Source organism: Cyprinodon tularosa, unplaced genomic scaffold (assembly GCF_016077235.1).
Source record: "Cyprinodon tularosa strain WSP-4 unplaced genomic scaffold, ASM1607723v1 ctg5, whole genome shotgun sequence".
NCBI classification, from domain to species: Eukaryota; Metazoa; Chordata; class Actinopteri; order Cyprinodontiformes; family Cyprinodontidae; genus Cyprinodon; species Cyprinodon tularosa.
This window is the reverse complement of record NW_024039229.1, coordinates 2,404,768-2,534,292: the sequence shown is the minus strand read 5'-3', so window position 1 is coordinate 2,534,292 and position 129,525 is coordinate 2,404,768. Positions and strand designations below refer to the sequence as shown.

Sequence of the window (129,525 nt, the reverse complement as noted above, 5' to 3'; positions counted from 1 at the left end):
AACTTGCAATGACTCAGCTAGCCAAAGGGATATTGCAATAAAACATATCTATAAGAATGGTTGTGCAGCAAGATTAGAAACAAACTAAAAGTCGCTGAGAGGCTGAGGTCAGGCTGTTCTTATGTCCCTTATTGAAACAACAATAATCGTAGCGTTCAACAAACAAAACAGTGGCTCACTCACTTACTCTCCTGCTGTGACATCCTAACTGGTGAGTTATATGCCCAGTTACAAATCTCTGCCCACATCTAATTTACGGACACATCTACAAAGTATAACAAACCATAATAACTCTAAAAACCAGACAAACGAACATCAATTTAGCTTTTCTGTTCTGGCTTCTACAGATGCAGATACTAAAACTAGATTTACTCCATTTTGCCAAATAACTTTTTCATGAGCTGGTAGATAACTTTAGTTCTTTAACCTCAGCGAATTGGTTCAGTTTCTTCAGTAAAAGTATAATTTTTTTCTGGGAACGAACATCTAGAGTGCTAGAGTGTAGAGAAGTGCTCCACCAGTCAGAATAGAAAAAAAGGAAGTGATGAAAATCTGAACACAAATGGAGAGAGTCTAGACTTTACATCTGAGATTTTACACATGCAAGAGAATCTTTATTTTCTGAGATCATCAACAAAAACATGTAAAAGAAAAATGTTCATGGTGAACGAGCTAACAAACTCTCTTGTTACTGTAGCATCTGAACTCCACTGAAAAGATCTCAAAAGATTAAAGGGGCAGCCTGTACTCCCTAGTTTTATTTTTTCTTTTACCCAAACTGAAATAAAATAAGTACCACATATAAACAACCTAAAAGTCTGCCTTAAGTTTAATTTGTCAATTCAAGGCATTCCAGTTCTGTTCGCAATTGGGTTTAAAACAAATTTTCCAAGAATTCTGCAGCCATTTCAAGGTATAGTCTTTTGGGGCTCCTTTATTTTATTTTTTATTTTTTTGAAAATAATTTCTGGTCTGAAACATTAATTCGATAAGTTTTTGTATTTTCAGAACTTTTTGGTTTTTGTTGAGAAAGAATTTTCATCAGTTTTTGGGTTAGTACCCAGAAAAAGTTAAACAACAGTTTAGTATAGAAAAACCGACTCCCTCCCTTGTGTAGAGCCTTCCTATTCTCCCTCTCCTTAATAATAACTTTCTCCTTTTTTCCTTTCCTTTCATTCTAAAAAGTATTGAGCACTACAGGAAGGAAATGTACTTTTTATTTTTCGGCTGTGAGTACGTTTGATTTGCTGACTCTTGACAGCAAAAGTAAAACATGGATTTTGTTTTCCGGAAGTTGTTGTTAAAACATTAGTCTTCTCAGTTGAAATGAACCTTTGGGTGGAAGAATTGTCTGCTATTTGAGTCTTTTAATTGTAAAGTGTGCTGATGAAGGTTCTCAGTCATCCAGGTCATAGTCATTCTGTAAAAATTCAAAAAATATCCACTGGTTTCCAAGAATGGGTCGTTTGGTTCCATCGGTTACCTTTTCCATGTTTCCAAGCGATACAAGGCTTTGTCTATATAAGACTCAAACTCACTGCGGATCCAGACATTTGAATTGAGAAAGCTTCCTGGAGAGGTGGAGAAACATCTTCAAATCTTGGAAACCAAGTCCAGTGGATGTTTTTTGAATTTGTACGGAATTTGAATTGAAAAGGTGAACTTCTTTGAGGCAACAGGCAGCTAAGTTTTGTTTAGGCTGGGCTTCGCTTTGTACAGACATTTTCCATATTTTTCTGCATTTTTATAGTTTTTCCAGTCCTCTTGTGTGACACTCTTCCCACATATAATTTTTCTCTGGTCTGTCTTGTCCATCTTCTTCAGTGTTTTCCATTTCTGTAATTTTATCTTCTGCTTTCAGGTTTATATTGTGAGTCTTTTCATATTTGTCTTCTTCAGTGCTTTGCAGTTTTTAAATTTTTGACATCCCAATAAAAGAAAATTAAAAACAATCTACTGGACTTTGTTTCCAAGTTTGAAGACGTTTCTCAATTCAAAATGTCAGAAATAGAGTTGAGTTCGAGGCTTTATATAGTAGCCCAACAAAGCCTTGTTTTTGTTTAGAAAACATGCAAATTGAAACGGACGAATGGGTCCACCCCTTTGGGATGGGGATCGTTTGGCTTCTTTTGTTAGCCTGCAATGCCCCATACCTTTCTGTGTCTCTAAAAGGTCAGTCGTTAGACGGGTATGGGGCATTGCAGGATATCAAAATGAGACCTTTTAAAAGTGATAGAAAAAGAGCTTAATTTAATTAAGTAAACTCTAAATAGTTTATTATGGCAAACTGCATAGTTACAAATAAAATCTCTATTAGTAAAAAATTAAGCTTTCAATTACTAAACTACTAAAAAGGTGATAAAAAACTCAGAAAACCTTTTTGTCAGGGCTCCTGTCTGTGTGTTTGTTTTTTGTGTTTGTCTCCCTTCCACCAACAGGAGGCGTCTGGTTCCGGTTCGCCTTTTCACACACCCTCCTATCCTCCTGCAATTTTTTGCACTAATTAAAATGTCTTTAAATCCAGATTAACATGAATTCAACACGCTGTAGTAAACACATAAATGAAAGCAGAAGATGTCTTTCAGACACCTGTTCCATTAAAGGAGAAGTTCGGTTTTTAACACTTTTAGCCCATTTTCTGTAGTGTCCAGGATGAAATCGAATGATCGACACCAAAATTTTGACAATTGGTCCTGTCTCTGCTTTTTGGCTCATTTAGAATCCCCCCCTGGCTGCTTTAGAATGGCTTACATAGAGCATGTCCGATAATGTCCTTAAAACAACCTTAAAAGTTCTTTTTTTTAAATATGCTACTCACCGGGTCGTCAGCGCTGTTCAATGACGTTCCAAAAAAAGTTTCGTAAAGAAAAAACGTTCCTGTAGTGTTTTATTTAGCATTTTGTAAATCCCATTGAGTTCTGTTGGAATAGTCAATATTCCGCTGCCACCGGAAACGGAAATGGGGCCTGTTTACACAGTTGTAGTCTTTTCGCTTCACTCTGTGTACTCCGACGTCGAGGTGCTAACGTCTCTGTTAAACACTTTAAAAAACTCTGAAAATGGAATACGAAAGGTGGATTCTTGATTCTCGACGTCGGAGTACACAGAGTGAAGCGAAAAGACTACAACTGTGTAAACAGGCCCCATTTCCGTTTCCGGTGGCAGGGGAATATTGACTATTCCTACAGAACTCAATGGGATTTACAAAATGCTAAATAAAACACTACAGGAACGTTTTTTCTTTACGAAACTTTTTTTGGAACGTCATTGAACAGCGCTGACGACCCGGTGAGTAGCATATTTAAAAAAAAGAACGTTTAAGGTTGTTTTAAGGACATTATCGGACATGCACTATGGAAGCCATTCTGAAGCAGCCAGGGGGGGATTCTAAATGAGCCAAAAAGCAGAGACAGGACCAATTGTCAAAATTTTGGTGTCAATCATTCGATTTCATCCTGGACACTACAGAAAATGGGCTAAAAGTTGTAAAAAACCGAACTTCTCCTTTAACCAGGAATCAGATTCAGAAATACTTTCATAATCCCAGGGAGAAATTACTTTCATTACATGACTCCATATGTAATAGAGTGACTATAGGACCAGTTTGATAGAACACAATTTCATACTATATATAATTAGGGGGTCCCCACTCCATCTCGCAATCAGTTTGGGGGTCCTTGGCCTCGAAAATGTTGAAGACTCCTGCCCTACACTGTCCGAGTTCTGGGTAAACCCTGTCCCGCCCTCCACTGAGTCAGACAAACTCTGGAAAACCAACACACAAATTGGAGTCAAGGATCCTTTACCTCTATGGAAACGTGAGTCAAATCAACGAATCAAATTTCCCACTGAGCCTGAACTAATAGTCTGTCTTCCCCTCATCTTCTAGTTCCGGCTGAGCAGAGTACAGAGCAACTTTGCACCGAGCTAAACTCTTCAATAAAATCCGTCAAACTTTTCATCTGTGTCTCTCTGTTTGGACTTCTGCATTTTGGGTCAGACCTTTATATTAAATCATGACACTTTTCAATTCCAATTCAAGTCAAAATCTAATTCTTTACACATTTTAAACAGAAAGCAGTAAATTATGGTTTTTATTTTCCCATTCAAACCTAAGATGTGACAAACTGACTAATTATTGATTTCTTGGAACAAAAATATAAAGTTGTGGTTTCTGTCAGTTGGGTTAAAAATTTCAGATATTCATTTCTAGATCAGTTTATTAGTAGAACAGACTTTTAGTGGGGAGAAATTAAAGGATTATATTTTAGTCACTACTGTTGATCAAACTCTGCGTGTTTGTCTCAGGAGTTCACGTCTATCAGATGTATGGCTGTGAGTGGGGTGATGAGACTGTAGAGGTTAAAGGTTATGATAGAGAAGATTTAATTCTTCCTATCGTTCTTGTATAGTCTTATGAACAAGAAAACTTCTTCTTAGCTAGAGATCTGTCAGTTAAAACCCTTTAGATTGAAAAGCTAAATAAATACCATTTCTTAAAAGATGCTATTAGATCTCAGTGATTTTTATTTTATTTCAGTTTAAACTAAATGTTCAGAAGGAAAAACCTCCAGAAACAAACATACCAGATGTTCACAGGAAGCTCAACACAATCATCTTATAACTAAGTAAATATATAAAATAAATAGAAACAGGAGCAACAGATTAGGTACAAGACAAGTTTTCTGTTATTTAATCCTTAATTAGTTGTGGATTCAAATTTAAAAAAATGCATATTATTTGACAAGTTGTATTGGGTTCTGTAGCTAATTTTACTAAATTAAATGTATGAATTCAAGTTAATTATTTGTCTTTTTTTCTCTTTAGGTTCCTGAATACAAATTGTTCTGAAACTCAAAAAAGGCCCTGCTCTCTCTATTATTGATTACATTTATCAGAAATGTGTCAGTAGGACGCTGTATTTTATTGTTTGATTAAAATATTTCATGACATTAAAGGTTGGGGATCAGATTAAAATGAAATATACAACAATTGGATGAGTAAGATACTGTACAAATTTAAAATGTTTTACATGTTTGAAATCTCATGATCCAGCCATCTGCCACTGCATTAATCCTTCTAGCTGTTAGATATCCTATTCTGTTTTATATATGTTTTGGGGAAAAAAAGTATTTAACTATTCACTCAGTTTAATAAACAGAGATCAATGGATTTCACTCAGTTCGCATTTTAAATTAATTATATCTTTGCAAAGAGAGAACAGTTAATTATATTCTTCTTATTGCATTGTAATCAGCCCTGTTCTCATCTGGCCAGCATTTGTCTTCTTTACTTAAAGTACTCAGAGTCAAAATAAAATCACAGACACTTTGGTTAAAAGTAACATGTTATGATTAAACCTTGAGAAAAGATCTGGCTTGTTATGGGAAGAAGTATTTTGTTCTATGCAAACACTCTTCACTCAGATATTGTAAGGCTTTCCAGGTGAAACAGACTGAGAAAAAATATTTTCACTGGATAAATATCATAACTCAATATATGAAATAAATAAGAAATCTAAATTTTCCCACCACAGTTCTGTAAGAACCCTCTACCTATAAATATAAAATTATCTGCAAATTAATGCCACTCGTTCTTTAATTCGATCCTCGTCTAAAGGACATGCTATGTTTGTGTTTTTAACACCTATTATTTCAAATGGTTTTAGTGACTGATTTTCTTTTTATTGTTAGTACAAAACTACGGCAAACTCTCGAAACAAAATCAGAAAATAAAACCTAATGGGTTTTAAGGAGGGTTGAGACAGATGACACTATTGAGTGTGATATTGTTTATTGAGGAAAACCTGCTCCTGTTACTATGGTAACAGACACAGAGGTTGAGTAAAGTATCTTTGTGAAACAAAAAATTCAGAGCTTCCCTGATTTTATGTTTTAAAAACCTAAATTTTTCAGTAAACCTGATTTGTGAAATAGGCCTCAGATCTCCAAAAAAATACCCACATTTTACAGAATACGGATCCTGTTTAATTAAATGCGTGCCAGAACTTGCAGGGAATTTGAACCACTTCCTGAAGTATTCATGTGGTACTGCTTGGTAGCGAGGCCTCAGACGTAATCATTTTCTGCTCCGGTGGTTATTTTCATTGTTTTCTCAAGTTGGTATCTTTAGTTTATAATAAATATTGTTCTAATTGGGAGCTTTATTTAATTTCCCTTTGGAATTGTTGAAGAATTTTTGGAGGGAATTTTAAAATGTATATGATATACATTTTTAAAAGCATGTTCAATCATGAAAGGTAAAAAAGCTAATGAGAATATATGCTTAGAAATAACCAAAATAACACAAAAGATATAAAAACATTTATCTGAAAGTGAAAAATCAACATTCAATCAGTCTGCAAAATAAATTAGATGACATTTATAGACAAGAAGGCTGAAGGAGCCTTTTGTGAGATGCAGAAGGAGAAGGTGGGAAGAAGCGGAGCAGAACGCAGCTTATTTTTTTTTTCGACTTTAAAAACGTATTGCTAAGACTTAACAAATATCAATCTAAAAACTAAATATCGATGGTGACATCACATATTAAAGATTTGGCACAGACTTTTATACCATAAACATCTCAATACAGTGAAGAATCTACCTCCCAGCTTTTGAGATTTCTCACAGAAACTGAAATGACCTACATTGATTTGAAAGAATACTGTGATCAACCAATTACAGTTCAATTCATTAGATTTCATATTTGTTGTTGAACACCTTAAATCTAAGTCTCCTGGCAATCATGGTCTCACCTTTGAATTTTGAAGGCATTTTCTAAACAGTTTGGAGTTTTCCTTCTAGGTCATTTCTCAGAATGCGTAAGGATTTAAGCTCTTCTTCCAACTGTACTTAAGGCCTTGGAACCTTGATACTAAACCCAAAAAAACAACATGCTTTTCATTGAGATTAAAAGTTTATCTTATTTATAGCATTTATCTAGCATTTGACATAAGTGAATATATATTCATATTTTATACATTAAGGTAGGGTTTGCTCCATAATTTAGCAGTACTATCAAAACAATGTATACAATTAAAAGTGCAAATCCAAACTGCATTCTGGAACTTTCTTTCGCTTTTTCCTTAAATGTTGAGTTAGGCAACGATCTCCTATAATAGGCTACCTTATCTTTTTAAACTGTGCACCCAGCTATTCACTGATTGCATAAAATCTAATTATTTAAAAGGCATCTCTATATTGAACAATTAAATCATCATCAGCCAACTGACCAATAGCATCTATAAGAAATATTTTCTCAAATATATCTGTCCAGTTGCCTAAACTGAACATCAGAACTCTGTTTAAATATATAAAGTAATGTGAAATTATTGCTGTCAAATGTTGTGAAAATTGTAATGTACTATCTGTAATATATAGAGGACCAGCTTTACCATATTTAAAAATAAATACAGAAATAAATAAATGCTCAGTAAATAAATAAGCATACAATGAATTGCCCCCAAAAATACAATAAACAAATAAATGTTGGTAGAAATTAAATTATACAGTGCGACATAAATGTATATTTTTCTTTTAATTTGTTTATTTATTTGCCTTTGTAATAATTTCCTTATTTATTTTCTGCTATAATCTTCAACTTTATTCATTAATTACTTATTTTTTAAAGAATTTATGTGCATGTTATAATATTTAGTCTGTTTTATTCTTCCTTTGTAAATAGTAAATGGCATGTACTTATATTTACACTACATTCAGCCATTCACCCATTTCCCACACACTCACACACTTTGTATTTGTTTACCCTATTTATTTCTTCAATGTTATATATTTCTGCCTGTTGTTTTTACATTCCTGTCTTCATTTCTGCCTCATTATGCAAATGAGGAAGGGCTGTGTATGGAGGACCAACTCTACCATATTTAAAAATAAATACAGAAATAAATAAATGCTCAATAATAAGACCCTCTAAGACACACACAGTGTTGGTACATTTAAATTAAATTTAAAACTCAGTTCCCAAAAGGCAGGTTAGAATAAGTGACCTGCAAGAACAGATAAGTAAAAAAAAAAAACACAGCTAAGCACAATATTACCACCAAAAATCTGAAAGGCTGGAGCCATGGATGTCTACTCATCTGCTAATATGTATGATGTAATGATGTCATGATGTGGCAGACTGGAGATGTAAAAATGCCTTTTTAACTGATAATGAGAATATTTGCTAATTTACTAGATTTTTGTCGTGGGCAAGACACTGTCTGGATGGAGTAAAGAGTGGGTAACAGTAGGGAAGCTGCAGAGATGTGTGTTAAACTACAACTCTGCTTCCTGGTCTGCACCCTGGGTGGTCAGGGTTTTGGAGGACTAATAAATGTGGCCAGATTCCTAGAAAGAAGAGCTGCACCATCCAAAGAGGGATGGATGCCGTCTCTCCGAATCAGACCAGGCTTTCCCCAAAAGGATTGCCAATTATTAATGTAGCCCACGTTGTTTTCAGGGCACCACCTAGACAACCAGCAGTTTAATGATGACATGCGACTAAACATGTCATCACTGGTCAGATCAGGGAGGGGACCAGAGAAAATCACGGAGTCCGACATTTTTTTGGCAAACTTACACACTGAAGCAACACTAATTTTAGTGACCTCCGTAACCGGGTGTCATAACCGCCAGCGTGAATAACAATCTTACTGTATTTAACCTTATCCTTAGCCAGCAGTTTCAGGTAGGATTTGATGTCGCCCGTTCTGGCCCCCGGCAAACATTTGACTATGGTCCCTGGTGTCTCTAATGCCACGTTTCTGACTATGGAGCTGCCAATCACCAGAGTGGGCTTCTCAGTGGTGTGTCACTGAGTGGGGAAAACCGGTTTGAAACGAACGGGTTGGTGGTGACCATAGATCCACGACTACGCTTTCTGAGTACAGTTACCCAATCGCCTGGCTGCTCAGGCACTTTTGAAGGACAGCTACGTGGGGGGCCTACTTTAACTCCTGGATGGTCAACAGCCTGAATTCTAACTCTGACACCCTCGCCTCCAAAGCTACAAAAATACTAAAGGAGGCAGAGGAATAACTGAACATCTGACACAGAGAGCAGGAGAGGCAGAAGGAAGAGTTGGAAGAGTCAAGGGAGGGAGAGAGCGAAGCCATAGCAATGCTAAGCTAGCGCTAGCCTAGACTAGCTACTCCTTGCTATCAGAAAAAAAACCGTGTGAAACTGACAAGTGCTCAGCAGAAAAGTGCAGCAGAATGTGCTATGTTTTAAAGTAGTTCTGGTCAGTTAGAATTACTTAGATACAGAGATATCACCGAAAAAATAACTTAATTTGGACGGAGATAGACTGAACAGCGACAACACTGCTCTGTAATCCAAACAGGAAGTGAACACGATATGTCTAACCAACCGCAGCAGTAGCACCCTCTAGTGGCAGGAGGAGGATCTTAGTTTAGAAAACTTTCCTTGTGAAATGGCCCCTGCTCTTCATGTGTGAAAATGTTTGCGCCTAATTTGAGACACACACCTTCCAAAGATCAGCCTTTGTATAGGCTAAAATCTCAACAACAATTTTATCAAGGTCTAACATAATAGTGAGTAGAGCCAATCAAGTCATATGTGTTAACTAAGATGCTGGGACACTAAAACCATTAATATGATCTATGAATAATTGGATGATTAAGTACAAAACTTTTATTCTATCTTATTTAAAAAAAATCAGCATTGATAAAGTAAAAGTTTTAAATTGCTTGGAATGTAGCATCATCAGTCGGAGGCAGAGTGACAGAACCACATTGTCACAATTCGATAAAAAGGGAAAGAAAATACCAAAACTGAGTAAAAGATTTAATGGAAAAAAATAAAATAAACTCAAATGTGCATGTTGAAATGCAGACGACAGCCGTTGAGGTGATTCTATATATATCTCTGATGCCCAATCCTGATCACCTGCAGAGGAGGAGCAAACGGGGCAGGCATAAAAAAAAAAACTAAAGTTTAAAAATACCTGGGTTTTTTTTGTTTTTTTTTACTGGATATTAAGCTTTATTTATTAATGTCAAGTCTGTACTATGTAAAACAGTACATAGATGGTAAGAACAGACGTTATAAATAAAAACGTAAAAGATTGTGAATGTAGCATAAATACATTGTCTTTACATATTTTATTTATTGAATACAATTCAAAGAATTAAACATTTAAAAAAACTCTAAAGCGAAAAAGGAACCAACATAAACAACAAAAGAAGATCAAAGAATTTACTAACATTCCCAAACATTTTGAAATGAAATCATACCGATTATAAAATCAATACTGTAATTTCCAGACTATGAGCGCCTACTTTTTTTTGCCACTCTTTGAACCATGCAGCACATGCAAAGGTACAGCTTCTCTGTGGATTTATATTCAACTGCCAATGGGGTCAAAGTTGTAAATCAAAGAAAGAAGGCACGACAGAGAACAAATGCCCCAAATTTATATATTTTAAAATTTAATTGCTGCACTAAATCTTTCAAACCAATGAAGAGACTGAGCAACTCCTTCAGAGCTGAAATAAAGACCTGAAGAGGCTCCATCTTTCATAAGAGGCTCTTACTGCACCAGTCCAAAAAGCTTAAAGGGGAATGCCATTTTTTTTTAAATCGGCGACTTGAAGATACAAACTAAACTGTTAGTAATTTATTCTTTATGGTACGCCAGCATTCATAACATGTAGGCGAATCCGCGGTTATAGGAAGACGTTACTTGGATTTAACCTAACGGAATATCTTCAGAATGGCTCCAAATGACACACCCCTCACCCACAGACAGTTGAAGATAGGCACCAGCACCCCTCGCAACCCCAGCAGGGATAAACATGATAGAAAATGAATGGATGGATGGATGGATTGAATGAAAATAACAAAGAAACGAAAAGTACCACCTTAGAAAAATAATTAGATATTGACTTCACTATCAGAAAAAGTTTTGAAAAATAGTTCTGTGTTGGAAATTTACCACAAGTATAATATAAGAATAAAAAAGAGAACCATTTGACAATAACACGTTTCAGACTTTGTATGTTTTATAATCTTATTATAAACCTCAATCAAACATCAGGTAGGTGCATCCTAGACATCTCACGGTCTATCACAAAACTGTTTTCCCCCCGCAGGAGGAAAACAGGAACAAGTTCTTCCTGATATTTTGGAAAAATATTTTTCATTCATAACAAACTTGAAGTATGCATTGAAAAAAATTATATAAACAGAGCGTATTCAGCAGCCTTTGCAGCAGAAATACATTGAAAAGAATATCTAATTCATAACGTACAACTGATGTTTTATTTAGATGCAGAGACTTAAAGCGGTGGTGGTTTCTTTAGGTGTTCTGTTGAGACATTAAGATAGACAGAAATATTTAAACAATCTTTCTATGTAGAAACACTGTTTTAGTCATGCATACAAGATTTTCAAACAGAAACAAGCTGACGGAAAGGGAGTTTACCATCAATGGGTTTATCAATGAGGCGCTGCCTTGGCTATCTTCTGACTTGTTGCCATCACCTGACTCGTTGTCATCATCTGATTCGTTGCCATCGTCTGATTCGTTGCCATCGCCTGAATCTTTGCCATCGTCTGATTCGTTGCCATCGCCTGAATCTTTGCCATCGTCTGATTCGTTGCCATCGTCTGATTCGTTGCCATCGCCTGAATCTTTGCCATCGCCTGAATCTTTGCCATCGTCTGATTCGTTGCCATCGTCTGATTCGTTGCCATCGCCTGAATCTTTGCCATCGCCTGAATCTTTGCCATCGTCTGATTTGTAGCCATCGTCTGATTCGTTGCCATCGTCTGATTTGTTGCCATTGTTGCTAGATAAAGATGAGTTTAAACCCGGGACATCTCTTGCATCTGAAAACAAAAAACAAAAATCATGTTAAATAATTTTTTTCTAAATACGCTTTTGTCTGCTTCCTTTGAACGAAAGCCTTAAAGCTTTCATTAATCCAGGTTCACAGTTGTGTCACATTTAATCTGGTTCTATGAAACTAAGGGGTCATAAAGATTCAAGGTTTTTTTTCAAACTTGCAATTTTTCTTTTTTTAAAATAACATGCTTCAGCAATTGAAGATGAAGATTACAAAAAGATTTCCCAAGCTTTAAACTAGGCCTGGGCGATAAACCGGGTTTTTGCTGTTACTGTGATTCACTATGCAGCAAGAATTTGCCCATGTTGGTTAAAGAAATATATTTAATTCTGCCATTTTTCCTGTGTACAACGGTGGCTGGTACAGTGGAATCCACTTATAGTGGTCACGAATGTAGTAATCAACCGCTTATATAGATCAAAAGGCTTGGGACAGAATTATTTCTATACAAATGCTGTTTAAATAATTTGTTAATGGTAATCAAGAAATCTGCTTATACTGTTCTTTTTTGGCCATTTTATGAGTGTAAACATGTGCAAAAATAATTAATAAGTAATTCGAAATTAATGACAGCACTCCTGTGTCAGAGTCCGTGATGCATAAGGACATCATCTCAGAGGTACAAGGGCGCTTTGGTTCGGGTACCAGTGCTGCGACTGTTGTCTCTTCCAGAGCTGATATGAGGAAGGCAGTTTGCATTTTACAGACCGGTCTCCTGCATGTTGGTTCATAAAACTTTGACCTTTTACATCATTTGGAAAAAGAAGTGAACTTGGCGTTGGACAACACCTTGATCCAAGGAACCATGGATAGATATGTTAAGTGATTCCTTAATGCAGCGCAGCACATCCGCAACACAAAACAGAGGTAGGCTAGCTTTAATTTTCTGTAGCCTATGCAGTTATCTTCTATGTTGTTGTTCTAGGAAACCATTTGTTTCAAACTTTATTTTCAGAAATGTTAAACAAATCCACCGGAGGCACAGCAGAGCTGATGCACAGAATAAGTAACATAGACCTACTGTAGGCTATAATGCTACGTTCACACCGGACGCAGCAAGAGCAGCAAAATCGCGTCTGCTGCTTCCTTTTTGCTGCTTGTACCAGTTAGTTCTGATGCGCGGCTGAAGCAGCTTTGCTGCTCTGGCTGCGCGGTGCAAAAGTGTGTCTGACGCGCGTTGGGCGGAGCTACTCTATCCTTTCTTTGCCTTGCAGCTATATTTGCTGTGATCAGTGGGAATAAAGTAGTTTTAATATGTATTTAAGTGAGAAAATCCACCTAAAAACGTAATCAGTGCAGTCAGTTCATTCAGATTACAATCCTGCCTTCTAATATTATTTCTGTCAGAGCCGCTCAGACCCCCACATACCGGCGGTGCGCTGTCAGTAGGAATCCCATTCAACAGCAGCCTCTGGCCGGGTCGCCTCCTCGCGGTTCACCGCAGCAGCTGGTAGGTGTTTTTCATCTAAATAATCTAAACTGCAGGCACCAGGATAATAAAAGCGAACATATTCTGTCGGCAGATTTCTGCATTTTAAGTTAATTTGTGCGTCAATAAGCTGTTTCAGAGGAGTGATCACAGCGTTCTGTATCATCAGCGATGTGTCTGTCTCTCTGCCAGCTCCCAGATCAGCTTCTCTGATTGGTTGACGCGGCGCGTCGAGCAGCAAAAGTTCAATTTTTCGATCTCGAACAGCAACGCGTTTGCGGCGCGGCGCGTCGGAAGCGTTTAAGCATCTGACTGTAGCTGTTCCGCTCCAGATACAATTAAATAAAATTGATTCACTGATGTTGAAAATATGAAAACAAACTTAATTATCAGTTAGTCTGACTGGGAATTTTTTTTCTTAATGTCCCACAGAAAATATCGCGCAAATATCGTAAATTTTTTTCTAAGACATTTTTTCATTTTCCACTCTCCCTTTTTATTAGTTTCAAATTTCCTTTTTTGGCCCTATGAAACTAACTGCCTGCTACTAAACATTTGCTAACACAGAGTAATACCATTTATAGTATTAACTTTTAAACCATGTCTGTTTCTCAACTATCAAAATAAGAAAAATTTGGATAAAATATCTGTCACTCACCATTCTTCCTCTTCTTATAAAAACGGAATCCAATCACAATGAGACCAAGGGAAGCCAGGAAAGCAACAGTGATGGGGATGATGACAGTTTTGGTATTCACTGTTGAGAAGAGAAACCAGGACACTTTTGATACAGATCCAGAGTTTCTTTTATGTCTTTTACTCCACTTGCTCTAAATTTTATAACCAGGTTTTAGTTTTGTTCATATATTGCTTGTTCTGGTTTGTATTATGTTTTATAGTAATTCCTGTCATTTACTATAATTGTGAGTCATTAATTACATAATAATGCTCTTTGACTTTCAAGAGCTGAACAGAAACCTCAAAATTAGTAAAGCTAAAAGCATTTTAGAAGCTGGTATCTACTGATAACAACAATAAGCACAAATAACAAGAGTAGATTACAATATCAATAAATAAATTATAAAATTTAACTTTTATCTATGGTTCAGGCTTAGGTAATGATCCAAAGAAACAAAAACGCTTCTCATAGAAGTCCTAAAACTGAATGTAAAGAAAATGTAAAGAAAATTTTCATATGAGCAGATATTTATTTACCTGTTCAAGCTCCTGTCACCTATTGATGATGTAGCCAGCGTATGCCTGATGGACGAAAAATCTGATAAAACGCTGGGATGCGTTGGATAAGTTATGGGGCCATAAGTTACAGGTAAGTTATTTGATTGCTAAGATACGTTAGGTGTAAGTTACTCATTAGTCGTGGTGTCCAGCTTATCCAAAATGTATGAGTAACTTGTGCATAACTATTTAAGAACTTCTGTCCAACGCATATCCACATATCTGACGTGTTCCAGAAGAGCGCTGAACATGTTTCTAACTTACAGCTACACTTTAATGGCGTATTGGCAGCGCTTTGGTATGAAAGGGGGTACACAGGAGGAAACCGTTAGTACTCCAGACTTCATCTCCATAATAGGGGGAGAGAGAATGTGAGGATAATGGATCCTTCCTGCCTTCACGCCCACGGCAATGAACAACCTTTTTTCTTTATTTTTCTTTCTTTTTTTTGGAGGGTGTTAAACAGCTGCTAGGTTAATACCACAATCAAAGACATCTTTTTATGCAGACCAGGCACGTCCGGGCGCATTGCTGCGATGCACCTGAGGGTAGCAGTTTTCACTGATTCTTCGTTCTGCCCATGAAATGGTGCTTGTGCATCATTTCATGGGCATTATGCTGCTGTACAATATGCATAACTTAGGCTTTTGTTGGACACAAGTTCTGGACTCCTTATAAATGCTCTATGTATACAAAAAGTTTGAAAAAATACATAGAAAGTTCAGCGTAAGCCAGTGTTTTAGGAGATTCTGGGACGTTGGGCATACGCTGGCGAAATCGGCAGGGTGTGACAGGGCCCTACAGTAACACATGGGGGCCCTCACACAATTACTCACGTCTATTGGTCACAATTCTTGGTTTCTCCACTCTATTGATGATGGCTCTCCTGACTCCAGAGAGCAGAAACACACATTCATAGTTGGTCCAGTCTTCAGGTGGAACAGAGGACAGATCTATGTCTACAGTCATCTGGAAGGTTCCATCATTGTTAGGGAGGATCTCTCCTTTCTCCACACCATCATGGATCTCTGCTCCATCTTTCCTCCAGAACATTTCTGCTCTGTTGGGGTAGAAACCTGTAGCAAAGCAGCTGATTGGAGAGGAGGAAGACTTCTGGAGGAAGGACACTGAGGGAAGATCTGAAGAATAAATAAAACAAATGTTTGTGTTTTATAACTCTACACAGAATTTGTTTATAATCCATTTATAAACACAATATAGATAATATAAAACTTGATGATTTTTTAGCAAAGATGTCAATGATGAACAAAATATTGAGAGTGTAAAAAACAATTATCACACACCAATAACTTTGATAGAGTAAAATTCATACAGAGCAACGCACAAACAGAAGCATAGCTGTGCATTTTGAACTACATGATGTTTACCTGTTCTCATCAGAGTTCTCCTCCCATAGCCTAAATACTTCTTCAGCCACTCAGGACACGTCTGAGTTAAGTAGAACTGCTCATACTGTGCAACATATCTATTATTATCCCACTTGCGTTTGCTGATGAAAGCTTGTTGTTTGGGAGCGATCCATGTCAGTGTCCTCAGGTCCAGAACAATCAAATCTTCTCCATCATAACCAAACTGATCATAACCTTTAACCTCTCCAGTCTCATTATTCCACTCACAGCCGTACATCTGTTGATAGACGTGAACTCCTGAGACAAAGAGAGTTTGATTAATAGTAGTGACTTTAAAACAGACTTCATTAATAACTCCCCCCAAAATGAAAAATGACATGAAACAGTTTTGAATGGTCCATTTTTATGAGTTTATCATCACTGGTCAGATCAGGGAGGGGACCAGAGAAAATTACGGAGTCCGACATTTTTTTGGCAAACTTACACACTGAAGCAACACTAATTTTAGTGACCTCCGTAACCGGGTGTCATAACCGCCAGCGTGAATAACAATCTTACTGTATTTAACCTTATCCTTAGCCAGCAGTTTCAGGTAGGATTTGATGTCACCCGTTCTGGCCCCCAGCAAACATTTGACTATGGTCCCTGGTGTCTCTAATGCCACGTTTCTGACTATGGAGCTGCCAATCACCAGAGTGGGCTTCTCAGTGGGTGTGTCACTGAGTGGGGAAAACCGGTTAGAAACGTGAACCGGTTGGTGGTGACCAGTGGGCAGAGATCCACGACTACGCTTTCTGCGTACAGTTACCCAATCGCCTGGCTGCTCAGGCACTTTTGGAGGACAGCTACGTGGGGGGCCTACTTTAACTCCTGGATGTTCAACAGCCTGAAGCCTGGATTCTAACTCTGACACCCTCGCCTCCAAAGCTACAAAAATACTACACTTATTACACATCCCATTATCACTAAAGGAGGCAGAGGAATAACTGAACATCTGACACAGAGAGCAGGAGAGAGGAGAGGAAGAAGGAAGAGTTGAAAAAGAGGCAAGGGAGAGAGAGAAGCCATAGCAATGCTAAGCTAGCGCTAGCCTAGGCTAGCTACTCCTTGCTATCAGAAATAAAACCGTGTGAAACTGACAAGTGCTCAGTAGAAAAGTGCAGCAGAAGGTGCTATGTTTTAAAGTAGTCAGTTAGAGTTACTTAGATACAGAGATATCACAGAGAAAATAACTTAACTTCAGATGGAGTTCCTCTGGACAGCTGCCTTTTAGTTTATTAATATATTCCTGCTCACAAACTTTGTCAGTATCAGTCCAAATAATCTGTAAACAATTTTATTACTGACTGTGTATATATTTTATATTTACACTATTTCTTTGTATTTTAGACCTATCTAGTCTTTTCTGTAATGAGTTTTTCAAATTTGGGAACCTGCCAGGGGACAACGGAAATCAGCAATAGCAAATTCTGGTACAAAACATCTCTTCTTTTTAAGATTAAGATTACTGTATTTTGTAGACTGTCCCTATTAAACTAATAAACTACAGAAACAAAAATATAAAAAAAAAATCTTGAGACTGGAAAAGACTATACTGATTAGAGAAAGAGATAAAGGATAACTGAAAAGGCACAAAAACCAAGAGATAACAAACACTATTTGTAGCCTAAGACAGAACCTGTGAATATATTTGAATATTTTAAGGTAAAATCCTTGTTGAAAACTTATTCAAAAACTTACTACGTAATAACATATTCAAAATAAAGATATTGTAATGTGTTGGGGCAGCTGGAGTCTGTTTTCCCAGCATGCACTGGGCAGCATGTTAATGAGGTCTCATTAGCAGGTGTACAGTGTTGTTGTTTATTAAAAGGGGCATGTCTTCCGGGGTCGTGCAGTGTATGGGCCAGTGTATGGAGTTAGCCATTAAACTCAACTTTCGGACTGGTTGTTGCCATAGCAACCCACTTGCCTGTTAAAAAACAACTGATGAAACATACATTCCATGTCCAAGTACAGTAAAATGTGTATTAATATGAGCTGAAGGGTCATCATTTAAAAGCGTACATCAACTTGACCTATAAAGCCCCATGTCTATATTTTGTATACTAACGTAAATAATGAAAACCAATAATAATGTTGACAACCCCTTACAACCATGTGCACAATAATCATTGATACAAATATGTACAAAAACCTAAATTAAAACATTTTAAAAAGCAGATGTTAAAGAATATGACATGTAGAGCATGAATAATAAACAAACCTCCAGTCTGGTTGAATCTCTGATTTGCAATTTCTATGTTTGCTTTGAAGCTTTGCTGTTTTTCCAGACATGTCTCAGTCTCCTCATCCCAGTAACGTGGATTTTCTGAATACAACCCATTCATCCATTCCTGTTTAGGAATGTTTCTGTTGGTGTTGCTGTCACAGTAACTGATCTGAACACCATCCACCAACCCAACAGACACATATGAAGGGAAGTCTGGGATCCCAGAAGATGCCGTGTAGAAATACCTCAGAGAGTGGATCACTGTGAGGAAAAAAACACATTTCTTAATATTTTTGTCATCATCACTCTGTTGCTGAACAATATGGTCAAAACTTATAAAGGAATATATTTTTTAATTCAGTCACTTCGAAATAATTCTGATCTCTATGCAAATGATATAAAAGCCTCAGATAAAAGAAAGCCCAGAGCAGATGCCTGTACCAACCTCTGAAAATCATTTTCTCAAGTCTGTGAAACTCCAGTAATAAAACTTTTTACAAATGTGTTTTAAAATAACAAAATAAAGTATTTTTATTTGGAGTAGAAGGAAAGCAGGTACATTTTACATACTGTATAACGAGATTACTATCTCTCCCTTGTTATCTTTGTCAGTTTATGGATTATTACTAGAGCTGTGCGATTAATCCAAATTAAATCTTTATCTCGCTGCCTAACAATTCTAAAAATAGCTGACTGGAAATTATTATAATTATTTTTTATTTAATGTTAATGACTGCGCCGTCTGACATAAAGCGAATGTGAGTGCATTTTCGCACCCCCTCAAAGTGAGCTAGACTGTGGCCCTTTAAAGGAGTGCTGTTACAGGTTAGCTTTGGAGAAATGGCAGAAGGATCACAAAAAAGCTTGGCTAACAAACATGGGAAGTCTAACTCTCTCATATGGGATCTCTTTAGATTTGATGAAATGGACGATAACCAGAGGCATGTAACTTGCAAAACATGTTTTTTTTGTAATGAGAAAACAAAAAAAACAAATGAAAAATCCTTCACCAGCTCACATTTCTGTGGCAGAATCACTTTTTTTTTTTTAGCAACTCCTAACTCAAACCAAAGCTTCAGATAAATTGTGAAAACATTGGATAAATGGTACACTATGTCAGCAAGATGTAATTTTGCACAAGCTGCCCTTCCTGCTATGTACAAGAAATGTCATATGAACTTTTGTCAGCAGACTTTTTCCACCATCACCACAGATCTGTGCTCTAGCCGCACAATGGAGCCCTTACATCAGCCAAACAATCTATATCATAGACCACAAATTTAACTTCAACTCAAAATATCTCCAAAGGTCCTTCTTGCCACAAGGCCACACAGGAGAAAACATCACTACTTGTCTGAAATACTTTATGGCAGCTTGGAGCTCAGAGGAGGTGAAGCTAGTCTGTCTGACTACAGGTAATGGAGCCAACGTCATACAAGCAGCTAGAGCAGTTAAATGGATGGATGTGGTTTCAGGGTTTCAGGTACAGACTATGCTTGGCCATTGGTAAGAGGCATTCGGTTTTAAATGCAGCATCTTTTCTATTTTAACTTTTATGTCTATAAAAGTAACCTAAATCTATAACTTTGTTCTTGTAGATATTGAACAAGACAGGATAACCGTCTGGACCTTCCCACCTGTCTGATCCTGCCTGATCTGTATCCCTGACCAGGATCTGCTTCCTGCTAATCCTCCGGAGCTCCAGCACCAGGGACACTCTGGGTGACACGCGCTGCGTCAGCTTTCAGCCCAGCGGCTGGATAGCACCCCCTTCATGGGTGATGGACTGAACTGCTAAACCAGGTTAGTGACTCACTGAGCTCATCATCTTCTGTCAGATGATCGTGGTCACTTACCTGTGTTTCTCCTACAGAGTGTCTGTGATTGGGAGGTGCCCCGCCCCCCCCTCCTGCAGCATCCACGAGACGTAGTTCCTAGTAGCTCCACTTTAGTTTCTGTTTTGTTATTTCAATAAAAGTCTTGGACTTTCCTACTGACACCATGTCTAGAGATTACTATAATAAACCTGCAAAACATTAGACTAGCTCTAAAATTACAAATTAAAGGTTCCCAGTTAATCCTAAAACATCTAGCACTGGAATTCTTGCTTATACTATAGGTAGTGCTTTAAATAATCCTGGTAATATTCCCAACACCCTCTCTGTCAGTCATACCGCAGTCTCTTCCTGCTCTAGTTTTGACTAATCTTGTTTTGTTTCTTAATGAAATCTCGGGTTGTTTCATTTGTTACCATGATTGGCTTAAAACAACATTTAGTTGAAAGACACTAGGTGTCCTTGAAAAAATTTCCATTATTAAAAACAACAGTTTAACGGTTTGCAAAATAATAGTTAGTTGCAGCTCTAATCATTTTTGGAATAAAAGAAGAGAAATTAAACGTGAGAAAACTTCTTTGAATATTGCGGAAAAAACCCCACCAAAAACCACGATCGGCATCTGGGTGTGGTGACGGACTCAGACATCCAGAGGGTCATAAATATGGTAACAAAGATGACATCACCAAAAGAACAAATACAGGATTAAAGACTAATGTCTCAGGAAGACCGTAAAACTAATCCCATCGCTGCAACTGTCGTAGCTGATCCAGAATTCTGCTGCAATAAAAACTATGAAAGTGGAGAACATAAGCGAACAGACTTTAAAATACTTCTGTTAATCTACAAATTACTGAAAGGCTTAGCTCTAAAATACATTGTCAAAAATATTTGATCACCTGCCTTGACTCACATATGAGCTTAAACCATCATCCCATTTCTAAAGGCTGATTTATACTTCGCAACTAGGCTATCTGCATGTGTGCCGCAGTGAACGCAGAGTCGTTCCCGCCCCCTCTGCTGCGCCTCAACATTTCTGGGAAAGCTCCATAAGCTTTAGGAGTGTTTATGAGAGTTTCTTACAGAAGAACATCTGTGAGGTCACACACTGATGTTGGTTGTAAAGGCTTGGCTCTTAGTCTCTTCTCTAAGTCATCCCAAATATGTTCTATAACTGTTCTATAGCCGAGGTCTTCTTGTTATGCTGGTGCATAACAAGAAGACCTCGGTTACTGATCAAAAGTTTATAGACGACAAAAAAAGGTTCGAAAATGGGCCTGGGCAGCCGTGGCCAGGACGTTCCGGCAAAGGAATGCAAAGACTGTCATCCATAGAGTCTGTTTATGTCAGTAGGTTCATTAGCCACTCATAGTCTGTTTATACGCTGCCTGTCAGTTATTTTCTTTGTTTTATTTCAGCCAGAATTCCCCTTAATTCTCTAATCAACCTGAAAAAGTTGAAATTTGATAAAGAAGCATTTTCGCTTTAAAGACATTTTTGGGGTATTACTAATTTTAGTACATTGTTTTTTTAACAAAGAAGATTAAACTATTAATGTTTAAATTGTGTTTCTTCATCGAATATAAATACGTTTTCTGTGTAAAATGATGCTGCAGCAGTAAAAGATCAATATTTTTAGGGCTTACCACACATAATAACTAGTAGTGCTAATAAATATGTGCAGCACTGTATGTTTTTAATAGCCTAGCATTTCAATGTTTAAATGGCACGTAGAAATGCTAAATTGGTTTTTGGATAAAAAAAACAAAAGTACTACTAGAGTGAATAAAGTAAATGTGATTGGTCATTTATCAAGGGGGCGGGATTGTTGTGGCAAAAGTTTGCAAGCAAGTTTGGTTGTGGCCACTTTGTTGGAAGCCTCTTGCTAACCAGTTAACAACTTAGTGCTAGTAGGTTCCCAATGGGGATTTCCATTGGGACCAAGTAGCACTAAATTGGTGACTTAGAAACGACACTGTCAAGGAATGCTATGGACAGCGGAAACATGCAAGAGGAGGAGAGTTTAGTGTCGGAGGTCGTGGATGAGTCTCCTCCGTCATCTATTTTTTATTTAGAGGAGGAAAGCGGGGACGAAGATGTTGTGGAAGAGGACGCCGAGGCGGCAGAAGCTTGGTTTGGTGTAGAAGGCTTCCAGCCGTACATGTTTGAGCCCTTGCCTCGCAACGCTGCCAGTTCTGTTAGCTCTACGCCTGCTGAAGACACAGACGTCCATCCCCGTGAACACTGGGACAGAACTCAGTGGGAAAGGAAATTATTCTTATTTCTGATTTCAACCGTTCCGTATATTAGCTGCGACATATGAATCAAGATGCTATGACCGAAAACATTTGATTGACAGATGACCGTTGATATATGATTGGCCGAATTTAGGTGTTCAGGCTGACGTATAACTAACTGGCCTGCATTAGATAACGAAAAAAACCCACAGATTTTACAACAGGATTTTTTTAATAGAAATTTTCTAAATTTTGGTACAATATGGTCTGATAAAGAGCATATTTATATACATGCCAGAATTATTTGACATTTAAATATGATTTCCCTATGACTTAAAAGTGTTTTACAAGCATATAGTAATTGTTTCAAGTGCTGTGACTACTTTCTGCTGTCCTTTACCTCATATTTGTTAGTCCCCTTTGTTTTGTCTCCCTTATTGGTGAGGGCAAACTAACACTTTTCCATCCATTTTGTGTTTCATCTTATGCTCACTTCCTAGAATATAGAGACTCAGCCCTGTTTGGAGTTTGATCAGGTTTAGATTGCATCTAATCATTTTGCAGGGAATCTAGTTCAATATAAATTTGCAGTGAACGACTTAAGTGCTTTACACGGGTTTGCCTTCAGTAGTTGTTTTTAACTTTGTATCAAATGTTATCGGATTGACAACGAAGTTAACGAGAGGTCCCTTAATTTGTTAACAATAAATATTGTTCATTAACTTTCTTGTTGTTGTTGTTGCTGCTTGACGGATCCACATCACTGGTAATATTATTTTATTCTCACAATAAAAAATAGACAACGGCCCTAATACATCGTCGTATCGCCCTAGCCTTCACCTACAGATTACAATCAAAAGGGCATAACATTGTTTGAGTTAAACTATAGTTTAACCTTTATCTCCAAAAATGTATTTCTCACTCACCTGTCGCTGCGCGCTGTATTACTAGTAGAATATAAATACGGTAGTCAATATCCATACTAGTTTAGACATTCTTGCTCTCACATTTTGTTTTTCAGTCTAGCCTCTTGAATAGGGAAGTAGAGGAGTTATTGACCAATGAAAAAAAAAGAAAAAAAAAACTTGAGAGCGACGTGACGTCACTTGTTACTAGGTTAATCACCCAGAGGTCGATGATGAAACTGAAAGCAAACTGTCCCATTGAGTTATGTTATCACGAAAAAGTGTTAGATAAAAAATAGCGGTTAAACTGGTGGTTGGTGTTATTTAAATTTGTTTTAGAAGTTGAAGATTATCTATTGAAAAAAAGTACTTTTAGTATATGACTTTGTTTTTGTTTTACTGCTGTAATTTTTTTGCGATTGGGCTCAAATCTATGGTGAAGGTCCAGGATTATGGAAGACCAATCCTGCCATAATTAAAAATAAATACAGAAATAAATAAATTCTCCAAAAACAAATGAGCATACAAACAATTCCCCACTAAAAATACAATAAATAAATAAATAAATTTAGATAGAAATTAAATTATACAGTGAGACATAAATGTAAATATCTCTTTTAATTAGTTTTGTTGATTTTTCACCTTTGTAACAGTTACCTTATTTATTTATTGTTCTTTATAAACTTCAAATGTATTAATTTATTGCTTATTTCTTTAAGTATTTATTTTGTCCATGTATTTTTGTCTGGTTTATTCTTCCTTTGAATTTTTTTACCCTATTTATTTCTGCCATGCTATTTATTTCTGCCTGTTTTAGTCGTAAAGGGTCAAATAAAAAGGGCATTGTAAAGATATTTATCAGTAAAAAGTTAAGTTAATTCTAGGTTAAATGTGTAAAGTAACACATTTAATTTCTGGAAATGCAGATATAAAAATAATAAGAACATGTTTTTTTTATAGTTGACTTAATTCTGAGTTTTATCACATTTTATGTCAGCAGATGTATTTTTCATAACCTTTCTCTATAACACAACAGGAGTTGTTATTATCTTTTCTTTGTTTTGTTTTTCTGTATGCATGACTGTTGAAATGTGGCTAAACAAGGCAGACATTAAGCTTCTCTGTCCCAGTAAGTGTTGGTAACCAAGGGAAGTAATGTCTTCCTGGTTTTTATGCCAACATTTACATAGATTATTTATTGTTATGACTCATCCATAAACCAACCCAACAGAGTGGTCAGTTATACACAGTCAGACAAGATGGTGGCGCCCTAACATCACTTGTAACCATGTTCAGTTGATGTCATGCAGCCACATACCAGAGAAACAGCTTAATTGTTTACAGAGAAACAGAAGAGAAACAGAGTTTTAGTTTCATTTAGCTGGAATTAAAGAAGCCTCAGGTTAACTCATTAGTCTGATCATTACAGCATTGGTTTTATTGAACAAACAAACAAATAAATAAAGCTGCAAAGTTATTATATATTAAGCAGGTATCTTTATATTCATTCTAACTGTAAGGATCAAAGTAACTTATAAGTTCCAGATAAAATAAGAAGCAGAGGCAGTTTGTCAGTGACAAATAAATACCAAATGACTCATAGGTGTTTGTCTTTTTAAAACAAGTTGCAACACAACACAAAAATGCATCATGGCTGCGAGACATTAACGACATGCCACATCATTTTACCAGGTAGAATTTCTTTATCTCAGTCAGTAGATGAGCTACTATCAGAATTTAGATATTTGGGTTTGCTGTTGGACACAACGCTCTCCTTTAAAAGTCATATAAAACTGATAACTCAGAGAATTAAATACAAGATTTCTAATTTTATTCAAATATGACATCACATACAGTATGAACAAAGCTGCCATGATGTTTTTGGAATTTATTATCTTATCCTACGTAAGCTACTGCATAATTAGCTGGTCTCTAACAGGTGTTATATTCCTGAAGCGAATGGAGGGGCTGTACAAAAAAGCATTGGAAATAATGTATAAAGAAATATTTATTTATCACCATTATAATATTATGTCAAAGTATAAATAATTAAGGTTTGAAAACTTAAAAAAACAAACAAAAAAACTTAAAAATGCCTTATCTACAAAAGCTGACATGGTTTCACTCCAATGCTGAAAAAGAACTGCATTAACTATAGTTGATGACAGCATCACGGACCACCAGGGCCAGGAGTAGAGCTGATTGTGAGGTACCTGTGAGAAAAAGAGCATCTGGTCAAAATGTTATTACATACAAAAGCTTTAAAAGAACCTCCAAGTTTTACAACATCTAAGGACAGCTCAAACTTGTGAGCATATCTTATAAGAACTCAAATCGTCACTTAGGGCAGTTATTACCTAAGGTATGGTGCAGTGTTTTAGGAAATGCAGCAATTACTCTCCTACTCCTCCTGTGGGTTCTGCTGTTGTGAGGGACACTGATATACAATTTTTGTCCGGCCTGTTTGTAATGCATATTTCTTATGTGTAATTCATTATAAATTTAATGTTAACATTAACCTGCCCACGGATTACAGATGGAAATTAGCCAATGGCTACAATCTGCCATATTTACATATGATATTGTTGAGCCACATCATTGGCTGGCTCCACCAGCACCTTATTGATAAACTGTGTGATAGCATTAACATACCACAAAGCTTTTATTTGTTTTGTGGAGGCAATATGTGGAATGTACGGCTGAAAAGTAGGCAATTTGGGTTTTAGTAAAACTATTAATTTTGGATCACTTAAGGTATAGTTTAAAATGTTTCTCCCTTTTTATCCTAGTGTCTTAAAACCCAAAGGCCGATGGAAACAAAGAGACTTGGAACATCAAATTCTTTGCACTGATTATTACTGAAACATTTCCCCAAGGGATCTTGTTTGGGTTTTATCATGTGAATGATATGGCAATGATTTAAGAACCGTTGATGAAAAATGCAGTTACTGAATAAGGGGCTACAGTTGCCCCAGATTTAGGAGTTCGCCCTGCAACCAGACAGAGGTCGGTTGAAGCTCCAGCTTTCAGTGTCATTGTGTCTTTGGGCAATACACTTCACCTGCATTGCCTACTGATCAGTGGTCAGAGGGACTGGTGCCGCCAGTGTACAGCAGCGTCGGTTCTGTCAGTGAGCCTGAGGGCAGCTGTGGCTACATTTTAGCTTACCACCACCAGTGTGTGCATGAATGACTTAATGTAATGTAAAGTGCTACATTCAGTCTCCTGACTTGAAAAAGTGCTATAAAAGTACAGGCCATTTCCTTCATATTTATTTGAAATTGTCAGGGAGATTAAATGGAAGAAGATGTCTTCTTGGCAAGAAGACTGGAGAATTGCTCTCTATTGATTAAAGGTGTTATGTGATCCATAGAGACTAATGCATAGAGGGTTCAAAGAAATTTTAAAACCTGACAAAACTGACCTTTTCTTTAAATTGTCAATTAAGCCACAAAGTTTATGGAAACCTCTGGATGCTCTGAATGGGAAGATTAACAAGGTGAAGTTAAAAGGTAAAAAAGATATTTGTTGGAAAATTTATTTTAAGATTTATTTTGATGTGAAACCTGTTTGGGGGTAACAATATAAGCCATCATTGACCAAAAATGCTGTTGATGTGCAGTAGAGAATTCTACATTGGTTAGTTAATGCTTTCGTTTCTATTATTCCTGATATTTCTAAAAAAATATATATTTTATTTTCGCTTTGAGAAACCTTTTTCATTGTTTTGTACAATACTATCAAATAATGGATTTATTCAAACTACTTAGTTACATTTGGAAATTATATGGAGAAAATTTTACAGTGAAGTATTTTATTTTTAAATTTTTATAGTAGAAAAAAAAAAAGGATGGCAGTTAAATGATTTTCTCGGTCAGGTTATGTTGGCTATTTGTTTGAGCAGGGAATATAAGCTTAATTAAGATGGTTCCTGGTGGAAAATCCTGAGTGCTAAAATTTATTACTCACAAGAACTCTCGTATATATATAATATTTTTAAAATTCTAGCCACATCTGTTTAAAAAAAAAAAAAAAATATATATATATATATATATATATATATATATGGCTATTATTTTCCCTTGTATGTATATATATAAAACAAAAAAACTGTTTTCTCACCCCTCGTGGGGTGGTATGTGTCATCCTCAAGCTCGGGTCCTCTACCAGAGGCCTGGGAGTTTGAGGGTTCTGCGCAGTATCTTAGCTGTTCCTAGGACTGCGCTCTTCTGGACAGAGACCTCTGATGTTTTACATGGAATCTGCTGTAGCCACTCTCCCAGTTTGGGGGTCACAGCCCCCAGTGCTCCAATTACCACTGGCACCACTGCTGCTCTTACTTTCCGCATCTTTTCTAGCTCCTCCTTCAGTCCTTGGTATTTCTCAAGCTTCTTATGTTCTTTCTTCTTGATGTTGCTGTCGCTTGGGATTGCCACATCTATCACTACTGCCTTCTTCTGCTGTTTGTTGATCAACACGATGTCTGGTTGGTTAGCCATCACCTGTTTGTCAGTCTGGATCTTGAAGTCCCATAGGATCTTAGCTCGGTCATTCTCAACTACCTTAGGAGGTGTCTTCCATTTTGACCTTGGGACTTCCAGCCCATACTCATGGCAGATGTTCCTGTACACTATGCAGAGATGGCAAAAGTACTCACTTTCCGTACTTGAGTAAAAGTACAGATACTTGTGTTAAAAAATACTCTGGTAAAAGTGGAAGTACTGATTAAACTTCTTTACTCAAGTAAAAGTAACAAAGTACAGGATTGTAAATTTACTTAAAGTATAAAAGTAAAAGTAGAAACCACTTTTTTCCTGCCGTTGCCTACATTTTAAATGGATGTCTGCCAATAGGACTAGATCTCCGTTGTGTTCATTTTCAATCATCTCGTCGTCCATGCTACTATGCTAATGCCACCGCCACCAAGCTGCAATGATTTGCCGCGAATGAATACCGCCAAATCTGTCGATTCATCTTGTAGTGGTGCGTCAAATGCAACGTAGATTCCCATCCAATTAGATTGAATTTGGTATTGATTACGTGAAAAATAATAACGGTAACTCCATTGAAATCATTCAAAACTAAAGTAACAAGACAATTTTTTTAAATGTAAGGAGTAGAAAGTACAGATATTTGTGTAAAAATGTAAGGAGTAGAAGTAAAAAGTCGCCATAAAAATAAGTAGTAAAGTAAAGTAAAAATATCAGAAAAATCTACTTGAGTACAGTAACGAAGTATTTGTACTTTGTTACTTCCCATCTCTGACACTATGACAGCTACCTGGTTGTGGCGTTCCATGTATGCACTTCCTGCCTGCATTTTACACCCCGCTGTTATGTGCTGTATTGTTTCAGGGGCATCTTTGCACAGTCTGCATCGGGGGTCCTGCCTGGTGTGGTAGACCCTGGCCTCTATTGATCTTGTACTGAGTGCCTGTTCTTGTGCTGCCATGATTAGTGCCTCTGTGCTGTCCTTCAGTCCAGCCTTTTCCAGCCACTGGTAGGATTTTTTGATATCAGCCACTTCTTCTATTTGTCTGTGGTATACGCCGTGCAGCGGCTTGTCCCTCCATGATGGTTCTCCTTCCTCTTTCTTGTCCTCACTTTAGGTTTTCTCCTGCCTGAGGTACTCACCAAGCCATTTGTCTTTGGGGGCCATCTTTCTGATGTACTCCTGGATCTTGGTTGTTTCATCCTGGACAGTGGTCTTGACACTCACTAGCCCTCGGCCTCCCTCGCTACGCTTGGTGTACAGTCTCAGAGTGCTGGATTTGGGGTGGAACCCTCCATGCATTGTGAGGAGCTTTCTCGTCTTGATGTCAGTAGCCTCTATCTCCTCCTTTGGCCAGTTTATTATACCAGCGGGGTATCTGATGACTGGTAGGGCATATGTGTTGATGGCTTGGATCTTGTTTTTCCCATTCAGCTGACTTTTCAGGACCTGCCTTACTCTTTGTAGGTATTTAGCTGTGGCAGTCTTTCTTGCCATCTCCTCGTGGTTTTCGTTAGCCTGTGGCACCCCAAGGTATTTGTAGCTGTCCTGAACATCTGTTATGTGGCCTTCTGGTAGTTCAACCCCCTCGGTTCTGATCATCTTCCCTCTCTTTGAGACCATGCGACCGCACTTGTCCAGTCCGAATGACATCCCAATGTCGTTGCTGTAGATCCTGGTAGTGTGGATCAGTGAGTCGATGTCTCGCTCACTCCTGGCATACAGCTTGATGTCATCCATGTAGAGGAGGTGACTGATGATTGTTCCGCTTCGGAATTGGTATCCGTAGCCAGTCTTTGTGATGATCTGGCTGAGGGGGTTAAGGCTATGCAGAACAGCAGCGGGGATAGTGCATCGCCTTGGTATATGCCGCACTTGATGGTGACTTGTGCTATTGGCTTTGCATTGGCTTCCAGACTTGTTTTCCACAGCTTCATTGAGTTCTTGATGAAGGCTATTAGAGTCCTGTTGATCTTGTACATTTCCAGGCATTCCAGTATCCATGTATGTGGCATTGAGTCATAGGCTTTCTTATAGTCAATCCAGGCAGTGCACAGATTTGTCTGCCTGGTCTTACAGTCTCGGGTGACTGCTCTATCCACTAGTAGCTGGTGCTTGGCTCCTCTGGTGTTGCTTCCTATTCCCTTCTGGGCAGGGTGCATGTATTGAGCCATGTGCCTATTCATCTTAGCCGCTATGATGCCTGACAGGAGCTTCCATGTTGTACATAGGCAAGTTATTGGCCGGTAGTTGGATGGGGTTGTTCCCTTCTGCGGATCCTTCATGATCAGGATTGTCCGTCCTTGGGTTAGCCATTCTGGGTGGGTCCCATCCATCAGCAGTTGGTTCGGTGCGGTTAGTTTTTTCAGCCAGTAGGTGTGGATCATGTCTGGGCCTGGTGCTGTCCAGCTCTTCATACCTGCCGCTCTTTCTTGGACATCTGCCGTTGTAATGGTTACTGGTTCTTGTTCTGGGAGATTGCTGTGATCTGTTCTTAGATCTTCCAGCCACTGAGCATTGGTGTTGTGGGATGCCTCCTTCTCCCATATGTTTCTCCAGTACTGTTCAGTCTCAGCCCTGGGTGGATCTGATCTTGAACTACCCTGCCACTGTGAGTACACTTTGGATGGGTTGGTGGAGAACACCTGGTTTATTCTCCTGGCTTCTGCTTCTCCCTTGTATCTCTTTAGGCGGGTGGCCAGGGCGGCGAATCTTTGTTTGGCAGTTTCCAGAGCCTCAGGAATCGACAGCTTGTTGTACTTAGGTAACCTCTTCCCTACACCTTTCTGCAGGTCTGAGAGCTGACTAACCTCTCTTCGTGTTGCCTTGATCTTGGCTTCCAGCCTTCTTCTCCATGGGGGCTCTGCTTTGTGGCCTGTGGTGTTTATCTTATAGCCACTGTAGGATCACTGTAACTGTGGCGTAGGTCAGCTCATTGGTTTCAGTTATGTCCTTAGTAGGGATAGTATGTAGTGCTGCATTTACATTTTCTAGAAGGCTTTCAGAGGGTACTCTGTCACTTAGCCTTGGCAGTCGTACTAGGGGATCCAGTTTCGTTATGATCTGCTGTCGCAGGTCAGCTGCCCTTACGTTTAGTGGGCCTGTTGTGGTTGGGGCTGGGGACCCAATCTCTGTGTGTTGGGATGATGATATTTCCCTACTGACCTGTTGTCCTGACTCCCCCTTGCCGCTTTTAAATGATTCATTCATCATCAGCAGAGATGGCAAAAGTACTCACTTTCCGTACTTGATCAAAAAGTACAGATACTTGTGTTAAAAAATACTCTGGTAAAAGTGGAAGTACTGATTAAACTTCTTTACTCAAGTAAAAGTAACAAAGTACAGGCTTGTAAATTTACTTAAAGTATAAAAGTAAAAGTAGAAACCACTTTTTTCATGCCGTTGCCTACATTTTAAATGGATGTCTGCCAATAGGACTAGATCTCCGTTGTGTTAATTTTCAATCATCTCGTCGTCCATGCTACTATGCTAACGCCACCACCACCAAGCTGCAATGATTTGCCGTGAATGAATACCGCCGAATCTGTCGATTCATCTTGTAGTGGTGCGTCAAATGCAACGTAGATTCCCATCCAATTAGATTGAATTTGGTATTGATGACGTGAAAAATAATAACGGTAACTCCATTGAAATGATTCAAAGCTAAAGTAACAAGACAATTTTTTAAAATGTAAGGAGTAGAAAGTACAGATATTTGTGTAAAAATGTAAGGAGTAGAAGTAAAAAGTCGCCATAAAAATAAGTAGTAAAGTAAAGTAAAAATATCAGAAAAATCTACTTGAGTACAGTAACGAAGTATTTGTACTTCGTTACTTCCCATCTCTGATCATCAGTCATTGGTTTTATTTCTGGTGTGTATTTTTTCTTTGTAGGCAATCAACCTACTCACATGTTTGTGAGATTTGTGAGAAAGGAAAAGACAAATAAAAAAACAAACTGAGTTGAGATGTCCCAGCATCCTTATTATTTAGTCTAGGAATATGATCTTGATCGGAAAGAATCTTATTTTAGTGAACTACAAATGGAACGACAGAGAGGAGAATGAATTTAATAAATGTAGATATGGCCTGCCATACAACACTTCATAGCTTACACATTAATTGAACAGCAATCTACTTCTTGCCATCTTATCCTTTGCAGCTAGTTCTCAGTCTTTTAAACACATTATCCATTATTCTTTTCATTTCTGCAATAAAAACTCTAGTTTCAGTGGGGTGAAATAAGCAATTTATGCACGTGCTCAACTCTGAGCGGACCTACTTCGAGTAAATCATAGCAGCCGTTCTGAAATCCGAAAACTCGGAGTTCCCGTCTTTTGCCTAGATCAATTTAAAGTTGGGGATTTAAATCTAATTTAAACCTGTTTATTGAAAAGGGCGCCTGGTAAACACTGTAAATGTTTTCTAAAACTGAAATATGGGAAACTCTGAGTTTTCTGTTTAAAAAAGAGAGTTTTCTCAGTCTCTGTTTTAGTCAGAATAGTAACATTCTCCCCAGAGCTAACCTGGTCAGGAGCAGGTTTTCTTTAGTGTCCTCTGTCTCCACTCTCCTTACAGCCAATCAGGTTGTTTTACATCCTGATTTAGTTCGATTTTTGTCGTTGTTTTGTGCATAAAAAAAGAAAAAATCTTTCACCAAGTCTGTTAGAAACATAAGGTTTTAAAAATAAACATTTCGGGCCAGTTTCTCAAGTATCTTATCAAAGAATGATCAATATTAATTCACAGATAATCAAATATTTATATTGAATATTGAGAGGATTCTACAACTCAGTTGACATGAGATATATATATTTTTTTTCCGGTTTTGATCAAAATTGTCCATTAATAATATTCTCTCATAAAAACAAATACTCAGAAGCTCCCTGGATCACAAAGGGTTTGCAAAATCTGCAAAAAATTTTTTTTATAAATTATAGAGATTTCATAAGACACAGATCTTTGGAGGTAGAGAATAAATATAAGAATAAATTAACTGCTATTCTACAAATAGTAGAATAGCAGTTTTTATTAAATAACAATAACAATTTTGAGGAAATTAATGACGTTGTTCATAATTTCGAGAAATATTTTGTCTGTGTGCTACCCAAACTGGTAGAAAATAAATCCTGGATCCTACAACAACTGGAGCCCTGAATGAAACAATCAGCAGAAATCCTAATTCAATGTTTCTCACTGCTATGAGAGAAAGGGAATTATATATATTTTCAATAAATGTTCAAACAAGAGGTCAATTGACTGTGATGGCATTGATATGATAGTAATTAAGAAGGTAATTGAAGAAATTATTCACCCTCTCATCTACATCGGCAATCTGTCATTTGAGGTAAATTTCCAGAAAAGATAAAAATTGCCAAAGTTATTCCACTACAAATCCAGGGACAGACACCATTTCACAAATTATAGGCCTATTTCTCCTCTTACACAGTATTCCAAAATAAAAATAAAAACTATTTGTGAATAGATTAGATACATTTATTAGTAAACATAGTGCTTTCCGAAAGTTAGTATGAATTTATATCTACAGCAATCGCCATCACTGAAGTAATAGAAGTCACCAGCGCCTTCGATAAAAAGAAATCTGCAGTTGGTGTATTTATTGATCTCAAAAAAGCTTTTGACACAATAAATCATTAAATATTTATTTGCAGTACTGTAAGTGCCAATGTACAATCCCTGATGTGTTTGTGTAGGTATGTATATATATGTACGGTATATATAATGGTTGGTAATGGCAAACCAACCAAACATTGTGATGGTGGACAAAAAGCAGAGGAAAGCCATTTTGGTTGACATGGCAATACCAAGTGATTGCAACATCAGGAAAAAGGAGCATGAGAAACTAGAGAAATACCAGGGGCTCAGAGAAGAGCTGTAGAAAACCTGGAAGGTCAAGGCATCAGTGGTACCCGTCATCATTAGGGCACTCAGGACAGCGACCCCCAAAATTGAAGAGTGGTTAAAGCAGATCCCTGGAAATACATCAGACATCTTGGTCCAGAAGAGTGCAGTTCTAGGAACAACAAAGATAATGCACAGAACCCCTAAGCTTCAAGGCCTCTGGTAAAGGACATAGCACATAAAACATAGAAGTTTAACAGGAAGGTTACTCTACACTAAGTTAATTTAAGTGCAATTAGACGGAGAGGATGTATGAAAAAAAATTTCATTCTTCATACCCCTTTTCAGACAATTTGTCAAGTAAGGTGGAGGTTTTGAGGAGCCAAATGCAGAGATGAGTAGGCACAGATGAGTTTTGATGATATAATGAAAACTCCAAGAGCAACAGAGGCAAAAATAAAAAAATACTGAAAACCAAACCAAAACCAATAAACTTCAGGGAAAATACTTGCGGGAAACAAGAGACAAGAAAGCAATGAAACAACAAGAAACCAGCCCTGAGTGAAGGCTCTGCTGCTCTTTAAAGCCCAGCACTTTGATGAGACAGATGATCTTCACCTGTGTAGGCTACCCAGGTTTTCCACAAAGATCCTCTCTGGAGGAGACGCATAACTTGCACTCACTCACACACACAGGCACCCTGACAGTACCCCCCCTTCAAGGTCAGATACCAGATGCCTTTAGAGTCCAAAAAACAATCGGAAAAAACGAAACAATTCAATTCAGCTTATTTCTATAACAACCATTCACAACACGTCATCTCAAGGCACTCCACAGATCATCCAGTCAAATTGAGTCAAAGTTTTCTATCTAAGAAAAACCAGTTGATTGCATCAACTCATTGACTCTTCAGCAATCCCTCACACTAAGCATGCTTGTAGCGACAGTGGAGAGGAAAAACTCCCTTTTAACAGGAAGAAACCTCCAGCAGAACCAGGCTCAGTGTGAGCGGCCATCTGCTGAGGCCCACTGGGGTTCAAGGAGACAGAAGCAGAGATACAAATGGCAACTGTAAAAGGCGACCCCGTCCAGGAAACACACACCCAGGCAGACGAGCTCTGAGCCAGCTCCCATGTCAGAGGATGAAGAGAGCACATCCAGTTAGTCACAGTCAGAGAAACAGGAGTACACTGAAAAACAGGCCAATCTTGAACATCAAACACAAACAACCCACCTAAGGTGGACGGAGGGGGCCCAGGAAGGACGGCAAGAAACAAAACAAAACCCAGAGTCCAAAACAAAAACAAAAACCACCAAAGGTGGTCAATGAAGAAGATGAGTCTCTGGAGGCTGGCTGTGGGTGACGGTAGCAAAGAAGGGCCTCAGAAGGACCTCTGGAGGATGGACGGTGGCGAAGGAGGACCTTGGGAGGAAGGACGGTGACATGGAGGACCTCGGGAGGATAAGACTATGAGGGCTGCCGGGACACCGCCCTCATAGCAGCAGGAACCCCAGAGGCCAGCAACTCTATGTTGAGGTGAATGTAGTTTGTTTGAAAATTGGAGTTTGGTTTGGTTTGTTGTTAACTAGTCTCTTTTTGTGTGCATTTAGTGGATTTATTAATTGTTGCTTTTCAAAATTGTCTGAAATAAATTCTTTTTCATTCATTCATTCATTCTTCCATTCATTCATGTTGTTCTGCATTTTGCACCATATCTATTTTTTTTCACTACACTGAACCTTTCCATTTAAATGGCTTTTACATCATGACTTTTAAAGTGGTTTCTATTGTCCTACACTGTTTACATTCTTGATCACTGCTGCACTGTATTAAATATAATCGCAATTTCTTTCTACATCAATTTAAAGTTGCAGGTTTGAGTTTGTTAAACCTGCTTCATGAAACAGACCCCAGGCCAACTGAGAAGAGAGTTTAGTTCTGTGTGAGCATGGATTTCCACCAGCGTTGTGTTGTTTTTTCCACCTGCTGATACTTAGATTACTAGATTACTTATTGTTTTATTGTACAAACATTTAGCATTTTAGTCCTCGTTTAGTTTTTTGAGATGAAGCAAATGGATCTTTTTCCCGGTCATAACGACAATAAAAATTTATTTTACATTAGCATCCCAAGAATGACAAGCACACAACTTGTCCAGGAGCACCTCCACATATAAGGGGACACATACGGTCAATAGGTGATTGGACATGTTGGCATGCACACATACATCTACTCATACATTGACCTTACATGATCAAACAGGCAGGACATGCAAACTCCATGCAGAGCTCTTAGGCAGGGATTGAAACTCAGGACCTTCTTCCTTTTTTCTTGTAGAATGTTCTATGCCCAGCTTTCATTTGGAATTACAAATTATAATCAAAAATCCCTTTTATTGCTTGACTCTTGTTTTCGTTTTTTAATGTGAAAGTCAGTTTTAAAAATAGGGAATTTCAATGTCTTCTATGTCCAAAATACTTGGTTTAATATTACACAACGTTTAATAGAATCTTAATAGCATTTACAATTACATCATGGATGGATAAAAATATAAATGATACAGAAATTTAACTTAAGGAAAGCATATCAAACGTATGTGTTCTATAGACTTTATAATGTTAAACCCTTAAAATAATGTTGCTCTCACAGTCTCTAGATTTGTGTATTTGAACTCTTTATAATCAAAAGAAAACATTTTTTTTGTCTCAAAGCCAGATGTCAGCAGGTCTTTACCACCAGAGGGCGCCATTGACCAGAAAGAGAAAATGCTCTAAAAGTGAACCAACGTTTGAAGGCTAAACTATATTAGCAAGCTGTATGATGTGTACTTTGATAAATAGAATAATAACAACAATTTTTGTTTTTGTTTTAATTGTTAACATAAACGAACAGTATCAGAGAGAAATTGCAGCATTAATCCCTGGTTATGAAGAAACTTAAATCGTGAACGTCTCAGGTCATCACGTGGTAAAGAAGCAGTTTTATGGTTTCATTTTCGATGACAACCTGTACAGGTAAACTTCACCTGGGTTTATATGACGTGTTGGGTCATAATATTTTCTTATTTGTCAGGATTTGGTAACGCCCCTTTTTCATCCTAGATCAGGGAGTTTCTCTCAGACTGGAGCCTCAGATTATTCCTGAACCCAATGGATCCAGATGGTGACAGAGGACAAAATGATCAAGTTGGTGGTTCTGGTTCTTCTGGGAATAAACAGCGCTGCAGCTGGTAAGTTATCAGGATATACTTATTTTATAATAATGATATAAATAAATGTGTAAACTTTCAGGCTAATAATACAGCCTTAAAACCAAGCAATTGGTTAACCAAATATGTTTTCAAACACACCAATAAATTTTAAACGTTTCGCTGGTATTTACTCTTAACCTTGCCATATTATAGGTTACAGGAAACTATAAACTTGTAAAAAAAAAAAACAACAACAAACAATTGGCCTAGAAGTATGTTAAATTGTATTAATGTTATGTTTTAAATATATCTTCATAACCCTAAGTCTTTCTCAAGTTATGTTACAATAAGGTCTATCTACATAACTGTATGAACCAAATGTATCCAAATGTTAGCATACATTATCAAATGTTTTATGTGTGAGAATTATAGACATAAATGTTTATGATGAGAAGGACCTTATACAGCAGCCACACAAACATTTCCGCATGTTCAATGTGAACTTTGCTTGCGCACAGAGGTGTAGTGGTTTGACAAAAACAGTCAGGGTTTTTTCCTTATTTTGATTTCCAGACATATAGTGGCGGTGGCATATCACATAAACTGGTATGTGAATGGTTGGGATGGCAACAAGGAAGACATGGAATGTGAGAGATGGTCACCGGATGAACAGATTGGGCAATAAACAAGGTTTTGAAAGAAGCAGCTTGATTTAAGAAAGGATAACTCAAAGGAAAAACCTGAAAGAGGAGTGTAAGATAACATACTGAAGTTAAATGAAGAAGAGCACCATAACTACAGTCGAATTCTGGTATCTAGAGAAATAAAAAAGAAAATTGAAGATGTTGAAATTGTTTAAGAGTTAAGAGTCAGAAACCTGCTGGTGATTTCCAAAAGTAAAGAAAAAAAAACTAAAGTGTTACCGGTTGAGAACACTAGCAAAAAAGTGGTAATTGAAAGAAAAGTCTTGGGAGAAAATAAAACATGGCGACAGTGGTGTTGGGTGTAGGAGTTTGCCCTGAAATAAAGATGGCAAAGGTCTACTGATGGTCAGAGGGTAGCCTCACTTCTGCCAGTGAGCCCCAGTGCAGCTGTGGCTGCAATGTAGCCCGCCACCATCAGTGTGTTTGTGAATGGGTGAATGACTGAATGTAGTGTGAAGCGCTTTGGTCAACTCTCCTGACTTGGAAAAGCACTATATAAGCACAGGTCATTCACCATTTACCAAAACATTCTGTGGGGGTGATTTGGTCCAATGAATGGACTTCCAAAAATCGTAAATGGAGAAAGAGTTTGGAATTGGTTCATATTGATTGAGTTTAAAGAGACAGTTTTACCAGAGAATATGAAAAAAGGATATTTGATCTTCAGAGTAAGGACTTACATAACTCCACCACTTCCATGCTACAAATTCCAGTGATATGGACACATAAGCAGAAGTTTGTTGAGGAAAACAGAGAAGTCCAAAGTATGGAGGAGCCTACAGATTGATTGAATGTAAAGAAAAATAAGAACAATCTAACTGTGGTGGGCAGCATAGAGCGACATATGGAGGATGTGAAGTGAAGAAAACAGCAGGGGAAATTCAACAACTGAAGATTAGCAAAAATACAACTTATGCAAAGGCAGTAAAAAGTGGTAAATGACAAACAACAAGTGATATGGAAGAAAACGAGAGACAGGTACCACAACAAAACAGAGGAAAACATTACAATGCCAGTTAAGAAACTTATATTGTTTGTTGCTTGTGTTATTGATTGTACTTTTCAGGCTAAATATAATACGGAGGAAATTAAAATAGTCGTGAGGGGGCAAAACAATTGTTGGGTTTTAAAGAGGGATCATGGGAGAATATACATAAGATAATATATGATATAAAGAGGGGAGATCTGGAATCTCTGGGGATAATATATGATAATATTACAATGGAATGCAAGAAGTCTGATTGCTAATGCACAGGAATTTAAAGGCTTTATTAATGGAATGAAAAGGAACCTGATGTGATCTGTTTAGACGTAACATGGTTAAAATCATCAAAAGACTTTGTTATTACAGAATATAAGGGTTTAAGAAGAGGTTGACTAGAAATAAGTGGAGAATAGTGTGGGACATTTATAAAGCAAGGAGTGTGGTATAAAATTTTAGGAAAAGTTAAACAATTCGAAAATAAGTAAAGTGTAAAATATATATATATATGTTTTACCTGTGTAAACCATTATAAGTTGAAATGATGGAGGCGTGGTTGAGATATATGGAGTAATTTATTGTGAAGACTTTAATGCTAATAGGACCATATGGGGAACATTTAATAATTAAAAAGGACAGGTCATAAAAAGAACTGATGGAAATAAAAGATTTGTATTGTATTAACAATGGAAGAGGCACAAGAATTAATTCCAGTAGAATTTTTGGCAGTTTTGTTGGCAGTTCTGTTGGAGGAGCTTAAACCTTTGAAAATAATTTCTCAGACCCAAGTTCTGTATTGATGAGTTAAAAACACAATCTTTCAGGCAGTAGACCAGGTATGTTATTAGAAATTAAGCTGACATTATTCAGATTACAACAGATGGGTTTAACAGTGGTATTACTATGTATATCAGCACATACTGTATTAAAAGGAAATGAAAAGGAAGATAAGAAGGCTAAGATTGCAACTCAAAACCATATAGAATTTATTGTGTATATCAGTAAACCAGAAGAAAAGAGTATGTATAATCAAACAAAAATTAACGAACAAAGGACAGAAAAGATGAGATAGAGAGAGTAAAGGTAGATGGTTTTATCCTATCCAAAATTCTAGTGGGTGAAATAAAAAATGAAAGAAGGAACAGAAAGGAGGAAAGGGTGATGATGAGGTCAAGTTATGGAAACACAGGACATAATAAAGGAAAATGTACTAATTGTGAGGAAAATGAAACAATAGACCGTGTATTATTAGATTGTCAAAAGTGTCAGAAATAAAGAAATTAGATGAGGAAACAATTGAAGAAAATTAAGGAAATGTTTAATGATATATGTTAGGGATGTAAGTCACACCCATCATGGCGATTTGATTCAATATCAATTTTCTGACCCAATGATTCGATTATTTTCAATACTCAAGAATACAACAGGATACGATTCGATTAATTGGCTAATTTATTTATTTATTTTTTACCTTAGAGGCTAGACAACATTTTAAATTTGAAATAAATCAATGAAAGCTGTAATATCACTATGCATTTTATTTGAGAAACAACAGCAAATAACAAAAGTAGCAAAGTTATACTCCATCTAGGGCCTATGGAAACCTCATTCACTGAAAAATAATAATGCCTCTGTTATAGATTCTGAAAGACCTTGCATCAAAAAATACTGTAAGTGTAAAGAGGGTGGTGGCTAAAGGAATTGAGGATGGAGGGCAAAATATGTTTAGCGCCATTGCAGCATCGAAGTCAGAATTACATCCAGGACCAAATGGATAAAAATAGACCGGAGGAGAAAAAAAACAAAAAAAACATGAATCGATACTTTTGCGGATGTGTCGATGCATCGAATCGTAGGCTGTTGGATTGATGCATTGATACAAAATGATTATTATTTACACCCCTAATAGATGTAATGCACAGAAATTTATGAAGTATATCCCGCAGATACCACTGAAACAACCTTTGTCTTTAGTTTGAGTTAAATAATTTTGTGTAAGTCATCCAGTAGCTGTTATGATAGGAACTGGATTAGAATATTAAGAATTATTATAAGGTCATAAACAGTTCATTAAATTATTCATTTGAATATACTGACAAAAAAAAGACCTTTGTCGAAAGAACAACCTGCTTAAAGCAGCATTTTCACAGTGTTCACAGTTTCTATTTAAGATTAAAAACTTTCATTATCATAAATAGCTTCGATCTACAGCAGCTCAGATGGTTTAGTATAGGTATAGCTTCACCTGGTTCAAACTGTAAAGCATGTCTTATAAATAAGCTATTGTTACTAAAGCAAGTTTTTTTCTCTCCACTTTCACTGCATGCATGCTAAGTATGACAGATTGCTGTACAACTTAATAGAAACATGTAAAGTCTCCACATGCTCATCCAGGAGGAGATAATGCAATATTTTAATCAATCTGTCTGGATGATCTAACTGAACTGAAGATCACATGTTTTAAATTTGTGTTTCAGAAGCTAACTGAATTAAACTGGCTTTGCTGTTCAACCATTACTGATTCGCCCCAAAAATTAAGTTAAACCAGAAAAATTGAATGAACAGGTATACCAAAATAATAAAATGGAACATATTTTGCTGACAGGTTTCAACATTTTAAAATAATTTAGGCGTCAAACAATTACAGTGGAGTGATCATAGTGATCTGCATCAGCATTGCTGTGTCTGTCTGTCTGCCAGCTCCCAGATCAGCTTCTCTGATTGGTTGATGTGGCACGTCGAGCAGCAAAAGGTCAATTTTTCCAAATCCTGCATCAGCTGCTTGTGAAATTGTGAACATTTGAGCGAAGTTTCCAGGGAAAAATTAGGGCATACCAAAGTCGTACATCCCAAAACCAGTGCGCACAATTTCTAATATTTTTAGTAAAAGCTGTACAACATCCGTCCATACGTATTGGTAGATAAAAGCCTGGTCATTAATCCATTTCTTTATAAATAGTTACTCCCAGTTGGGGAGAGTGTGGTAACCCCATAGTGCAAAGTCAAATGAAAACATTTTTAAAATCCTTGTTTTCAGGTTATAATATACCGTAAATCCTCTAATATAGGCCCGGGCCTTTATTTCACTCAAGTGCATCGCGGTCCAGGCCTTTATTGGAAAGAGGCCAGAATTAGAGACAGGCCTCTATTGCTATTTGAGCGAAACAGACTACCAGTGGAATAAATAAAAATGAGATTTTGTGTCTATTTGAACCTATAAAACACTAGGTTCATTTATTGAAAAAGTACAGTTACCATGTCTCGCTTGGATTGAAGTAAAAAAAAAAAAAAATCCTCCAATTCCGTTTAAATTCCGCTGTGGTACTTGTATGTTACTACCACAAGTATAATGTTGAGGTATGCCCAGAAAAAAAAGTTTATAGCCCCGGCCTGTATGAGAGACCGGCCATTATTTACCTCCTCTGACAGCGAGACCGGCCAATGTTAGAGTCCCGGCCGCTATTGGAATACAGGCCAATATTAGATCATTTACGGTACCTACAGTATAAGATGTGTTGATTTTCTGTTAGACTTTAGGGTTTGAGGTTGATTTTAAATATGACCAAACACATTCACATTTTAACATTTCCTATTCTCTGATTTAACTTTTGCTTCTTGCTTGCTAGAAAACCCCTCCTGAACAGTGTTGGGAATATGACTTAAAAATATAACATTTACTTAACATTTTGAGTAAAATGCTAGTTCACTTTACTTATTTTTTTAAATAAATCTAACTTACAGCTTGGATGTAATTAAATAAATGTTACTTAATATCTTCGCAACTGTTATGTTTAATGGAAAGTAAAATTCACTTGATACTGGCAAGTGAGTGTTACTTGATATTGCAGCATTACATTTTACTTAAATCATTTGAGTGCAACTACTTACAATATATATTTTTAAGTAAATCTTATTAGCTGTTTTTTTCAGTGTAAGGGGATAGCAAGCCAATCACATTCCTTCCAAGTATAAAATAAACAAATAAAATATATATTTCTTTTGCTAACACTTTGATGAACAACCCCAATGTGTCAGTTCTACCTGGATATATGAAATGTAATTGAGCAGAGAGATGAAAAGCTGTCGATGTCAACATGGTGACCTTTATGGTTTTGATTTTCCTCAAATTACCACAAGCTACTACAGGCCTTGATTCATCTATTTCCTCCAACTTCAGACCTATTTTATCTCCAAACATTCCTTCTTTCAAAATACTGGAGAAAATTTTTGATTACAGAATTAAATGCACATTTGGAGAGAAGTAGAGTTCATGGAGCGTTTAAGTTTGTTTTTTTTAAAAGTCTCACAGCAGAGAATCTGTCCTTTAAGGATTTTAACTATATATTTTTTTTTGTTGTGCTCTGTTGTGCATTGTTGTGCTCTTAGACCTCTAGAAGGCCTTTATAACAGCAGCATTTTAATTTATCATCTTGAACATTGTGTTGGCATAAAGGTGTTGCTCTGGAATAGTTTTCTTCTAATCTGGCCGACATAATTTTGTGTCATTCTTAGTGACTTCATGTCTTTCACTGTGTCCCTTTGCTGTGGGATGAAAATTAAAACTTTAATGAAAAGATGTACACATTAACATGTGTACATCTCTCCTGTTAGGGCTACTCTTCACTGGCCTGTGAGATACAGAATTAATTTTAAAACTCTTGTATTTGTTTTTTAAGTCTCAAGTGTCCTTGCCCTACACTATCTCTCTGACTTTATTCAAATATATCATCCTTTCTGGTTTCTATAGTCAGCTGATCCTGGTCGTTCCAAGGTTGAAGCTGAGGCTCAGGGCTTCAGTGTTGTGGAACAGGGTACCCCTGGATGTTATGGCGCCTCTGTTGTCTTCTTTTAAGTCAATTTTAAAGACTCATCTTTTCTCCCTGGCCTTCAACCTAACATTTTTTTTTTTTTGTCCCATGTGACACCTGTGTACCTTGTTTGTTTCTAAAAATGTATTTTCATCATTTCTGTTATTGATATGTGTAGTAGCTTAGTTAACAATCTGCCGTTTTTTAAACATGCTTCACGTGTGGTGTCAAGATCAGGGATCTTGTGGGTATCATATTGTGTCAAGATCAGGGATCTTGTGGTTTGAAAAACAACGTTGGTTGGTCTGGGACCTATAATGACAAAACGGTTGACAGAAGTTGGTAAAGACCTCATAATCATGTAAAGCACTTTGAATTGTCTTTGTACTGAATTGTGCTATACAAATGAATTTGCCTTGCCTTGCCCTCACAAATAAATTGGTTTCTTTGCCTTTTCACTATGAAAGTAAATTTTCATTCTGTTCTGTAATAAGTACGCTAAATCAAATATAGCTGACAGCTAATTGTAGTTTTGTACAGTGAGTATCATGTGCGAAGCAGCCAAAAATAATGAATATATATGCACATATTTGTTATAGTGCAAGCTTACCCACATTTGTGACACATGAGTAACATCAGAAAAAATAGGCAGAATGCAAATGTAGAAAAAAAAGCAAAAAAAGAGTGATTTTTTTAAAATAAAGTATCCACATACAGTAATGTAAAAAAAAATAAAAAATAAAAAAATGACCGTACATGAACCAACAGGGAGGACAGACAAACTCCATGTAGAGATCTTAGGCAGGGATTCAAACCATGGACCTTCTTACTTTTTCTTGTAGAATTTCTGTGTGCTCAGCTTTCATTTGGAATTTTAAACTAAATTTAAGCATCTTTGTTCATCATTATTATTTCCCTCTTGTTTAAAGTATGAATGGTGAAATAATTGAGTCGAAAGAAAATGAATGGAGGGAATTTTAATGTGTTCGATGTAAAAAATTATTTGTTTAAAATTTCACAACTTTAAATAAAATCCTAAGTAACATGGATGGGTGAAAATCTAAAAGCATACAGAAATGTGACTTAAAGAAAGCATTATATAAGACAAAAAGTATTTTTTCTAGAGATTCTTTTTATAGTAATAAACCCCTAAAGCAAATGTAACTTACAGTCTTTCTAAATTTTGGGTTCAGAACTCTTCAAAATTAAAAGGTACCAAAGTTAAATGTGGGCAGGTCTTTACCACTGGAGGGCGTCACTGACCAGAAAGAGAAACTGCTGTAAGAACGAACCAAAGAGAAAATTCATTCTTTATTTAAGTGTCCTGAAATAGAGAGCTAAACCCAGAAAGATTTGGTAGATGCAAACTGTATAATGCGTACTTTGACAAATAAAATAAAAACAACAATATATTTTGTTTGAGTTATTAATGTAAACGTTCAGTGTCAAAGAAATGGCAGCAGAAGTCCCTGGTTATGAGGAAACTGAACCTCTGAGTCTCACCCCGTCACGTGGTTAAAGAAGCCGTAGGTTTCATTTTCGATGACAACCTCTACAGCTAACTTTCACCTGGAAATATATGACGTCTTGAGTCATACTATTTTCTGATTGGTCAGGATCACGGTTACGCCCCTTTTTTTTTTTTTTTTACTTAGATCAGGAAACGCTCTCAGACACTCAGAAGATTATTTCTGAACCCAACAGATGCAGATGGCATTAAAGGATAAAATGATTAAGTTGGTGGTTCTGGTTCTTCTGGGCATAAACAGCGCAGCAGCTGGTATGTTATTGGCACATTTTTTATTTTGTCATAGTGCTATAAATAAATGTACATTTCTGTTAACTTTCAATAATACAGCCTTCGAACCAAGCAATTAGTTAACCTGATGTGTTTTTCAAAATACACCATAAACATTTAAACAGTTAAGTTAAACTATTTCTCCCCTTTCTGTACGTTTTACTCTTCACTTTGCTATATTATAGCCTAAAGCAAACTAGGGAACTTGTAAAAAAACAAACAAACATCCCCCCTAGAAGTATGTTCAATTTTATTAACTCAGCTTCTCATCGGTTTATAGAAAGCTTTGAATTGAAGTACAGGAAATAAACAAAAAATAAAGCCATTTAAAAGTATTAAAAAAGTAATAAACATGATGTGATAAGATCTGATCATTTTTAAATATGTGCATCGTCACAACTCAGGTTGTTAATGAGGCTTTTCTACATAACTATATGAACCATAAATATCTAATGTAGTCTATCCCACATTGTTAAAAGTTTTATGTGGGAAAATCGTAAACATTAATATTTATGGTGAGAAGGAGCTGGGACAGCAAAACATGATGACATCATTGTGTGATTTGTGATAAAACTTACGAGCCTCAGCCAAAACATTTTCGTGGCTCTAACTATAGACTGAATAAATAGCTTTAGCCCCGGATAGCTTTCAGAATGTGATGAGCAAATGTAACCTTTGTGTAAACATTTCTAGATATATAAAACTTTATTCTTGGTAGTAAAATGTTTTTTTTTTACTTTCTGAAATTCAGTTTCTGCTACAAAAATATAATTTAGAAAATTTGTTATTACAGTTCTGACTAGGAAGGTGATTTTTATCAGGAAAAATCTTATTTCAGTGATTTACAACTGCAACAACAGAGAGGAGAGGGCTTTTAATAAATGTTAAAATGGCCTGCTATATACACCTCATATACAGGTAAAAGCCAGTAAATTAGAAAATTTTGAAAAACTTGATTTATATCAGTAATTGCATTCAAAAGGTGTAACTTTCTGATGCATTCATTTGTTGCCACTTCAAATCATCAAAATTAAATGAAATAAACATTTGAATGCGTCAGTCTGTGTGCAATGAATAAATATAATGTACAAGTTACACCTTTTGAATGCAATTACTGAAATAAATCAAGTTTTTCAAAATATTCTAATTTACTGGCTTTTACCTGTAAACTCAAGCATTAACTCAAGCAGCAATCTTCTCCTTCACCATCTTCCTCTCCTTAGCAGCTGTAGTGCTGTTTTCTTGTCTTTTAAATACTTTTTCCATTTTTTTTCAGTTTTGCATGAAAATCTCTAGTTCCAGTGGGGTGTAATTGTCACTTTATGATGTCATGGTAATTCATCAAATTGGGGCTCCACTGATAACGGCTTTTCATACTTGTTGCGTACGTGCTAAACTCTTTATGGACCTACCTAGAGTTGATGGAACTTATTCACAGCATCTTTTATGAAACGGAAAACTCTTGAGTTTCCAACCTTAGGCTAGTTCTAGTCTGAGGATTTGAATTTAGCTAGTTAAACTTACTTTTTGAATCATACCCTTGCTTTGTTGTTAATAACTCTACCTTGTTTTCTTCGGATCTATCACGGTGAAGTAGATTTTCAGTATTTTTTTTCATTCAGTGCTGTTATTTATAGTGGGTGTTCATCAACTGTATGAATTAAATTTGTTGTTAAAAGCCCAAAAATCCTGCCTGAATAATCCAGTCTCCTCCAGATAAATAGAACAGTTGCAAATTTTACCAGCTCTGAACAGAATAGAGTTACAGATTTTTAGGTGCTTCATTCATCTAGTTAATGGCCGTCTGACCAGTGTCATTCTACACAAATCACATTACACAAACAGTAAACTGAACAATTACTACGTCCATATTTGAAAAACAATGGCTACTCTATGGACCACTTAGTGAGATAAAAACTGGAGAACTATTCGTTATTTTGTATGGCCATGGAATTGAACCCTCAACCTGACATATTGTAACCAAGAGCTGTCCAATTTGGATTTATATTGAAAAAAACAACAATAACAATAGTTTTTGCATTACCAGGAAACCTGAGATCAACAATAATATTAAATCTTATTGGAGAGAAAAACCACATTAACCAAAAAAAGCAACTATACCTGCTTTGCTCTCAGTTTAACCACCTGTTGTTAAATATGAACATGTGAAAATATCTAAATGTCAAAAATCAAAAAGTGAAGCAGTTAAAACATCATAAAACCCATTTAAAGAGCTATTAATAAACCATTAGTAAAACAGAGTGAGTGAGTGACATCAAGGTCCTAAATAGAGTTTTGACTAATCAACATATAAAGGACAACAATTAAAACAGAAACACTAATGAAGCTAACTGTTTAACAATAGTTTTATTTATAGTGAACAAACTCTTCAGAAATTATCAAAAAGATTAAAACTTTCAGACTTATTTCAAGGCTAGTGTAATTAATGATGATGGTTTTTGATTTATTTAACTTGTGTGAAGAAAAGGTTTAATTATTCTATCATTTATACATTTTTATTCACATTGTTATTTTTTTCCAGTGACCCACTCCCTGAAGTATTTCCACACGGCATCGTCTCAAGTCCCAAACTTCCCAGAGTTTGTGGCTGTTGGTTTGGTTGATGATCTTCAGATGATTTACTATGACAGCGACATCAAGAAATGTGTTCCTAAACAGGACTGGATGAAGGAGAACACTAATGAGCGGTACTGGGAGATTCAGACTAACATCCTTATGGGTCAGCAGCAGACCTACAAAGCCAACATTGACATTGCAAAGCAGCGCTTCAACCAAACTGGAGGTTTGTGTTCATTTCATCATACACATAGAGAGGAAATGTAGATATTACAGAGCTGTGGATCTATCCAAGTAAAAAAATTAAGCCTGCTAGATGTGACTTGAGATTAGTAAGAAGCCAGCAACTATTTTATGTATTTAATACAATAAATAAATTATCCATAACCAAGATCGAAAGTTCAGCACTTCTATCAGTGATATAAAACATGGTGTGGATCGATGAGATGGTCCCTGTATATTTAACATTCTGCTCATGTTTTTATTTAATTTATTGTCAAGAAAATAATTCTAAGTTATTTGGGCCTAAAGGTCTATATTAGGTACAAATTGTTACCTTGATTAGGAACTAGAGCTGGGCAATTATTTGCATTTGCCATATAATCACAATTTAATAAAATGCAAATTTCAAACTGCAGAGGCTCTTCATTTTGCTTAAATTTTAAAATAGTGAGACATAATTTCTAACTGCAGTCCTTTAATTGGTGATAACATGTTTAAGTTGGATTTGCTGCCACACAGAAAATAAGAGAAAGTTGCAGCTAACACTCAGATCCATGAATGCAAGTAGAAATAAACACTCTATCAAACAAAGGTAACAGGATAGTCCTGCGTCAATGAAATGGAGAAGCAAGCTTTCAAGGCAAAGAAAAAAAAAACTGAAACCGTGAAATAAAGCATCTATAAGCTTGTGGTTAGTGAGAAGGAAAATCTAAATAAAATCCTAATATTGGTTAAAAAAAATTATTTTGGCAGATTCATTCAGCCCTAGTTGGAGCATCACTAATCTTGATTAGTCTATCATATAAAAAGACATTTGATCAGGGTTGTGTTAACTTTTATATCCACAGACTTATTTAGCTTTTTGTTGGTTCAAATCCAGATTAGTCTGTGGATGGAGTTAGGATGAGTAATTAGGGCTTTAGAAAGAGCTGCTATCTGGTCACCTTTCCTTTCCCTGCTGAACTTCCTGAGCCGTTTCTGTCCTTCATCTTCAAATGTTTAAACAACTTTAGGAAAAGTAGGGCTTTAATGAGTTGAAAGTTGACTATTTCATGGTAAAGTTCAAAGCCGAGTAGATGCGTCGTTCTGTTATAAAATCAGATGAAGCTGAAAATGACATACAGTACATCTTGCTGCAGCGATTGTCTTGGTTTTATCAGGTTTGTCTAATCCAGCTTTTATTGCTGTGCTCTACTCAGCCCAAAGCTTATTCTGGAGGGAGATGAGTTTAGAACTGTCCATGTGTGAGTCGATTAAGCCTAATTTATTTGAATTTTCATTGAATGCTTCAATGAGATGATTAGGTTTTATTTAGGGATGCACGATATTGGGATTTTGGCCGATATCCGATATGCCGATATTTTAAAACTCATGTAGCCGATAACCGATATCGATACCGATGTTAAAGCTGGACAAAAATAAGTAGTCATTGAAAATAGCAGTTTTGTTATCCATTTCTGACACTTTGAAAAATAATATACTCAAATATATTTTCATACGCTGATATCAAATTGATTTTTAAAAACGCGGTATCGATCTATTTTACTTTCAAAATCTCGTGAAATTTCATCGTTCTGTTTCAAACTCTCGTGATATTTTGCAAATTCTTGTCAGATTTTGTTAGTAAAATAGATCGATACCGCGTCAATATATCAACATATAAAAATATGGCAAAATTTTGTGAATTTTCGGGGGATTTCGTAGCATAACGATGACATATAGCAATATTTCATTAGTAAAAGAGATTGATATGGTGTTTTTAAATGGCAATATATCAGCATATGAAGATATTGTGATATTTTAATGTATCAATATTTTTTCCCTCGTCTTTAGAAGTTTTTAAGTCTGTAAAAAAGGAAGTTTTTGAGGAAGAAGTAGAAGTAGTATTTTTATTTATTTTTTTTTCAGACTTTAGAAACTCAGAAGCTGATCAAATATCGGGTTAAATATCGGTAGGGTGGAGATTGTCCGATATTCAGTTTTAAGGCCGATACAGGCCGATACCAATGGGGGCTGATTATATCATGCATCTCTATTTTTTTTTTCATATTGGAGACGGTTGAGCTTGTTCCCTGCAGAACTATACCAGCAAACACATTGGTGATAAAACAGGACATGATTTCAGTCATTTAGTTTTAGCAGCAGAACAAAATGTTTTACTGTGTTGAAGCTCACAAATATCATTAAATTCATTAAGTGAATTCAGGAAACAGTTAATCTGAATTAATGTGAAAACCAAATCAGACTAGAGATAAAAAATTAATTCAGGGTCAGAGAGCTGAGCTTAACTCATGTTTAAACGTTCTGCAAACTTTGATCCAAACAGTGATCTGTAAGGATAGCATATAAAAATAAATTTTAGCTCTTGGTTAATTAATTCTGCAAACTAACTCTGATCGGTTTGGATCATTTTAGTTGCAGCAATTTGAATTCATCATTTAACTTTAATGAGACTTTATTTAAACTTATTAATTTAAATGTATTAATGCCTTTATTAATTAGAAGGAAAAGCACAAAACTCAAAAACCTTGTGAGTAGAAATTATTCAGCCTAATTTTTAGTTCATCTCTAAGATGTTTGAAAGTGTGTTAATAAAATGAGCATAGATAATAGAAGTTAGAGAAAACTAAAGTGAGATTGTATTTACTGTCTTCTAGGTGTCCACATTGTCCAGTACATGTACGGCTGTGAGTGGGATGATGAGACTGGAGAGGTTACTGGCTTTAACCAGCATGGCTATGATGGGGAAGACTTTGTAGCATGGGATGTGGGGACAAACACTTGGATTGCTCCAAAACCACAGGCTGAAATTACTAAAAACAAATGGAATAACAAACCTAATCTGGCCTCCAGAAAGAACTACCTCTCTCAGATTTGTCCTGAGTGGCTGAAGAAGTATGTTAACTATGGAAGGAGCTCTCTGATGAGAACAGGTAGGAAACCTTTCCTGATTTTCTTTATATAAACTGATCATTTGAATTTTTGATTTTACTAGAAATGTCTGAAGGGAATTTTGTTTCACTACTATTTAAATGTGACTCAGTTTTGTTTGTGACTTTTATTCAGCTTTAAACATTTCAATCAGTCTGCTTTAACATTAATCCCCATACATTTTATATTTAAACTCTGATTGTCTCTGTCTTCAGATCTTCCCTCCATCTCTATTCTTCAGAAGTCTTCCTCCTCTCCAATCAGCTGCTTTGCTACAGGTTTCTACCCCAACAGAGCAGAAATGTTCTGGAGGAAAGATGGAGCAGAGATCCATGATGGTGTGGAGAAAGGAGAGATCCTCCCTAACAATGATGGAACCTTCCAGATGAACGTTGACCTGAACCTTCCATCATCTGTGGACTGGACAAGATATGAATGTGTGTTTCAGCTGTCTGGTGTTAATAGAGACGTCATCGCTCCTCTGGACAAAACAAAGATCAGGACTAATGAAGGTAAGACTTTATTGTTATTCATGGCTTTTAAAAGGTAAAACATGCCTCAATTTATATGTACATTGTTAAGGGTTGGTCGTTAAAGGAGGTATTGTTCACCTCCTATCTTCAGCCAGGTGAACTATACCTCCTTTAACGACCGACCCTTAACATTCATAGACAGGTTTCAGGTATTACAGGAGACAATCCCCCCCTTTTAACGACAACCTTCAGAATCATAGACAGGTTTCAGATATTACAGGAGACAATCCCCCCCTTTTAACGACAACCTTCAGAATCATAGACAGGTTTCAGATATTACAGGAGACAATCCCCCCCTTTTAACGACAACCTTCAGAATCATAGACAGGTTTCAGATATTACAGGAGACAATCCCCCCCTTTTAACGACAACCTTCAGAATCATAGACAGGTTTCAGATATTGCAGGAGACAATCCCCCCCTTTTAACGACAACCTTCAGAATCATAGACAGGTTTCAGATATTACAGGCTAAAAATGGAACCAAACGACCCATTCTTCGGTTTCCATTTGCATGTTTCCAAGCAATACAAGGCTTGGCTATATAAAGACTCAAACTCACTGCTGATCCAGACATTTGAATTGAGAAAGCTTCCTGGAGGGGAAGCGAAACATCTTCAAACCTTGGAAACCAAATCCAGTGGATTGTTTTTTAAACTTTTACGGAATGACTATGACCTGGATGACTGAGAATCTTCATCAGACAGCAAGACTTAAGTTCCTGATCCAGTTGGTGTATGTCCTTCCAAGTCCATCTAACCTATATAGCAGAAGCACCAACATGTCCACTGTGCCCGGCTCATGGTTCCCTGGAGCATATCCTGAGCTGCTGCCCTAAAGCGCTGGGAGAGGGAAGGTACATGCGGTGCCATAACCAGGTGTTGAAGGCAGTAGCAGAGACCATCTGCACTGGAATCCAGGAGTCAAAGCACCATTGTCCTTTGAGGCACAATATCTCCTTTGTCAGGGCAGGGGAGAAACCTGAGAGAGCAGATAAGGCCACAACTGGACTGCTATCCATGGCATTGTCAGTTGCATGTGGACCTTGGAAGGCAGCTAAAGTTCCCAGAACACATTGCAAGGACGTAACTGGGTCCAGATCTGGTCTTAACATTTGACTCTAAAAAGCAAGTTGTTCCTGGAGCTTACAGTGCCCTGGGAAGACCGGATGGAGGAGGCTCATGAAAGGAAGAAGGCGAAATATCTTGAGCTGATTGAAGCATGCAGAGGCCGTGGATGGAGGGCCCGCTGTGTGCCAATAGAAGTGGGCTGCAGAGCCACCAGAAATATCAGAGAGGCCGCTGAATAGAGCCTCAAGGTGGTTGTGGATCAAGACGGGAGACGCATCAAGTTGGGTCTCCCAGGCGAGGGTGTCTGAAGATCAGAGACCCGAAACACCATATGACCCTGGGTCCTTCACTGATGATGTGAAGATGCGTATGACAGCTGAAGATGCGTATTTTTCCCTCTAATCAGCAGGCTTACTCTGATAGGTGCAGACAGGGCAGGTTATCCCTGATTCAGAAATCCAAAACTTAATAATTTCTCTGCTTTTAGTTTCTCTGTTCTTAGTTTTTGAAGTTAATTGTTCTAAATGATTCTCATATTGGATAAAGTAAGTCATTCTATACATCCTTGTATTTACATTACACAAAATACACAAAATAATACTCACATGTTTTATGTTTATTAAAAGCTGAAGCCATTATGATATCTAATTTAATGTGCTACTTATCAGCTACCAACATCACAGGTACTGTAATGATTTATGGATAGATAGAAGATAAACCTTTGAACATTCCAAGCTGCTGTTGAATGTCCTTTACTGATGCACCTTCGTCATTCTCTTTCCTTCTTTTATTACTTGTGTCTCATTAAACTTTTGTTACCTCAGAGCCCAAAGGAAGTTTGAAAAATGAATACATGATCATTATCTGTTTTCTTCATATTTAAAGTATTTGGGAAATTTTTAGCTTAAAAAAAAAAGAAACTGTTCTCCTGTTTCTTATATTTTATGAAACAAAAAAACAACAAAATTTCATTATTAATAAACAGCAGAGCTTAGAAGCTGTCACCAGCATATTTTATCATAGTGGGCTGATAAACTCAAAAAAGTTGCCCTATTGATAAAAATTAACCTGTAGTGGCACTCCAGTTCCTTTAGTTTCTCCTTTACCACTTTGGAAATCAGTCCAACCACAGGTATTGAAATAGGAGCAAAACCAGATAATGAAAAACATATATATAGTTGTGGAATTAAAGCAGGAAGCCAAAAAATATGCATGATAAATTTCTATATTCTAGGCTTTTAACATTGTAAACAATGAATTATCATTTCAACAAAAAAATGTACCCATTTTTTTTAACCTTTTTACTAATATCAATAATTTCGACTCCAATTGGCTCTTACAAGACCCTATGACTGATATATAATTTTATTTTTCAGTGCATTATAGTACAGATGCTGGTTACCCAGAGACTTAGAATTAAAATGTAATTATGCTGATCCCCTGACTTAAGAGCATAAAGGCCACAGAAACGGTGCCTCCTAAACAAGGCTACCTATACAACATCATTAGCCCACTAATTTTAGGGGGAAAGAGGCTTATTATTAGTGTTATTTGTTGCTATGCTTACCTCCTCATAGCCCCTCTCCCAAAGAAATAAGCTGGTTAACCGGGATTTTCTAACCCCGGGTTGACTGGCTTACAATTGGGATGAAACATAGTGAAACTGGTTCTAACCTACTGCTGGAACGCTGCGTGGCCTCTGTCACTCCACCGCTGTGTCACTCTGGGTTAGCCTTGCTAATGTCACCATTGTGGCGGAAATCAGGAACTATAAAGCAACATGTAAGGGAGCAAGGGCATAGCAAGTGTGCAATATTGTTTTGAGAAAACATAGCTGCAACTTGAAGAGGTAGGTTTTTTTTCTTTTAGAATACCTGTCAGAGGAAAATTTTAACCTCAATGTTTAACATTACAGTGCTGCTGAAGACATTACATGCTTTGTGGCCAAAGTTCTTTTACCTATGAAACCTGTACTGGTTAGAACAGAAAAAAAAATAAATAATTAAGCTGTCTCCAAAGGAAGTAAAACATGAAGTTTTTTTTTTGTTTTCTTTTTAATCCATTGCAAGAGGAAACTTTAATGTTTCTTGACCAAGTTGCCAAATTAGATTTGGATGATTACACACAGGGACGAGATTTGATTTTTAAAGAATAATACATCATGGAATAAAACCCCTCTACTTACTGAAAGCCGACACATTCTGTAACATATGAAGAGAGAGAAACTCACATTTCAAACAATGCATAGGGCATCATTGATACGCCATTTTTAAGAAAGTAAAATTCCTGCTTATAACAATGTCTGTTCCTTTGCTGTTGTGCATAGAACTGCCACCAAAGAGCCACACCCAGAAAATTCCACTTCAGACAGGAAGTTCAGAAGGGCTTATAGTAAATGCCATTTTTAGAGCTTTTAGAAATGGAAAATAGTCAAGCTTTGTCTCCTCTCTAAAGCAAAGAATCATACTGTACCAGACCAGATCCTGTTTTTTGAAGGATTCCACTGACTATATTTGTTCAGCAGTGATGGGAGTAACGGCATTGAAAGTAACAGCGTTACTAACGCCGCTACCTTTTTTAGTAACGAGTAATCAAAATGATTATTCCTACCGTAACTATAACGCAGTTACAATTGCCGACACCCCGTTACTGCACGTTACTCAGGTCGCACAATTAACCTTTTTTCATGATAGGACTCGTGCGCGCGTCATGAGAGAGGGGAGGATGGAGAGTGAGGAGGACTCCAGCAGCAAAACAGCGCTTTCCAGATGGAAATACCGGTGTTACGTCGAGCTGCGTTTCCCCATCACATACGGTTTCCTCTGCATCTCCGCACAGCGCGGCGGCACGATTCACCACGCAAGCGACAGGAAACGCGCATGCTCGCTAAAGGCGCGTAACAGCCGCCCTGTGCTCGCGCCACAGGGGAACTACGGAGAGCGTGAACGATCAAATGTTAGCCTATATGGAGAAAGTGAGAAAGATGGATGGATGGATGGATGGATGGAATAGATAGATAGATATAGCTACATGTTGAAGTATCTATAACAACCCAAACACAGGATTTCAGAATTAGACATCCCCAGTTATTAATTTCATACACTCGCAAAAGTAACGCAATAGTTATTTTTACTAGTAACTAGTTACTTTTATTGTGGAGTAACTCAGTTACTAACTCAGTTATTTTTTGGAGAAGTAACTAGTAACTATAACTAATTACTTTTTCAAAGTAACGTGCCCAACACTGTTGTTCAGTGGCTGTTAGTGGCGTTTCTTTCATTGATACTTATTTTTGCACATTTGGAGAACAGGAGATAAAAATCAGCTTATTTTCGTTTCATTTGATTGATTATATGGGGCCCATAATGTTTCATTTTAAACATTGAGTATACATTTTATTGATAAGGTCCAGAGATTAAAAACAACTTGTGTAGCTGTAATTTGTATTGAATTTAAGTACCATTTTATTACAGCTTTTTAAAAAAACAACAACAAAAACTTAGCTAACATTTTCTGATAGCTAACATATTTTAATCGGTTTAAATAATTTTGTTTCAGGACTCCCCATTGGGATAATTATTGGGGTTGTTATTGCTGCACTTCTGGTTCTGGTTGCCATCATTGCTGGAGCTGTCTGGTGGAAGAAAAGAGATAACAGTGAGTAAACAACTTGTATACTATTTATTTTCACTGCGGTAATTATTATTGGTTGTTTTTTTGAGCAAACGTGACATTTTAAAACTTAATGCTGCATATCATTTAAATTCAAACATTTTATTTTTTTTCCTTTAAAAAAAAACAAACAAAAATAAGTTTGCTCCATTTTTGTTTTAAGGATTTAAACTAGCAAAGGGTCAGTATTCCAAATATATATTCTCATCCTGCTTTTTGGTATGTGATTAAGTTGCTCATGTAATGCTGTTAAAGCTGTCATCGTTCTCACCAACGTATTTTATCGTAGTGCGCCCATATGCTCAGAAAAGACGCTATATTGCTAAAAATTAACCTGTAGTAGCACACCAGCTCCTTTAGTTTCTCCTTTACCACTTTGGAAATCAGTCCAACAACAGGTATTGAAATAGGAGCAAAACCAGAAAGAAAAAAAAAAATGTAGTTGTTGAATTAAAGCAGGAAGCCTAAAAATATGCATTAAAACTTTAAATCTCTATATTCTATACTTTTAACATTACAGTGTTTGTAAACGATAAATGATCACTTTAACAAAAAAATTTATCAATTTTCTATTTTAACCTTTTTACTAATAATGATTTTGACTCCAATTGGCTCTTACAAGACCCTTTGACTGGCATATGAGCTTATTCTTCAGTGCATTTCAGTACAGATGCTGGTTACCCAAAAACTTAGAATTAAAATGTTATTGTGCTGATTGAATTATTGTTTTTTTGAAGTTATGGGGCTTTGGGTCCCCCGGCACTTGCCTCGGTGCTCTGGGGGCTGAGTCTTTGGCTCTTCACAACCACTATTGAGCATTTTTCCTTTGGATAAACTTTACATGCTCAAGCGCACCCTCACTATCAACTACAGGTGCTTGGTTCCAGGTACTAAGAGATTCAATTCCATACAGAAAGCCCATATTCTAATTTTCAGCTACCACAGTATACATTAGGGATGGAACGGTTTATGAAAACACCGTTCGGTTCGACTGTCTTGGTTCGGTTCGCGTGTGTTTCGTTCGGTTCATGCGCTGCTCCTTTTTCTCATAGGCGAAGCGTTTACACTCCAGAGCAGAAGGTGGCGGTACTGCGACCAAAGCCAACCACCAGTAGTAAACAAGAAGAAGAAGCGAAGCAGCGTAGCCGGGTGTAGCAGAAAAAAATCAGTTGTTGTGGAGAATTGTGTGGGTATGGCGAGTGGGAAAGAACAGGAGTTGGAAGACGCGCCAGCAGCACTTTATAGGTCTGCTGTATGGGAGCGCTTTGCATTTAGAGTGACCTACGATGACGGCGGAAAGAAAGTTGTGGATAAAAGTGCAACAGTGTGCAAGCATTGTGCAACACGTTTTGTTTATGCTAACAGCAACATGACCAACATGTCAGGCTAACCCCGAAATCCTACATACTCCGTCAGCGCTCCACCCCGCTGCGCTCCAGACCAGCTGCACAAAGCAAAGCCTACAGCCTCCACTGTGGCTCCCGTCCACTCCCCTCTGAGTTCCTTGGAGATGGTAGAGAGCATGCGCCAGATGATTAAATTCAAAGCAGCAAAACATTCGGAAATGATCCATGGTTTCCGCGGATCATTAAAAATAATTACTTTTCATTATTTTTGGGGGATTTTTTCATTAATTCAATTAAGTATTATGGGATTTCGGGGCAACAATCAACATATACCGAACCAAACCGAAAACCGCGTCAAGAAACCATGAACCAAACCGAACCGTGGATTTTGTGAACCGTTCCACCCCTAGTATACATGTGAGGTTTAATAATACCACTTATACTTCAGTGATAGTATCAAGGTGTTACTTTATTGTATCTGTTATGCTATAGCCATTGGTTGTGCTGTTCTTTTTACATCTCTTTGCATGTGATGAAGCAGATTGAAGATGAGTTTTATCATTGTCTCCCTTTTATCTCCTCTTTCTTTCATCTTTTTTCCTTATTCTTGTTTTTCCTTTCCTGTTCTTCTTAGATTGCAGTGTCCATATAATCTGAAATACTCCCTGCATGAATTATAATGAAGCTATTTATACGCATAAATCAAGTGGAACACTATGGCGATGGCCGTACTGCTCCAATTTGAAAGCAAAATCTATTGGGCACTTTTTTGGCATCAAGACAGTTATTCTTTTTGGGACTTTGTTAGACAGGATGCTGTAAAAAAAAAAAAAAAAAAAAACCTCAGCTGATGTCAAAGTTCGGTCTGGTTACTTGTCTTTTAGATTCACATTTAGGGGCTTATAGTAAATGACCTTTACCATTTTTTTTTTTTACTGGGGGGGGGGGACTCAAAGCATTTCGATTACATACTACTCCAGTTGTTTGTGCTTCTTTTAACCATCTGGCCTTAACTATAGAGATAGCTGGATAACATGAGCTAAGCTTTGTCATAGTCATAGACGTGTTAGGTAGTTCGTCTGACTTGTCTATGTTGAAAGCTTTAGGTAAACCTTAGTCAAGATGACTTGTAACTCAACATTGAATTTTTACATTCTTATTACAGTGGATAATAAAGATGAAAATAAAAATCAGAACCACAGTGGACAACTTTCCCAGGAAAACCTCTGAAATTGTCTGAAATTAGTCCTCTAGCCCTTGGTCTAGACTCTAGATGGAGCTAAATCAGCGTTCATTTGTCCTTCTGAACAACCACTGAGCACCAATTTAAGATCAGGATTAGATATTTATTTCACTAATATCAGTGGGTCATAGGTTATATGTATTCCTACTATGAACCTTTAAGCTTTTGTTAAATGACATGAAAATGATAAAATGTTTTTTTTTTTACTAAAGATGAAATTTTAACTTATATTTTTATTTTCTACATACAGACCTTATCAAGGCCTCAACATCATCTCTGTCTAGTGACGAATCAAAGGAAAGCATCACATCACACGATAGCCTAGACAGCACCTCATCAGGAAAACCTCTGCTACGTGGTAAAGTCCTGTTTTTGCGTCTTGTTTCTCTACTTTGTGTCCATGACTCAAACATTGATTAAACATAGAAACATTTTTTAGATAACATTTCTATTTCTCTAACTGTCTCAACAGAAAAATGACAACAAATGGGGACTCTGACATCGGAAGAATCCAAAAACCATCAGTTTTTTTCTAAGATCTCAGCATCTTATTAATGCATCAGATATTTGCCTTGAATTTATTTCTTTTTCCTTTTCAAATATTGCTTCATGCTACAGCTGCTGAAAGGGCTCGATTTATATTACTTTCAATATTCAACTAAACATTATTCAAGAAAATGTTTTTCCAAAATTTTGATGGTTTTCTTGCTATTGGTGCAGATTTTTGGTCAGAAAATATTGAGATTTTAAAAAATCAGAAGTCTCTATTAAGTGCTATTGGTAAGTGGTTCTCCTTTTATATCACATTCATAAATCTGGTAAATCTGTTATCATTTTTCATTATTTCATAACTGGTATAATGATTGTAAAAAGTTTTTTTGCTGATACTGAATGTGACTGTTTCATTTTTGGAGAGGGGTTACCTTTGATATTTTGGGATTTTTTGTTATTTGTTTATTTTCTATAACACAATTTTAAGTCAAATATGTGATTGATGAAACTAGATGTTGACTTTATAATCCATATATTGAATTTAATTAATTTTTTTAAGAAATGTTGTTAGAATTATAATCTCTCAACTTTTTTGTCGTTATGTTGTAATTTTCTTACTTTTTTTAATGGGTTTTATTGTATAATATATTGAATACTTGGGATTGCATTTATAATCAATAAAATACTACGCTATGTAAGCAACGCATGTTTTTTTAAACTGTCGGATAGAAAACAAGATTCTGCATCTGAGATAATTCATAAATAAAAAATTAGTAACACTGTAAAGAAATAGAAGTTAATACCCAAATGTTAAACAAAAGTCCTCTTGCTGAAATTCAGACTCTAAATAACAGAATATACCAATTTGCAGAACAATAAATGTATATGAAAATTGGACAGAATTAAGGAATTGTCTATATTACTGCTGAATGGTTAAACTGAAGAAAAAGTTATTAGCTTTAAAGCAGAAGCTTTACTCTTTCTCTCCATTCTCACAACTGCATGATAAACATTTTGTCTTAAGGAGTTTTTGAAAGTACAGCTGATAACCAGAAATAAAAACAATATTTAAATTTAATGTTATCTTTGTTGGATATCAGTAACTGAGTGGATTGAACATCTGATCAGACTTATCTAATATATAACTGCTGTAGTGTCAGAGTGAAGACAGTGTCCAAGTTTACTAATCTTGCAGTAATCTTTTTAATTCACCAGCTAGGTAAATAAATGATTATTGTCTACAAAGCAAACAAAAAAAAAATCTTAAACATGTCCCCTCATTTCTTTTATTATGATGTGGTAATGTAATTATCAGTAGGGGAGAAACAGGGGGAAACAGGTTTTATATTTGACTATTACCCACAGATGGTTTGGATCAGACTAACTACATTTTATAGAATAAAATAAGATCTGTGTCAACAATCATAACTAATTATAGCTGATTAAAAAGAGCACATCTTTCACAATTTCAGATTTTTTTTTCTTAATGCAGAGTCAGATGTTTCAATTGGCCTAATCAAAAAACCTGAAAACAGATTAACAAAAAACATGTCATTGTCTTACAAAGTAAAGTGATGATCCTACACTTAAAACTAGGAGCAGATTTCTAACTTGTTGCAAAACAAATGATCAGTAGAATGATTAATTGTTGAGGCTGTGCAAAGTGAAAGAGAAATGAGATAGTTGATAGAGAACCGATGTAAGAGACTAAAAACAAGCTCAGACTGATCCTTCCAAAGAGCAATTAGGTAAAAATGTAATCTAACCTGTTCACACGGTAATCAAGCAAACTGGCATCAGGTGAAAAATCTAGTCATGTCATTGGTAAGGAATTATTTTAAGGAGGAGTCAGATTCCAACGTGGAATTTAATAAAAGGATAATGGTGGGAAAGGAAACACTGCAGACTTTAAGAGACGTGCATCTTCCTGCAAACGAGACAATGATACACATTTTCTTTTGTATTTGCTGCTATTGTTACACTGCAAAATGTTTCACTGTAATTTTACAACAAATAATATGAAGGTTTTGCATGAATTGCACAGTAAGGATTTCACCTATATACTGTAAAACGTCCAGCAATATTACAATACGTTGTTATAAAAGCACAACTGCTAAAGCTTCATTGACAATAACAACATTTTACTATATTGTACTTTTACAGTATTGGGTAAGTAATGTACACCTTGACAGTAATTTACAATGTAAATTGTATATCATGCAAAATTTGATCAGCAATTTACTGAAGGTAATGCAAACTCATGGGCATGCGCACTGCTCATGTTCATGGACACGCCTACTACGGTACGGGGTTTCCTATCCCTTTCTTCAAGAGCACAGCCTTTTCCCCTCGCATTTGAGAAGATTGGCGGACATTGTGGTTTTATGTTTGTATCTGTTGATATAGTAGCCTTGTTGCACACATCATTGTTCCTGCTGGAACCACTATAGCCCAGACTGCCATTTACCACAGCGCACACACACGCACACACACACGCATGCATTCAGGTCTCCAACTCCTGAATAAGCAAACGCAAACACACGCACACGTGGAGAGGAAAGTGCAGTTCTCAAGAGGCTCTCAGGTTACTTTGCTCTGTGCAATTAAGATTATGTTGTTGATCATGGTTTTATACTGTATCTATTGATACAATGTTTGACTTGAAGCAATAAAAATGTTGTATTAACATAACTTTTTGTGTGTTGAATGATGGGTAGTGAAGACAACTGGTAGAACTAAAAAAAACTGAGTTGAAAGAACTCAAAATCTATATGTCAAACTCATAAAACAAAGTTGATAGAACTCAGAACTTAAAGGTGAAACTGAAAAACCTAAGTTGGCAGAACTCAAAAATCTTTGTAAACTCAACCACAGTGAATTTAAGTAAGGAAAACTCAAAAAACCAAATGCATCACGTTGCCTAGAAAATATAAGTTCTGTCAACCTCTATTTTTTTTTCAGTGCAATGATACCAGACAGTGATGGTTTACCAAAGGGAGCAGTATAATATTTCTGATTTTATCATTCTGTATATATCTGCTACAATACATTTTGTTCATAATATGTTGTATTTATATTGATGGGTATTTGTTCACCATTATCTTTGTTGAGGAAGGAAGGCTGACTTGTTCATTTATTGATCAACCATTTCCTGCTTCTTAGTTTTTAACATCTTTAATATGAAGCAACAAAATAACAACTCAAATTTCCAGCCCAATTTTATTTATTATGCACTTATATAAACAACCAGAGCTGACCAAAGTGCTGTACAGAAAAAAATAATAATAAAACAGTACACTTACAAGGCAAAACTAACCGAAAAGATAACATTCACACAACCCAATCAATAAAATTGGGTAAAAGATAAAAAAAAATTAAAGGATAAAATAAAATAAAACCCGCTGTCTTACTAGGTGTCAAAAGCCGAAGGTAAAAAAGGTGTTTTTTCTTACAAGAGGTTTAAAAACGGTCAGAGAAGAGGCCTGTCTGATGTGAGGCAGGTCATTCAAGAGCGCAAAGGAGAAAACACAGTCCACTTTGTGCTTTCACAATTAGGTAAGTGTATAAGAATATAGAAGCTCAGAGAGGTAGAAATGAATGAAAGTCAGTGTACATTTCTCAACTCGGGTTGCAATCATCTCTTGGGAAAAAGGAACTGTCTGTATTTCAAAACAAAAGTTGACCCATGCATCTAATTAAATTCAGGTTCAAGTCAAACTTTTACTAAAACATTTCACACAAAAAAGAAGATGCTGGTGGTCTGGAAGATAATGTGGAGGTGTGCCTTTTTTCTTTTTTTTTAAGGAGTTATCAACCCTAGTTCCTACAGATAAAGTGTGCAGAAAGTCTAGACAAAGAAACAAGATTGTCAAATTTATGCCGCCCTGCCGAGAACCGCATATAAACAAGAACTGCAACAAACCACATTCAGTCCATAACTTCAAGGGGAACCTTTCTGCCCCCTGGTGGAAAAAAAAAGAACCTCCTTCCCTCTGAGCTCCACAGATGATTTAAAGGAATAGTACACCCAAAACATGATTAGCCTTCATTTTCTACTCACCCCCATGCTGAACAACACTCTGGAGTACTTTTTTGATATCTCAAATGCATCTGGAGATCTGGGAGGCTTCTTGCTGTCTGCTGACATTCAAATAATGGAGGTCTATGGCGCCCGAGGCAGAAAGGTCCATAAAAGTCCACAAAAAACGTGTCAATATTCCTCCATACTGCTCGTCCAATGTATTCCAAGTGTCCTGAGTGGGTAGCATCCAGAATTTACTCGAAACGAAGTCATTTAGAATGTTTTTAGAGCATAAACAGTAGTGTATAGGATTTCCTGAAAGCGCGTTCACGACGCTACGAGGTATATATCCAGAAAATTATTTTACAGAAAATTACTGAATCATTACCTATGAAACGTCAGGGACGTTGCTGAATAAGTATACTGGAGAGTAACAGCATCATCACGCAGCATGTTATTGTTTTAGACAGGTCTGAGCATCCTGTACTCCAAAAACTGCAGTGATATTAGACAATTGTGTGTGTAGGATTAATTACCTGTCCAAGAGAAAACTGGCAACTTGAGCGTCACTTTGAAAACCTTTTTCCTCCATCAGTGACTTCCATCGTGTAAATGCCGTGCCAATGTTGATCCGTGTTTTTTGCCGTTTCTTGTCACGCTTGCGTTTATTCTCGTCGTGTTTCCGCTTCTTAGATGACGGGGGTTCGGTGTCCGCCGCTTTTCGTTGTGATACAGAGTAGGCATGATCCTCCATTCGTCTGATGCTTGGCCACACAGTGCCAAACAGTTTGCAAAGTCACTCACGCCTGCCGCCTTGTTCACCTTTCTTGTTACTGAAGCGCTGTATACCTGCTTCTTCTTCTTCTTCTTTGGTTTCAGGCAGACTAAATGCTTCTCAGGCATAATACTGCCATCTACTGTTCAGTACCGTCTCAGTTCATCTCTCTCAACTTGCCGTAGTTATTTTCGAGCGTCATGGGAGATCTCGCAATCGCTAGTTTGTTGCCTCTGCGCTGCCGTAGCGCAAAGATGTCAGCCTCCATGGCTGCGAGACCCGCTCCTATGTAATTATAAATAACGAATTCTAAGGCAACGCAAATATTATGGTTAAAAGGCTGAGCTCATAGGTGATGATAAATAACATAGTTATGTATAATATATTAAATTTCTGACTTTATATGCCTGTAATTATTACACACTGTAGCTTTAAGCCTTTATCCTTCTGCATCTCTGAGGCTGAGTCCAACCTCTGAACAGAGGAAACTAATCACAGATGTTTTGACCCAGAGTCACTTTTTCTTAACTTTCCAGCTTTTTAAAAGTTTTTACTTCTATGAATTAGAAGCTAGATAATCATGAGTACTGAGAGGTTAGAATGAAGAGAGTCTGAAACAGGATTTATGAGGCCTATATATGATTGATATAGGTCACAGAATATGGCTTAAAACAGATCTTCTACATGTTTGAGTTAAATAAACCTGATCTATTTTCCCCTGGTCTCCTAGTTTCTACATGGAGGTTAAAGATTTTAATTGCAAACACGACAGAAGCTGCAACTTTCAGTAAAAAGGCTCTACAGACTTTAAATGCCTTTAATACATTAATTTTCTTTTTCAATCTTTCTTATTTTTGTTGTATATTTTTTTCTCTTGCTATATTTTATATTTACTTATTTTCCCTTTTGCAAAGCAGTTGCTTATCTCTTTATTTCAAAATAAAAATAGCCAACATCCTTTTGTTCCCTTATATGTAAGATAAAAGCACAGCCCTAAATAAAGTTCTGAGAGAACAAGACCTCATTTCACATGAAAGAGGAAGGAAGTAAAGCAGATCTGAAAGTGACAGACAGCATGGCTAAAATGGCAGCTTTTATCTCTCTGATTCTAGTCGGAATATATCTACAGGAGGCTACGGCAGGTGAGATGGACAATTTAAAGATAAACATCAATGTTATTATAATCAGACTAAGTTCTTTAGTTCCTGTTGTTTTATTTATGATGCTTCCTGGTTGGAAATCCTGAGTGTAAAAACTAATGATATATATATATATATTTATTAAATATATTAATATATATATTTCAATCACACAAAGAAGTAGCTTTTACCTTTTTTTTTACTTTGTTATATATATTATTATCAGTATTATTATTAACATGATTTTTCTGAGTTATTATATCCAAAATGGCAGCATATATGCCCACAGCCGTGTTTTTACTCTGTATAATGGACGTTGCTGAGTTAATTTGATAGTTATCCCAAGATTTATTTTATACTGTGTGAAAATAGAGAGATAAAAAAACTCTAAAGAATAATGAACAATTAAATATTGAAGTGTATTTAACTTCTGTTTCTCTTCTCTTCCTGAGGAGAACCATGTGACTTGATTTAATTGTTTTTTTTTAGAAACTGATACTAAACTCTTCACCTGCATTTCCTGTACAAAGAGAAATTAGACACTGTTGTTGTTAATATTTACACATTAATGTGATGTGGTCACTTAAAAAAAATTAAGATCTGTGGACATAAATAAATGGGTCGATTTAACCTCTTAAAGCCCACCAAGTCGCTGGAGTTTTTATTTTTTTTTATTTTTACATTGGGCCCTTGATTTTATGTTATTACATCATGTTCTACTCACCAATTTGAGTTTTGTGTCATTTGGAGCCGTTCTGAAGATATTCCGTTAGGTTATATCCAAGTAACGTCTTCCTATGGGCAACGACTTGAAGGCACAAACTAAACTGTTCATAATTTATTCTTTATGGTACGCCAGCATTCATAACATGTAGGTGAGTCACTGTCCCCCAGACATCCGTGGTTATATTTTTTATATTTATATCTTGTAAAAACAAAGCGGCGCGTGTATGACATCATCCACGCGCGCCGGCTACCATTCATTCATCCTATCTGCTGAACTGCTGCTATTTTTCCTCACATGCCTGGAAGATGTCTAGTGCTACTACCACAGATGATCTCGCTCTCTAAATGGAATTGAAAGATTCAGATTAGCTAGAATGAATAGAGGGTAGAGCGTAGCCGCCTGTGGCCCGGGCTGCCTGTTACAGCTCCAGTCCAGGTCGTATATGACGTCATACATGCGCCCCTTTGTTTTAAAAAAATCTAAATATAAAAATATAACCGCGGATGTCTGGGGGACAGTGATTGGCCTACATGCTATGAATGCAGGCGTACCATAAGGAATACATTATGAACAGTGTAACAATGTAAAAAAATGGCGTTCCCCTTTAAGTGAGGGTAATAACTCAGAATGCATAAAATTCCACCGGTAAAATTCTTACCAGCAGGTGGAGCCATTGTGCGCAGCTCCAAGCTGACACCAAAAGTTCAAAGCCCCACAGCTCTGGAACTGTTATAGCTAGAGGTCTGAAATGTCCTGCATTTATGTTTGACATGATGTAGAACATGATGTAGAACAAATAAAACCTGCTTTTTCTCATGAGTCGTTATTACTGCTATTCAAAAAAGACCTATCATTTCCGAGAATAAAAAACAACAACTTTGAGTCATGTTTGAACTGATGCAGGTTGGTCTGTGTTCTAGTCACCCAATTTTAATTTCAAATGTATATAATCAGAAAAAAGAGTGTGTTAGCTTTCAAATAATGTATTGTACAGGTAATTTGGGCTTAGAGTTCATAAGTTATTTGCTTTTTCATTTCGGCATGCAAAATAGGTAAGAATGACCCAAAATGAGGTGGATATTAGGAGGTTAAACAAAATCCTTGATGAACTGCTGCATCGTGTGAAAATCAAGTTAGAGAGGTTTAGATTAGAATCTCTGCAGAATAATAAAACAAATTGAGACATTTATAAAAGAAATATGGAGTCAGATAGTTAAAAAGTTTTCTATCAGATGGTTCCTGTGTTATTTTAAGAAGGAGCTGCTGATTCCAGCTTCCTGTACCAGACATGGGCAATGTGGAGTCAACAAGTCATCTCCATGTCATGTATTGGTTCTACCCAGCCACTGAAGCATGTAAGTCCAATCTTCACCGTGAATTAACCTGTGCAGATTGGACTCACCTGGTTAATTGGCTGGGTAGATTAAATACATGACATGGAGATGACTTGTTGACATTGCCCATGTCTGTCCTGTACATCCTCCTTCTGATACACAGATCGTTTGTCCACCTCTCTAGACCTGCTGTAGGCCTCTAGGATGGAGAAGGGTTTGAAACTATTTAAAAATGCTTTTTGATGTTAATCCATTAGAGAACTACATACTTTTCTTAATTAATTAAAACATTTTACTTAAAAAGTTGTACTACTGAGTTCTGTACATGAAAAGAAGATAAATAATAGAAATGGAGTTTTGATATTCAGATTTCAGGATTTGAAATATATATCACAGTCATATATCACAGTCTTAAAGGTCTCAAAGGCTACTAAACAACAACCTTGACTAAATATTAAACATTTTAGATGTGTTTGGAAGTAAGATAATGGAGCTACAAGATTCAGAGAGTCAGTTTGATATGAATTTTAGACAAATTTATAATCATAAGTATGTAAAAATTTATTTTCTTAATTTTCTGTAGGTTATGAGTGATGATAGAGTGATGATGGTAAATCATTCATCTCTTTGCTTTTCCTAACAGTGATCCACTCTCTGAAGTATTTCTACACGGCATCTTCTGGAGTCCCAGACTTCCCTTCATACGTGTCTGTTGGGTTGGTGGATGATGTTCAGATCAGTTACTGTGACAGCAGGACCAACAAAAATATTCCTAAACAGGAATGGATGAAAGAAAATCCAAATTACTGGGAGGAGGAAACTAAGACATGTCTGGAAAAACAGCAAGTCTTCAAAGCCAATATGGAAATCGCTAAGCAACGATTCAACCAGACTGGAGGTTTGTTCAGATTCTCTTTCTACATATCAGTTAATTTGCATGTTTATAAATTAGAGTGACAAACTAATTATTGATTTTGTGGGAATATAAATATAAAATTGTGGTTTTTCAGTTTTGTTAAATATTTCTGCTTTTCTTCTATTGATCAGTTTATTACAGTAGAATAAATGTTCAGTGGGGAGAAATTAAAGGATAATATTTTAAAGTCACTACTATTAATCAAACTCTGTCTCTTTGTCTCAGGAGTTCACGTCTATCAGCAGATGTACGGCTGTGAGTGGGATGATGAGACTGGAGAGGTTAAAGGTTATGATCAGATTGGTTACGATGGAGAAGATTTTATTGCTCTGGACCTGCAGACACTGACATGGATCGCTCGAGTACAACAGGCTGTCATCACCAAAAACAAGTGGGATAATAATAGAGCTGCTATAGAGAATGAGCGGTTCTACTTCACTCAGATGTGTCCTGAGTGGCTGAAGAAGTATCTGAGCTATGGGAGGAGCTCTCTGATGAGAACAGGTATTACTAAACATCATGCATTTTAAAATAAACAGCTACATTTATGTTTGTTTTGTATAAATATCACTCAATCACAGTTTTCATGAAGTTATTGTTTCCTTACTGTTTTACTGTAATGTCATGTCAGTTACCAGTTTTAGTATGAGTTTCTGTATTATACCTCAGTTAGAATTAAAGCTTTGTCTGTTTAATAAAATCTATATTATGTTTATAAATCAGTTACAAGCAAATTGTGCCTACATTTATAAAAGAAAGATTTTTTATTTATTCTCCAGATTTTCCATCAGTCTCCATCCTCCAGAAGTCTTCCTCCTCTCCAATCAGCTGCTTTGCTACAGGTTTCTACCCCAACAGAGCAGAAATGTTCTGGAGTATAGATGGAGCAGAGATCCATCATGGTGTAAATAGAGGAGAGATCCTCCCTAACAATGATGGAACCTTCCAGATGAATGTAGACATAGATCTGTCCTCTGTTCCACCTGAAGACTGGACCAACTATGAATGTGTGTTTCAGCTCTTTGGTGTTAACGAAGACATCGTCCAGAGACTGGATAAACCAAAAAGGAACAATGAAGGTAAGCCTTTTTTTTTTTTTTTTAAAGCTGCAAACGTCCGTGCCTGATGACTTTTGTAGTTAACACTTATAAACTTCTCTCTGCTAGGATTGTTTTTTTTTTACACTTACATTTATTTTTAGGGTTTAAATTAAATAAGAAACAGCTTTATTGTGTCACAGTGTGGAAATTCAGATGTGACAGTTTTTTCTTTTTTTAATAACCATTCCGAAGACACTTCTAATCTGTTTTCTTAAAAACTTTATCTAATTCTGAATCATAAAATAAGAAGGTAAAACCACGAGAGTCTTGATTCTCCTCATACTTTCACTATGGAAAAGAGGGTTAAGGTTGAATTTATTACCACAAAGAAACAATAACTCTGATTTAAGACTACTGAATAACTTGGCCACATGGTAACGCCTTAATAAAATGTATAAACTACTAATAATATCTGCCCTGAGTTTCTCACATTTGCCATGCAAATCTCTAAATCAGTGGGGTCTAAATTCAGTCCTAATGGCTTCTATCTACAATGTTTAAACTGCATTTCAAAAAAGAAAAACAGCAACAGTGAATTACGAAGCTAAGCTGAGCGAAAAGGAAAAAGTAATTAGCAGCTTACTAGAAATGTATGGAGTAGAATGTACAATATCTGACTTTGAAATGTAGAAAAAATTACTGAAATAATGTAAAGATACTTAAAAATATTTAAGCACAGTAATCAAGTAAATAGTTCACTGATTTTTATTGAAATAACCACTGACAGTTTAAATAAAATAAAGAAATACACTAAAACTTCTTGTAGGTTTCAACATGTTCAGTGAAAGATAAACATAAAGAACAGAAACCAGAACATTTAAAAAGTTAACAAAACTAAATTATTTTGAAAAAATGGGATAAAAGAGCTGAACAAACTGTGACTCTACGTGAGACTGACCTGTTCTTTCCTCTCAACAGCCATAACCGCAGTAAATCAAACCTCTGGGATCGTCTATTCAATGGCTTTGAAAGCTGCTGTTCTTGGTCTCTGTGTTGTGTTCACATGCATTCTGTAGATGATGAAAAAAGGTGAGACTTAGATTTTATACTCCTTTTTTCTTTGTTTTTTTATTGTTGACTTTACCCAGTGAGAAGTAATTTTGATTTAAATGTTAAAGTTACATATAAACCTCCTTTAGACCTAATCAATGACATTTTGATGTGATACTGTGATTTACAGTAGACCTGAAGATTATCACCTAGTTTAAAACAAGAAAGACTTAATGGTCTAAATTTGGACTAAATTTAGATGCAGAATGATAAGAATCAATAAATCATGAAGAATGACACAAAACTTTAATCAAGTATTGATACATTTGCACGATTTTCGGCTGTTTTACTGTGTTGATGATGTTAGATTGTCAAAGCTTTTGGCGTCTTAAACATATTGAAACATTGAAAAGAAACTTACATTGTTTTTAGAACATTTTAGAACATTTTAGATCACCATTGTAGATCATAAGGAGTAGCCAAATATGGGACTGAAAACAAATTTATAAAATGTACCTTTAATTGCTGTTTTAAAGCAAAACCACCTAGAAGTTTAATAACTAAAATTATGAGGCTACAGTTAATAGAGGGAGCTCAGCCTACTGATGTTGATCAGGTTGTAAATGCGAAAACTTCTTAGCCAGAGATCTGTTAGTCAAAACAGTTTAGATAAAACAGATTGAAAAGCTAAATAAATTACATTTCTTAAGAGCTGCCATTAGGAAGGAAAAACCTCCAGAAACAAACATACCAGATGTTCACAGGAAGGTCAACACAATCATCTTATAACTAAATAAATACATAAAATAAATACAAACAGGAGCAACATATTAAATACCTAGCAATTTTTCTTTTACAGTAGTTAATCCTTGGTTAATTGGGAATTAATAATTAAAAAATGCATATTAATTTCACAAGCTGTATTGGGTTCTGTAGCTCATTTTACTTAATTAAATGTATTGTTTACAAGTTAATTCTTTGTCTTTTTGTCTCTTTAGGTCCTGAATACATTTTGTTCTGTAACAAGAAGAAGGTCCTGTTTTCTCTATTATTAATTACATTTAATTGTTTAAACATTATTGTACCACTTTACATTAAATGCTTTTATATAAAAAGGAGTGATGTTAAGATGATAAAAAAGATAATATCCCTTTTTTTCATTGTTTTGTAACCAATTTATATCGTAACTTTTCATCAGTACATAATTCTTCCAACCAGTGGAGTTTATCTGCAGTCAGACATATTTTATTCTCAGTTCATGTCTGGTTTCTGTGTTTTCTCCTGTTGAAATAGATAAATCAGGATTGATATAGACAAACTATTTTAACATTGACAGACTAAGCTTATAAACTTAATCCCAATCTGAAATGTGTCAGTAGAATGCTGTATATGATTTTGATTACAATGTTTGCTTGACATTAAAGGTTGGGAATCAGATGAAATAAAATGAAAAATACAACAATTGGATGAAAAACCTGGTTTAGATTGGCCTTTGATTTCTATTTTAGCTGCTAACTGAAACATTAATTGTTTATGCTAATGAAGATTCTCAGTCATCCAGGTCAAAGTCATTCCGTAAAAATTCAAAAAAAAAAATCCACTGGACTTGGTTTCCAAGATTTGAGGACGTTTCGCCACCTCTCCAGGAAGCTTTCTCAATTCAAATGTCTGGATCCGTAGTAAGTTTGAGTCTTTATACAGAAAAGCCTTCTATTGCTTGGAAACATGCAAATGGTAACCGATGAATGGGTCGTTTGGTTCCATTGTTAGCCTGTAATATCTGAAACCTGTCTATGATTCTGAGGGTCGGTCATTAAAGGGCGGGGGGGGGGGGGGGGGATTTGGTGATATCTGGAAGGGATCATGTCTATGACTGAATTGTAAGTTTTTGGAAGCTGGAATCTGAGTCCACCACCTCTGTTTAAAGTTGTTTTTTTGTCTCTTAACATAGATGGCTTCCTTCACGCCCCTCTCAAACCACCTATTTTCTTTATCCAGAATGTGAACATTCTGGTCCTCAAAAGAATGTCCTTTGTCCATCAGGTGTAGGTGTACTGCGGAGTCTTGTCCAGAGGCGGTCGCTCTTCTGTGTTGGGCCATGCGTCTGTGGAGAGGTTGTTTGGTGGTTGTTTGGTTTCTCCAATATAAAGATCAGAGCATTCCTCGCTGCACTGAACAGCATATACCACTCCGCTCATATTCGGTCTGGGGGTTTTATCTTTAGGATGCACTAGTCTCTGTTTAAGGGTTTGGTTTGGCTTGAAATGTACTGGGATCTTGTGTTTGGAGAAAATCCTCTTGAGCTTTTCAGACACTCCAGCAACATAAGGGATTGTGATGTTTTTGCGTTTAATTTCTCATCACTATCTTCTGTTGCGTGTCTTTTGGATTTCCTTGCTGATTTGATAAATGCCCAGTTTGGATATCCACAGGTTTGGAGAGCATCTTTGATGTGTTTCTGTTCTGTGTGCTTCCCATCTGTAAGGTTCTGATGACTGAGAGTTTGTGTTCCAGTGGGTGGTGTGAGTCTTTTTGACTATATGTGGCTTGTTGTTTAAAGTTACTTACATTCATTGGTCATTATTTTTGTTTTCTCCAGTCTTTCTGTGATGTTTCTATTGACTCCAGAGAACTGAAACACACATTCATAGTTGGTCCAGTCTTCAGGTGGAACAGAGGACAGATCTATGTCCAGAGTCATCTGGAAGGTTCCATCATTGTTAGGGAGGATATCTGCTCTACTATCATTGATCTCTGCTCCACTTATACTATCATTGATCCTTGCTCCATCTTTCCTCTACAACATTTCTGCTTATTTGGGGTAGAAAGCTGTAGCAAAGCAGCTGATTGGAGAAGAGGAAGACTTCTGGAGGAAGAAAACTGATGGAAGATCTGGAGAATAAATATAATAAACATTTACCAGTTGTTTTATTGCAATGGACAGAATAATGTTTGTTACTGATTTATAAACATAGTATAGATTTCAAAATACAGATACAGCTTGATGGGTTAATTTCGTCCAACATGGAATAAAAAATATATCCAACATAAAAATACAGTAAAATAATTTAACAAACATCATTTAAAGCACGTGATGTTTAGTAATACCTGTTCTCCTCCCATATCTCACATACTTCTTCAGCCACTCAGGACACGTCTGAGTTAAGTAGGTCTGCTCCTGGTTTGCAACATATCCGTCACTATCCCACCTGTTTTTGCTGATGACAGCCTGTGGTTTTGGAGCGATCCATGTCAGTGTCTCCAGGTCCAGAACAATGAAATCTTTTCCATTATAACCAATCTGATCATAACCTTTAACCTCTCCAGTCTCATCATCCCACTCACAGCCGTACATCTGCTGATAGACGTGAACTCCTGAGACAAAGAGACAGAGTTTGATCAACAGTAATGACTAGAATATGATCTATTAACGCAAACACTCCATCCCAAAAACGTGTATTTCACTGTAAATGTAAACAAAACCTACAAACAAACTGACAGATGCTTTTAGCAAAAAGACAAACTTGTAGGTTTTAGCTGGACAATGGCAACAAAAAAATAAAACATTTGTTGTTTTTTGTTCAAAATGTTAAATTAAATAGATATTTAGGCATCAATAGGAATATAAACTGTTTTAATGATCCATTTTATTAAATGAGGGGATGCTGAAAATGACTTTAATGCACTGAATTTTTTCTCATTAGATACAAACAAAATATTCTACAATCATAATCATTGTCATGGCTTTGTGCAAAAATATGTTACACTTAATCGTTGTTTCGCAATTTTTATGTTGGCTTTAAAGACTTGCTGTTTTCCCAGACATGTCTTAGTTTCCTCTTCCCAGTAATTTGGATTTTCTAAACTCATGTTATTCATCCATTCCTGTTTAGGAACGTTGTTCTGGGTTAAACTGTCACAGTAACTGATCTGAACATCATCCACCAACCCAACAGACACGTATGAAGGGAAGTTTGGGACTCCAGAAGATGCTGTGTAGAAATACCTCAGAGAGTGGATCACTGGGAGGAAAAGCAAAGAGCTGAATGATTAACCATCATTACTCTGTTATTTATCATATCTAACCTAAGACAAGAGGCAAAATTTGATTTTGACACAAAAAGATACTGAGCACATCTTCAGTGTTTGCATTTGTGATTATCTGTCTAAGAATCAATATAGGACTGTCTAATTTAGCAGCCTCATCTGCAAAAATTACATCTGGCCTTTCAACATGTTGAACATCACAGCTCAGTACTTATCAGTTCACTGTCTGTATTTATTTTTTTAATAGCTCCTTAGATCTGCTTTGAGTTTTAGAACAGAACCCCAAAACTCACCAACTTTAACCCATTTAATTTTATTTAATTATTCTTAAACCTTTGTTGAACCTACAGCAAGTTCTAGTATGAACAGCAAGTGTGTAAGTATGAAAATAGATCACTCTGAAAAACAGTTTTTTAATAAAATTGTTTTTCTTTGTTGGACTGGATTTCTTTCTGTGAGTTAGAGCTGACGTAGTCAAGTATCAAACTATTTTTTTTGCATGTTTTCCTTTTTTTTTTAATCATTCAATGTTACTACAAATATACCGTATATTAGTGATGGGTCCAGCAACACTGATGTCGTCACATGAGTTGAGCTCTTACAGCAAAACCCTGTCGGTGCGCCCACTGTTTTAAGAAAGTCCCTTTAAAAAAACTAAAAAAAAAACTTTATAAGAATATTTATAATATACAAAAAGAAATAAGTACAATTTTCAGTGAACAATCGCCAGGGGCTTGAACAAATATAGTAATTATAACTGAAAAATAACTAAATAAAAGTAAAAATAGTAATAGTAATAAAGTAAAGTAACACATAGAATCATGAAAAGGAATTATATAAAGACTTTGAATTTAGAGTGTAAAGATAAACTTTAATAGCTTTTTGTTATTGAAGGAGGACAACAACAAAAAAAGTTGTTGCTTCCTTTAAAAAATTGATACATGAGGGTTTAATCATAATAGTTTTACATTTGTGCAAATAAAACTTGGCAAGTGGCAAAAGATTACATGAGAAGAAATGGTCCGGAATGTTATTATTTTTCTTTTTATTTTCTGATTCCAAATAAAACATCCTTAAAATAAAGTTCAATTCTGTCATGCATATTGTCCAGAATGATGTGACAAATACCTTGCCATAGACACCTGGAGTACTCACAGGACTAAAAAAGGGTGAGAGACAGACTCTGAGCAAATGTTCAATCATGCGACCAATGCAGAAGCTGTTTTGAACTGAGTGATGTACTAAAATGTGTTTCTAAGCCTATCTGTCAACGCAACGCATCTACCTAAAAAAACAAACAAACAAAATCCCCCCCCCCCATAATTTTCTTGTTTTGTCAACCTGTTCCTCTCAGTTATCACTGAACTTATCTGAATTCAAATTGATTTCAAATTTAAAATAAATAAATAAATCCTAGTCCTCAATCATTCTTATTCACATGTTCACTTAAATAATCATGTTCACATTATTTATGGATTGTATTAAAAATATCAAACATCTTTTCAATTTAAACGAAGATATGAAATAAAACAACCAAGCAAAAAATGTCTTAAATCCTTTTATAGGTCATCAAATCAGTGTTTAGTCTGTCAGAGTTTGCCTGTAGTGATTTTAAATGTCCAGCAGGTGTCAGCATTCAATAACAATATCAACACAGTATCAATACAGTTCAAGAATCACTGATTACTTATAGTTTGGCAACGAGTAGAAATGCTTAAATGAGAAATTGCTCAATTTCTAAATCCATGGAAGTAACCGTTTTTTTTTTTTTTTTTTTTTTTTTTTTTTTTTTTTTTTTTGCAGGTAATTGTCCTGCATTGTATTATGTTATTTTGTATTAAACTTTTCTTGTTTGTGCATAGTGTATATATATATTAATAAATAATAAAAAAAAAATCTAAGTATGTCAGTGGCTGTATGTTCTGGAAAATTTCTAGATCAAATATTAATATTCTATAAATTTTAACCCCACTAAAATATTGAAATATCACGATATAAAAGTGGTATTTTTAAGTTCTACATATCTATGCGATAAACTAAATCAATAAATATATGAACTAATTAGAGCCCGTTTTATATGTTCTAGTAGAGAGCTTGTTGAACCAAATCCTCAGATAAACAGACTTATCCTAAATAAATTGCATTAAGTAAAATGATAAAATTTGTAACAGCAAAGCAATCCGAGACACTTTTTTTCATAAGTTAGATCTTTTTAGAGCAAACATACATTTCTATAACTCACCTGATATCACAGTTTGCATTTCCTGAAAATCCAGAAAAAATTATAGAATTCCCATTTCAGCCATTTCTGTCCACATCTTTATCGACTCAAAAAATGTCCACTGGTGAAGCTAGAGTCACTCTGCTCCACGCAGCTTCAACCTTTTTGAAGAGGAAGAGTTTGAAGCATATAAGCTCAGAAGTTCTCCCCAGTTATGCTCTTTTTTTCAATTAACTTTATTGAAAACAATCATGCAGCAGACAGGTACTCTGACATATAAGAAGACCTGAAGAAAAATAATGTAAACACATTATTATTTGACTTAAACAGTCAATTAGTATTAAGGAGTTCGTTTACTCTTTAAAGTCATTCAAACAAGTTCTCATGTTGAGAGAAATTTTGTAATATTTAAATTTGTTTATGTAAAATTTGCCATACATAATGAACAGTGTTCTGATAAACGTAACTATAATATCCACATGGACAAAATACAAAATTACACTTCTACAGTCAAATATGATGTTAAATCTTCATTTTAGACATTGTGTGCTGTTCAAATTCAGCACAGAAATTGATAGATCGGGCACAATGATTGAATAAAGGGCATACAAATTCTGGCATTTATTTTCAATATCAAAAAATTTAGAAAAATACAAATTTGTCACATTTACAGTGTGTAAAGTTTAGTTGGGAAGCTTTCTTATGTTACTGGAAATACAATACTTATAAGGCATCCATAATCATTCTCAAATGCATTCCTTCTTGGATTTATTCTTAATTTTTTATAAAAAATATTGTTGATATGTTTGTTTTTATATTCTGAATCCATTATGCCCTCATTAAAACATCGAAGAGGTGCCTAGAATTTCCTTCTTTCAAAAATTAGAAATCTCCTGTCCAGGATTGATGCTGAGAAACTAGTCCATGCATTTGTTACTTCAAAGCTGGACTATTGTAATTCTTTACTATCAGGAAGTCCACAAACTGTAGTTAAAAGCCTTCAGCTGATCCAAAATGCTGCAGCCAGAGTTCTGATGAAAATTAAAAAGAGAGATCATATCTCTCCTATCCTGGCTTCTCTTCATTGGCTTCCTGTTAAATCCGGAATAGAATTTAAAATCCTCCTTCTCACATATAGAGCCTTAAATGGCCAAGCTCCATCTGATATCAGAGATCTGATTGTTCCTTATGTTCCTAACAGAGCACTTCGCTCTCAATCTGCAGGTGTGCTAGTGGTTCCTAGAATTTCTAAAGCTAGAATGGGAGGCAGATCTTTTAGTTATCAGGCTCCTCTCCTGTGGAACCAACTACAAGTTTTATTCCATGAGGCAGACACCCTGTCTACTTTTAAGGCTAGGCTTAAAACTTTCCTTTTTGATAAAGCTTATAGTTACAGTGGCTCAGATTATAGGTATGCAGCAATAGGCTTAGACTGCTTGAGGACATAGGGACCCTTTTTCATCATTCATCATTCCATCTCTGTTCTCTCATTCTGCAGTATTTTTTAGTTCAACCTCTAAATTTATGCTCCCTCTGTGTTTTCTCATTGTAGTGCCTTCATCTGATCTGTGCCTGTTTGGCTGTGACTCCATCCTGGAGAGAATCAACGCTTTTGTTTATAGATTTTGGATCCTGGCCTGTTTTTCAGTGTAGTCCTGGCTGCTCACATTGAGCCTGGTTCTGCTGGAGGTTTCTTACTGTTAAAAGGGAGTTTTTCCTCTCCACTGTCGCTACAAGGATGCTTAGTGTGAGGGATTGCCTTTGAGTCATCAGTCGATACAATCAGCATGTTTTTCCCTAGATAAAAAACGTTGAACCAATCTGACTGTATAACCTGGTTGAATTGTAGTAGACGTAGCAGAAACAACTTTTACATTAAAACAAGAGAACAAGTTTTGAACTTAAGGAAATAGGTGCAGTTTCAATAGAAAATTGAAATATTAAAATAATAAAAAAATGCTAATAAATGTCTAAAAATAAAAACATAGAGCATGATTTAACATATTTTATATTAAACACTTTTGGATAATAATTAACTCAAAGGGACAAAGTTTACTTACAGTTTCATCAACACCTTCTGGGTATTTGATTAACCCAGTAGTAAATGACATGGCTGGCAGCTTTTTTTTTTTATTGGCTCAGAACAAACTCCAAGAACATCCAAGAACTTCTTATTTCTCTAGAAACAGACATTGAAAAACAACATCTGAAACCTACAATGAGGATATTAACCATAATTCTCCTGGTAATCCGAGGAACAGTGGCAGGTGAGAAAGAATTAAATTTTAGGATAAAGAATCAAGGTTAAGTGTAACTCAAACAATGTTTTGCCTTTTTGAATGTAAGGTCAGCTGAAGACGAAGGTGATAACACGAAGTTTTAGAGCCATAGACATTTTTGTTTTTAAAAAATTACGGGAATGAAATCATTACATTACAAGAATAAAGTCGTGATAATGTCAGAGTAAAGTTGTAAATCTTACAAGAAAGACTTGTATTTTCATTGTAAAAGAAGCTTTGATATAATTATTAAGATCAGCCGTAGCCTTGGCTAAATACATATGAACATTTTTATAATCAAAAGAGAGAATAAGATTTGACCACAAACTACTCAAATAGAGTAGTCGCCTGTTCAGCCAGGCCAATGATTTCAGAGACATAGACAGGCTATCAAAAGAAGCCACATGAACCCCAAACAACCCGTTAGTCCGTTTCAATTTGCATGTTTTCTAAGCAAAAATAAGGCTTTGTTCGGCTACTGTACAAAGCTTTAAACTCAACGCTATTTCAGACATTTTGAGTTCAAAAGCTTCCTGGATGGGAAGCGAGATGTCTTCAAACTTGGAAACAAAGTCCAATAAAATAGAAAAAACAAAATAAAATAATACCTAAAAAAAAACTTAATGTCTGGAAAAAAACAGACCCTGATTAAACATACTTCATATAAAAGATTTTTGGGTAATAATTAACTCAAAGGGACAAAGTTTAGTTTCAGTTTGATCGACAACCTCTGAATGTTTGATTAACCCAGCAACAAATTACGTGGATATCCATTTTTTTTTTGTTTTTTTTTGTATTGTCCCAGAACAAACTTGTCCGTGAACTCCTTATTTCTCTAAATGGTGTTCAAAATGTTGAAGAGTGACACTGAAAAATTTTTAAGCTCTATTACGACATAAACACAACAACAATTCTTCAATAATCTCTAAATTTCAAAAAAAAAAAAAAAGCAATACTGTGCTCAGCCATTTTGGAAGCGGGACATCAACTGTTCTTTTTTTTAATCTGCATTTCAGCTTGTTCTGTTGATCACTGCCCCTCGCTGTGGTTTTGGATCTGTGTACGTTCAGCCAATTCATGGACTTCATGCAGTCTAGTTTCTGCTTACTATAGTTTGGTTTCAAGGCAACCATGTTAACGAATAAATATCTCAGTAGACACAATGAGAAACCATGTTATAGCTTCAAAGACGAAATCATGGATTCTGACTTAACAGATGTGATAGCAGCTGTTACATTACTAGTGTCATGATGGGAATTAGTGCTAGCCCAAGATGCAGAAACACTCACGGAGAAACAGGGTAAAAGTCCAAAAGAGTTTATTGTGGCTCAAACATGAGTAGTGGGAAAGGAACAGTTCAGGCAGGAGGCTGATTCACTGGGGTCCATGCACGGAATGGGTAATGGCTGGATAACAGAGATCTTGAGGAGCTAGGCCTCTAGCTTCAGGCTAGCGTGGCAATCCTTGAGTTGAGCTTCCAGCTCACTGCAGAGAACAAGGGGATACACGAAGGACTCTAGGAACTGATTCTTCGTAGGAACCTCCAGGGAAACTCCACATAGGAGTCTTCAGGTTTCACCACGTAGGAATCTTTGGTTGGCTCACCAGGGCAGATTAGCTGGTTAGTTCTCCTTTGAGCTTCAGGCTTGAAACTGGTCACCAGTGATGCAACTCTTCCAGAGCTGCAGGCCAGAGACAGGTTGTCTGAGAGACTGCTCTTCCAGAGCTTCACGAGGAGACAGGAGGATAAGCTCATCCAGAGCTTCTCAAGGAGACAGGATTCCTGTGAGGCAGAAACAAGGAAGAGTTAGAATCAGATCTCAGCCTAGAAACAACCAAGACTCAGTCTATAGCAGAAGGTTCAGGAAGCTAACCAACTAAGATCAACACTGCGGCGTAGAATCCAGGTCTGAAGGTAGCTTAAATACTGTGGTCCTCCTGATTACTAGATCAGCCACAGGTGTATGAGAGGCTCAGCTTCAGGAGGACCCACGGCGCACTCTGCTGGAGGCAGAGGGTAATCTCCAGAACCTGACAGTGACTCCAGCCCTAAGAGAAAGAGACAAAAGAGAGCAGAAGAGGATCCTCGGCGCCCTCTGGTGGGCAAGCCTGAGGATCCCAACAGAGCCCCCCCCTCAAGGGCGGATTCCAGACGCCCCCTGAAAAAAAAAAGTCCAAAAAACAAAAAACAACCCACCAAGGGCGGGCGGAGGGGGCACTAGGGTGAGGAGGGCCAGAAACAAAAAAACAGAGTCCAGAAAACAAAAAACAACCCACCGAGGGCGGGCGGCGGGGGCACTAGGGCGAGGAGGGCTAGAACCAACAGAAAATAGAGTCCAGAAAACAAAAAACAACCCACCCAGGGTGGGCGAAGGGGGAAACAGGCCAGGAGGGCAGAAAACAAAAACAGAGTCCAGAACAAAAAACGATCCACTTATGGTGGACGACAGCAAAGGAAAACCCAAAAACTTTCTTGGGCACAGTCTCTGGTGGCCGGCCGAGGGACCGGCAGCGGGACAGATTCTCTGGTGGCCTGCCGTGGGGCCGGCTGCAGGACACAGTCTCAGGTGGCCTGCCGTGGGGCCGGCTGCAGGACACAGTCTCAGGTGGCCTGCCGTGGGGCCGGCAGCAGGACACACTTTCAGGTGGCCTGGCGTGGGGCCGGCAGCAGGACACACTTTCAGGTGGCCTGGCATGGGGCCGGCAGCAGGACACACTTTCAGGTGGCCTGCCGTGGGGCCGGCTGCAGGACACAGTCTCAGGTGGGCTGCCGTGGGGCCGGCAGCAGAGGCGTAGTAGCGGCCCAGAAGGCCGACCGTTGGAACGGTGGCGAGGCCGATTCTCAGGGGGCCTACCACTGGGCCGGAGGCTAGCCCGATGCTCAGGAGGCCGACCACAGGGCTGGGAGCGAAGCCGCGTCTTAGGAGGACCATCGCCGGGCCGGAAGCAAGGCAGAGGTTCAGGAGGCCGGCCGAGGATCCGGTAACGGAGCACAGTCTTAGGTGGCCGGCTGAGGAGCCGGGAGCGAAGCTGACGCTCTGGGGGTCTGCTGCGAGGTCGGAGGCGAAGCCGATGCTCTGAGGGTCTGCTGCGAGGTCGAAGCTGAAGCCGACGCTCCGGGGGTCTGCTGCGAGGTCGAAGGCGAAGCCGATGCTCCGGGGGTCTGCTGCGGGGCCGGAGGTGAAGCTGATGCTCAGGAGGTCTACTGCGGGACCGAAGGTGAAGAAGCTTCTCAGGAGGAAGATGTCCAATCTTCAGTAGGTACCCCCACGGGGTACCCCGTCCCCTCCTCGGCCGCTCAGGCTCTGTAGCGACCGCCGACTGCGGTTCTGGGGGAGGCTCAGGGGAGACCATCGAGAGTGACTCTGGAGGAGACTCTGAAGAGACCGTCGAATGTGGCTCTGGAGGAGGTTCTGAAGAGGCCGCCGACTGCGGCTCTAAAGGAGGCTCTGGGGAGAACGTCAAATGCAACTCTGGAGGAGGCTCTGGGGAGACCCTCGGATGCAGCTCTGGAGGAGGCTCTGAGGAAGCCGCCGGCTGCGGCTCTGGAGGAGGCTCTGAGGAAGCCGCCGGCTGCGGCTCTGGAGGAGGCTCTGAGGAAGCCGCCGGCTGCGGCTCTGGAGGAGGCTCTGAGGAAGCCGCCGGCTGCGGCTCTGGAGGAGGCTCTGAGGAAGCCGCCGGCTGCGGCTCTGGAGGAGGCTCTGAGGAAGCCGCCAGCTGCGGTTTTGGAGCAGGGGAGCCCGCCAATTGCAGTTCTGGAACAGGGGAGCCCGCCGCTTGCAGCTCCCGATCAGGAACAGGTGAAACCACCAAATCTGGTTCAGTCTCTGGTGCTGGTGGGACCACCGACTGTGGTTCCACCCCTGGAAACGGAGGGACCACCCATGGAGGCTCAAGTTCAGTCTCAGTGGTGGCCTGAGGCGTCGGTGGAGGGTCCTTGGTGATAGGTGGCCTCTGCTGAGGGAATCTAGGTGGCACATCTTCACCAACGCTAAAATCTGAAGCCCTTCTAACCTCTAGCTCAGGGGTTTCAAGAGGGCACAGGACAAGCTCAGGTGTCTCTGGCGCTAGGCAAAACAACCCGCTAATGGGCACAGGCACTGGGGGAGCTGCCCCGCTAATGGGCTCAGGCACTGGGGGAGCTGCCCCGCTAATGGGCTCAGGCACTGGGGAAGCTGCCCCGCTAATGGGCTCAGGCACTGGGGGAGCTGCCCCGCTAATGGGCTCAGGCACTGGAGGAGCTGCCCCGCTAATGGGCTCAGGCACTGGAGGAGCTGCCCCGCTAATGGGCTCAGGCACTGGGGGAACCTGACCACTAATGGGGACTGGAGCTAGGGAAACTGGACCGCTAATGGGGACTGGAGCTAGGGAAACTGGACCGCTAATGGGGACTGGAGCTAGGGAAACTGGACCGCTAATGGGTTCTGGTACAGGTTTAGCTGGATTGCTAACAGGCTTAGAAGTGGAACTAACAGGTTTGCTAGTGGACGCTAGATCTGGCTGGCTGAGAGAGAAATGAGGTGTCCTGAAAGGGAAGAGGTCATCTCTGTCCCCATAATAAAAATCCCAGAGGTCTACTTCTAGAATGTGGGGAGCATTATCTGGCAAGGATTCTGAGGCCGGAGACGCAGGTAAACCAATTGTCGCCGAAACCGGAAGCACGGTATTACTTCCGGGTTCAGACGCTGGGGAATCAGAATGGCTAATGGGCTGAAAAACTAAAGTTCCTGAAGAGAGTTCTGGTTCTGAAGCTAGGGGAACAGAAACACCACCGGGTTCGGAAACTAAAAGAACAGATGTGTCAGCTGAATCTAGAGAATTATCGGGTTCTGAAGCTACAGGAAACGGTATGCTAACGGACTCTGAGGCTAAGGAAACTGGTTGGCTAACGGGTACAGAAGCAGGAGACAACGAAGAGCAGGTAAATTCAGAGGCTAGAAAAACAGGGTTACTGCCATATTCTGATCCAGGATCTGACTGGCGTGGAGGTCTAGCAAAATGGGGTTTGATTAATGAACCAAAACTGTGCCTATTGACTGAGGGTGCTAACTGTTGATCTGAAAGGTGGCTGATGAGACGAAAGGAGCTGACCTGGCGAGTAGATGGACTGCTTACTGCTGCTGACTGGACTACAGGGAGTACAGAGGCGTCGGACTGACCCACCGGAGAAGGAGTGGAGGCATCAGGCTGAACCACCGGAGAAAGAGTGCCTTTCTTGTCCCGGCGGAGGTTCCTACGCCCAGACGAGGCAGGAGGCAGAGGCGAACCAGTTGCAACAGCAGAAGAAGACTTGGATTTGGTGGTAGGTGGAGATTGTTTGAAAGATATTTTAGAAAAAGCGTCCTCAATATTCCAGTAAATGATGTCTAAGTATCCGGCTAGTTGAAGGTTATGGTAGAGGTCTGGATATTTCTTGAGCTCGGTGAGAATGACGTCGGCTGATGATATCCGTTCACGGGGTGGAGTAATGGTGGAAAGGTCATCTATGGATTGTTTAAAGAAGAGGAGAACTTGATTGAAGGAGTCTGAAGATGTTTCCGCAGGGCTAGCTTGTTGGCCGCAGTGTTCTGTCATGATGGGAATTAGTGCTAGCCCAAGATGCAGAAACACTCACGGAGAAACAGGGTAAAAGTCCAAAAGAGTTTATTGTGGCTCAAACATGAGTAGTGGGAAAGGAACAGTTCAGGCAGGAGGCTGATTCACTGGGGTCCATGCACGGAATGGGTAATGGCTGGATAACAGAGATCTTGAGGAGCTAGGCCTCTAGCTTCAGGCTAGCGTGGCAATCCTTGAGTTGAGCTTCCAGCTCACTGCAGAGAACAAGGGGATACACGAAGGACTCTAGGAACTGATTCTTCGTAGGAACCTCCAGGGAAACTCCACATAGGAGTCTTCAGGTTTCACCACGTAGGAATCTTTGGTTGGCTCACCAGGGCAGATTAGCTGGTTAGTTCTCCTTTGAGCTTCAGGCTTGAAACTGGTCACCAGTGATGCAACTCTTCCAGAGCTGCAGGCCAGAGACAGGTTGTCTGAGAGACTGCTCTTCCAGAGCTTCACGAGGAGACAGGAGGATAAGCTCATCCAGAGCTTCTCAAGGAGACAGGATTCCTGTGAGGCAGAAACAAGGAAGAGTTAGAATCAGATCTCAGCCTAGAAACAACCAAGACTCAGTCTATAGCAGAAGGTTCAGGAAGCTAACCAACTAAGATCAACACTGCGGCGTAGAATCCAGGTCTGAAGGTAGCTTAAATACTGTGGTCCTCCTGATTACTAGATCAGCCACAGGTGTATGAGAGGCTCAGCTTCAGGAGGACCCACGGCGCACTCTGCTGGAGGCAGAGGGTAATCTCCAGAACCTGACAGTGACTCCAGCCCTAAGAGAAAGAGACAAAAGAGAGCAGAAGAGGATCCTCGGCGCCCTCTGGTGGGCAAGCCTGAGGATCCCAACAACTAGAGCTTTAAAATAAATACAGGGATGATGATCAGTTTTCCTTACTTTAAAAAGGTGGGCTGCTAATTAATCTCCAAACATAACAAGCCAACCTTATTTTTTCACAACAATTATCTCTTTTAAAAGATGATATTTTGCAGTACAATAGAATTTACAATTTTAGCACTTCACAACACTTTTCCTCCATGTTTAGTTTCTCTGTGTCTCATAATAGTTTCCAAAGACCATCGTAATCATGTTTTTTGTCAAAGATTTTTCGGGTTCTTGCTTTCTGAATGTTAGTTCAGTAATGGCTTTGAAGCCAATAGACAGGATGATTTAAAAAAAAAAAAAAAAATGGCTTGTAAAGCTGTTCCACCATGAAAAACGGTTCATCCAATGTTATTATTTTTATTATTATTTTTTATTGTCCTCTTTCAATAACAAAAAGCTATTAAAAGTTTATCTTTACGCTCTAAATTCAAAGTATTTTTATAATTCCTTTTCATGATTCTATGTATTACTTTACTTTATTACTATTACTAGTTATTATTACTATATTTGTTCGTATTTTTTAAGAGCTAGATGTGAGATCATAGCTGATTTATTATAGTGATCTGTGGACATAGTCCTGCAGGCTTAGATGTGCTTGTCTTATAGGACAAATATTTCATCACAAAATATTAATTACCAGTAACAGAAAAAATTAAAGAGTCAAGAACCCAGGAAGTAAGAAAGATAAGGGAGAGAAGATCACCTGCTTATAGAGTATGGGGTTTTTTGTTTTTACTTGTAGCCCTGAATAAAAATTGTTTAATGTTGTTATTTTAAAACAAATATTTCTAAAATGTTCTATTATTTGAGTTCCATGGACTTGGTAAAAATTATTTGCAGCTTGTACAGATAAATGTTAACTGTTTGCTTTCTTTTAACTGAGGCTTCTATATTGCTTATATATATATATATATATATATATATATATATATATACTATATATATATACTGTATATATTACAACTGTATTAAAAAAATATATTATTTAATAAGTTTTGACCATATCATTCAAAAAAAGAGTAATGATGGTAAAAAGTAAAGAAATGTGTCTGTTTTCCTCACAGTAACCCACTCTCTGCGGTATTTCTACACGGCATCTTCTGGGATCTCAAACTTCCCTTCATACGTGTCCGTTGGGTTGGTGGATGATGTTCAGATCAGTTACTGTGACAGTATAACCCAGAACAACGTTCCTAAACAGGAATGGATGAAAGAAGTGAGTTCAGAACATCCAGATTACTGGGAGGAGGAAACTGGTGCATGTCTGGATAAACAGCAAATCTTCAAAGCAAACATAGAAATTGCAAAACAACGTTTCAACCAGACTGGAGGTTTGTTCATTATTCATCTTCTACATGTCATATATTCATTAACAACTGTTTTAAAAAAAAGTTTTATTTTGGTTTTTCGCATATTTTCATGTCAATGATTAATGTGCACAGGGTTTTAGGGGGTTGTCAACAGTTTTCATCATTAACACAAGTGTTCCAAATATACACATGGGTGCTGGGAGGTCAAGCTGATGTACACTTTTTTTTTAAATAATGTTCCTTTAGCTCATATTAATGCACATTTTACTGTACTTGGTTATCTGAATTAATGATTTCATCTGTTATTTTTTAAATATATATTTATTTAGAACTTGTTTCAATGTAGCAAGATTTTAAGTACATTTTCAACAATGATTTTACCTAAAAATAGTAAAACGTATTTACACGTACTTAGTTGCAGGCTATGAATAGCGTTGGTTAAAATAAAACATTTTATTTTTTTGTTCACTTGTTACAATGCTTAAAATTGTAAACTATCCCTTAGTTTTAATCTCTTTGCAGGTATTTCTCTGTTTCTCCATTAAGTAAAGTCTTTTCCAGAGTCCCTTCTTTTATTATTTTTTATTATTTTTATTTTTTAGTTTATTAGTTTATTTAACAGGTACAGTGTACAAAATACACTAATCTTAAAAAGAAGAGATGTCTTGCACCAGAGTTTGCTACTGCTAATTTCCATTGTCCCCTGGAAGATTCACACATTTAAAAACACTTTAGAGAACAAACTACATGTCCTAAAATACTAAGAAATACTGTAAATATAAAATATAATCACAGTCAGTGATAGACTTCTTTACAGATTAGCTGGACTCAAACTGACAAAGTTCATTATCATGAATATATTAATAAACTAAAAAAAAAAAAACCAACAATTTAAAACTGTTAATGTCCTTCAATTTATTTAATGAAACATTTGCAGGAAATGTTTTATTTATCTGTAGCCATTGTCTCATTGAACCTTCAAACATTTGGTAAAGTGACCATTTATTGTTTTTCTTGGAACAGTAATAGAAAGTCTGGATTTTTGCTCACAATAGCTTTTTTCGAGGTTTCTGTTTGTTCTATTGAGGCGCTATTTACACTTAAATGATTAATTAATTAATTAATGGATTAATTAATGAAGGCTGTTTTAAAGTCACTGCTATTAATCAAACTCTGTCTCTTTGTCTCAGGAGTTCACGTCTATCAGCAGATGTACGGCTGTGAGTGGGATGATGAGACTGGAGAGGTTAAAGGTTATGATCAGATTGGTTATGATGGAGAAGATTTGATTGTTCTGGACCTGGAGACACTGACATGGATCGCTCCAGTACAACAGGCTGTCATCAGCAAACACAAGTGGGATAATGATAGATATGTTGCAGAGTATGAGCAGTTCTATTTAACTCAGGCTTGTTCTGAGTGGCTGAAGAAGTATGTGAGCTATGGGAGGAGATCTCTGATGAGAACAGGTATTACTAAACATCATGTAGTTTAAAATAAACAGCTATATTTCTGTGTTCTGTTTAAACATTTTTAAGTCTGGTGTTTGTTATCAGTTTTTTTTTGCTCAGTCTCAGTTTTTCACCTATATTAAAAGTATTTTGTTCAGCAATCAAATTATCAGTCTTTGTCGTTTTTGTTTATAAGTTAGTTATTAACAGAATGTTTATCCTATCAATCCTCCAGATCTTCCATCAGTCTCCATCCTCCAGAAGTCTTCCTCCTCTCCAATCAGCTGCTTTGCTACAGGTTTCTACCCCAACAGAGCAGAAATGTTCTGGAGGAAAGATGGAGCAGAGATCCATGATGGTGTGGAGAAAGGAGAGATCCTCCCTAACAATGATGGAACCTTCCAGATGAGCGTTGACCTGAAACTTCCATCATCTGAGGACTGGACAAGATATGAATGTGTGTTTCAGCTCTCTGGTGATAACAGAGACGTCATCACTCTGGAAAAATCAAACATTAGGACTAATGAAGGTAAGACTTTAGTATTATTAATGGGATTTAAAAACAATATGTTGATAAATTGTGTTTTATTTTGTATACATTTGTTGTAGAAACTCAAGTTTGTATTTTTTACTTTGCTTCATGGATTTTTGACGGATTTCATATTCGGAAAACAGAAGAGCAGACAGTGACTTCCAAGTTTTCTCCTTTACATCTGTCTTTGGGGTTAAACTACAGTTGAAAGACAAGTTTTCACATTGTCTTAAAGATTCATGAACAGTCGTCTAAATTGAAAGCCTTTTAGTCACAAAAACAATTATTTTCCACCCTATGTTCACTCATATCTTTAATTAGTTCACTCGATTATTCTTTTTCCATTAGTTTTATCTTCAGTTTTTTCCATATATTGCAGTTGTGGATATATTTTTATATATTGATATATAATAATTCACACTTTATCAAACTAACAGGCCTGTAATGCAGAGCAGCAGGACGAGGAAACAGATCAGGTCCTGATAAAAAGGCGATGGACATTTATTGATATAGCCTACCATGAAAAGATTAATGGCTGAAACAGGTTATCTCTTTGTTTGTTTATTTGAGGCAAACATATGAACCTTTAGATGGATCTCTACCATCTCCTCAGCAGCTACAGGCCAACATCTCCCCCATGATGGGATATCAACCTAAATCAGATTAAATGGACTTGCTGAACAGAAGTGAAAGATAAATTCTTCTAACAAGACTGGACTATTTACAGTGGAAAAATGATGGAGCTCTTACAGTGCAGAATATGTCGGTAACCCTTTAATGCTGACATTAAATTAGTTTATTAAACTTCAAAGTAAAATGAATCCTGACTTCTTTTTAGCTGCAAAATTGGTTTCTTTGCTGGCTGCAGACAAAATGATGGTAAAATGTTTTTGATGTTTTGAAAAAAAGGAAAAACCCTCTAGAGCAGCATGAGGTCTGGCAGCAAAAACATTTATTCAACCTAAAAAAAATCAGCAGACCTGAAAAGAAGCTATGATTCATGTTTAGGCTAAAGTAGGACAGAAAAAGCTCAGTTTAAAAGCCTGCCAGCTCATCGATCAGAAATATTTCATTTAGCTAAGAAGGGCTGCCTATACACAGAGGGGAGAGGGGCTGATGTCTCCTCAAATCAAATCCGCCCCCCTCCCTCCCCTGCCAGTCTGAGCCCCCATTCTAACATCCAATCACCATGAAGGTTACTAATGAGCCCAGAAGTAACCTGGCTGACTATGATGAGACAGATTAGAGTATCAGAGCTGAAGGGGTTAAACTATGATGAAGCTGTGATGTTCTGTGAAATTCATCATAGTGACTCATGTTTTCAGATACTTTAGAAATAATAAAAACTAAACAGAAAAGTATAAATTATTTTTGTTAACAGGAGAATACTTTTCATTCTCCTCATAGTATTAATCAGTCTGTGGAAATGTGTCTAAATCACAAAAGCCTTTAGTTTTGGATCAGCCTCCCTCCGCCTCATTTTAACCTGTGAGGCAGAAAACAGAACAGCTGCTCAGACGGGTAGATCCTTTTGAATCTCTGTGCAAAATTTATAAATTTGAAAAACACCAAAGGAAGAAAAATGCTTGCTGAAATGTTTCATGTTTTATATCAGATGAAACTAAAGAAACCTACATCTCAAACTCTGTAGGTTGTCCTTGCAGCTGCTTCAAATGTTTTCTTCCCCAGGAATTTTGTGATATTTTACAAAGTTTAATCAGTTTAAATGATTTAGTTTCAGGAAACTCCATGGGGATCATTATCGGGGCTATTGCTGTAGTTCTGGTTCTGGTTTTCATCATTGCTGGAGTCATCCTCTGGTGGAAGAAGAGAGATAACGGTGAGAATCCAAAGATATATTCTATGAATCATAAAACTGGCTTATATACTATTTGTTTATATTTCAGCTATTTTTATCGGTTATTTTTATCGGTTGGTGCTTCTGATCAAACATTACATTTTAAGATTTAATGCTTTAATTGATTTAAATGCAAAGATTTTTTTTATTTTACTTTTATAAAAACTATAAATAAATTATGTGCTGTTTTTTTCAGGATATAAGTTAGCAAATAGTGAGTATTACAAATATTTTCATCTTGCTTTGTCTCATAATATTAAGTTGTTCTAGCAACAAATTTTAGGCCAAATAGAAAAAATGTATATTTTATTTTATTTTTCAGCTTCTGACACGTCTTCCGACTCTTCAGATAAATCAAATCCCAAGAAAGTAAGATATTTAAAATATTCTTATAGTTTAATCCCTTAAGGGTCATTCTTTGATTCAATTTTCCACTGGATTTCAGAAGTTTATTTAAAAAAGCCTCATTAATAAACAACAATCTATCTATTTTTCAACTTTCGCCCTTAGTTCTGGCAGCCATCATTGCTGGAGTTGTTTGTTGGAATAAAAGATAATGGTGAGAAACCAAATATATATTCTATGTATCATAAAACCTGCTAACATACTATTTGTTTATATTTCGGTTTTTTTTATCGGTTGGTGCTTCTGATCAAACATTACATTTTAAGATTTAATGGTTTAATTGATTTAAATGCAAAGATTTTTTTATTTTACTTTTATAAAAACTATAAATAAATTGTATGCTTTTTTTTCAGGATATAAGTTAGCAAATAGTGAGTATTACAAATATTTTCATCTTGCTTTGTCTCATAATATTAAGTTGTTCATGCAACAAATTTAAAACCAAATAGAACAAATTTACATTTTATTTTATTTTTTAGCTTCTGAAACGTCATCCGCCTCTTCAGATGAATCAAATACCAAGAAAGTAAGATATTTAAAATATTCTTATAGTTTAATCCCTTAAGGGTCATTCTTTGATTCAATTTTCCACTGGATTTCAGAAGATTATTTGAAAAACCTCCTTAATATGCAACAATCTTTCCATTTATCATTTTTTTAACAGATGAACAGCGAAGGAGAACATTTGAAGGTGAAGACTATCAGCTGAATTCACAATGAAAAAACAGGCTGAGAAAAAGTCTGTAAATCACAACATTAAAAAAACAAACAAAAAACTAAGAATCAATCTTTTAGTGATTTTTCTAATAGCAGTTTATTCATGTTGGTGTTTTCATTGGTTTCTTTGATTCAATTTTCCACTGGAAAAATCTATCTATTTATCAACTTTCGCCCCTAGTTCTGGCAGCCATCATTGCTGGAGTTGTTTGATGGGAGAAAAGATAATGGTGAGAAACCAAAGATATATTCTATGTATCATAAAATCTGCTAACATACTATTGTTTTATATTTCAGCTATTTTTATTGGTTGGTGTTTCTAAGTAAACATGACATTTTAAGATTTAATGCTTTAATTGATTTAAATGCAAAGATTTTATTGTTTCCTTTTATAAATAAATGTTATGCTGTTTGTTTCAGGATTTAAGCCAGCAAATAGTGAGTATTACAAATATGTACATTTATCTTGCTTTGTCTCATAATGTTAAATTGCTGATGTAATTATTTTAAAGTCAAATAGAACCAAATTTACATTTTATTATCTTTTTTAGTTTCTGACACGTCACCTGCGTCTTCAGATGGATCAGATCCCAAGAAAGTAAGATAATTATGATAAAATGTTCTTAAAGTATAATCCCTTTAAGGTCAATCTAAGCAACAATCTGTCCATTTACAATTTTTTAACAGATGAACAGCGAAGGAGAAAATTTGAAGGTGAAGACGATCAGCTGAATTCACAATGAAAAAAAAGGCTGAGAACAAGTCTGTAAATCACAACATGAAAAAAACCCAAAGAATTACTCTTTTGATCGAAACTTTTCTTCTGAGACTTTTCTGTTTTGCAATCATGCTTTAGTGCTTTAACTTGGGATTTAGTTATATGGGTTAATTAAACACAACAGATTTATAAAGCCAGAGTCGGATTCATATTTGTCAATAATGTCAGACTTCTATCAAATATTACATTCATTATTCACTGATTCAGTTCAGTAAAATTTTAATTAATGATTTTTTTATTTATTGATCTTAGTCAATAACTAACTTACACTTATAATTTTCTCCAAGGTCAGTTTTCATAAAGAAAGAGATCATTATACCAGTTTCCATGGTTGTTAGTCACATTTTGTATTGATAATTATTTTTGCACATTTGTTTTACATATATATTTTTTTTTCAATAAAACTCCTCTATTTGGGGACAAGGAAATACAAATTGGCAAATTTTTTAATGGAAACATATGCTTCAGCTGAATAGGTTCTAATTTATTGCAGATAAAATCAATATAATTATTTATGAAATCTCAGGTTTCTCCTGGTTTTTAAAAGATTTTCCATGGTGCTTAAAACTTTATTTACAGGCAGAGAAAGAGCTGTTTATTTGTTCTGTGTTTATAAAATGTATTTTTTGGCTGAGGTTAAAGAAATGGCTGTTTAATCACAAATGAATCAGAAATAGGAGCAGTTTATCAGTGGCTTCACTGAAAACAGTGTTTTTTAATGTCTCACCTTTGCACAGGTACCAAAGCTGTTCTTCATTTAATTCAGTTGGAAATTTTCCAGGCAGAAATGCTTCTAAAACCCTTAGAGCTCAGGAAGTTGACAACATTTAGTTTGTTTTTTAATTCAAAAGCGCACAAGAATGTTTGGATAAACTCAAATCACTGAGTGAAAACTCAGAGCTTAAACAACAGGGTTACTCTAATTTAGGATTAAAATCCAGAAATATTTTTGCTGCAGTTTTTATTCAAAAGGCTTTAATATTTTTCCCCCTATAAATATTTCTCCAAACATTTCCTCCCCAAATTTTGTGAAAACTTACTTGGTTTAATCCAGTTTAAATCCTTTTGTGTCAGGTTCTTCCGAGATATCAACTGCACCCATTATTGGCAGCGTTGTTGGGGGACTTTTACTCCTGGTTCTGGCCGCCATCATTCCTGGAGTTGTTTGTTGGAAGAAAAGATATCGGTGAGAAACCAAAGATATATTCTATGTATCATAAAACCTGTTTACATACTATTTGTTTATATTTCAGCTATTTTTATTGGTTGGTGTTTCTAAGTAAACATGACATTTTAAGATTTAATGCTTTAATTGATTTAAATGCAAAGATTTTATTGTTTCCTTTTATAAATAAACGTTATGGTGTTTGTTTCAGGATTTAAGCCAGCAAATAGTGAGTATTACAAATATGTATATTTATCTTCCTTTGTCTCATAATATTAAATTGCTGGTGTAATTATTTTAAAGTCAAATAGAACAAATTTACATTTTATTTTATTTTTCAGCTTCTGACACGTCATCCGCCTCTTCAGATGGATCAAATCCCAAGAAAGTAAGATATTTAAAATGTTCTTCAAGTTTAATCCCTTAAGGGTCATTCTTTGATTCAATTTTCCACTGGATTTCAGAAGATTATTTAAAAAGCCTCATTAATAAACAACAATCTATCTTTTTATCAACTTTTTTGAACAGATGAACAGCGAGGAGAAGATGATGAAGACTATCAGCTGAATTCAAAATGAAAAAACAGGCTGAGAAAAAGTCTACAAATCACAACATCAAAAAAATGTAAATATCTTCGAATAAATATGTTTGAAACTTTTTTTCTGAGACTTTTCTGTTTTTGCCATCATGCTTTAGTGCTTTAACTTGGGATTTAGTTATATGGGTTAATTAAACACAACAGATTTATAAAGCCAGACTCGGCTTCATATTTTTTTAACAATGTCAGACTTCTAAAAAATAATATATTCTTTCATTATTCACTAATTCAGTTAATTGAAATTTTAATCAGTGATTTTTTTTGTTTGTTGATCTTTATCTCAATCAAATTGTTGGACAGAATATTTCTATCAGGAAAACTTGTTTTTTCTAATAGCATTGTATTCAGTCAATTTTTTTTTTTTAAATCACTGCTGCTTACCTTATGAAGGCTGCACTTTAAAAAATGAAATAGTCTAGAGAGCTGTTCTTAATGAATTTATGTTTGTTTACACTTGTGTATACAAAATGACAAGTCAATAAAGTCATTTTAAGGGATTTTAATGTGACTTTGCTGTTTCTTTGTTATCTTTGTGGTTGGTTAGTTTTTCCACATTTTATTTGAAGACGTATATATACAGTTTTTTCAAAAAGTAAAAGTGATTTTTTTACTCTCCTAACACTTATTTGTATTTTTTAACCATTTCTTTCAGGATGCAAACATGTATTCGGTTTTTAACATGAGAAAAAGGATATTTATAAAAACTTTGACTAAAATCTTCAGTCGACAAATTTAAGACTCCTTTGATTTATAGCAACACAAGGAGGATTTCATTAAACTCTACCAGCAGCCCTCTGCTCCAGTCTAATTATAGGAAGCAGAACATTTAGCTGGAAGTTTTTGCTTCTCAAATGGGTTTAACAGCTGTTTCTAACAGCTTGTCAAATTAATTATATTGTGTTTTAGGCAGCGATGTCAGATTCATTTCAGAGAAGCCATGAACTGCCAGATGCACGTGCTTGACTTTATCATAGTGAAGTCAGTGGACACTTAAAAATAGCGGTTTGGTCTAGAACCCTCTTTTCTCTTATTCCTTAATCAGAAAAGGTTTTTTAGTCTGTATTTATTTATTTTCCACATAACTTCATCCCTAAAGCACAGAGCAGCAGTGGTGCTGGAGAATAGATGCCCAAAAAAAATTTTTTTTTCTTCATCTGTAGGAACCAGTGAGTTTGAAATTATTTAGTTTATTCAATTAAGTTATGTCAACAAATTTCAATTGTAGAGATTTTTGTTCCATATATAATTTAAATTTAAATTCAGATGCAAATAATTGGCCTCTACACAACCAAATTAGACAATTTCACCCATTCCTGGTCAATTTTGGTTTAATTATTCAGTGTGGTTTCATCTATTTAAAATGACATAAAAATGCTTAACTGGATTTCTTAATGTAGACATAAAAATATTTCATTATACCAACTTATTCATAGGAAAACTTCCCATAGATTTATCTCACTCACCTTAATGAGATTATAACTGCTGTTTTTTTTTCTTGTTTTAAATTTACATTTACTGAAGTTTAATTGAGGTTTTTCTGTGCAAATTTAACTCTAGAATATTTGATTCTCTAGATAAAAATTCCAGTTTGAGCCATTTTCCAGAAAATTTACATGCAGTATACACGATTTTGATGACCTTTTAAATGTGATGTGTTAAACACAACTGATTTGTTATTGTTGAAGATTTCAACATTCCCATTGACAGTCCTGAAGACAGAAGTGCAGAAAAACTATGTGAAACTCTTAGAAACTTTCATTTCAACTCAACATGTTAAACTCCAAAATGTAGAAACAGGGATAAAGTGAAGTTCAATCTGAAAAAATCACTCGAAGGGAAAAGACAATTAGAAGAAATTTATTGACACAATTACACTTTGGCACTCAGACCTCGGCAGGAAACATAGAGCTTAATTTTTTATAGATATGGATGAACAGGAGTAATGAATAGGGCTGAAACTGGTGGTGGAGTGGAGATAGATGAAGTTGGTCAGTCTGTAGACTGCTGGTTAGCGAGACGGTCGTGAGAGCTTTATGGGGAGATCCAGTGGACTGCGTGAGCTGATACTAGAGCTTCACTCAGGGACCTGGAAGATGGAAGTCCAGTTTGGATAACACAGGTTGAGAGAACCTGTCCATGATGAGCAAGCATGGAGCGACAGTGGAGAGGAAAAACTCCCCGTTGGGAAGAAACCTTTGGCAGAACCAGGCTCAACATTCTGCCGGACCGGTTAAGATGAGACGGGAAACGCGATAAGAGTCCGGGAATGATGAAACCCGATGAAGCTTTTGTCACAATGGTGGAGGAGGGGCTGGAGGTGGTTGAAACGGGTCATGCGAATGAAGTCAGACAGCGCATCCGCCACCTGCACACTTAGAAGCAGACCAGTAGATCAGAGGCCTTTAAAGATGGACTGAGATAGTAACTCAATATATTGAGATAGTGTAGTATCTCAATATAATGATATACTATCTCAATATAATGAGATGCTAACTCACTATAATGACATAGTAACTCAATATAATGAGATACTATCTCAATATAATGAGATGCTAACTCACTATAATGACATAGTAACTCAATATAATGAGATACTATCTCAATATAATGAGATGCTAACTCAATATAATGACATAGTAACTCAATATAATGAGATACTATCTCAATATAATGAGATGCTATCTCAATATAATGAGATATTAACTCAATATAATGAGATACTATCTCAATATAATGAGATGCTAACTCAATATAATGAGATATTTTTTTTTTTTTACAGAGTGGTGGAAACGGGCTTCTATGGAAAGGAAAAGCTAAGACAATAATTAAAAAAGAAATTAAGGAAAAATGCCAGAATAGATAGAACATGGATAAAAGTGGAAGAAATTATTACAGTGTACAGAAATCTATTAATGCCAAAGGTGTGGTTAGAAAGATTAGAAGTGATGAGACTATTTTAACAAGGCTAAGATTTGATCATACTGGGTTAAATAAAACCTTATTTTTATTACAGAAAAGTAAAACAGATGAATGTATAGAATGTGAAGTAATAGAAAATGTAGAATATATTTTATTATATTTTAGGAAATGCGATGAAGAAAGGATAAGATTAAAACAAAAAACAAGACAAATAGGAAGGGAATGGAATTTAAAAGGATTAATAGGAACAACAGGAGAGGAGATAAAGTAAGTGCAGAAAGTTGTTATTAAATATCTTAAGAATACAGGATTATATTATAAGATTTAAAGTTATATGTATATATGGATGTATGTCTAATTTTGTATGTATGTATATATGTATAGATAGATGGATATATAAGTAGATATATATAGATATATGTATGTATAGATATCGATATATATATAGATATAAAGTAATCGTCACATTGATATGGCCCATGCTACATACTCCGGTACAGTAGGTGGCAGTATGCTCATAAAAGTTAAGGTTGCAATTTGCCATTAAACAAAAAGAAGAGGAAGAAGAACCCTTCTTTGCCAATTTGTCTTTGGCTGCGTCTCACTTGTGTCAAATGTCACAGCCTTATTCTACCTTGCTCAGCAGTTAATTGTCTCCTTGTTTTTTGAGATTTGTGCCAGTTGCTCCACTCTTTGTGCAGTAATGCATTAAATGACTCTTTGACTTTATTTCCCTGAGTTGAGTCCTGAGTACCAATCGGTACTGACATGTTCTTGAAAAATATGTACAAAAAAGGGATTTCAGCTTATTCATCAAATTAATGACATTAAATTCAATTGTGGTATTTTTTATTGCTAAATGTACTGATGAAGTCAGGGTCAACGATGGCAGATATTCCAGGTTAATGTTTTTTATTTTCCTTTTCCAACAGCTAGTTTTCCTTTTTATCCACTTTGGCCATACATCAACTCCCAGGGTCAACAGCTTCCTTTTTATTCTCCATCGAGTTATGAGGAGACTGAGAAATTTAAAATAAACAAATGTCCAATTTTCAGATCTGATCCACTTTAAACACAGGCAATAAAAAAGACAGAGATGGATCAGTCCCCTGGGGACACCTTTACAAGTGGAAGAGATTCTGTTGTGTCCAAACTAGGGCTGCCAATCATCTCTTGGAAAAATGAACTGTATTTCGAAACAAAAGTTGAACATTGCATCTAATTAAATTCAGGTTCAAGTCAAACATTTACAAAAACATTTCACACTTAAAAGAAAGATATAAAAACCAAACCGATGGTGGTGAGCTGAAAGACAATGTGGAGGTGTGGCTTTTTTTATTATTAAAGGAGCTATCAACCCTAGTTCCAACAGATAATGTGTGCAGAAAGTCTTAACGAAGAAACAAGATGATCACATTTAGACTGCTCTGCTGAGAACCGACATAACAGGAATAGCAACAAACCACATTCAGCTCATAACCTCAAGGGGAACCTTTCTGCCCCCTGGTGGAAAAAAAACCCTCCCCTTTGAGCTCCCCACAGATACTTTAACCCCTTTTATCCATCTGCCTGTCTGAGGCTGAGTCCAACCTCTGAACAGAGGAAACTAATCACAGCTGTTTGGACCCAGAATCACATTTATTGGCTTGGTACCTTCTTAACTTTCCAGCTTTTTAAAAGTTTTTACTTCTATGAATTAGAAGCTTCAACAAATATTTTGTCTGCCCTGGATAATCATGAGTACTGAGAGGTTAGAATGAAGAGAGTCTGAAACAGGATTTATGAGCCCTATATATGACTAATATTGGTCACATAATATGGTTTAAAACAGATCTTCTACATGTTTGAGTTAAATAAACCGGATCTATTTTCCCCTGGTCTCCTAGTTTCTATATGGAGGTTAAAGATTCTAACTGCAAACATGACAGAAGCTGCGACTGTCAGTAAAAAAGCTTTACAGACCTTAAATGCTTTTATTACATTACTTTTCTTTTTTTATCTTTCTTATTTTTTTCATATATTTTTTATCTTGCTATATTTTAGATTTACTTATTTTCACTTTTGCAAAGCAGTTGCTTATCTCTTTATTTCAAAAGAAAATTAGCCAACATCCTTTTGTTCCCTTATATGTAAGATAACTAGACAGCCCTAAATAAAGTTCTGAGAGAAGAAGAACTCATTTTACATGAAAGAGGAAGGAAGTAAAGCAGATCTAAAAGTGTCTGACAGCATGGCTGAAATGGCAGCTTTTATCTCTCTGATTCTAGTTGGATTATATCTACAGGAGGCTACGACAGGTGAGATGGACAATTTAAAGATATACATCAATGTTATTATAATCAGACTAAGTTCTTTAGTTCCTGTTGTTTTAATTATGATGGTTCTTGGTGGGAAACCCTGAGTGTTGACATTTTTTACTCACCAATTAATATATATATTTAAATCAAACACAGAAGTGGCTCTTAGTTTTTTCCTTACTTATTACTTTGTCATATATATCATCATCAGTATTATTTAACATTATCTTTGAGTTCTTTATATCCAAAATGGCAGCATATATGCCCACAGCCCTGTTGTTACTCTGTAGCAATAGGCTTTGTATTATGGACATTGCTGACTTTATTTGGTATAGTTATCCTTACGTTTATTTTTTACTGTAGTGTTTCCAGAGAAATAAAAATAAAAACTTTAAAGAAGAATAATGAACAATTAAATATTAAAGTGTATTTAACTTGTTTAGTCTTCCTGTGGAGAACCATGTGACCTGATTTAATTGTCTTTTTAGAAACTGATACTTAACTCTTTACTGGCACTTCCTGCACAAAGACAAATTAGACATTTTTTGTTGTTAATATTTACACATTAATGTGATGTGGTCACTTTTTAAAAATTTTAAGATCAATGGACAGAAATAAATGAGTCCATTTAACCAAAATCATGATGAACTGCTGCAATATGTGAAAATCAATTTAAAGAGGTTTAGATTAGAATCTCTGCAGAAAAATAAAACAAATTGAGAGATTAATAAAATAAATATGGCGTCAGATAGTTAAAAAGTTTTCTGTCAGACGGTTTCTGTGTTTTTTTAAGGAGGAGCTGCTGATTCCAGTTTCCTGTCCATCCTACTTCTGATAAACAGTTTGTCCACCTTTACAGACCTGCAGCAGGTCTCTAGGATGAAGAAGGGATTTTAATTATATAAAAATGCTTTTTGATGTTAATACATTGGAGAACCAGAGAATGTTATAAAGGAATTAAAACATTTTATTTAAAAAAACTTCCACAAATGAGTATTGTGTAAATAAAAAAGCAAAAAAAAATAAAAAATAATAATAATAATAATTAGGAAAACAGTTTTAATATTCAGATTTCAGGATTTGAAATGTTAGAATTAAGGACTGAATCTTGTCCTCATATATCAACACAGTCTTATTTAAAGCCTACTAAACAACAATAATGTAAATAAGTAACATTTTAAAGGTCAGATGTGTTTGGAAGTAAGATGGAGCTACAAGATGCGTCTGTTTGATGTGAATTTTAGACAAATTTATAATCATAAGTATGTAAAAATGTATTTTCTTAGTTTTCTGTAGGTTATGAGTGATGATAGAGTGATGATGGTAAAACAGCTCTTTGCTTTTCCTCACAGTGATCCACTCTCTGAAGTATTTCTACACAGCATCTTCTGGAGTCCCAGACTTCCCTTCCTATGTGTCTGTTGGGCTGGTGGATGATGTTCAGATCAGTTACTGTGACAGCAGAACCGACAGAAACATTCCTAAACAGGAATGGATGAAGAAAGTGAGCTCAGAAAGTCCAACTTACTGGGAGGAGGAAACTGCAACATGTCTGGGAAAACAGCAAGTCTTCAAAGCCAATATAGAAATCGCTAAGCAACGATTCAACCAGACTGGAGGTTTGTTCAGATTCTCTTTCTACATAGATCAGATAATTTTAGTCACCGCTATTGGTGAAGATAAACATCGTCACTCTACTTTATAGACATGCAAGACTCAAAACTTTCATTTCTTAAAATCTACTTCTTTAAACATTTTAAACAGAAAGCAGTAATTGATAGTTTTTATTTTCCCTTTAAAACCTAACATGTGACAAACTGACTCATTGGAGAGAAATTAGAGAATTATATTTTAAAGTCACTACACTGTGTGTTTGTCTCAGGAGTTCACAGCAGATGTACGGCTGTGAGTGGGATGATGAGACTGGAGAGGTTAAAGGTTATGATCAGTTTGGTTACGATGGAGAAGATTTCCTTTTTCTGGACCAGCAGACACTGACATGGATCGCTCCAGTACAACAGGCTGTCACCACCAAAAACAAGTGGGATAATAATAGAGCTGCTATAGAGAATGAGCGGTCCTACTTAACTCAGACGTGTCCTGAATGGCTGAAGAAGTATCTGAGCCATGGGAGGAGCTCTCTGATGAGAGAAGGTATTACTAAACATCATGTGGTTTGAAAGAAACAGCTACATTTCTGTTTGTATTGTATAAATATCACTCAATCACAGATTTCATTAAGTTATTGTTTTCTTAATGTTTTACTGTGTTGTAATGTCAGTTAGCAGTTTCAGTATTAATTTCTGTATTATACCTAATTTAGAAATCATTTTTTTGTCTGTTTATTAAAATGTTTATTGTGTTTAGAAATGTGCAGCACAAACTGTGTCTAAAGCTATAAAAGAAAGACATTTTATTTATCCTCCAGATCTTCCCTCAGTGTCCTTCCTCCAGAAGTCTTCCTCCTCTCCAATCAGCTGCTTTGCTACAGGTTTCTACCCCAACAGAGCAGAAATGTTCTGGAGGAGAGATGGAGCAGAGATCCATGATGGTGTAAATAGAGGAGAGATCCTCCCTAACAATGATGGAACCTTCCAGATGACTGTAGACATAGATCTGTCTTCTGTTCCACCTGAAGACTGGACCAACTATGAATGTGTGTTTCAGTTCTCTGGTATTAGCATCTTCCACAGACTGGAAAATCCAAAAAGGAACAGTGAAGGTAAGTAATTGTGTAAAAAAGCCACAAAGGTCAGTATCGTATGGTTATAAACCTCTCTCTGCTATGATTGTTTGTTAGACTTACGATTCATTTTTAAGGTTTAAATGAAATAAGGAATAGCTTTATTGTATCGCCAGGTGGAAATTCAGATGTGAGAGTTTTTAAAATCAACTAGTCAGAAGACACATTATCTGTGTCTGAATCCTAAAATAAAACGATGAAGACAAACAATTTGCTGTTATTAATGTACAATCGATTGCAGTTATCAGTGCTTCATTTTATTGTCTTTAAATAAAAGTTATTGGTCAAACATCTACAGTTCTCAAGTAAAAGTATTAAAGAAATCACTTTTAAAACTACTTAAGTATTCAAAAGTAAATGCTTTTAAAAAGTACTTAACTATTCAAAAATACAAAAATCAGAAGAGTTCTGTGTATTTTTCAGAGTAATTTTAAAGTACCTTGTAACTTTCAGAAACCACCTGATGGCTAGAACCACCTGCTAGAACTTCAAAATACAAATACTGCAAAAATAAGGACAACTATTGTAATCATTATTTTGTATTTAAAAACAGCAGAGAAAACAGGAGAGTCTTGATTCTCCTTACGCTTTCACTATGGAAAAGAGGGTTAAGGTTGAATCTATTACCACAAAGAAACAATAACTGATTTAAGACTACTGAATAACTTGGCCACATGGTAACAACTAAAGCCTTAATAAAATTGATAAACTACTAATAATATCTGCCCTGAGTTTCTCACATGCAAATATCAAAATCAGCGGTGTTTACATTCAGTCCTAGTACCTGCTATGTTGCATGTTGAAATTGCATTTAAAAAAAGAAAAACAGCAACAGTGGATTACAAAGCTAAGCTGAGCTAAAAGGAACAAATAACTCACAGCCTTCTAGAAATGTAGTAGAAAGTACAATATCTGACTTTGAAATGTAATGGAGGGTGTTGCTGCCACTTTTTCATTTATGCCTGTTTTGTGTGTATTTCATTGCTGTTGTTAATATACGCCACCAGGGGGTGCATGGAGGGGCTTTGTATGCAGATTAGAGATTAGTTTTCTAAGAAGAAGCGATTTCCAGAGAGAGCTGATGCATGTGTCGGTCACAGGTCGGTCACAAAGTTTAAGTAAAGCAAGAAAGAAGAAACCCAAGAATAATTCCACTCTATTCTGGTACTCAGCCAACGAGGTATTAAGTCTGTTTATTTGTGGCAGTCGTCATATTTGTTAATTGTCTTTATTTTTTGTAAGCTAATTATTGTATTGTTTGTGCCTTTTAGTTTTCACGGTGTGGTTTATGAGTCTGAACAAGCAAGATTCAATAAATCCATCTGTAGAGAAAGCCACTTGTGCCTGTCGTACCTGGGGGAATTACAGTGAAAACTCGGACTGATCTGCACGAGTGAAGGCGAGGCGGCGGCATGATCAAAGGAGCAGCAGTCTGGCCACAGCGTGATCAGCGCGTGCACTAAGCCGGGAGCGCGCACAGGACCGAAGCATGCGGTTTGAAGAGCAACACTTAAGATAAGGCCATAAGAAGTTTGGACATTCACAAGTTAAGGAACTGTCTGAAAAATATAAAGCAAGCTTATGGTTTACTAATCAAGCGGTAATCATTAGTAAAGTTTTTTGTTATCACTGGGTTTCTGTTAAGCCATAGTATAAGTTTAAAGACATTTGATAAAAAAATTAAAATATATATATAATAATAATTTAAAGAAATAATAATAATAGTAAAAAATATATATATAATAAAAAAAAAAATTTAAAAATTAAAAGAAAAAAAAAAAAAAGAAAATTCACACATTTGATTTAAAAATCAGTTTATTTTATATTGTTTCATATTGGGACATTTGTAACATCAAGGTGAATTTTGTATTTCATTTGTAAGGTCAAGAACTTTTATTAGAACAAGTTTGGGTTATATCTAAGTAAATGAAATAATAAGTTATATTGTTATTACTGTATTGAGGTTAAGTGTTACATTTTGATTTTCTTCTACATATATATTTTTAACCGCCTTCAGAAAGAGGGTGACTTTAGTTAACATTAGACATTTTTCACTGATTAGTAACAAGATGTTGACATGACTGACCCAAATAAGCTGCCAGTAAGTACAAACTCTCAACATCATTCTGAAGAAAACGAATGTACTGATCAAAAACTAAGAAGAAGTGGGAGAGTTAAAACACTCACAGAAAAAGGAAAAGAAATGCAAAAAGAAAGGATCAAAGGACTCCAGCAAAGGTTTAACTATAATTATGAAAAATGGAGAGCACGTGCCAAATCATCTAAACTACCTCTCTCTCAATCAGATCCTTTAAGTAATGACATACTTGAAGATATTATAGCTGATGTTAGGGGTCTTTGTGCAGACGTCACAAAGGTTTATGAAGAGTTACGCAAGCTCACCCCACCAGATCAAGAGACACGTCGTAGAGTAGATCTATGTGTGGAGATCTCAGGTTTCCTTGTGAAAAGAGCAACCAACAGACTGGATGGAAAAGAGGAAGAAGAAGAAGAAGATTGGCCAGAATCAGGTTCCCTCTTTCAAACCATAAGTAGTAAGTCAGGCTCTTTTAATACAAATAAGAAATCTTCTGAACACTCAAACAGATCCTCTACAAAGCATCAAGAAGCTGCAGCAGAAGCAGCAGCAAGTCAGGCTGTTCTCAAAGTGTTACGAGAACAAGAAATTGAACAGCAAGAGATTGAAAGGCTTGAAGTTGAAGTCAGGAAAAAGGCAGTAGAGCAAGAATCATTGTTTAGACAAAGATGCTTGGAAAGAGAGGCAGAAGAAATCAGGTTAAGAATGCAGAGAGAAGCAGATGAAGCTAAGTTCAAGGCTCAACAAGAAGAAGAATATGCAGCTCTGCAGAGAACGCTTGATGAAAAGAAAAGAAAGGTACAGCTCCTGGAAAGGGTAATGGATCTTAAGGCAGCAGAAGCAAGAATGCAGGTTTATGACCAAATAAGTATAACAGATGAATGCAAAGTTGATGCAACAAAGTTTAATAGGAAAGGTGAAGATGTTGAACATGTAAGGTTCCCATCTCAGCTTAAACAAGTCTTACCCCAAGCTGCAGCCACCTCAGTAAGTGATGGTACATCAGACCTTGTTAAAGCGCTGGCAAGTGCACTAAGTGCTAGTCGTATCCCTGTTCCTGAACCGGCTGTGTTTTCTGGGGATCCCTTAAGCTACAGTGACTGGAAACTGTCGTTTCAAACGCTGATAGATCAAAAGAACATCCCAGACACTGAGAAAATATTCTACCTTCGGAGATATGTGACTGGAAAAGCTAAAAGAGCAGTTGAAGGATACTTCCTGCTTGGAACAGAATCTGCATACGCTGCTGCATGGAAAGTTCTGGATGAAAGATACGGAAATCCGTTCACAATTGCAACAGCTTATAGAGACAAACTGCATGCGTGGCCCAAGATTACTTCAAGGGACAGTTTTGCACTAAGAGATTTTGCAGATTTCTTGCGCAGTTGTGAGGCTGCAACAGCTCACATCAAGTCATTAGAAATCCTGAATGACTGCAATGAGAACAGGAAGATTCTGTCTAAGCTTCCAGACTGGCTTGCTGCTAGTTGGAACCGAAAGGTTATTGAAATCGAGGAACAAACACATCAGTTTCCCACTTTCAGCCAGTTTGTTGACTTTTTAACCAGAGAAGCCAAGATTGCTTGCAATCCTGTTACATCATTGCAGTCACTAAAACAGTGTGAGCCTAACATATCAGACAAACCGAAACTCACAAACCAGCGACAACTAGGAGCTAAGACACTGACAACAACTTCACAAGAAAAGATACAGCTAACATGTGTATTCTGTAAGAAACCCAAGCACAGTTTGCACAAATGCAGAAGTTTTCTGGACAAAGCTGTGCCAGACAGAGTCAACTTCATTAAATCAGAAAAGCTTTGTTTTGGTTGTCTCAAACCAGGTCACCATTCAAAGAACTGTACCAACCGCAATGTTTGTGAAAAGTGCAGTAAAAGACATCCTACCTGTCTTCATGAAGACAGAGTTAAAGACAAAGAAGAACAAAGACAAGCACCAAATAAGCCAGAGTCAAATAATGAAAGATCAAGACAAAGCGACCAAGCTCAAGAGCAAGTTACAGCCACAGCTATGACTAACCAAGTAACGGGTCAAGAAAATACCACACAGACAGCCGCAATCATTCCCGTTTGGCTTTCATCTGCTACTAAACCCCAAGAAGTCCTCGTATATGCGATGCTAGACTCACAGAGTGATACAACTTTTGTTCTCAGTGAAGTTGCAGATTTGCTAGAGACAAACCAAGAACCTGTTAAACTAGAGCTGTCTACTATGTCTTCCCAGACTACAGTTGTTCGATCTCACAGACTTCAGAATCTCCAAGTTCGTGGCTTTAACTCAAGCAAAATAATCACTTTACCCCCTACATATACAAGAGAGTTTATTCCAGCCAACAAAGCTCACATCCCAACTAATGAGACAGCCAATGCTTGGCCACATCTTCAACATCTTCAACTAGAAATCGCACCTTTGCAAGACTGTGAGGTAGGATTGTTGATTGGATACAATTGTTCACAAGCTCTCCTCCCAAGAGAGATTGTGTCAGGTAAAGATGATGAGCCGTATGCTCAGCGCACTGATCTTGGTTGGAGTATAGTTGGACAAACCAATCCCTGCTTAAACTATGGAGACGCAATTGGAATCAGCCATCGCATCATTGTTAAGAAGGTCATCCCAGAGCTTGAGTCCTCTCAAAAGCTTCAAAACAAAGTCTATTATGTCAACAGAACAACGGTGAAAGACGTCACTCCTTCAGACATTATCAAAGCACTCGAAGGAGATTTTTCTGAACGGGCTATTGATAACAACCCTGTGTCGCAAGAAGATTTACTGTTTATCAAAAAGCTTAGTGAGAACATCAAACAAAACGAAAGCGGCCACTACGAGATGCCATTACCATTTCGTAACCAAAGACCCACATTACCAGACAATAAAATATGTGCAATGCATCGCCTAAAGTGTCTGGAAAAAAGATTAAAGAAGGACAAATCATACTACAATGACTATGCTAACTTTATGGATGACATAATCTCAAGAGGAGATGCAGAAAGGGTTCCAGACCAGGAGTTGAATAACCATCCTGCATGGTATATCCCACATCATGGGGTCTATCACCCACACAAACCTGGAAAGATCAGAGTAGTGTTTGATGCCTCTGCAAAGTACCAAGACACTTCTCTCAACGACCATCTCCTAACTGGCCCTGACTTGACGAACACATTGGTGGGCGTTCTTTGTCGTTTTCGCAGAAGCTCTATTGCATTCATGTGCGATATAGAGCGAATGTTCCATCAATTTCATGTCTCAAAAGAGGATCAGGACTATTTAAGGTTCCTTTGGTGGGAGAAAGGAAATTTGGAAGCAACACCATCCGTTTACCGTATGAAGGTCCATCTCTTTGGAGCAGCGTCTTCTCCAGGCTGTGCCAATTTTGGCCTAAAACACCTAGCAGCCCAAGGACATGGCCAATTTAAAGAAAACACCATACATTTCATACAAAGAAACTTTTACGTTGACGACGGCTTGGCAAGCGTTCCAACTGAAAATGAAGCCATTCAACTCATCAAAGACTCAAGAGAGTTATGCTCCAAAGGGAAGTTAAGACTCCACAAATTTGTGTCCAATAGTGAGAGAGTTATGTCCACTATTCCAAAGGAAGAGTGTGCTACAGTTAGGGACCTTGATATGTCTCTCGGTTTACCACACATTGAAAGAGTACTCGGAGTTGAATGGAGCATCACTTCAGACGCTTTCAAGTTCAGAGTCCAAGCCAAGTCCAACCCGCTTACCAGAAGAGGTGTACTGTCTACCGTTGCCTCTATTTACGATCCGCTGGGTTTTATAGCCCCATTTGTACTCTTAGGCAAGCAAATCCTCCAGCAAATGTGCAAGGATAAAGTCGAGTGGGACCAAGAGCTTCCAGATTACTTAAAACCTCAGTGGGAATCCTGGATTAAAGATATTCCAAGCTTAGCCAACATGGAGATTCCAAGATGTTTCATCCCTGCAGAGTTTGGCCAGGTTAAAAGCTTCGAACTTCATCACTTCGCAGATGCCAGTGTCAATGGATATGGTGCATGTACTTACCTGCGAATCATTAACAAATCAGATGAAGTCCATTGTTGCTTAGTGATGGCAAAATCAAGAGTCACACCCACTGCTGTCATGACCATCCCTCGACTCGAACTCTCAGCTGCAGTTGTTGCAGTTAGAGTCAGTGATCTACTCAGGGCAGAGCTGGAAATCCCAGACATTACAGAGTTTTTCTGGACAGATTCCACTGTTGTTCTCGGATACATAAATAATGATGCCAAAAGGTTTCAAGTGTTCGTAGCTAATCGCATTCAAAGGATCAAGTCAAGCACAAGGCCAGAACAATGGGCGTACATCCCATCAGAGCAAAACCCTGCAGACTACGCTTCTCGAGGCTTAACTGCAGAACAATTGAAGTACTCCAATTGGTTTAAGGGACCAGCATTTCTCTGGGAGAGGAACATTCCTGCTAGAGATATGAAGGTGGGAGAGGTCAAGGAAAATGACCCAGAACTTCGCAAAGCTTTTGTGTGTACCACCAACGCAAAAGAAGAGCAGACCATTCTCAACAAATTTGAAAAGTTCTCAGAATGGTCCCGATTGATAAGAGCACTTGCAACCCTGAGAAGAAAGGTTAAGGAATGCAAGGGAGACAAACAAAGGACAAAAGAAAGTACAAGTTTGGAAGAGAGAAAAGAAACAGAACTGTTTGTCATCAAACTTGTTCAAGAGAAAGCTTTTGCAGAAGAGATAAAGAGTCTAAAATCAAATAAACCAGTTTCCAAGACCAAAAACCATCATCTTTATAAACTAAGTCCATTTCTGGACGAAGACGGAGTCCTTAGAGTTGGTGGACGTTTGAGTCAAGCTGTGCTGCACTCACATGTAAAGCATCCAGCCATACTTCCCAAGGACAGTCATGTTTCAACTTTGCTCATCAGACATTTCCACTCGAAGGTTCAGCATCAAGGTCGTGGAATGACTCTGAATGAGCTGCGTGCCAACGGTTGGTGGATTCTAGGAAATAGCCGTGCAGTCTCATCATACATCTTCAACTGTGTCAAATGTCGCAAATACAGAAGGAGGACAGAGACTCAAAGTATGGGAGATTTGCCAGCTGATCGAACTGAGCCTACACCACCTTTCACTTATGTCGGAATGGATTGTTTTGGACCAATATATGTCAAGGACGGCCGTAAGGAGCTCAAAAGATATGGACTGATACTAACTTGCTTATGTTCACGAGCCATTCATATTGAAGTTGTAGATGACCTGAGTACAGACGCATTCCTGAATGCGATACGTGCGTTTATCGCAATAAGAGGGAATGTGCGCCAGCTAAGATGTGACAGAGGCACCAATTTCGTTGGTGCTCAGAGAGAGCTTGCTGATCTCATGAAAGACATGAATCAGGAGAAAGTGAAAGCACTTGGATGTGAGTTTCTTATGAATCCCCCTTCAGCAAGCCATATGGGTGGAGTATGGGAGAGACAGATAAGAACCATCCGTAGTGTTCTTTCAGCCATCCTTGACCAGTCAGCCAAGAGACTTGACAGTACATCTTTGAGAACCCTTTTGTATGAGGTTATGGCGATTATCAACAGTAGGCCACTCACCATCGAGCATTTGAGTGATCCAACAGGCCCTGAACCATTAACACCTAACCATATTCTCACGATGAAGTCGACCATTATCCAACCTCCACCAGGAGATTTCATGAAAGAAGATTTGTATCTTCAAAAAAGATGGAGAAGAGTGCAATATTTGGCCAACGAGTTTTGGATCCGTTGGAGGAAAGAATATTTGCTCAACTTGCAACCAAGACAAAAGTGGAATGCACACAGAAGGGATCTTAAGATTAATGATATAGTGCTTCTGCAAGAAGACGCGGCACCACGCAATGAATGGAAGCTGGCCAAAGTCACAGATGTCTATCCTGGAACCGATGACAAAGTGAGAAAGGTTAGACTTTTGGTTAGTGAAAAGACTTATGACAAACACGGTAAACATGTGACTAAAACACTTTCATTAGAACGCCCTATACATAAGGTTATTGTTTTGCTAGAAGCAGACTAAGGATTTTGTTTTTGTTCATGCTGAGTGTTCTGAATGTAAAAAATCCCACATGAGGAATTGTGAGATTGGTGGGAGTGTTGCTGCCACTTTTTCATTTATGCCTGTTTTGTGTGTATTTCATTGCTGTTGTTAATATACGCCACCAGGGGGTGCATGGAGGGGCTTTGTATGCAGATTAGAGATTAGTTTTCTAAGAAGAAGCGATTTCCAGAGAGAGCTGATGCATGTGTCGGTCACAGGTCGGTCACAAAGTTTAAGTAAAGCAAGAAAGAAGAAACCCAAGAATAATTCCACTCTATTCTGGTACTCAGCCAACGAGGTATTAAGTCTGTTTATTTGTGGCAGTCGTCATATTTGTTAATTGTCTTTATTTTTTGTAAGCTAATTATTGTATTGTTTGTGCCTTTTAGTTTTCACGGTGTGGTTTATGAGTCTGAACAAGCAAGATTCAATAAATCCATCTGTAGAGAAAGCCACTTGTGCCTGTCGTACCTGGGGGAATTACAGAGGGAAAATTGTAATTACTCCCCATAGAAATTACTGAAGTAATGTAGAGATACAGTACAGTAATCAAGTAAATTGACTTTCCACCACTGGTTATTATTGAAATAACCACTGAAAGTTAAATAAAACTAAATAAATAAGCTGAAAGTTCTTGGAGGTTTCAACATGTTCAGTGGATGAAAACCTTAAAGAACAGAAACCAGAACAATTAAAAAGTTAACAAAACTAAACCCAAGCCATTGTTTGAAAAAAAGGGATAAAAGAACTGAACAAACCAACTCTATATGAGGCAAGGCAAGGCACATTTATTTGTATAGCACAATTCAGTACAAAGACAATGCAAAGTGCTTTACATGATTAAAATACATGAAGATAAAACAGAATCAAAGCAAGTAGGGAAAAAAATAAATAAATAAAATAAAAAAATGCAGAAACAAAAAAAGAACATTAAAAACAGTTGGATTAAAGAAAATATGTTTTAGTTGAACTTTTTAACTAGAACAGTGGAAGGCAATCCTAAACAAATGTGTTTTTAGTCTTGATTTAAAGGAACTCAGGCTTTCCGCACTTTTACAATTTTCTGGAAGTTTGTTCCAGATAAGTGGAGCAAAGGAACTAAATGCTGCTTCTCCATGTTTAGTTCTGGTTCTAGGTATGCAGAGCAGGCTGGAGCTGGAAGACCTGAGTGGTCTGGAGGGTTGATACACTGATAGCAAGTCTGTGATGTATTTAGGTGCTAAGCCATTCAGAGATTTGTAGACTAACAGAAGTATTTTAAAGTCTATTCTCTGAGATACAGGGAGCTAGTGGAAGGACTTTAGAACTGGGGGGATGTGCTCTACTTTCTTAGTCTTAGTGAGGACACGGGCAGCAGCGTTCTGGATCAGCTGCAGCTGTCTGATCCACTGAGACTGACCTGTTCTTTCCTCTCAACAGCCATAACAGCAGTAAATCAAACCTCTGGGATCGTCTATTTAATGGCTTTGAAAGCTGCTGTTCTTGGTCTCTGTGTTGTGTTCACATGCATTCTGTACATGATGAAAAAAGGTGAGAGAATCTGATTTTATACTCCTTTTTTCTTTGTTTTTGTTGTTGAATTTTACCCAGTGAGAAGTAGGTGTGATTTAAATGTTAAAGTTACATATAAACCTCCTTTAGACATGAATCAATGACATTTTGATGTGATGCTGTGATTTAGACCTGAAGATTATCACCAAGTTTAAAACAAGAAAGACTTAATGGTCTAAATTTGGACTAAATTTAGACTCAGGATCATAAGAATGAACAAACCCTGATAAATAAATGAAAACTTTGTTCAAGTATTGATAAATTTTAAACTTTTTTTTAGTTGTTTTACTTTGATAATGACGTTAGATTGCCAGTATTTGACGTCTAAAACATATTGAAATGTTACAAAGAAACCTACATTGTTTTTCAGAAAATTTCAGAACAACATTTTAGAACAACCTTATAGATCATAAGGAGTAGCCAAATATGTTGTTGAAAAATATAAAATAGGCCTTTAACTGGAATTTTCAAGCAAAACCACCTACAAGTTTAATAACTAAAATTCTGAAGCTACAGTTAATAGAGGGAGCTCAGCCTACTGATGTTAAGAAGCTATATCTAGTTGAAAAAGGGAAAACTTCTTAGCTAGAGATCTGTTAGTGAAAACAGTTTAGATAAACAGATTGAAAAGCTAAATAAATAACCTTTTCTCAAAAGATGCCATTAGAGCTCAGTGATTCTTCTTTTATTTCAGTTTAATCTAAATGTTCAGAAGGAAAAACCTCCAGAAACAAACATACCAGATGTTCATAGGAAGCTCAACACAATCATCTTATAACTAAATAAATATATAAAATAAATAGAAACAGGAGCAACAGATTAGATACCTGGCAATTTGTATTGTACTTAATCCTTGGTTAAAAGGGAATAAAAATTAAAAAAATGCATATTAATTGACAAGCTGTATTGGGGTTCTGGAGCTCATTTTACTAAATTAAATGTATTGAATTAAAGTTAATACTTTGTCTTTTTGTCTCTTTAGGTTCCTGAATGAATTTTGTTTTGAAACACGAAGAAGGCCCTCTTCTCTCTATAAATGATTACATTTAATTGTTAAATTAAACATAATCATTATTGTACCACTCTACATTAAATGCTTTTTTTTTATAAAAAGGAGTGATTTTAAGATGATAAAAATGATAATATCACTTTTTTTCATTGTTTTGTAATCAATTTATATCGTAACTTTTCATCCATACATAATTCTTCCAACCAGTGAAGTTTATCTGCAGTCAGACCTATTTTATTCTCAGTTCATGTCTGGTTTCTCTGTTTTCTCCTGTTTAACTAAATAAATCAGGATTGATATAAACAGACTATTTAAACATTGACAGACTAATCTTATACACTTAATCCCAATCTAAAATCTGTCAGTAGAATGCTGTATATTATTTTGATTAAAATGTTTGCTTGACATTAAAGGTTAGGAATCAGATTAATGAAATAAAATGAAATATACAACAATTGGATGAGTTAGATACTGTGTTGGTTGTAGAGTCCTTCTTATGCTCCCACAAGTGTGAAAGCACCACCAACATTCAAACATCAGCCAGGGAGAATAGAAACCAGAGTACCAGAGGGAGATTTGTCTTTATTTCAGATGGAATAAACATAATATGTATATATTGCCATAATGGGAATGAGCATTTTTCATCAGCCTGTACCTGTTGTGTGTTGTTGTCGCTTATAAGTTGTCCAGAGTGATCTGTAGCTGCAGGTCTGGAATTTATCTTATGTATTGTTCCTTGTTTCTAACCACCATCTTTATAAGCTATGGCTGGTTGTCATGGTTGCAAGATGTTGCCTTCAGGTCGGGGATATGAGAGGAGTTTTTCTGCACAAACAGGCTTCAGGGGCCTCATTGTAAATATTTTTTATTTTCAAATGTAGCATAATATGGGACCTTTAAGTCCTTTCATCAAAAAGCAAAAAAACAAATTCAAGACAAAAATGCCAACTTAGCAACAACTATACATTGCTCACAAAGAATATGTATATATATAAAAAAAAAATAACAACATTACTTTAAAAGGTCAACAATTGTAAAAAAATTATACAAATGTAATAACTTTATGAATTCAATATCTTTATGCCTGTTAAATGGAAAACTATTTGTCATCTACAAAGTAGCAAACTGCATCTTTCATGATATTTTTTTTTCTAAAATTAAAACATATGAAATTAAAAACCTTCCGGAAAATATCATCATATCGTTCCTAATATTATTATGGCATTACATTTTCTTTTGTGTTAGATTCAACTGAACTACTCAAATGAAAAAGCTATAATAATATTGTCATTTTTTAAACCTCTTGCTGTCAGAAAATTATTTGATTGCAAAATCCAAAGAATGTAAAACATTTAATTCAAGACACACATTTGATGCTTTATTTAGATGCAGAGACTCAGGAAAAGGCTGATTGTTATTGGCGTCTTTAGATATTGTTGCCCAGAGCCCTAATTAGATTGCTGCCATTTGTTGAGACAATTAAATAAACAGAAAAATATTCAACTATCTTTCTATGTCCATCAGTTACACAATATTGTACCTTTGATGCCATCATTATGCAATGTTTGCATCATTGGGCATTGCCTTATCTGTTAAGGACAAAAGATGATGTCTCTGGACCCGAAGCTGGAGAACCTAGAAAATAATATTTCTTATGTTAGATATGAAAAAAAATATATGAATACAGATTCATCTCTCTCAAAATCAAAGATCTAATGAAAACCATCAACTTTGACAGAATTTATAGGAAAATTGTCCACTTTGGTTCCTGCTGCAATAAACCCCTGATTATTGTTCTTTTCTTCTTGATCATACAGTCTATACCTGCAATAAGTCTACTTGTACCTGACCTCCTTAATCTTTAGTTCCCAACTTCCAACAAAAATTGCATTGAATAAATACTCACTAACTGCAGGGTAAAGCACTGAGGTCCTGATAAGGCAAATTTATTTATAGAGCACATGGCAAGATAATTGAAAATGTTGCTGAAACAAATACAATCTTAGAATAATCATTTGTTTATAATAGACATTTATATCTCAACCACAGGTAGAATAACTTGAATACTAGTATATGTCTGCTCTAATGGGAATACCTTTAGATAATCTGAGTATTTGAGGACATCTAAAGCAGTTTAACTGAAGTTTCTCCTCTCAAGATAAGGTAAGATATAAAGCAGTGATTCTTAACCATAGGGCCACGGCCCAAAGTTGGGCCGCCAGCGCCCCCTTGTGGGCCGCAAAAATCTGTCAGTTTTGCACCTGTGGGTGATTTGGTCCATGAATTATCAGCCTGTTCGGTGTCTTGATGTATGTGTGCAGGTTTATGTAAACGTTTAATAAAAGTTTTTGTGATGATCCCCTTTTATCATGTCATTTTATTAGACAATTTTTTTGCTTGTTAAGCAATAAGTGGATTTGGTTTATTATTGAATATAAATCAAACTGTACAGTGTTAATATATAATGGGCCCCGGGGCCACTTTGTACTATAAAAATTGGGCCTCAAGGTCGAAAAGATTAAGAACCCCTGATATAAAGGATTTAATTGTGCAAAATATTTAGAGATCTTTAAGTTATTCTAATTTTGCCTTTAAGTTATATTTTACACACCTTCAACAAATCTCTTACTCAAATCATATTTACTTATCATAAGCTATATAAAGTCCAGAATGGGCAGAATATTGATTCAGCTCTTTCTAAATTAAAGAATTGATGGCAAATTACCGAGTCAGAGGTTTTCTAGGAAACATTTTTAGTGTTGTTATTGCTTTAACAAACCTCATTCTGGGGTGGATTTACAAAGAGGCAACTGTCTCTCTGCTGTAATTTGGGATTTATGTTGATGGTTTTTCACAGCTGATATCTCCTTTTCTTTTTCTTGTAGCCGATAACCGTTAATAAACTGCAGTGCTTTTCTAAATATTAAACGTAAAGTATGTAAGAAAACAGTGTAAAGCTTTGATTTTACCAAATAAAACTTGCAGCAATATTAACAGCAAACACTAGATCAACACCAGTTCACGCCGAACCAGACGCCTAAACCTGTGAAAATCTTGCCAGTTTTGTCTGCTTTTTCTCGCCTTAATATTTGCCTGGCCAGCGAAAGCGTTTTGTCCAGCAGGCGAAACGCTTCCACATCATGGAGTCTGCTAGTCGTTACTTTCACCTACTTCAATCATCTTTCCTTTTCTTACATGAACATTGAAAGTCCAGATTCTGCTGACATGCTGCACCGTTACTGTTTCGTAGATGTTTTTCACTCTGAATAAAAGGTCAACAACAAAAAAAATACAACAAAAGGAAGAAAAGTTATTCATCTCTCACCGTTCTTTTTCTCGTAAAGAACGACTCCGATCACAAGAGCAAGAACGGCAACAGCAGAAACAACAGCGACGATTATTATGGTGAGATTTGCTTTAAAATAAGAGAAAAGGTCACATCAATGTAGAGTCACAGATGTATTCATGGCCTTTATCCCAGTGTCCAGAGGCGTAGACAGACAATTTTTAATAAGGGGGCCAGGCAATAACCAATGTAAGCCGAAAGTGGATAGGCGCCAGAACCTCACGGTCAATCTACACTGTTCAACAGGAAAATGAACATCCACAACATCCATTTTTTCTACATAAAATACAACTATACTGTCCTACAACCTTTGCTAACAAATAGAGACATATATATTTATTTGCTTTCTAGATAAAAGGTATAGAGGATAAAATTCTTTCAGGTTTAAGCTCTAGATTGAACATTTTTTTCATTGTGATTACTTACCAACTTTTATCAATAATCATTCTGAATAAAACTGATATTTACAAGAAGTAAAATCTACATAAATTGATTATTTAATAAGTTTTTATTAAAATAGTTATTTATCTATGATTTCACTGAAGACTCCTGGATCATTTCCTCCTTGCCAAACAACACAAGTCCTAAAAATGATCATCTTTAATGTTAGCATATTGATCTGCATAATTAACCACAGTGTTTTTGTTGCCAAGTAACTGTTAACATATGAAAAATTAATTTTTTTTTAATATTTAACCTGACAGTATTCCTGCTACCATCTGTATTAGAGGGGAAAAAATAGTAAAATAGCCACAGGGGTGGCCAATATTTGGCTAAGGGTGGCCATGGTCACCCCTCGCCCCCATCTAGCTCTGCCTCTGCCAGTTTCAGATAACATAAATCACTTATTTTAACTTTGTTTCAGGCTAAGATTATGACACAGAGAAAAAATGCTTTTCTTCTAAATTCTGAATTTAAATTTAAAGGCCAGTCAGTACAAATATTTCTATAAACACATGTGGCTTTTTGTTTAAAGTTACTTACATTCATTGGTCATTATTTTTGTTTTCTCCAGTCTTTCTGTGATGTTTCTATTGACTCCAGAGAACTGAAACACACATTCATAGTTGGTCCATTCTTCAGGTGGAACAGAAGACAGATCGGTGTCCAGAGTCATCTGGAAGGTTCCATCATTGTTAGGGAGGATCTCTGCTCTACTTAAACTATCATTGATTTCTGCTCCATCTTTCCTCCAGAACATTTCTGCTTCTTTGGGGTAGAAACCTGTAGCAAAGCAGCTGATTGGAGAAGAGGAAGACTTCTGGAGGAAGAAAACTGAGGGAAGATCTGGAGAATAAATATAATAAACATTTTCCAGTTATTTTATTGCAATGGACAGAATGTTTGTTACTGATTTATAAACATAGTATAGATTTTAAAATACAGATACAGCTTGATGGGTTAATTTCATCCAACTTGGAATAAAAAATATATCAAACATAAAAATACAGTAAAATAATTTAATAAACACCATTGTAAAGCACATGATGTTTAGTAATACCTGTTCTCCTCCCATAGCTCACATACTTCTTCAGCCACTCAGGACACGTCTGAGTTAAGTAGGTCTGCTCCTGGTTTGCAACATATCCGTCACTATCCCACCTGTTTTTGCTGATAACAGCCTGTGGTTTTGGAGCGATCCATGTCAGTGTCTCCAGGTCCAAAACAATGAAATCTTCTCCATCATAACCAATCTGATCATAACCTTTAACCTCTCCAGTCTCATCATCCCACTCACAGCCGTACATCTGCTGGTAGACGTGAACTCCTGAGACAAAGAGACAGAGTTTGATCAACAGTAATGACTAGAATATGATCTATTAACGCACACACTCCACCCTAAAAAAGTGTATTTCACTGTAAATATAAACAAAACCTTTAAGCAAACTGACAGATGCTTTTAGCAAAAAGACAAACTTTGTATTGATATTCACTGAAAGACTATGAATAATCAACTGTTTGTAGGTTTTAGCTGGACAATGGCAACAAAAAATAAATCATTTGTTATTTTCATTTTAAAATTTTAAATTAAATAGATATTTAGACATCAATTGGAATAGAAACTGTTTTAATGGTAGATTTTTATTAAATGAGGGGATGCTGAAAAGGATTTTAATGCACTGAAATTTGTCTCATTAGATACAAAAAAAATATTCAATAATAATCAGTAATCATTGTCATGGCTTTGTGCAAAAATATGTGTTACACTTTACAAATAATAAAGGTTAAAGAACAGGTAACAGAAAGTGAATCATTAACAAACCTCCAGTTTGATGGAATCATTGTTTTGCAATTTTTATGTTGGCTTTAAAGACTTGCTGTTTTCCCAGACATGTCTTAGTTTCCTCTTCCCAGAAGGTTGGATTTTCTAAACTCATGTTATTCATCCATTCCTGTTTAGGAATGTTGTTCTGGGTTAAACTGTCACAGTAACTGATCTGAACATCATCCACCAACCCAACAGACACGTATGAAGGGAAGTTTGGGACTCCAGAAGATGCTGTGTAGAAATACCTCAGAGAGTGGATCACTGGGAGGAAAAGCAAAGAGATGAATGATTTACCATCATCATTCTGTCATTTATCACATCTAACCTAAGACAAGAGGCTACATTAGATTTTGACTCAAAAAGATACTGAGCACATTTGTGATTATCTGTCCAAGAATCAATGCCAGACTGTCTAATAGCAGCCAGATCTACAAAAATGACACCTGACCTTTCAACATGTAGAACATCTTTGCTCAGTTGTCTGTTTGCATTTCTTTATACCTCCATAGATCTAATTTGGATTTTAGAGCAGAACCCCAGAACTCACCAATTTTAACCCATTTTATTTCATTTAATTATTCTAAAACTTTTATTGCACCAACAGCAAGTTGTAGGTGTGTAAGTATGAAAAAAGATCACTCTGAAAAACAGCCTTTTAATTAAAATTGTTTTTCTTATGTCTTAGTCTGAATGGATTTTCTTTCTGTGAGTTAGAACTGAGCTGGGCGGGTATCAAACTGGTCTGTTTTGCATGTCTTTCTTTTTCTTTTCTTTATGCATTCAAGGTTACTACAAGTATACCATATATTAGTGATGGGTCCAGCAACACCGATGTCGTCACATGAGTTGAGCTCTTACAGCAAAACCCGGTAAGTGCACCCACTGTTTCAAGAAAGTCATGTGACTTTTTTGAAAAAACTTTATTAGAAAATGTATATATACAAAAAGCAATAAGTACAATTTGTAATTGAACAAATATAGTAATAATAATTGAGAAATAACAAAATAAAAGCAAAAATAGTAACAGTAATAAAGTAAAGTAACACATAGAATCGTGAAAAGGAATTACATCAATACTTTGAATTTAGAGCATAAAGATAAATAGATTCAATAGCCTTTTTGTTATTGGAGGAGGACAATTTAGAAAAAAAAAGTTGTTGCTTCCTTTAAAAAAGAGATACATGAGAGTTTATTCATAATAGTTTTACATTTTTGCATATAAAACCTGGCAAGTGGCAAAAGATTACATGAGAAGAAATGGTCAGAAAGTTATTTTTTATTTCGTGATCCCAAATAAAACATCCTTAAAATAAAGTTACATTTTGTCATACATATTGTCCATTATGAAGTGATAAATACCTTGCCACAGACACCTGGAGTACTCACAGGACTAAAAAAGGGTGAGAGATAGACTCTGAGCAAATGTTCAGTCATGTGACCGATGCAGAAGCTGTTTTGAACTGACTGACGTACTAAAATGTGTTTCTAAGCCTATCAGTCAACGCAACGCATCTATTAAAACAAAAAAGAAACTCTGATCTTTTGTGATTTATCATCAAATTAATCAAGAAATATGGAGCAGCCTCAAGGCAAAATAAAGGTTTCAGCCAAGTGGGATTATTTTGATCTCCTATTTGTTTTAATTTTCTTGTTTTGTCGTCCTGTTCCTCTCAGTTATCACTGAATTTATCTGAATTCAAACTGATTTCAAATTTAAAATAAATAAATAAATCCTAGTCCACAAGCATCCTTATTCACATGTTCACTTAAATGTTCATGTTCACATTATTTATGGATTGCATCTATCAAACATATTTTCAATTTGAAAAAAGATATGAAATAAAACAATATAGCAAACAATGTCTTAAATCCTATTATAGGTCATCAAATCAGTGTTTAGTCTGTCAGATTTTGCCTGTAGTGATTTTAAATGTCCAGCAGGTGTCAGTATTCAATAACAATATCAACACAGCATCACTACAGTTCCAGAACCACTGATTGCTTGTAGTTTGACAAAGAGTAGAAACGCTTCAATGAGAAACTGCTCCATCTCTGACTCCATGGATGTAACTTTGCTTGTCTGTGCATAGTGTATTTATATTAATAAATAAATAAATAAATCTAAAAATGTATGTGGCTGTATGTTCTTGTAAATGATGATTTTTAACCCCTATAATTTTTGAAATATGCTGAATCATGTTGCAAAAGTGGTATTTATAAGGTCTACATATCTATGCAACAAATTAAATAAATAAATGAACTAATTAAAGCCCGTTTTATATGTTCTAGCAGAGAGCTGGCTGAACCAAAAAGACTTACCCTACATAAATTGCATTAAGTGAAATGATTACATTCGCTAAAGCAAAAACAATCCGAGGCATTTTCTTTATTTATAAACGATCCGTTTTTAGAAATGAGAGTTAGATCTTTAGACACTACAGACACTGCGATCAAAAGCGCGTTTTTAGAGCAAACATACATTTCTATAACTCACCTGATATCGCAGTTTGCATTTCCTGAAAAACCAGAAAAAATGACATAATTCTCATTTGAGCATTTTCTGTCCACATCTTTATCCACTCAAAAAATGTCCACGAGTGAAACTAGAGTAACTCTGCTCCACGCAGCTTCAACCCTTTTGAAGAGGAAGAGATTGAAGCGCCGTTATAAGGTCTGAAGCTCTCCCCAGTTATGCTTTTTTTTTTCTCCAATTAACTTTATTGAAAAAAGTTGTATAAACAATGGTACAACAGACAGGCGCTATAAGAAGAAATAAAGGAATAAAAAGTAAACACATCATTCTTTGACAAACTTCTCATAAATATCTCTGGATGTGGTGCTTTTTTAACAGTCAATTAGTATTAAGGAGTTAATTTACTAATATAAGCAACTTCTCATGTTGGGAGAAGTTTTGGAATATTTACATTTGTCCATGAAAAGGATAACTTTAATATCCCCATGGCCAAAATACAAAATTACACTCCTACAGTCAATTACGATGTTTATCTTCATTTTAGACATTGTGAACTGTTCAAATTAAGCCCAGAAGAATAGATTGGGCATAGTTTGAATAAAGGAGATCAGGTCTCTGGTTTTTAAAGCTGCATTTATTTGCAGAATCATAAAATTTAGAAAAATAAAAAAAATTCTGATTTACAGTGTGTTAATTTAGCTGTGAGCCTCTCTTATCTTATTGGAAATATTATACTTATAAGGCATCAACCAGGTCTTTTTTAGTCAGTATCCATAAAGTTGTAATCCCAAAATGCTTTCCTTCTTGGATTAATTCTCCTCTTTTTATAAAAAGTATTTCGGGTATATGTTTGTTGTTATATTTTGAATACATTACATTACACCCTTATTAAATCATCAAAGAGGTTTCTAGAATGTCTTTCTTTCATCTGTGGAATATTGCAAAAATATAGAAATATCTTAATCTTATTCTTAATCTTATTCTTTACTATCAGGAAGTCCTCAAACTGTAGTTAAAGCCTTCAGCTGATCCAAAATGCTGCAGCCAGAGTTCTGATGAAAGTTAAAAATAGAGATCATATCTCAATGATGGAACCTTCCAGATGACTGTCTGACATAGATCTGTCCTCTGTTACCAACCTGCTTAGAGCCAATCACACAGTTTTATTTCCTTATTTAATCAGCAGAGTTCTGTCATATTTTTGTATGACAATTAAAGAAAATCTCTAGGTCTGTTAGACATAATAGGTGTCACATATTTCAACATAGCATGTCCTTTTGATTAGGATTAAACAATGAGCATAATTTTTGGGGGGAGAATTAAATATACATATGTAGAGGATTCAAATACTGGTTATAGATGTCTTTTTATATTTAGAAAGGATTATCAGCGCTATCTCTTCACCTCACAATCGATCACAGAAATCAACGACCTTATCTGTCCTCCTGTTTGCAGAATCACACAGACTAGGGATTTAACAGAACTTCATAAAACATTGATGTGAGATAAGAGCATTATAGAGAGAGCATTATACTGCACATTCAAACAGCCACTTAGTATTTACTGTGTAGTTTGAGATAGGATTATATATAATGAACAGAATCTGAGGACCCAGAATGCAGCCTGAATACAGAGTATAACGGTTTAACAGTTTATTAAATAGAAAACTGCAGCAGGACATAAAAGAGGTGACTGCAGCTGGATCTTTCAACCTCTGTAGTGAGAGAGGAAATATTAATGACCAGGAAATGACCGATGGAATGAAGTCAGACTGAATTCTGGGTCACAGACCTGGCAAGCATTTGTATCCAAATACAAAATCACCGGTGTCGCCAGTCAGTGTGTGATATTACAGATGCTTGTTCAGAAGTTAGGCCTGGACATCTCCAGAGAATCCTTCTGTGTTTGTTAAAGGTATGTCCAGGTAAGCAAAAGGGGTCAAAATTGTAAGAGCAAAATTATGCAGGAATAGCAAAAGGGTAAACCAGAGTGCCAGATCCATGTGCAGGTCCAGGGTCCATGCCAGGTTATCCAATTTCCAGAGAGAATCCAAAGGGCTACTAAAGGGAGCATCAGGGCACAATTCCATGACCAGTAACGGGCAGGCTTTCAGATCAGAGAGGTCTCAGGCAGGCTCTGGTAATCGATTAAAAAGACAGGTAAGGCAAACAGGCAGGAAGTCAGGTGTTAAAATGCTGGCATGGATCTCACCAGGTGGCTCAAAATAATCTGGCACTAATGTCTGGTCTGAAGGGTGATTATACAGTATACTGATTGGTGCAGGTGGATCAACGAAAATGGGGCGGAGCTGAGCAAGTGTGTCTTGTGAGGAATCAGACAGGCTTAGTGCCGAGATCATGACATTAAATGAGGAGGAACCCAATGAGATGATGCACAGCTCCTACCTGCTTTTTTTATAGTCCATTTTCATCTGCTGACATGTGAAGTTCTCCTCTGTGAGATTGCGCCAAACTATAATACATTTAAAAAATACCATTCAACTAGTAAACTATAGTTGCAACATCTGAAATGACAAAATAGTTTGCTGTATAGAATCATGTGGCAAAGCTACTCAACTCAGTCTTCCACCTACATGGATGACTTCTTCTTGCAAGACTGGATTAACCATGCAACAGCGTACTGTAACTTTGCCAGAGAGGAAAGTGTTTCATCAGCCTATCTACAGTATTGCATCCCATTGTTCTTGAACAAAAGTCAGATAACCTGAAGTGATTGTTTTGATTTTCGGGTCATCAAAGTCAACCATCAAGGGATCTGGCTTCTTGGGGCATTGATCTTGTGGTCTGAATAAGAATTGTGGTCCTGATATCCAGTTTTTGTATTTTCACTTGAACTCTCTGTTCTCCACAGACATGATCAGCTGGATTAATGGGGATACTGATATTTCTCCATTGGGATGTTTTAGTATCCTCTCAGATTTTTTAAACTCTGTAGACAACAAACTTTTTGAATCTTGTACTCTCACTGTTTCATTATTTTAGCACTGCAGTGCTATCGGTCCAAAACACACAGTCACTAAGCTCCAACTTCAGCTCTTTTCTGAGAATCCTGTCCATTTTAACTGCTAATGTGACTGCAGTCAGTTCCATTCTTGGAATAGTTGGAGCTTTAAGTGGTGCAAACCTTGTCTTAGCCATCATCAGAATGATTTGAGCATCTCTTTAATCATTGCGCAGTAGCAGATAACTTGCTGTTCCCCAGGTATCTTCGCTAGCATCAGCAAAGGAATGTCGCTGTGCAAAGACTGAAGAACCAAACAGTTTTTTCTATGAAACATCTTGAAACTCCAAAATTTCTAAGAAGTTGCAGACTTTCAACCCATTGTTTAAAGTTTTTTACAATGTTCTCTGGAAGATTTACATCGCATTCATATTCCTCTCATAACAGATTCTCAATGATTATTTTGACAGGCAGTACCACAGGAGCAATAAATCCCAAACAATCAAAAACTAAGCTAATCAGGGACAGCTGGCCTCTTCTGGTGTGCGATTTAATTTTGATATTGATGTTGAATTTAAATGGATCATTCTTTAGTGCACCATTTGATTCCTACTGCCTTCTCCATTGGCAAATTGTCCATATTCAGGTCCAAGTCCTGAGAAACTGGCACTTTTTCCTCTTCAGGAATAGCATATGGCAACCAGACCATTTTGTTAGTAAAAAATCCACCTTTTGCCAGCATACATCTCAAGTCTCGCAAAGTCAGACTGCAGTGCCTTCGTCAACAGTGGATTTAAGACAGTCACCCACATAAAATAATTCATTCTTTTTACTTTTTAAATGTTTTAGCTGCTCCTTGACATAACTCCTCTTCAAAATTTGTTTGCAATGTTTGGTGAAGAGGTAGCTCAAAAGATGTGGACATCTTGTGTTCTATGAACAGAGAAACCGGAGAAGGTCTTATCTTCACTGCTGACTCTAACTTGGCCACCTCCTCCTGTCCTTCAGAACATGATGAATTGATGAAATGAATAGAGTCTGGTGTGCTATTGCTTGTTTGACACCTGTGCTTTACATCCTCCAGGTGTGGCTAAAAAATAAAATCCTCCTGACACGAAATATATTCTCTTTAGCCACAGGAATTTTTGCCTGTGAAAATAGCTTTGGAACCTGTATACAGTATACCGATCACCATACAGGCTGCTGATTTCAAGTCCACTGACAACAGAGGTGTTTACAAGTGAATATTTTCCCATTGTGCTCAGTAAAATGCTTGTATTGCGCCCTCTTACAAATATCTTATTTATGAATGGCTTTGTGGCAAAAGTGGCAGAACTACCTGAATCCAAAAAGGCATAAGTAGTTATTTCTTCTTTTCCCTTTTGTGACTCAACACGAACTGGGATAATGGACAAAAAAGAAATCCTTACCAGCCCCAGTATCTCTGACATTTTCACTCATCTGGACAAGAGCAATAGATATTGTTTGCCTTTTCCAACTTTCTGTTGTTACTTCTTGGCCTTAGTCTTTATGAGTAATATGTAACAGAGTAGGATGCTGTGGTGAACATTCTTGCCATTGAGCTTTTTCCTTGCAGTTGTTACTCATGTGGCCATGTTTTTAAGCAGCCAAAATAGTTCCTTACTTTAAAAAAGATTCTATCTTCTCTGAGTATGCTTTACTCTTTAGTTTTCAGTAGGATAAAATAGTGTGTTACTCTCCTTTACAGGTAGAGTGTCTGGGTCTTCTGTCTCTAATATTTGCAGCTGTCTGTAGCAACTCTGTTTTCACCTTTAGGATGAAAGGCTGTTGTTCTGAATACCCTTTTTGATTAAACTATTTCTGAACGTTACTCCTTTAATTTCTGTTTTGCAGGTTTCTTTGCTTCACCTTTAATATTCACTTACAATAGGTAAAGCATATACTTAATTTGCTTATTGACAAAGTCAACAAATTCCTTAAATTATACCCTTTTCTTGCAAGTTAGAAGCTTTCTTTCTCTGTGTTTTTCTGAGCTTGTATGGAAGATGTTAATTGTGTTATCCAAATCTTCAATGTAGTTAATATCTGCCATGGCATTGAAGTAACCTGTCAGAAATAATGCAAATGTTTTTTATGCAGCACCATCATTAGGTTTAGTTGTCTGCCAAATAGGTAGTTAATGTGTATATATGCTTCAACTATTTTATAACCTTTTATAACAATAACTTACTGAAGGTTCTACGTGGAGGCAGTTTTTTACTAGGTTATGTGGTTTTCCACCTGTTTGCAGCAAAAACTGAAGACAATCTGAATCATTGTCGGTTTCACCTTCAGTTCCATGCCCAATAGGTCTGATCTACTGTAGTCTAGTGCACATGACCCATGTATGGAGGCCTTAGTCCTTGATGCAGCCAACCTGGGTTCGAAACTGGCCTGTGGTCCTTTGCCGCATGTCTCTTCCTCTCTTATATCCCCTTTCCTGTCAGCATTCTGTAAAAACAAAAACAAAAAAAACACAAAAAAAGAAATGCTTCCCCTTTGTGATTCATGCCAGATGCGTTTTGTTTGCCATTTCAGAATGTTTTAAATGTTCTCCTTATCCACTCTCCTCACATTTCAAGAAAAACAAGTTGATTGTCGTCATTCTAGGATTAAAACAGCTCTTTTGATCACTCAAAAACTCTTCCTCAGTCATGAAATGCATTAAGCCTATACGTTCAGGTCAGAAAACTCTTTTTGCAGTTGGCTGAAGTCAACAGGCCATCATCTTCAACGGGCTATTTTTACTCTATCAGCATATTAATAATTGTCCATTAACTGCTATTTTGTTTGTTTCATTGTAGTTAACTGGAATAACTGGTATCTGCAAACTGGGATTTGTTTTTCCTTCCACAGGCTTTTCAGTCATCCCTATTTTCCTCTTTCCAATATCCTGTTCATCCATTACCAGCAAACTATCCACATATTAAATCAAGTATGAAGCAGTTGAAATCCACTCCACCTGTCAGTCCTCACAAGTTAGCAATTAGCTAAAACACCCACCTTGTGACAAACTTTGTTAGCAGCTATCAATCAACAGAAGCTTTCTGTCATTCATCCTTTCCAGCATTGCTAAAAAAAAAAAAATTCAATCTATCTTCTTAAGTCCAGAATCAATATGAAGCTATTTTTTTATAAAAAAAATGTAGATCCTTATTAAGTGAAACCTGAGCATGACGTTCCCACTACTTCCAACATAGTTGTTCAGAACAAAAAAAATGACTCTTGCTTTGAAATATTTACTTAATGACTAAAAATGTACCGAAGTGTAAAAGAGAGAGGGAGGTCAGAAACTGCATCCCTCTCTTTCTAGTTTGTGTATAACTTTGCCCCTTTTCTGATAAATCCACGGCCCAATCCACATTAGCAGACTAAATAAACATACTAACAACGTCAAATCCAACAAAGATCCTACATAACACATAGTTTAGGCTCCTATAATCATAATTATTGATCCCAACGTCTTCCATTGAGAGCTGAGCTCTGAAGGCTATATTTAAAAAAAGCCCTAAATGTCTGTCTTCTATGTGATTTTTTAAAAGTTGAAATAATTTTGGTTGCAATGAGTTTTTTTCAAGGCCCCGCAATATTTTGTGGAGCTACTTTAGCAGCAATAACAGCAGCAGCAATAGTATTTGTGTTCATACTCACGCATCTTCAGAGACCATGTCTGATACTTTTTCTAATACAGTATTTGATCAGACAGTGAAGGCTCAGTCTGGTAGATGGAGAACATCTGGGAACAACACATTTCAACTCTTGCCTCAGGTTTTTCTTTGTATTTAGTTATGAACTTTAACTGGGTCATGCTTAAACCATGAAAATGCTTTGATCTAAATAACTCTATTGTTGCTCTGGCTGCTAATCACTGTAAAGGTGTTGCTCTGCTTGGAGGTGAACCTCAAGCCTCATAAAGCTTTTTGATATAGCAGTAAAATGTGTCACTATACAATCCTTTTATATCACTTGATAGTTATTAATTTATTTGGAAAAATAGCTAAATCTAGAGCTCTTTTCCCACAAGATAAGCAGTATCTAAGGACCATATAAAAATACATTTATCCCCCACACCTGCTTTTTATGTAGTGCATCAGCACTGGATAACTGAAGCCTGAGAAATTTACAGACAGCTCCTGGATATGATGTTAAAGCGCGGTGTGTTGGTTAACACCTTCTCAGTGTTGAATGTTGCTAGAAGCACTAAACCAGCTGCAGTGCAATGCATGATGGAATCCCCCTGTTACCAGGGGCCTCATCTAAGTACAAAAAAAAACGTGGTACAGTATTTAACGCACAACTCAGGATGTATAAAAACAAATTTTTTGTGGAAGTGTTCGGGAATATTAAATAATATAACTGTTACTATTTAAATATTTATAATTACTTTAGCTTCCAACTACACAGCTTAGAAACTCATCTTTCTTATACAGCCACCCTACAACTGACTGAAGAACTCGCAATCTGCTCATTTTAATGGCTGGAACCAAAACAGTTCTGAACATTTGCACAGCAATTTTTGTAGACCATCCGCAACCCACCAACTGTTTTCACTTAGACGAAAATTGCATCTGAAATTTAGCACTTATTTTGAGTCTTTGAAGATCAGGTCCTAATTGTAGCCTACTTCATACCGTATATTTGTAAGGTCACAGCTGGGTTTCTTTTTCTGCAAGTTGGAATGTCTAAAGAAAAGGTGTGCAGTAACAAGTCTACACATTGTTTTATGCACATTACAATCTAACACTTCCATGTTTGTGGTACAAATCAGATCAGTTCAAGAGGCTGCATATTTAAGAAAAAAGAGAAATCGATAAAGCAGAGTTAAGTGCAGCTGGAATTCAGCAGTGTAATACTGTAGCTACAGGATAGCTTATTGACACACAGTGAAGCAGATGCAGATAATACTGTTGGGCTATAAGCCATAATGATAACTTTGGACACGGAGGACCAATGTTTATGGTGACATAACCATTGGGGTGAAGAATGAAGGTTTGCCTCCCATACCGCTGCAGAGCCCCCTCCCGCAAGACAAGATCACACAACACTCGTGCAGGCATGCATTCCTTTAACCCATGGTTTATGAGGACTGAAAACACCACACAGGATTTCTTTCTCTTTCTGTGAAGCTGTGCTGGTGTAGTTCCCCACTCATCCAGGTTATACTCATTCCAAAAAAGTAAAACATTTTCAATGGACTTTGTTTCCAAGTTTGAAGTTGTTTTGCTTTGCATCCAGAAAGCTTTTTCAATTTAAAATGTCAGAAATAGCGTGGAATTTCGAGGACAAATATAAGCCAAAACAAGGCTTTGTTTTTGGTCCACTCTATAAAGTCATCTTCAAACGTGGAAACAAAGTCCAGGGCACTGATTTTGGAAAGCTGTCCTGGGTTTCGCAAATAAAAATAATGGAATATTAGTTTATTTTAAAATTGAATTACATAGTTCTGTTGCTATAAATGCTGAAAGTCAGGGTCACTGATGGCACATATTCTAGTTTAATTTTTATTTTTATTTCTTTCCCAATAGCTAGTGTTTCTTTTATCTACACTGGGTATAAATCAACTGCCAGGGGCAACAGCTTCCCTTTTATCCTCCATCCAGCTATGAGGAGATTGAGACATTTAAACTGTAAAATGTTGCATTTTCAGATCTGACCCACCTTAAACACAGGCTGTAGTAAAGACAGAAGGCCCCTGGGACACCTCCACACCCAGAGGACACCTCTTGTGTCCAAACCAGGGCTCTTACTCTAGTGAGTAAATGAACCGTCTGTATTTTGAAACAAAAAAATGAATCTAATTAAATTCAGGTTCAACTCAAACGTTTACAA

The 129,525-nt window shown here is 36.6% G+C and overlaps 6 protein-coding genes and 2 long non-coding RNA genes across 8 annotated transcripts; 5 read left to right on the top strand and 3 right to left on the bottom strand.

Annotated features, from left to right (window-relative positions):
- Positions 1–10,883: 10,883 nt before the first annotated feature.
- On the bottom strand, positions 10,884–23,310 carry LOC119795035 (major histocompatibility complex class I-related gene protein-like). The gene is made up of 7 exons (XM_038302859.1): positions 23,175–23,310; positions 18,171–18,437; positions 15,923–16,201; positions 15,371–15,673; positions 13,957–14,055; positions 11,446–11,852; positions 10,884–11,328 (listed from the first exon to the last, which is right to left on the bottom strand). Exons 1-7 carry the CDS (start codon positions 23,227–23,229, stop codon positions 11,320–11,322), a joined length of 1,419 nt encoding a protein of 472 aa, XP_038158787.1. The 5' UTR covers positions 23,230–23,310; the 3' UTR covers positions 10,884–11,319.
- A 13,146-nt stretch (positions 23,311–36,456) lies between these two features.
- LOC119795111 (H-2 class I histocompatibility antigen, Q9 alpha chain-like) lies at positions 36,457–59,060 on the top strand. Its single transcript, XM_038302934.1, has 8 exons — positions 36,457–36,520; positions 36,608–36,735; positions 47,531–47,791; positions 50,445–50,720; positions 50,934–51,230; positions 55,878–55,976; positions 58,831–58,938; positions 59,053–59,060. Exons 2-8 carry the CDS (start codon positions 36,666–36,668, stop codon positions 59,058–59,060), a joined length of 1,119 nt encoding a protein of 372 aa, XP_038158862.1. The 5' UTR covers positions 36,457–36,520; positions 36,608–36,665.
- An 8,495-nt stretch (positions 59,061–67,555) lies between these two features.
- On the top strand, positions 67,556–112,638 carry LOC119795110 (major histocompatibility complex class I-related gene protein-like). The gene is made up of 6 exons (XM_038302933.1): positions 67,556–67,577; positions 67,712–67,966; positions 68,210–68,488; positions 101,564–101,857; positions 111,486–111,596; positions 112,600–112,638. The coding sequence occupies exons 1-6, from the start codon at positions 67,556–67,558 to the stop codon at positions 112,605–112,607; spliced, it is 969 nt and encodes a 322-aa protein (XP_038158861.1). The 3' UTR covers positions 112,608–112,638.
- Positions 72,887–74,093, bottom strand: LOC119795044 (H-2 class I histocompatibility antigen, K-K alpha chain-like). The gene is made up of 3 exons (XM_038302869.1): positions 73,835–74,093; positions 73,183–73,454; positions 72,887–72,966 (listed from the first exon to the last, which is right to left on the bottom strand). Exons 1-3 carry the CDS (start codon positions 73,951–73,953, stop codon positions 72,887–72,889), a joined length of 471 nt encoding a protein of 156 aa, XP_038158797.1. The 5' UTR covers positions 73,954–74,093.
- LOC119795048 lies at positions 91,930–93,711 on the top strand. Its single transcript, XR_005282282.1, has 5 exons — positions 91,930–91,976; positions 92,066–92,092; positions 93,231–93,342; positions 93,533–93,550; positions 93,663–93,711. It is a non-coding gene; the product is annotated as an uncharacterized LOC119795048 (long non-coding RNA).
- LOC119795049 lies at positions 102,822–103,621 on the top strand. Its single transcript, XR_005282283.1, has 2 exons — positions 102,822–103,058; positions 103,150–103,621. It is a non-coding gene; the product is annotated as an uncharacterized LOC119795049 (long non-coding RNA).
- On the top strand, positions 104,637–110,555 carry LOC119795025. Its single transcript, XM_038302838.1, has 2 exons — positions 104,637–110,364; positions 110,456–110,555. Exon 1 carries the CDS (start codon positions 104,682–104,684, stop codon positions 110,043–110,045), a length of 5,364 nt encoding a protein of 1,787 aa, XP_038158766.1. The 5' UTR covers positions 104,637–104,681; the 3' UTR covers positions 110,046–110,364; positions 110,456–110,555.
- A 631-nt stretch (positions 112,639–113,269) lies between the features above and the next one.
- LOC119795043 (major histocompatibility complex class I-related gene protein-like) lies at positions 113,270–120,872 on the bottom strand. Its single transcript, XM_038302868.1, is given in 7 exon segments — positions 113,270–113,451; positions 114,167–114,261; positions 115,952–116,041; positions 116,957–117,259; positions 117,474–117,740; positions 118,236–118,502; positions 120,736–120,872. Coding segments are annotated over 6 exon segments (1,053 nt in total). The 5' UTR covers positions 120,812–120,872; the 3' UTR covers positions 113,270–113,451; positions 114,167–114,211.
- Positions 120,873–129,525: the final 8,653 nt, after the last annotated feature.

Coding starts and splice junctions, on each gene's coding strand:
- LOC119795035 (XM_038302859.1), bottom strand. CDS start 23,229: ATGGATATTGACTACCGTATTTATATTCTACTAGTAATACAGCGCGCA. Junction 16,202..18,170: donor GAGATTCAACCAGACTGGAG/GTTTGTTTATTA, acceptor TCTTTGTCTCAG/GAGTTCACGTCTATCAACAG. Junction 15,674..15,922: donor GAGAACTCTGATGAGAACAG/GTAAACATCATG, acceptor TTTATTCTTCAG/ATCTTCCCTCAGTGTCCTTC.
- LOC119795111 (XM_038302934.1), top strand. CDS start 36,666: ATGGTGACAGAGGACAAAATGATCAAGTTGGTGGTTCTGGTTCTTCTG. Junction 50,721..50,933: donor GAGCTCTCTGATGAGAACAG/GTAGGAAACCTT, acceptor CTCTGTCTTCAG/ATCTTCCCTCCATCTCTATT. Junction 55,977..58,830: donor GTGGAAGAAAAGAGATAACA/GTGAGTAAACAA, acceptor TTCTACATACAG/ACCTTATCAAGGCCTCAACA.
- LOC119795110 (XM_038302933.1), top strand. CDS start 67,556: ATGGAGCTACAAGATTCAGAGA. Junction 67,578..67,711: donor GGAGCTACAAGATTCAGAGA/GTCAGTTTGATA, acceptor TTTTCCTAACAG/TGATCCACTCTCTGAAGTAT. Junction 101,858..111,485: donor TCCAAAAAGGAACAGTGAAG/GTAAGTAATTGT, acceptor TCCTCTCAACAG/CCATAACAGCAGTAAATCAA.
- LOC119795044 (XM_038302869.1), bottom strand. CDS start 73,953: ATGAATAACATGAGTTTAGAAAATCCAAATTACTGGGAAGAGGAAACT. Junction 73,455..73,834: donor AAACAACGATTAAGTGTAAC/ATATTTTTGCAC, acceptor CTGTCTCTTTGT/CTCAGGAGTTCACGTCTATC. Junction 72,967..73,182: donor GAGATATGGGAGGAGAACAG/GTATTACTAAAC, acceptor TTTATTCTCCAG/ATCTTCCATCAGTTTTCTTC.
- LOC119795025 (XM_038302838.1), top strand. CDS start 104,682: ATGCAGAGAGAAGCAGATGAAGCTAAGTTCAAGGCTCAACAAGAAGAA.